This window comes from Carassius auratus, chromosome 1 (genome assembly GCF_003368295.1).
Source record: "Carassius auratus strain Wakin chromosome 1, ASM336829v1, whole genome shotgun sequence".
NCBI lineage: Eukaryota > Metazoa > Chordata > Actinopteri > Cypriniformes > Cyprinidae > Carassius > Carassius auratus.
Genome location: NC_039243.1, coordinates 25,300,293 through 25,444,471, shown reverse-complemented (window position 1 = coordinate 25,444,471; position 144,179 = coordinate 25,300,293). Strand labels below are relative to the sequence as shown.

Genomic DNA, 144,179 nt, shown 5'->3' with positions numbered 1-144,179 from the left:
TTTAATTCAGTTAATATAAAGCATGTATTTATTTCATGCCTAGTGCCTGTGTCATTTTCTCTGCTGTATGTGATTCATGCAACTGCTGAAATGTGATCAGAAGAGCTCTTGGGAAGCCCTTCATAATAAGAGGCGTCCCGGGTTGTTCCTCGCCACAGTAAAGGATCATCTCCGGCCCTCTTCAAACACAACGTCCCTGGAACAAATCCACACTTTTGAGTGTTAATCAGCTCCACCTCTGCTAGCGACAGCACAATATCAAATACCTCCACCATCCACTCATCACAATGAAAAGAATGGGGAAAAAACAACTAAGAGAGTACAGTCAATTCCAGCCTCTGTGTGGGATCTTACTCAAAATTCAGTTATACCAGAATGAATAACATAAGTGAAGATTAAAGGGTGTTGTCTATCTGTCCGTCTATCTATATTACTGAAGATTAAAGTGTTATCTATTTACAAATATATGTATGTGTCTATTAAAGATATCTAATTTAGTCAAACACTTGAAATAAGTAAGAGTTTGATAATTGATCTCTGTATTAATTTCCCCTATGTTTAAGTAATGGACCGTATGACATTTTAATGTTTTAATGAAGTCTCGTACATGAATTACCACCATTACAAGCTGCCCTTCCTTGACAAATATAGGTCACTAATTAAATTTTATCCCTTTAGTTCAGAGCAAATGAAAATGCTCTTTTAATGGAGCCCATTATTTTACTACAAGATATGCTGATATGCATGACCATATCACTTTTTTTTCAACCTTTGTTTCATTTGAAAATGGATTCATATGATGATGGGTTTGATTGCACGTTAAAGGGCAGCTCTTTAAGAAGAGCCTGGAGACAATGAGAAGCACATTTCATTGTCTTCCTCTCAAGAGTAATAACCTAGACATGATACTATCCACAAGGGATTTGACAGCCATTCAGAATGACATTGTGTCATTATGTTACCCACAGCTCCTTATGTTTTTGATGCCACAGAATACAATATAGAGCTATTAAAAATGATGGAGCAATATGTCTGCCTGCATTTGAATTGTTGAGTTAATCGTGTGACAGCATTCTTTGCAATAAAAAGCAATGTAATTTAAAAACAATTTGCATTTATTACTTTAAAGGAAGACAGGAAAGCAAACAAACATAGTCGTCAAAAAAAAAAAATCTATTTGGCTTGCAGAAATGGATATGAACTTAGAAACAATATCCATTCTCACAGCCAGATGTGAAGCAGGTCTATTAGCCATCAGATAAAACATAATACCCACAATCACCCAGTTTTCCTCCAGAATTTCTATGTTAATTAGAGGAATTTGAGTCATCTTCTTTCCTCAACATGTTATTCTGAATTTCTCTCTATTTCCCTCTCTCTTCTCCTGCGGCTTACAGCATAACATGTTGGTGTTTCACACACAAGCGTTTGGCACACACTCATTTTCTGTCTGAATGTTATCTCTTAATTGCTTTTACTTTCTCACAACGTGTGCATGTTCATGTGTGTGTGTGTGTGTGTGTGTGTGTGTGTGAGTGTGCACTCTCGGAAAATTAGCTTTCTTCATGTCAGGAACGCTGGTATTCACCCCACGTGTCTCCATCCGCCACCATTTCTATCTTCTAAATGTATTATCAACTTTAATTATTCATCCTGATTTTTATTCCTCAACTATAGCATATAATTGACTTATGAAATCCATTACTGGAAAGCACTATTGCATTATAGATAAGATGAATGAGCAGAAAATAAAACACATAGATGATTTAGGTAATTTAGTATAGTCAGTTTTTATATTTAAACTTTCAAGTTGATTGGAAGTTTTTAACTTTATGTGCACGCTCAAAACTATGTCGAGCTTTGAAACTGGATTCTTAAATACTGATCTGCTGTTGTTATGAGGAAACCATTTATGTTTTCTGAGAGACATTTGATGCACAACCCTGTACTCAGAGACTTTGGGCCACATATGAAAGGTGTCCTTATCTCATTGTGTTTTATTATATACACTTAACTGCTTCAGGGGACAGATGAATTTCTACTGTATGGTTATGAATTTGCACATTTCACCAAAGAGGTCTTGAGACGGAGTTCTTGCATGAGAATATCTCTGATTATTGTGACACTGCTATTGAGATTTGCGGAGGTTCAAACGTTTGCTTGAGAGTATAGGAAGGAGGGCACGAGGAGGGGTTAAAAGAGAAGCCCCAAGCTTTGGGCCCTCTATATCACAGACTAGTCAAACTCTTATCTTATCATCCTCGCTGCCTTTGATGTGTGTGTGTGTGTGTGTGTGTATGTGCGTGCGTGTGAAGGTCATCTTTGAAAGCTCGCCAGGTACTTCACAACAGTTTAACCCAAGGTTCACCAGCACAACAGCTTCCTCCTCCCTGAAGGTAAGGCCTGAAAAAGCCCATCACAGAGGAGCAAAAAAATAAGTCTTCCTCTATTTTGATTAATGCTTAAAGTGTCTGACAAGTCTGACCCTCCAAGTCTTCCTGGATTGTGTGCCATTCAGATCCCAGTGGAGAATGTCTTTTAAATTATAATTAAATTCCTGAACTTGACGTGAAACTGAACTGAGATAGCAAAAAAGGATTGCAATTTGAATATACAGAAGTATATTTAAAATGGAATGAAATTTAAATAAATGTAATTAACCACATTTATACACACAAGATCAGTGTATGGGTATGCTAGTGCCAATTTTATTTAACTTTTCGTTTGTGCAAAGACGTCTTCCCTATAGTGACTACTATGGCCACTATATGCACTCTTCCTCCCTATATATATATATATATATATATATATATATATATATATATATATATATATATATATATATATATATATATATACATATATATATACAGACTGTACCACAACTGGATATGTCTGTTTATGTATACTGTATGGCACAACAACTCCTTATCCCAGCTTCGTGGACTGCCCAAATACAATTAGGTTCTTTCAGATTTGACAAAATTTTAAATTTTAAATTCTGCTGCGCCAAAATCTGCACTAATTCTAATAGAAGCACAAGTGTATTTAATAGACCACAGACTAAATTCAATAAGAATGTATGTTAGCAGATTAGAATTCTACAGCTGGAGCTTTACTGCTGGTAATTTTTGGGCAGCTTATTTTAACCAAGAACCAATGTGCTAAACAACCAACTACAGTTTGTTTAAGGATGAAGCAAATTTTTACCTTAATATTCTTCCAGGTTTTATAATATATTAAGGATATGTGGTATTTCATGATTCATATTTTATCTTAATGAAATCTAAATGCATTCAGTGTGTTAGAGTATGCACATTTACACATATTCATCAACCATAAAAATAAAAAAGCAAGGTCACGCAGGGTAAACTACATACTTTTTTTTCAAAAGGTGCCATAACTGAAAGCAGCAGAGCCAAAGAAAACTTGAAAAGGAAATCAGAAACCTTTTGTTCCTCCAGAATAAAAATTTCAAGACAAAAGCAATTTAGATGATGCATTACATCTCAACCAAGAGCCATGATAATGAAAAGAGATAATATTATATCAGACACATCAGACAGTAAATTGGCCCTTTTACATAGAGCACATTGCTCATTAACTCTCTATAGCTCTTCATTGGAAACCTGATATAGCTCTTTCCATTTATTATTCACTCTTTATCTCATCACTGCACACTCAAATATTGCAACTAATATACAGTATGCAATTCAATACTCTTTGTAAATGAAACAGCACTTCGATGAGAAATGATATACTGCAGTATACTTTTGACCAAAGCATATTCTAAAACATTTAGCTATGCAATCAATAACTTAAAGTTCAAACATTATGCATATTCTCAATGACAAGATAACATTGTGCTGCATGATCTTAGTTGATTATTTATCAGTTCTGTTTATAGACAATAACAGCAGCAGTTCGTTTACCTGCTTTCACTTCTTCTGTCATTTAAAAGGGCAAAACAAACTCAGTGGTGCCACCTGGGACTGACCTGATCAAACATGTATATATTTACTCCAGAGAAGAGGAAATAATGGATATTTGTTTGTGGTTAAATTGTTGCGTTTTATGAATGTAAAAGACGTGCCTTACCACACAAACCTTTGTAATCCTACAGACTAGTTTTATTACATTACAATGGGTAAATACAGTATTTACAATTAGCTTGTGAACCTCTGGTCTGTTCTGGGCTGAGAGCGTGGAAGAGTTTATCAATATTTACAAACCAGTATTTGGTCCTATAGCCCCTATACTGCATGGCAGCTTAAATACACCCCACTCTGACACAGCTTCTGTAAAACATTTCAGTTTCAGACCTTGTTTTCCTCATGGAAAGAGGCAGTGTTCTGTGTGAGCACTGAGCAGGAAGCTAAATTCTGATTATTTTTGTACTGCATATTTATGATAAAAATGCATTTTGTAGCAAAGCCACGGTCAGCTGTTATTGATCATAAACACTATATGCTATGCTAATAATATTGTTATGCATCCAGATGGCCTCAAATATATTACAATAACAACTTCCTCAAAACTATATGCTCATGAAAGTAGACAATAGAGCGGCCCTCTGTTCTGAAATTAATCATTATTGCGCATTACACTCTAAGCCTAATCAACTGATTCCAAATATACAGGGGTTTCGGGAATTTCATCTTCAGAGCTCTCTATGAAAGTGCTTCCCGCCTCCTTCATTTGACTTTACAATGGTGCTCTCTCCAGTAAAATAACATGAATATATCTCTTTTCACCGCAGCTCATCTCTTGGGAGAGAGAGAGAGAGAGAGAGAGAGAGAGAGAGAAAGAGAGAGACCTGACTGCGAATGCAGTTTTTAAGCCATATGTTGAATAAGAATTAATTATTTGGAGCACAGATTGAAGCATAGAAACACTGTACAAATGTTATAATTGAATAAAAAATAAGATTAATTTCTCTAAATAAAAGACTGTACAGAATTTTACTGTGAAACCATTGTAGATCATTATATGACAACAAATTGTTTTTAAATTCAAAAATTTCCTAAAATCAACTATGATCGCAAGTACCTTAGTTACCAGATGACCTCAACTGAACTTGTTCTGTCAGGATTTTCTATATCTTTAAAATGTGACTATTTTGTTTTCAAATATAATAATAATGTAGTTTTATTCTTAAAGCCCAAAAACTTAAAAAAGTTTTACAGTTTATATATATATCAAATTTTTTGATGTTTGAGAAACAACTTCCTTAAAAAACACTGTAATTAAAACAAATTCATTATTAAACAACATAACAACACTTCCTCTGGTAAAAAAAATAAATAATAATAATCCATCCCCTGTTGTAGTCTCACATCAAAATCTACCAACATATTTCTTTAGAGCTGTTTTGGACAGTTTTCACTTGTAAACTTAATATGTGCATATTTCTCTCCTGATTCAGACAAGACTACTTCAGAAAATAATTGTATAGATAAAGGACTTGTATATTAGACAGAAACAAAGGTTTGACTTTTAAAATATCTCAATGATGGATGTTTATTGCAAAATTACAGCTTGTGGGTTATTTGTGGATTGTGGGATGTTTTATCAGCTGTTTGGACTCTCATTCTTCACTCCAGGATCCATTGGTCAGAAAGTGATTTATTGCTACATTGCTACACAAACTCATCTAATTCATGGGTGGCCTGAGAGTGAGTACATTTTCAAAAATATTTAACTATTGCTTTAACCAAAAGTCAACAATGGCCACAATCAAAAAATTTATTTTTGAGAAATCCACACTAACACATTGCGGTTTACATCACACCATTACATGTAAACTGCAAATGCATTACTGCTATGCAAACACATGTAATCATTGATTCTGAAACACATTAAACTGCTTACTTGACCTCGATCACTTTGAGGACACAAGCATACAGACACTATTAAAATCACACTATAAGTTTTTACATTTCATACTCAATACACTGCAACATCTAGACAAAGAACAGATGAGAATCAATCCAAAAATGAAGAAAACGTAATAACGTGTGGTGAAGGCAAGATAATTTACTTGCACACAGATTTATCTTTAGGTCCACACATGCACACAATCTTTCGCTCACACACACACACACACACACACACACACACAAGCAAAACTGCCAGAGAAGTGTACAATAGAATCATGAAATTCAAATCACTGACACAAAATACCATCTTTTGCATAGTCTTTCCATAGTCTCAAAACACAAACACACAGCATAGATGCAATAAATGAAGATTTCTCTGCTCAACAAAATAGTATGAATATAAAAGATACAATGAATGTGGAATGTCTATGGGTTTAGTGAAGCATGTGGTTTATGGAAGGAATCTGATTTAAAGGAAAGTGTGCTGGAAAAAGATAAAGCTTGGCATAAAATGATAGTTTTCAGATTTTCAGGGCTCTAAAGATTTTTGGTACCGTTTGTGGATATTTTGTTCTACTGTATTCCATTCGGCCTGGTTTGAATCTATTTTATTTCATTCCAGCGTAGGAGATAAAGCCGTCTAGTTTGAGACAGTTCGGAGGATTTTTAATCTGTCAGTGCGTGTTCTCTCTTCAGCTTGTCGAATTATCCAGGTACAAAAATAAACGCTTCAAAATGTATACCCTGAAAGCAGCACTTTAAGATTAAAGCGTATCTTTCCTCTCATCCAAAACATGGTGATAGATGTGTCATGCTTTGACACTCGAGATATAAATGGGCAGTTATAGAAAAGAGTATTTTATAAGGGCTCTCTTATTGCCTGCCCCTTACTAAAACTTGTTGTCAGGCAATTTCAGTCCACTGAGAGGTCTTTCATGTCATTTGTTTGATGTAACGTTTAGGAGGGTGAAAGGCATGTTAATGTGACAGCTGTGTGGGAGAGAAAGACAGCACATGAGAGAAAAGCCTCATTAGAGCTGTCCACAGCCGTTTTGAAATTTCAATATTTGTAATGCTCAAGAAGCAGAGGTGGTCTTTAGCTGTAACTCACATTCACAGTACAGCAGGACATCACAGAAAGATGCTCACCTCCTCTTCTGTCAGATACATTCACAGTCTTACGCACTGCAATTCTGGTTTACTCATTATGAACCTGTTCGCTGGGTGGCTGGATAATAACTGTGAAAATATAAAGGAGATGTGTGCATTTTTTAGTATAGAGACTTTGAGCCTGTTTTAATTAGCTTTGGCTTCAGACACCTCACTGTGGCATAAAGGCCCTTATATAGACCTTATATCTGGTTCAAAATTTTGGGGTTATAAGATGCTCAACAAGTCTGCATTTATTTAAAGCAGCTGTATGTAGTTATAGTACAACAAATCATTTTAAATAATTTTTTTAAACTATTTTCAGCATCATCACTCCAGTCTTGATGCTGTTGTTCAGCAATCATAATGTGCTCAAGAAAATGTCTTATTATTCTCAATGTTGAAAACAGTTGCGCTGCTTTTACACAAAAAATTATAGCGATGGATTTTACAAACACTACTCACATTTTTACATTATCACAGAAGGTTTGGCAAAATATATGTGTATGATGTCAGAAATCATATAGAACTCATTAAGCATTATAGATAGGGAGAGAAAGAGTCTCACGTCCTTCTCCTGACAGATTGAGGCTGGAGGTGCAAAGAAATGAAGGAGAGATGAAACTCCACAAGCAGCAGATAAAGTGATAAATGGCTGGACGTTGCATAGAGTGGCTGGACGTTGATAGATGGATTGGTTGAGAGACTGACTGATGGATGCAGTGATTGGTGGCAAGTGTTCAGGGAGGGCTGTGCATCACACCGGAGCACTCAACGGTGTCATATTTCAGATATATATTGGCAGAGATGAATTTGCTGTTCTTTGAGATGAACACAACTGATGCAGGATATTTTATTGCAATCGTTTCTAGTAATATGGGAAGTTTTAAAACCTTCAGAAATCAGAATAGATGAAGGACAGATATGTTCAAAAGGGTCAGTAGGTTTTTTGTTCAGAAAGGAAGCATTAAACTGATCAAAACTGACTGTAAAGACGTTGTTGAAAATCTGCATTAAGTAAATGCTTTCTATTATTTTATAAATACCCCCTAAATACCCCTATTTATATCTAAATATGTTATATAAGTAATAATAAGTATAATAAGTATATATATATATATATATATATATATATATATATATATATATATATATATATATATATATATATATATATATATATATATATATATATATATATATATATATACAGTACAGACCAAAAGTTTGGACACACCTTCTCATTCAAAGAGTTTTCTTTATTTTCATGACTATGAAAATTGTAGTCACACTGAAGGCATCATAACTATGAATTAACACATGTGGAATTATATATGGAATTATAACAAAAAAGTGTGAAACAACTGAAAATCTGTCATATTCTAGGTTCTTCAAAGTAGCACCTTTTGCTTTGATTACTGCTTTGCACACTCTTGGCATTCTCTTGATGAGCTTCAAGAGGTAGTCACCTGAAATGGTCTTCCAACAGTCTTGAAGGAGTTCCCCGAGAGATGCTTAGCACTTGTTGGCCCTTTTACCTTCTGTCTGCGGTCCAGCTCACCCTTGAACCATCTGGATTGGGTTCAGGTCCGGTGACTGTGGAGGCCAGGTCATCTGGCGCAGCACCCCATCACTCTCCTTCTTGCTCAAATAGCCCTTGATGCCTTCAGTGTGATCCGACAATTTTCATAGTCATGAAAATAAAGAAAACTCTTTGAATGAGAAGGTGTGTCCAAACTTTTGGTCTATATATATATATATATATATATATATATATATATATATATATATATATATATATATATATATATATATATATATATATATATATACATGTATATGTATGTGTGTGTGTGTGTGTGTCTGTGTGTGTGTGTGTGTGCGTGTGTGTGCGTGTGTGTGTGTGTGTATGTATAAAAAAAAAAAAGTTTTTTTTTTTTTTTTTGTTTTTTTTATCAGGGGGAAAAACTATACAGACAATATAGAAAAAAAAAAAAAACAGAAACTAAATGTGTGGAAAGTCAACAGGGCCAAAAGTGCCATATTATAGGTGCACAATGTGTTCACTAAAGGCTTTTAGCAGCTTTCTGAGCAATACGTCTAAAGGAGAGAGAGAGTAAGTGTATGAGTTCCTAATTGTCAAAGAAATATAAGACTTCAAAACAGAGCAGGCACAAGTGTATTGTTTTTAGTTGAAGTTCTAGGGATGTGGTTCTCAGTCTCACACAGTATTAATCCTGGCATCGTTACAGAAGTCTGTGTGTGTGTCTTCATAGGTCTGTTGAGGCTGAGAGGCTCTGCGATTGCTTTGGGGAATTATAACAGGCTTTATCAGCAGGATAAAGAGTTCAGAAGAGCAGTCTGTCCTTAGTGCTGCTTGCTCTAATCTCATATGCATATCAGCTACAGCATTAACGCAACTCCTCAGCATTCTAATAGTGTCTTTGAATAAGACAGTGATCTTCTCTGTTCCATAATGGTGCAATATTTCACAACGGATGACCAAGCAGGAGATTGTGAAGCACCCTAGACTATAAAATGCTTTGAGACATTTAAATAAGACAGGCGGTTCTTTGAAATTAGTAAGCACAGCACACTGAACTAATGAAAAGACCGTATAGGGCTTCTCAGGATTGTTTGTGAAAAAGAGGGAAGTAAGGGAGACTTTTTATTTTTTGAGTTGCCTTGGAATTAAAGCACCATTCAACAGAAAATATAGACTATAGTTATTTGATTCAGAACTAAAGTATGGTGTTCCATATTTCTCTTAATAGCTACCATGAATGCTCCATTGTCCAGTTTAAAGAATAGAGGAAATACTGAATGGCCCAGTCACTGCAGCTTTGAGCTCTGTGAAACTCTGACCCCTAGCTGGGGCGCTATGAGCGGCCAGCGGTAACACCTGCATTAAGACCAGTCACCATCCAATCAGCTGGACTCACTGACCACGTTCTATTATCTCTGTTAAAGACAGATTTCTTCCCTGCTGACCCTGAAAGGACACAAATGACTTTAAATTGCTTTAAAATCACAGTAGTACAGTACTGCAGAAATTGGACCCAGCCATTTGCTAATCATACTCACCTAAAAGAAGAAAATATACACACATTTATTCTTAAAGTTTCAATGATACATAAGTGCGTCTGAACTTTTCTTCCATTTTGTGATGGACATTCAAATTGAGTGAAACAGAGTGAAATGACTGGAGAAGTCCAGCATACATCACCAGACAGAAGTCTGTAGCTTCACTGGAAGATTGAGTTGTGAGACATTCTGATTAAAAGTTACAAGGTCAAAAAATAAATCATAATACATCATTCACAAAAAGATCAATAACATGCATTTAGAAAACAGATTTAGATTGCATACCAACTTATAGCTTCCTCAATGGTTTTTGCAGTTGCATAAATATATATAACAGAATAGAGTTTTTGACTTGACTATATGAATCTTTGGAGATTTAAAGTGTTCTTTGATGTTGCATTACATGCTCTTCAGATCCATGTATTGGCAAAGTACTCTCAGCTCTCAGTGGGCATCTTTGAAACACCTCAGCTATTTTCTTTACAGGTAATAAACAGACATATAAAGGTCATATCTATGGAAGGATCTTTTGTTTCTTTGCTAGCAACTATCAAATTGCAGTTGCCCCTTTTACCTTAAAAATGCAGGACCTCCATTCCTATATCTATCATACTAGAGCATTGCAATTTCTCCTTTTCATTTTTCTACCTTATAATGTGTCTGGCGTTGGTTTCTAGATGGATTTCTAAAGAACTAGAGAACAAAAAGTTCTTTGTGAAAGTGAAAGGTGGGTAGTTTTAGTTGTTAAAAGGGTCTCTAATCTAAGGAACGTTGTGCATTGGAGCCAGGAACCAAGGAGTGAATTTCTTATGGATTTCTGGACAAAACTGACAAATCTCAAGGGTCTCTGCAAGCTGAAAATGGGTAGTGGAATATCACTGTGACCCTAAACGCAAATGGAATAGACCATCAGTGAGCTGAAATGTGTACATATGACGAGCGAGCTTTGTATCAAAGTCAAACTCATCTTTATTGTCATTTTTAGCATATTGCATGGCAATGGTTAAAGCTAAACATTCAGTTCATTCAGTGAGCAACGGTGACACATATATACTAATATACTAAAGAAAAAGATAAAAGAAACCCGTAAAATAGGTACTTATTATGAACAATAGGTAGTTAAAGGTCAATAAACAGGACTTTGGAAAATTTGTAGTGAAATTTAAATAAGTGTGTTCTAATTAACATTATTATATATGGAATACAGTGTATATATGTACATGAAGTGTAATAGCATTGCCATGAGAGCAATATATAAATAAATATTTTCTTATATACATATTATATATATATATATATATATATATATATATATATATATTTATATATATATTTATTTATAAATTAGTGCCTATGAATAACAAAGTATTGGACATCTGTATGTATAATTAATTACAAGTCTATGAATTAGACAGAGATGATGAATTTGTAATGCGCTGTCAGATTCTTACCGAGGGTGGTGTGTGTTTGTGTGTTGTATGCTTGATGCAAGAGAAATAAGCCAGAATGTCATCAGACAAATGTGCAGGGTGAATTAAGTCATTGCTCGCATCTGAAAGCTCACATACTTCTGTCAACAGCAGAATATTTAACTAAAGCAAATCAGATGAAAACTTCACTTTTGCAAGGTCTGTGTTCATCTTCATCTATTATTTATATCGTTTCAGATTAACACCAAAACATTTTATCGGAACATATAAAATCAGAATTAAAATATGAGAAATGTGGTGTAATGAGTTTAATCTAGGTTGTTGTGTCAGGGTTGAACTTTTGGCTTGAAATTCTTCAGTGGCAGCAAATCAATCCATTAACATAGCAGCGGCATTGAGCTGCAGTCAGTCAAACATATTCACTGCCACAACAAACTGCTCTCATATCAGCTGTCAGTCAAGCACAGGCACATTGCCAACATAAGATAAGCCAAAGGAAATGTTATTATAACTATTGGCTAAAAGTGTACTTCACCTTCCAGTCGTTTTTCCACACATTTCACACACTGTGTGCAAAGCTGATATGCCAGCAACACCATTAGGAAAGAGGCAGAAACTAACACTTTTTGGTTTGCTCAAGTTTGTGTAATTTCACTTGGGGTAAGAAGTAATTTCCTATTTTTCACATTAATTTTACATATGCCTGGTTCAAATATGTGGTCTTGTTTCAGAGCATTTTTTTTTTCACTGTCATCCTAGAAATAAGAAAAGTGAAGTCCATGTTTTTTTTTTTTGTTTTTTTTTTTTTGTGTAACATGACCATATGACTGCTTAAAATCCCCTTATATAAATGTAATCTGATTTAACTAAAAAACCGACTACATAGGTATATCATGCCTATCTACAGTATAAGCTAATACTCCACCTTCGCCTTCTAATTTAAGATCAGATCATTCACACTCACACAAAGTCTAAAGAGCTGTCTGTGAAACATTCAGATGTTGCAAAGTGGGAAAAAATCTTACTTGGAGCTCAAAATGGAATGAAAACTACAGAACCCAGAGACTGTCTGGCCTTTTAAACAAAACAAGCACTGAGACAAGAAGGGGAATTGTCTGAAAATTGACCAAGAGACCAGCTATTACACAAATAGAGTTTGAGCTATTTGGCTGAAATGACAGAAACTGTCTAGACACCAACAATCTTCATAACACTTTACAGATTTGCCTCTGGGAAAGTGGCTAGAAAAAAAAAACAGCATTAAGTCACATTGGGCAATGCTGGAAGCCACATGACCAAGCTGAAAACATTTGGATGAAAAGATTGTGTTCTAGAGAGATAGAAGTTGAGGTCTTTGGCCTGAAAGCACAGCACTGTGTTTGGGTGCCAGCCAAATACAGCCCAACACCCAGGTAACACCATCTCTTCTATCAAGCGTGGTGAATGGCAGCATTATGTTCGGACATTTCTTTTCAGCAGGAGCGAATGGAAAGCTCGTTGGCATGGACAGAAAGCCTTATACAAATAAAGCCTTAAAGAGAACATGTTTCAATCAGTTACAAACCTGCATGCTGAATAAACATTTTTTGTCAGTAGATGATTGCAAGCAAAATATAACCCGAAAAGCAATCTTTTTTATATATTATAATTATAAATAATTTTTATAAATTATGTTTTAACCTATGTGAAATATTTATTAGTAGTATTATAATCATAATTAATGATTATTTAAGACAGTGATTTTCTATAATATTTTTATTCGTACATCGTTTAATTTACATATTTGAAAGTATCACATTGTAATAATTGTTATGTGTCTGTGTGTGTGTGTGTGTCTGGGTGTGTTCAATTTACATATATAAATATTACAGAAAAAAACACTATGAACTCAGAAAAATTAATCGGTAATAATAGTAATAATAAATGTATTATTATTATTAGTGATATTCTTATTTAATATGTATGCGTACATTTTATCATGTTTGTTTTTAATGCAAAATGAATTTCAGCCGATTTAAACCAAAACTCAGATTATAAGACTAAGAAGCACTGACACACACCCACACACACACAAATACAGACCTCATTGTTAAGAGACGGTCATTGTTTTGCCACAGATACACAGCTTTGTCAACTAAATGAAGCTTTTCTTTTGGAGCTCTAAAGGCACTGACAGGATAATTGTTTTACACAACAGCTTAAATACCAGATGATCCACTGGTCTTATGTTGACAGTCTAGAGCACATTTACACTGTTCTGGTGAAGAGCTGGCAGAAGGCCTTCTGTAAAGCTCTACTATTTACCAGAATTGTCAAATCATTACACGCCTGTACCAAACTTTTATTTGACCCTGATGATAATTATATAATAGCAAGTATTATATTTTTGTGGTTATAAGTGCAGACAAGTATTTGGCAGCATACTAGCTTTGCTCATCAAATGCTGCTAGGTGATGTAATTTCCTTATGGCAAGTCTAAACCACAACATTTGAATCCTAATAAACTTGATCGCTAGCACCATGACTTAATAGATAAAATCCTCCTATATGTTATAGTTGTGGTCTCGTAGTTCATTATTAGAAAGATATTTGCTTAATGCAATTAACTAACCGTAGCTTTAGTTCAAACCATCTGTTTGTTGACAGAAATTGTTACGGTTTTTTTTTTTTTTTTTTTTAAATGACATAACCTAATATTAGAAAAGACTTGTATATTAATCTTGGTGAAGGCAGTTGTACAGACACTAGCTTCATTCCCCAGTGTTATTCACCAGTGTCACGTGTAAATAGAGCTAATCAGTTTTTAACTGCATTAAAGATGCTTATTTAATGTCTTTAGTAATGCTGTGACTGATGCATCGTTAGATCAGGCAGCAACTTTTTCATTAGCCGGTGATTAATTTAAAGGACAAATTGTGGATCTTGCTATTAGAGACAGCTGGGATAGGCTTTAGAGTTGTTACATTACAGACAATTCATCAGTGGGGAGACCAAACACAACTGTGCTCTTGCAATGCCTTTGGTAAAAGATTTATTATTAGTGATGCACCAAATTTCATCTCCAGAACCAAAAACAAAGTTTATTTAACAATCAATTATTTTATCCAGTTAATTAAACAAAAGGCACATACAACAATTTTGATATTAAGTTTTTAATAATATAATTGGTACTACTCTAATTTGTTTGTTGAAATCTAATCATTTAAAAGGCAGATGTAATGAAACTGTTATCAAGTTATCAAGCATACATTACATAATGAACACAACAGGTAAGGTAAAATATAATGAATATGTAATACAGTACATATATGCACATACGGTAAATATTTCAACAAACTATGGACACTGAATGTCCAACACTTATTACAAACATTTACTGAAAACCTTTCCGGCTGAAACATTAACTGAGTGATTACATGAGACATGATACATTTCAGCAAGTTGTTCTGTATCATTAAACATTCCTTCAAATGTGCATTCATGGTTATTTCATCCTATAGCTAGTATTTTGAACTAAGGTGCACAAAATAAATGCTGAACAGTAGCATTCGGCGAAACCCAAAATTTCCATTATGGACATTTATTTTTGGTGGCATCACATTTACTATAGTACTATGACAGTTTTTGCAGTCTGCCAGTCCTGATGGAAACCTAAAGGCCCAAATAACCAATAAACTTTTGGATATGGGTATTTCAGACCCACACACAGTTTTTTATTTATTTATTTATTTATTTCATTTTTTCTTCTTATTTTAAGCTCAATTTGACAGAAGCCATAATGTAAAACAGCTCTTTTCCAAGCGGCTATCACAAACGGACGTGTTGCAGATGATTTGTTTGTTTGTAAACTGCAATTGCATCTATACACACACAAAGTTATAAATACACACAAACACACTCTGTACAGTAGCTAAGTGAGAATAAACAGATATGTCCTAGTCTTGTTTGTCTATCATCACAAATGACATATCAGTGCTTTTGAGACCAAACGAGGTCAGTGCTCTGAAGCCCAGTGACCCACAACAGGCTACTGAGCTATTCTTCCAAAACTGACAAAAGAACATTTGATGGAATCCTTAAGGAATCCTTGCTGAGGAATCTGAACCAGAATGGTTACATTCCACTTCCCATTGTTACTGACAGAGTCAGGTATTTGTGGTGGTCTGTTACACTAATTAATGCTTAAACACCCCCAAAAGTGTCAAAAGCAAATGGTTATTTATTTTTATTTAAAATTATTTTATTATTATTATTATTATTATTATTATTATTATTATTTAATTCTCATTTAAACTGTTTTCATATATTTCAGGATCCACAAAAGTTAAAAAGTGTGCTTAATCCATACATTTTAGAAGCCACTTTAAGATGCTTGATGTAGAAGAAACAGGGACCATGCCAGAGAAAAACACAGACTGACCCAAATATATTCAAGGGTCTCTTTATGAACTCTTGACCCTTTCATCCTTGTGTTCTGTTTGTCGTCCTGTGGTCAGCTGTGTGAGAGAAAGGTCAGTCTAGCAGTCCCTGACTGTTTGTACTAGGGCAGGACGTGAGGTCAAATTACGCATAAACTCAATATGACAATATATGTTAAAGAGTTCAAGTCTGGTGTATAGATTTTTGGAATATAGCTGACTTACATTAATGGCTGAAGTAATATTTATTAATAATGTTTAATATTATCATTAAATAGTATAATAATAATATTATTAATAATATTATCTCATAATATTTATTAAGTCTACAGTACACTGTCCTGCAGATTTGATTTTATTCTTTTTTTTATCTTACTTTTTCCATACCATATGTATATATAATGTTCTTGTGTTTGTATTCTTTAATAATTACGCTGTCCATGGAGCAGACCTGACTTACATTTCACTGCTGGTCATATACTCTCCATATAACCATGTATGTGAAAAATAAAAATCTTGAACCTTGAATCTTGAAATATGTGGTTTTGAGTACAAATGCTGATTGATTCTCACAATGTACATCTTTACACAGCTTTAAAGGTCTTTCCTAGTAATTCAAATGCTGCATGTCCAAAAAAGACATCACAAAAGCCTGATAATGTGCACCTAAGAGCAGACCATTTCAATTTAAAAACAGCATCATTTGTCCCAAAATATATATTAGATTATTTGTTATCAGAGCCTAATGTAAGAAGATGCTACACCACTTGAATTGTGTAGCTGTATAGCTTGTTTTATATAAAAAAAAAAAAAATAGCAGCTGTCCTAAAAAGATTTCTTCAAATTTTAAATCACATATTTAAAAACTGAAGATTATTAGAGCTATATGTAGAATTATATATATATATATATATATATATATATATATATATATATATATATATATATATATATATATATATATATATATATATATATATATATATTTATTTATTTATTTATTTATTTTTATTTTTATTTTTTTGAAATCCATTATTTTAAAATTATCTCAATAAAAATAGAATGAAAAATAAAAAATAAAATGCTTTTAATTGTTTAATTATTAATTTGTGGTTTATTGTTCAATTTGTAGACATTTTATTCATATATTTTCTTCTAAGTTCTACTAAGTACGAATCTATTGCATTAGCTATTTGATGTTCATAGCTCAGAATCATTTTCACAGTGTTGATTCAATCCAACAGAGCATTTTGATTGGCCTGTTTTCTTAGTAACACCAACAGACAATCTGTTCTAGGATTCTTAGCCTAACCTTTCGCGTCTATATGTTTACTGTAAAGGAACCTTCTCCCTCCCTTTTGTTCTGCAGTTTAACCTCTGTATTGGTAAAACAAAGATTCTGAGTTATAAACATACAGCCAGGAAAGACAATAGTGCAATTTATTTTTAGGTCAACTGCCATGTTTTTCGCAATTATCTTATCAGCCGAAGGAGGATTTGTGAGCACTCAGGCATGTTGTAGCTATGTGTGACGAGGAGGAGTCTCTATTCCCTGGGCATTAGATGTTGAATTGTCTTCGCCCAGCATGCATCTTGACTGACCTCTACCTTATCTTCTCCTCAGGGCACTTGCCTTCTGACCTTCTGACCCAGTACTCAGCACAATGATGCTTTAGCCAATCAGAGCTCAGATGACAGATGAAACTCTAGTAACTGGTTAGTAATTAGGGTCCAAGCACTGAAGGTGCATTGGTACCTATTCTATCTGTTGGCATGCTTATTCTTCTTCTTCTTCTTCCAATTTGATAGTCTATGGCAGCCCATAGGACCACTTGTGGAAAAGTTATGAAATTTGGCAAACAGATAAATGACAGTCTCAGAGTTCAAACCAAGAGTTCAAATTTGCACACGTTTATGCTAATGCATTTTGAACAGTACATTCTAGAAGCAAAATATTTTTATTCCTCCGATTACATGGTTCATGATCAGTCAAATGGACACCAAAATGTAAAAAAAAAGTATGGGTCAGGATTTATTTGTAAATTTTAATTTTAATTTTAATCATTGACATTACCTCCCTCCTTACAATGTCAATGTAACAGATATGTATATTATTCAAATGTGGGTTCCCCTAGTGTGTGGTAAGTAAATGTCTGCTTGTGCTTTTGTTTTCTTAAAATATATATTCTCTGTGGTAGTGCAGGTTCTGGCATCTGGTTACCACTTGCTCGTCTTGCTCAGGGGTGGCTGGTTCCTCTGGTTCAGCTCTCGAAACTGCTGGAAACCCCTCATCAGGCATCACCAGTTTCTCTGTTTCTGAGGACTTCTTAGGCAGCATCAGCTGTGAGTTGCTGTTTTCCTATAGAGGACTCCATGCTCACCCAGGAACAATTTTTGTTCCTCTCCCCTATCAGAACTCCCCCAGCATATCGGTTATTGTTGTAACTGGAGTAAAAGAAAATAGAAACATTCTGAATGATGAAACATGGAGGCATAATCACTCAACTGCAACAATGTTCTTTAAGCCATCTCAGACATTTTCTTTATAATTATTATATTTATAATCCATTGCCAATCAACATAGCCTTTACTACAGTATATCGTATTGCTCATTCTGATAAAAAGCTACATCAGATGACAAAAAGAAATAATTTCAAACATGTGACTTGTGGAGTTGTGGAGTAAAAATATTGTGTTTTGTTGGACAGCAGGTTTAGAAATGCTTCTCATTGCAAGTCACTCTAAGGGAAGATTTTTGATTTGTGTTCCTTTTTCAAATCCACATTATAAGTGGGGACACTCACGGACAGAGAGAACTAATTCAGAGAGAAAGAAAACAAACGGAAAGTGTTTCCATGAAAACCCCCCCCAAAAAAAGATCCATAAACATGTACTGAACCATGGATGCCATACCAAACGGTTCAATATTATATTGAGAATTGTGGCATCACTAGTAGACATAATCTCTGAAATGTTCACATATTTCCCACTTAATGCAGATGTTAGTTCTTTTCTTAGGCAGTCATTTTTTTGTATCCATAAGGAAACCCAGTCCTTACCTTCCTGTGTTTGATACAGAACAGCATCCAGCTTTTCTAGAGATGGATCACAGTGGAGGATGAATGGCTCTTCAAAGTTGGGTTAACCCAAAACAGTGGGTAATGGAAGAAGATCAATCAATTGGTAGAGCACCTTCTGGTGTTTTGGCATCCAGACAATTCGGTGGTTTGAGTGGAGCTGTCCCTGACTTTTTCCTTTCTTAACAGATTTATTTCCTCATTTTAGAGCTATCTGACGTTCACCCTTTCCCAGGCTCAAAAGATCAAAGAACAGAGAAGCTATCCTGGAGAAATTTGGTACGTATGAGCGATAATATGATATAAATCCCAACAACTTCTGAAGGTCCCCTACCGTTGCCCAATTCCTCTCATGCAAAGCCTGTACCAGTGTCAAGTCTGCAGGGTCCATTGTCTGACCATACTTGGACACAAGTTTTCCCAGGAACCTCTAACGGTTCGTCAAGAACTTCACACTTTATTGCCATCAGCTTTATCCCACGTTTTGATAGGACTGATAAGTCCCTGAGATGGACTTTGCTGTACACCAGTTTGCCATCCAAATACAGCTGACATTTATCATCATCTCTCAGCCCTATTAAACACTCCTCCATGCAGCGTTGGAATTCTACTGGCACTGAAGACAGACCAAATGGAATGCGGAGCCATTCGTACAGCCCCCAAGGTGTTATAAAACCTGTCAATGGTCTGCTATTTTCCTCCAAAAATCCATGGAGGTAAGCTTTTCCCTGGTCTAAGATGGAAAACCAAGCACTTTCACTGAGTCTGTCCAGCATGTCCTAGGTGCGGGGAATTGGATGGCAGTCAGATTTCTGGTTAAGTTCACGATAGTCACAGCACAACTGCAGACTCTCATTTTTCTCAGACCTTGACTTTTTGATCCATCCACAATTTAAGATATATTCTATGTACTCTTTGACTTCTTTATGAAGTCAAGATTTTGGTATTGACATGTACTTTCGCCTCACTGGTGTTGTGTCTTTCCGTCTGATTTTCAACTCCAGTGATGGGATACACCCTACATCTTTTTCATTTCTGGAGAATGCAGGATATTCCTCCCTAAGCAACTCTCTCACCTCCTCCTGCTGTTGAGGAAACAAATGATCAACAGGAACAGGTGAGTCCCATAGGTCTCCATCAGACTGCACTATGGAGTTTGAATCTATTTGTTTTGTCACCACAGGTTTTTCTACTCCTCATGTTTCCTCACCATGACTTATTACACCATCAAAATCCACCGGTTGTGCAACTATGGGGTAGACAGCTTTAACACTTTATATATGGTGCGAGTTTAATGTCATGGCATGTGTCATTACAGGGATGAAGACCTTTGATCAGGTGCCCGTCTGGAGCTTGACCACATTCTCAGTTACTGTCAGTCCTTTGGGACAGTCAGGACTCTCAACTGTAATAAAAAGCATTTCCTGGTTACATGACAGGGGAACAGTCGCCACTGAACACTTCACTACTTTTGTCTCACCAGGTAATATATTTATGCTCAGCCTGCTCCCTCTCATGGTTCACGGTAGGGTTGGAATTTCCCTGTTGGACAAATCGCATAAGCCCCTCTGCTCTTTTGCAATACACAGAGAAGCCTGCCATCAGTGTTTTAATGATAGCTTGAGATTATATATATTTTTCTCCTGCTGCAGAAGATGTTCGATCACATTGAATCCAATAATTTGTTCTTCTGCCACAACTGATGTGGTGTGTCATTGCTATTAGCAATGGCACAAGCAGCTCTGAGCTGGATACACCAGAGGGCTTAAGCTGGAACTTTACTTCATCCACTGAAAGGAATTTACAGCCCTTCCAGTCAATGTACCAGGTCCCAATTGCTCCTCTGTCTCTTACAATTGTGTGAGTCAGATGTTCATTGCACCACTTTTCATTAAGAAGTCAAACTTGTGAACCAGTATCCCACAATGCTTGACTGGGCACACCATCCAGGAAGCAGATAACCATATACAGTATTTCTCTCCCATCAGGTTCAGCAGTTGCGTTTTACGATTAGGAGAAAGGTGGGGTGGATAGATGGACTTGGCAGCGTTAAATATTCTTGTTGTTCGAGATGTTTTTTTTTTTTAATTTTATTATTATTTTAATTTTTTTTTTTGCAGAGATGCTCATTTTGGTTAATTTTCCTGACCAACAACTGCTGCTTGTTAGTCGAACATTCACCTGTTAACTGATAGTATAATAATAATAAATTTGCCTTAAAATAGAATGGACAAGTGTGTGTGATACATTAAAATTACAAAAAACATTTTGACGGGTTTATTAAAAACGTCCCAAGGTTACGCATGTAACCCTAGTTCCTTGAGGGAACGAGACGCTGCGTCGATATCGCTTTGGGGAACGTCCCTGACGAGACCGGCTCTGAACATCGTGTGCAAACTGTCCAATGGACGGGCGTGACGTCACGGAGCGGGGTGACGTAGCGACCAGGAAGCTATATAAGCACGTGCCGTGCAGCTGGCTTCAGCTTCGAGTAGGGAAGCAAGCGCCGGCAGGGGTGCCGGGAGTATGGCTCTGCGACGCAGCGTCTCGTTCCCTCAAGGAACTAGGGTTACATGCGTAACCTTGGGACGTTCCTTTTCGGGAACTCGAGCTGCGTCGATATCGCTTTGGGGAACGAGGTGCCCACGCTGCCAGACTACCAAATCCCTGCCTAGTGTGTATCCGGAGAGCACAGCTTAGGACGAGAGAACAGAAGAGCCCGGAGTGGCTCGCATATCAAGATCGTAGAATCTGACAAATGTAGAGGGCGTGGACCACCCCGCAGCGTTGCAGATGTCCAAGAGGGACACACCTGCTGAGAAGGCCTTGGAGGCCGCCATACTCCGAGTAGAGTGAGCCTTGGCCCCCAAAGGAGGGGGAAGACCAGAGGACTCATAGGACTTGTTGATAGCCTCGACTATCCAACGACTAAGGGTCTGCTTGGTGGCAGGAGAACCCTTATTAGTGGGACCGTAGCATACAAGCAATTGGTCGGACTTTCTCCACAGGGCAGCTCTGTGGACGTATGCGTCGAGTGCTCGCACTGGACACATACAGTTTAGCTCCTCTTGGTCTGGCTCCCGAAAGGGAGGAGGACAGAAGGCCTGCAGTACGATAGGCTGTGGTGTAACTGAGGGAACCTTGGAACATAACCCGCTCGAGGGTATAAGAATGCTTTGGCCATACCAGGGGCAAAGTCTAAATAAGTAGGGGCCACCGAAAGGGCCTGGAGATCTCCAAATCGTTTCAGCGAGGTGATTGCCAGTAGCAGGGCAGTTTTCAGTGTCAGATGTCTATCTGAGATATCTTGAATTGGCTCGAATGGAGCTTTACAAAGAGCCTCTAGAACCACAACCAAATCCCATGGGGGAATACGGGACCGTACTGGAGGTCTCAGCCTCAATGCACCTCGGAGGAAACGTGTAACTAGGGGGTGTCTACCCACTGACTGATCATTGAAAGGGACATGGAAAGCAGCTATGGCCGCCACGTACACCTTTAAGGTGGAGTGGGATAACCCCGCAGAGAGCCTAGCTTGTAAAAACTCCAGAACTGTACCAACTGGGCAGTTAACAGGGTCAAGATGGCGATCTCTGCACCATGAAGTAAAGAATGACCACTTCAGGGCGTACAGTTTCCTCGTAGAGGGAGCTCTGGACTGGAGGAGGGTCTCAACAACCTCGGTTGAGAGACCAGCTGCTAACAGTTGTGCCCCCTCAGGGGCCACACCCACAGCTTGAACACCTCCGGGCGAGGGTGGATTATCGTGCCCTGCGCTTGTGAGAGTAGGTCTTTCCTGATCGGTATCTCCCACGGAGAGCCGTCGAGGAGCGAGACTAGATCTGAGAACCATATTCGGCCCGGCCAGAACGGGGCTACTAACAACAGACGGACCCCGTCCTGGTGTACTCTCGCCAGAACTCCCGGGAGCAGAGCGGTAGGGGGAAAAGCGTACAGACGAAGCCTCGGCCAGGTCTGTACCATAGCGTCCAGTCCCAGAGGAGCTGGATGAACTAGAGAGAACCAGAGGGGACATTGCGATGTCTCTTGAGTCGCAAAGAGGTCCACCTGAGCTTTGCCATATCTGCTCCACCACCTCGGGGTGAAGCATCCATTCCCCGGGCCTCGGCCCCTGCCTCGACAGTATGTCTGCTCCCACATTCAATCTCCCAGGAATATACACTGCTCTGATCGAGAGGAGTTTGCCCTGGGACCAGAGAAGGATCTTGTATGCCAGCTTGTACAAGGGGCGTGAGCGCAGACCCCCCTGGTGATTGATATAAGAGACCACTGATGTGTTGTCGGTGCGCACCAACACATGGTGACCTCTCAGGTCTGGGAGGAAATATTTTAATGCTCGATAGACTGCTAACATCTCTAGGCAATTGATGTGCCACGTCAGGTGGCGACCACTCCACAGACCGCGGGCAGGGTGGCCACTCATGACCGCACCCCAACCGGTGAGGGACGCGTCTGTCGCTAGCGTTACACGGCGACGAAGAGCTCCCAGCACCGGGCCCTGATTCAAGAACCAAGGTTTCTTCCACATGTCTAAGGCACGAAGGCATCGCCGCGTGACCTTGATAACTCGAAGTGGATTTCCCCTCGGGGAAAAGCCCTTGGACTTGAGCCACCACTGTAGGGGTCTCATGTGCAGCAGGCCAAAAGGTATCACGTTGGACGCAGCTGCCATGAGCCCTAACAATCTCTGGAATTGTTTGACAGTGAGTGACTGGCCTTCTTTGACTCTCTCGACTGAAGTGAGGATCGACTCGATCCGAGCAGGAGACATACGTGCCTGCATCGTGGTCGAATCCCACACTACGCCTAGATAGGTGGTTCTCTGAACTGGAGAAAGTACACTCTTCTTGGCATTTAGTCTCAAACCCAGCTCCCCCATGTGTGCGAGAACGACATCTCGATGTCGAACCGCCATCTGCTCTGATCGAGCTAAGATCAACCAATCGTCGATATAATTCAGAATGCGGATGCCCTGCATACGGAGGGATACCAGAGCCGCATCTACACATTTCGTGAACGTGCGGGGTGAGAGTGCAAGGCCGAAGGGAAGTACTCGATATTGATAAGCTTTGCCCCCGAAAGCGAACCTCAGATACTTCCTGTGTTGTGGAAGGATGGATATGTGGAAGTATGCGTCTTTGAGATCTATGGTGACAAACCAGTCCTCGGATCTGATTTGAGCTACAACCTGCTTGACAGTGAGCATTTTGAACTTCAGTGACATAACTGAGCGGTTCAGGTGACGTAAGTCTATGATCGGACGCAACCCCCCATCCTTCTTTGGAACTATGAAATACCGGCTGTAAAATCCGGATTCCCTGTCTAGAGGAGGGACCACCTCGATGGCCTCCTTCCTTAATAGGGTATTCACTTCTTGTTCCATAACCAGAGCCTGCTGGGGGCCGACCACAGTCGGTGTAACCCCGTTGAACTTCGGTGGTGGACGACCGAACTGAATGCAATAGCCTTTTTCTATTGTACGCAGGACCCAACGAGATACATTTGGCAGTAGCTTCCACGCTGCTAAATAATCTACTAAGGGAATCAGTCTCTCGAGACTGACCTCTGGTGTAAGAGGCCCCCGAAGGGGCGGCGAGCCTCCTAGCTCCGCTGCGCTCACGGGTGGAAATAACTGGGAGTAGTGCTCGCGGGAGGCCGCTGCGCCCTGAAGCTCTGGCAGGGTTGGCAGACCGACCTCCTGAGGGCACTGAGGTGAGGCGGGCACCGTATACTGAGGTGGACCGCGCTCTACCCTAGTAGGGGCTACCCTCTGGACCCTGATGTCAGGATCGTTTCGTCGAGGACTTCCGGGCCTCGATAACTGTTCTTAAATCGGGCTTTTTAGCTCTGGAAGTCCCCGACTCAGGGCGTCGCTGAGGCCCTCGGTCCCGACGTGGGGGAACACGAGCGGCGACACTCTGTTTCTGCGCTTCCCGGTATGAGGAGCCGGTATGTGGCGTGGTGATCTCCCGCCCAGATGCACCACGAGAGCGACGAGGGAGGAAATTCTGGAACGCCGCCGCCTGTTTGCGTGCCTCCTGGAACCTGTGTTGACTGTGTCGCCAAACAGGCCCGAGGCTTGAAGCGGGGCGTCCAGGAGGCAGACCCTGTCTCTTTCTTTTATCTCTGACAGGGTCAGCCACAAATGCCTCTCCGCGGCCACTAAGGCTGCCATAGACCGCCCAATCGCGCGAGCGGTCTCTTTAGTGGCGCGGAGGGAGAGATCAGCGGTCTTTCTAAGCTCTTCAATATCATCAGACTTAATCCCCTCTCCCTCATCGATATCTCCCAGCAGGTCGGCTTGATAAGCTTGAAGGACTGCCATGGTGTGAAGGCAAGCCCCAGCCTGACCTGCTGCCACATAACCTTTGCCCACAAGCGATGATGTAACTCGCAGCGGCTTAGTGGGCAATGCCGGAGCCTTTAGGGACGATGCCGAGCCGGGTGACAGATAGCCCGCGAGCGTCTGTTCAACCCGTGGCAACGTCCTATAACCCCGCTCTCCCAGCCCCATCACGTTGCCATAATATAGTGAATCGGGGCCAAAGAGGCGGGTCGAATATGGGTGTTTCCACGATCTCGATAACTCATCATGGAGATCGGGAAAAAACGGTAGACTCCGGCGTGGAGGTGGTTGCCTCGGCCGCAGAAAGCGTTCATCTAGCTTGCTTTTCTGCGGCTCAGTGTGTTTTTCTGCAGGCCATTCGATTTTTTATCTATCAACTGCACGTGTAACCACCTCCAAAAGCTCCTCATACTGGGGCGATAGGGGTGGCGAATCCCCAGCAACAGTCTCCACGTCAACCTCCTCGGAGGAAGAGAGGCGGAGAGCTGATCCCTCACCCTGGGGGGAAGAAACCGACGAGCGTGCTTCCGAACCCAGGGTTTGGGCGCCTGATCTGGCAGATGAGGAAGGAGATAAGGACTGGCCCGTCTCCATTCCCTCTGACAGATCCACCTGCGAACCCCACGAGTGCAGCAGCCGCTCTGCCTCGGCAGAAGCGGGGCCAGCACCGCGAGGAACGCTGGTGAAGGCTCCCTCCTCGAAGAGAGCCCTCCGGGATCGAAGCGCCCGCATTGGCAATCGCTCGCAATGCGGACAGTCGGCCCCGTCGAGAGCCGACTCAGCGTGCTTCGATCCCAGGCAAGCCACGCACAGATTGTGTGTATCCCCGCTCGTGATGTAGCGAGGGCAGGGAGGAACACACAATCTGTAACGCGGCTTGGAATCGCCCTTTAAATACTTGGTCTTTTGCTTTGCTTTTGGCATTATTGAGCTGTATTAGCGATCTTTTAATGGCTAAGGAGACAGACAACAATAAATAGGACCAACGGGACAGACTTTTTAACATGCACACACAGAGCGCTTGCTGACAGAGCGAAGCTGAAGCCAGCTGCACGGCACGTGCTTATATAGCTTCCTGGTCGCTACGTCACCCCGCTCCGTGACGTCACGCCCGTCCATTGGACAGTTTGCACACGATGTTCAGAGCCGGTCTCGTCAGGGACGTTCCCCAAAGCGATATCGACGCAGCTCGAGTTCCCGAAAAGGAAACAAAAATAATGCAAACAGCACCACACAGAACAATGGTGTAAAAAAATTAACCTGGATTCACACATTGCCAAATTATCACACACCTGCAGTGCTTTTGAGAAAAGAGATAAACAGAATACAATTATCAAAGGCTAAATAAAAAGAATAAAATAAATAGGCATACATTAAATATTTCCCACTTAAATTATTGACAAATGATAAACGACAACACATTGAATCCCTCTATGCACCTTAACCGTCAATCCTTTTTTTTTTTTGTCAGACATCATGTAGAGCCCTTTGAAGGTACATTCAAAAGCCTGGTTTTGTGGCTCTTTGATATGTCAAGACAGATTGCTGCATTGCCACCAAAGTTAATATACTCTACTATCTGATTTGTTTGTCTGACAAAATGATGTATTCGGAGTTACGATTGGTCAGATTGTGTGTCAATCAGGTTTTTTGCGAATTGTCAATTGGGCTAATTTCAAACTGTTAACCTGGCTTATGCCCTTACATATACACAAACTTATTTCTCAAAAAGGACACTTTAAAATGGTAATTTGCTGAAAGATTAACTCTGAGTGATATTTTTATGAGGAGTTTAAAATAAAATTTCAAATTGCACCTGCCCCCTCGTTTAATATAAAAATACCCAGAAATGATAACTGCTAACCAAATGTGGTTGAATGATGCATGCACGCTAATCAGTTACATCTAAATTATTGGTGTAAATAAAGGTTTGTAACCATAGCAACACAGTAGTGTATTTCGTGATGTTCCAGTGTTTTTTGTTTTGGCATAAAGTCTTTTATTTACAGGTTTGACACATCAACGTGATCTCATGAGAATACGTGTGTATTTTTACGTTAAATGTGGTTCTACCACACGTACATTTACTTACGTTTTCATGCACATAAAAACGTACAACTTAGATGTATAAGGTCCTGTTCTCCTCTCCTGTCCTCATTCCCTGTCCTCTACTAACCTGTGTCATCCAGTGTTATCATCCTACTCAGTGGCTCCAAAGGTTCACCAAAAAATAGAAATTGATCATTTCGTTCTACACTATATGACTAACATTGTTCCATGAAACAAAAAAGAAAATATTTTGCAGAATGTCAAAGCTGCTCTATTGTGTATGATGTTTTGTTTTATCTCATATACAAAAATATGCATACACACACACCCACACACACACACACACACACATCTCCTTAAACATCCTCCAAATACAAGTAAATCAAATCATATAAAGTAAATGATCAAAAATAAAAAGTCAATCCTACTAATGTAAATCATAAAATAACTTAATATGGGATTAAAGGGTTCTTTATTGGTAAATAACCACTGAATTTTTTTTAATTATCACTGAGTCATCACAGAAGTGGTGGATTGTGGGTAATTGGGAACAAGTCTGATTTTACACTATCCTGGTGGTATTTTAAAGCAGGTGGCAAAACTCTCCAGCTGTGGGACTTTCAGATCACCTGCACACACACACACACACACACACACAGCGGCAGAATTTATGACACTTATACTTCTGACATCTGCGCTGTCTTCTCTCAGCCCGAGGTGGCAGAAGTGCATGCTTATTTACCCTGAGACAGATCACTCACACTCATTGATGATGCATCACGTGTGCGTGTGTGTGTTTGTGTGACTTTTAAAGGAAGAGCAAGAGGAAGTCCATCTGGGTGGTCTACCACATCAATCTGACTGCAGTGCATTTGAACCTCTTCTACAATTAAACACGGACTAACAAATGAAGGCCATGAGGCATGTTGCCTTCTTTCTCTCTGTCCTCTCAGTGTGATCAAACCGCCTGGTGTCTCTTGACTTCCCATGCTGATTCAGTTGTGTAAAGGACAAAGTGACTCAGACCCAGAATACAAAATATTTACAGAGGAGAAAGGTCGCATCAAGTGCCGATCATCGAAGCTCAGCTCTTTCTTAAGACTGTGTGTGTATTTGTAAATAATGCAACTTGCTAATGATTCAAGTAATCATTATAAGCTAAGAAGATGATACCATTCATGATAACTTCCCGGTGATCAGCTACACCATTACTAACAGGTACATAAAATCAAGCCATGTAATTCCTTTAGGTAAACATTTTCACTAGAATGGAGTGTGCTAAAGTGTGCCATTGTGAGAAGATGTCAAAAGGATTCCTTGAGTCTGGGGCAGAAGAAAAACCTGATCTCATTGGTATTCGTAGGTTAAACTTACATATGATGAAATGTATATGTACATAACAATCTAAAACACAAAAGCATTTGAATGTGCACAGCTAGATACGTTTAAAAAATCTTTATGAATTACTTTGTTATAAATTTCCTGCACTTTAAAAATATATTACATTTTACTATATAGATATTTTTGAGTCTCTAAACTCACCTCTACTCTAAAACAAAAAACTTCTTGGCAGTAGAAAACAGATAACAGGCAGATAAATGTACAGTGAAAATAGTTTTACAAAAATCGTGACTCCATGTTTACAAGTTCTTAACAATTCAGCTTCCCCATGCAGTGTTTCCATATATTCCTTTTAACTTAAATATAAGAAAATGTAATATTACTAGGAACAGTGGTCTGAATCTTGTTACATAATTAGAAAGTATTATGCTCTTTTATCTGAGTTAATTAAAAGATTAAAATTAATTTTGATGGCCTTAATTCAATCTGCTTTCCCTTTCTTATCAACATTAGGGTTTAAGAAAACAAGGGAGACAAATCACCTCAACCTCATATGAGGATTTTGTTTAAAATGTTTAAAGAAAATCTCTTCTGAGGCTGAGGTGATTTGCCCCCAGACCCTCCCAATTTAAATATTAATTCCCTGTTCCCCATGTCCATAAATTCATATGATTTAATTTACGACAAAATGTACACTAAAAATCTACTGGTCAAATCAGATTAAAATGTGTAATGCATAATGATATTTCAATAATGTTACTAAACAGTCTATTTAAGTTTTAATAATAATTTGTCACATTTAAGATGATGTCCATAAATTATTGGTATTTCTGTGTCTTTTTTCAATTCACTATTGTCTTTTCTACTATAAAAAAAGGTCAATATGCTTTTACAAGTAGTCTCTTATGCTCACCCAGGCTGCAAATATTTGATTCAGTAAAAACAGTAATATTGTAAAATATTACTACAAAAGAGTTCTGCAATCGTGATTTCAAAACCCAGAAGAATAATTAGCCATGGGATCCTTGAGATTTTCCTGTTTTTTTTTTTATTTAGTTTTTTTATTATTAATTAATTCATTTTTATAATGGGGTTATTCAAATCATGAGTAACATAACTGTTATTTGCTATACAATGCAATCATTCTTATATAGTTACTTTTAAAAATAAACATAACTGCTTCAGAATTCACATTTTAGTATGGGTTTGTATAATCTACTTTGTAAAGCAAAAATTCCAAGTGTAGTAAGCTACTCAATATTTAACTTATTGTTTATAGAACTGCTGTATAAAAGTGTTATCAAGTGCTTTCCTATTGAAAAGGGATTATAGCATTCTTGTCTGTGTAACACTGCTGAATTACCCCAAGCATTGATAAGTAATCTGTAGATAAATAAATAAATAATCTTTGAAATTAAAAGCATACATGTGCAAGTATACGAGAGAGGATGAGACCAGAAAATGCTACATCATTACAATGCAATATCTCAATTATTGTTCTATACCAGGCAAAGGCAGTGCATACGTCTCTCTGACAGTATAATAGTTTGGAGGCGCTAGCAGCCAATTTCAATTGAGTACAAACAAGAGTAATATCTGGGAGTGGACTGAGGAGGAAAGACCAGAGCAGTTTTAATTTCGGATTGTTATCAGTTCTGCTGGAACGGTCTCATAATAGCCTGCTTTCTCTCACACACAGAAGACAAAGTGGCCTGAACGTTTAAGGGAAGTAATCTAGATTGACCTTGCCCTCTAAATGGATGACCGGCAACGGCAGCAAATGAAGCTGTTTGTAGACGATGGGTCTGGGATGATTGGTCCATTTACTATAGCAGTACAAAGCTTCATATCTACGTTTGATTTATATGCTTCTTCATTTGTCTTCATGGATTCAGTGGCAATTATTGAAGACAAGATAACAGCAATCTTAATCATTCTCTGCCCCCAATATGCCGCACACACTGTATGTCAATGAGAGAATAGTCTGGCACATACCATCACAATCCATTCATAGGGATGGATATTGCACACAAAACTGGAATCCATGTTCATGTTCTGGCAAGCTGGCAATCTGACTTGCTAGGTCTGGTCTATTTTATTTAAATATTTATAAATGGTACTAATAATTTGTACATCATTGTTGTAACTTATAGAGGCAGTTGTTGCAATATAGTAAACTCTATTTAAAGTGTAGTCAAGAATCCTTCTCTAAATCTTACATTGCAGCATGTCATCCTGGGAAAAAGGCTCTTTACCCAATACTGATCTCAGACACACACCAGCAGTCAGAGTGACAGGAACAAGGAAAAGAGGAGAGCAGCGAGCTCACTGACCTGCAGACTGGGGTCATTGAATCCTATTACTATCACACAGAGCTGAAGTGAGTATCAGAGCAATGCTGCAGCAGAGGCACGTCATGCCAGTCAAAGTATTTTCGCCTATACACAGCATAAGCTGTTAACTGTTTTTTTTAAAGAACCATGACTTTCTTTTAGTCACGGTCATGCCATTCCAAACCCATATCTTCAGAATATCTTCTGTGGAACACAAAAGGAAATGTTCTGAAGAATGTTCATGCTGCTCTTCTGCATATAATGAACACGTACAGTCACAAAAAAAAAAAAAAATTACAACTCTATACAGATTGTGCGCTATATTCCAAATCTTCTGAAGCATGTTAGAAACAAACTGAAAAAAGTTTTCTCTTTTACTCATGCACATATTCAAACTTGATCTGTGAGGATGTGACACGTCTTAATAACACCAGTCCTAGTTTGAAGTTTGCATGCTTAAATGAAAATGGAGAGACATGGCAGAAAGAACACACTGGAATTAAAATTTTATGAGTTCAGTTCAATTTTCATTACTGGATTCAAGATGATTTCATGTTTGAATACAATCAACAGATTTTGGCACTTCAAGCATTAAAAAGTCAAATGAAACACTATATAAGCTGTGTCGCGTAATAGCATCAAACCGATTATAATGGCTTTTTTGACATGGTATTACCCTGGTATTCTCTGAAGTACATTAGATACATCAATTTAGTATCATTTAGTATCACAGTATACAGTATATCAAAGTACCACAGTAATTCAATTTGATGCCCTCATTTTACCATGGTACATATAATTAGGCTGCAAACATAAAATACTGCAAAATAAAAATGGCTTACTTAAAAATTTAATAAAAATGTACATAAATATATTTAATTTCATATTTAATCCAGATTACAAATTGGCTGTATAACCCAATATTTGTGTATGTGATGTTTTTTGATATAGTATCCCACTGTTAGCATAACAATATGCATACAGAAAGTTTAATTGTTTTCAATGTAAACTCATTGCTTTACGTCACAAAATAACTGTGTTTGTGTGTGTACAGAATGGCTGCACATGCAGTGTTCCAAATCAAACAAAACGTTAACTCATGTTGCTTTAGAATTCGCTGCTATATGTAGTAGTAGACAGCTCACAATGTTTTGGAGCGGAGCCCATAACATGCTTTCTGTCAACTGACAGCTTCTCTGAGGTGTGACAGTTCTGATGACTTCTGAGTCAGAAACCCCGTTTCGTTGCAGCGCACCTCCCGAAAACAGTAACATCAGCAGAGATTCTGCTGAGATTCAGTGACTTTCTCTTCTGCGTCTACTGGGATATTTACAACTGCTCTGTCATTTACTACTTTCTCCCTCAGTCTTTCTTGGAATCTCTTGTAAATAAATACACCATTCCATGCCGCTTTGGACTGGGTTTTATGTCCTTCTGTTGACATTTCCTTTCTTTTAGGAAGCACTCAAAGCTACACCTGAGAAGAGCACAGGCAGAGATTCATCGCTGTTATCTGCTGCTGTCTGGAAGAGAAAAACAAAGAGACGTTTTGTCACAGGAACAGAAAATACCGCATACCTGTCTCCTTAAGTCTGTGCGTGCGTCTCACAGCATCTTAAAGTGTACAGCATGCAGCACTAAGAAAGGATTTACTCTCAAAATACAGGGATGCAATATTATGCAAAGGTGGCAGATATAAAAAATCAAAGAACTGCACTTGTGAATCTGTGTAATAAGAGTGTGCAGGTCTCAACAATAAGGTCTAGCCTATGGCCCTGGGTTAGGATACACTCGGGACAGTGACAATTTTGGCAGGGCAAGTAAATCACTGGCCTGAGTGGCCCAGTAGAAAAAAAATCCATAGTTGATTTTTAGTAATTGATCCAAGTGTTAATGTTTCTGAAATTACAGTATATGAAAAACAATCATGTTGCAAATTATGAAATCTGATCTCTAGTCTTAGCATGATGCTAAGAGACTTTCTCACACAACAACTAAGAGTAGATATCTGTCTGGAAAGAGAAAACTGAAAACTAGAAACCATTTATTCATTCATGCATAGAATGCAGCCCAAAACGCTGATCTGATCACTCACATAATATGTAATGAATATATAATAGTTCTTTAAATTAAGAAGAAAAAATAAGATAAATGAAAATAAATGTATTTGGACACTTTTCCAGGAAATATTGCATACTTTCGGTGACTTTATATGCACACCATCTGCTGAGCCAAAGCATTTCCAAACCTTTCTAATTTGATTTTAAAAGGTTAAAAGCCTCGCTCTTGCTCTTTCCCACACATCTGTGCCATTTAAAGTGATAAATACTTCATGTTTATCACATTCATCTTTCCAGCTCTTTAATGGCTGTTACTGTTTTCCTGTTTTGGACACATTCTCAGTGAAGTCAGAGCTAAGAGGAACATTGGTTTAACACAGCAACGGTAAACATTTGAGCTCCGCCATTAGAATGATGTATACAAACAGGGCTTTGTGGATTTATTAATTTGTGGCCAATTATAAAGGGACCCCAGCGTAGTGTGATGGATTATGGTGGTCTGCTCCATCCTCCACATCCTCATGATCCAGGCTCTAAGACTAATGCTGTGGGAGTAGGCAAGTAAATGACGCTATCAACCTGCTATTCTGAGTGAATGCTCCCCTTAAAGTTTCAGTCACATTTACAATTACGCAACAAAATTTGTTGGTAAAATCCAGTCATTTCAAGAGGAATTCACACGATCCGCAGATTTTGCTCATGTTCAAGTTGGCCATTCTGACCAAAAGATGAAAAGTGAAAGTGACTTCTGTGTGACCAGTGTTTTGTACATCGCTACACTGATTACGAAGGACAACAGACCTGCTTGCAAAACTGTGCTGACAATTCACTAATTTGTCCACACTAGGTATTCTTCAGTTTTTAGATGCATGTGTACAGTGCATGTGTCATAAGTGTAATCTTCAGCAATAGGGTTTAGCACAAATATGTATATCTGTATTTATGCTACACAAAAACATGCATTACCATTCAAACTAAATGATAATAACAATTGTATTCGCAAAGAATGGATTAAACTGAAGTGAAAGTAAAGACATGTAAATAGATGAATTCTCTATTCAACATATGAAAAACTAATTCTTTAGGATTATTTGAAAATGAAAACTGGAATAATGGCTGCTGAAAAATCATCACATAAACTACAATTCAGAATTTTGTTTGTTTGTTTGTTTGATTGTTTACAAAATCAAATTGGTGATTGGTTATTTTTTTCAATAGCACTAAAAAGTCTTACTGACCCCAAACTTTTGAATGGTACTGTAATTAATATTGAATTATTATTCTTTACAATATTTTTTTATTATATATATTTTTATTGTTATACTGCCAATTGTTTAATTTAGCATAATATTTAATATAATCTCTCACGTAAGTATAAATGGGTCTTCATACTGTACATGAAAAAACATATAGCTGTTTTTATATTTTAAGGGTAACGCGAGAGGATCAACTCAACTTACATGGGCAACATTCATTTTAGAATGACCTGAGGTTAGATGTCAAGTGTTCAGAGTTACAGAGGTGATGACTCAAGGATCACCTCATGCAGGGTCACTAGACTGGATTTTTCACAACTAGCCTATCTACGAATGTTATTCTTAAAGGACTGTCCCTAAAACCACTTTCCATCAGTGCTCAATTTCTTATTTCTCACCATGCGACATAGCTGTGCATGAAGATGCCACACTGCAAAATTCCTTATGACAGTTATATTGATTCTCATTTTTTATATCAACGAGTCCTCTTGAACCTGCCCACTTGTGACTTGTGCAGTCTCAGTGACCTTTTAAAATGGGCGAGTGATGGCCCATCATAAAGCAGACAGCGCTTTGTTATGTTGTTGGGATGGAGCGATATTGATTGAAATCTTTTGACAAGGCACAGGGAGACTGGAAACACTGTAAAACCACTGGAGAGGATAGGTGGGATATTTTAATTTCGCTCGATCCCTCTCTCTCTTTCTCCCCACTCACTCGTTCTCAGTTACACTTTTCGTATTGGTACCTGCTATCCTTGTCTCTCGGACACAGCTCAGTGTCAAAAATAACAGACCTCCTAATGCTTTCTGTGTGTTTGTCCTTTATTCAAGCAAATAGCTTTTCTGTTCAGCTGTCAGTCAAACTGCCATGAAGATCCGGAGAGGGCACACCATTTAAGTGTATCAAAACACAGACAGATATAGAAATATAGAGTGAAGGAGAGTCGTACTCTGGTGTTTTTTCTTGTTTGCCATCCTATAAAGATTGCAGTCTGTCTTCTGAAATGGGAGATGGCTGGAAACTAACACGGCCTCTAAAATATAAAATGAGCGTAGCCTACATTTGCTGTCTTTGTTCACAGGTATTTACTCATTTAGAGCACAAAATTCACTTTGAAGTATGACGGGATGTAATTTAGGTTAAAGAACAAAACGTGAAAGTGTCTTTAAGGAATGTTAACCACAGACCTTACGTGCTCATAAATTTAAAACCACTATTTTTAAAGCATACTTCAGAGGGAGAACATGGAAATTACTCTTCCAGGTTGGCCTACAAATTGATATCATGACTAAACCGCACTGTTGCACCAGTGGTAGGAAGATGCCTTGTTGCAGTAACACACGGTTAAAATGATTTTTTCTTAATTTGTTGTTAATAAATTACAAATTAATAAAACTTATATTTTAACAAAAACAGAATTCAGACCATTTGCATTTTAGCATTTTTACAAAAATGTTACAAATATGAATGACTTCATGGCTATAATTGCAGTATGCCTATTGAAACCACAAACCATTCCATTTAACAAATGGTATTGGCCTTGGTACATAGCTTAAAAGAAAATAAGTGGCATTAACAGTTCTTAAGTACTCAGTGGATAAAGTATTTCTTTCCCCAAAATCTAGCTATATTTCCCCAACCATGTTACTTTTTAAGTGAATACATTTTCACCATAAATTGTTATTATTTAAAAAGAATAAAATAAATTTAAATTGCTAATTTATTCATATAATTATTATTTGGATGTTTGGTTATTTATTCATTTATTAATTTTCTGTTAATTAGGGGTTATGGAACGGGTGGGGAAAGAAAATACATAATTCTGTAATAGTTTGAACTTTTTTGTTTAAACATGTTTGGAAAAATAATAAATAAAGTGCAAAAAAATTCTATGCAAATGACTAATAAACGATGCCTTTTTTTGTAGTGCAGAAATCTTACCTTTTCATTTATGCATGACAGACAAGCAAATATTCATAATATTACATTTATTAGTTGTTGTTTTTTTTTATGATAAAACTCTGTAATCCAAGTGGAAGAATATTTTATATGCAATTCAAATAAATATTAAAACTTGGAATACAATGTGTGATTCTTAAACTGATCAAAATCTCAGCACATTGAAGAACAGACATTTTCTGAAAGAAAATCTACAACTAATGATGAGCATGGAGGCTTTTGAAGAGCCGTAGCAGCTGACTCTTAATTGGCTCAGCGCTCTGACATGCTAATGGCTGCACATTCACGCTCATCTCCACTGCTCCCTGAATCATCCACAGCAGAAATACTCAAATTACGCTGCTCCAGGGCACTTTTAGAAAACCCAGGATGACCAGCGGCTAGTCAATGAAATGACCTGGTCATAACAGTAATGATTTTGATTTGGCTTTAAAATGTGCCATGACCAAACTATGTCTTCAAACAGTCAGAAATTCAAAAGACCCATTTCATTTTCCAGAAACAATGCATTGAAACAAATGCATTCTTGAAATTCATAAAATTTCCATGTACGTTTTCCTATTTCAACTATCCTCCCTGCATTCGGCACCAGTCCGACGGAGTGGTGCAGAGTAAAAGTTGCCAGTGTGGCGTTTGCTTGTGAGAGTCTGTTGGTGTGTGAACATATCATAGCGCTGTTCAGAGATGAACGTTTGGAGACCCAGTGGATGCTTCTAGAATAGTTGAGAAGCATTTTGTCTAAATAGTTAAAGATTTTGGTTACTTAAGTGTCCCTGCATTTTCCCTCTGAATGTTATCGAAAATAAAGAGAGAGAGAGAGAGAGAGAGAGAGAGAGAGAGAAGAAGAAGGGGGTCAAAAGAGAAACAATTTCAGGTAGGAAATGTTACAGGTGACTCTTGGTTACAGTGGACACAGTGGACTGTTTTTATTCTTTTTTTTCACAACAGAATTAGAATAGGAATGTAAATGAGAGTGGTGACGATGTGCGTATTTTTCAGAATGTTAACAGGATCCTCAATGTCAAACACTTAAAAGCGTCTTCGAGGTCCTCCACAGGGAAGCCGAGTCATCCTTCCGTTTCTTTTGATCTGTGGGATTGCACATACATTAGCTGAATATCTAACAAGATTGAATGCTTTATGGTTTTGCCTGAAACGGTGGTTGTTCTTTTTGCTGTTGTCGTTTTATTATTATTTTAGCTTGTACTGGTGGCAGAAACAATGATGTATTAATCAGTAATGCCAACCAGCTCAGTAATGTAATTTTCCAAAAATATGTTTAAATTGCAATTGTGTGCGAAACTGAAGTTGTATATTAATTTAGTTTGAATTGAATGCGGTATTAGGATAGGTCACGTACAAGTGAGAAATGTCATTGTTGAATTGAAGTGAGTTCATTCGCATTGCAGTTTTCTCAATACAGTATATTTTGTTTCAAAGTAGCTTTACAGAAAATGTATCCTTTTTAACCCAGGAATCAAGCCAAATACTTGATTATGATGTCAGTTAGTTTATATGTATATTCAACGTATATGTTTTTATTTGTTCTATCACTTGTAATTTGCTTATTTTTATAGAATACAGTATGTATAGGTATATGGGTCAAAGACGTTAAGATGTCCGCATCAAAAGAAATGTACAAAAGTGATTTTGTGTCCATAGAAAGCACATTAAATGTAAGTAAAATGTCTACTTTTAAGGTTTCAAATAACTTTTTGGAGAATTAAATGTCAAAATTTGGTTGAAATAATGATACAATGCCATTCAGTGTAACACAATATTTATGCAAAAATTCAAACAACATGCTTATTCTGACATGTACATATTAAAATATCTAAAAGAATAATGGAGCATACTAAATCTTACTGTGTTTTAAATTAGTAAAAAATTCTTACTGACAAATGGGCAAAACTTAGGATAGTGGCAAATGTTAAAAATGTAAAATTACAACTCATTAGTATTTGGGGTGAAAGTAATTAGTCTTTTAATATGTCATAGATAGATTTTTGTTGAAAAAATGCCTGACAAGATTGTTACACTGAATGACATTTTACTGGGTGTCTTCTGTAAATCAGGGGAAAATGTATGATATTTATTTTTTGCTCAGAAAAACAAACACAAAATTGCAATTAAATAAAACAGAAAACATTTTGAATTTTTTTTTTTTTTTTTTTTTTGGGGGGGGGGGGGGTGGCTACAACAGTTTGAAGCAATATTACACTTTTTTTATGGTTAAACATTTTTTCGTCTTTGACCCATATAGATTTTTTTTTTTTTTTTTTAAGTAGCAATGGTAATGACTTCTTATATTGTGACTCCTCTCCTCTCAAAATAGTCCATTTGATTAGTTGTGCGCTATATTCCATACCTTCAGAAGCCATAGAACTGCACTGTAAAAAAAATTGCCGTTAAATAACAGTAATTTTCTGGCAGCAGGGGCGCCAGTAAAGTACTGTTAATTTACAGCTCTTAACCATTAATTTACCACTTTTATTTTTTAACAGTATTTTACCGTAAATTCTACCATAGAAATTAACTCCACTCCCACTGCTTCAAACAGTTCGAGTTTTTAAAACTAGCATTCCTACGATGTTAGTACTATGAACATATTTCATTTGAGTCCACTGAGAAGGAATATTTCTTAATATAACGATGCAAACACTTAATGTGCAGTAATAAAGTAACTAAATACATGACTTTTACTCAAATCACTGCAGCTCATTGTCAGCTATAGCACACATGTATATGCTGAAGTACTTAACGCAGAGATCATCACTGTATCAGCGACTCCACATTTACTGCCTTTACATAAAGCAGCAGAAAATCAGAAATTGTGGCTCATCATTGACTGAAGCAAAGGCTCTACTCTCCAGCACAATGGTGAACAACAAAACTACATTAAACGATTTATCTTGTGCAAACACACATTAATACAGTCAAGTTCAGTATTTACTCTCATTATCAGTGTATGACTTTGCCTAGTTTTTTTTCTATGGATGTTCACAAATATTTTAGTTAAATTAACTTTTTTTTTCATTTGGTAAATCTGACGTTTACATTTTACAGTATATTACTGTTTTTCCTTGACTTAACGGCAACAAACTGTAGAAAAACACTTTTTTTGCTGGCAACCATTAATTTACGGCAAGAAACAGTTGAAAAACAGTTTTTTACTGGCAGCAGGGGCGCCAGTAAATAACTGTTTTTCTACAGTTTGTTTCCTGTAAATTAATTACAGTTTATTACTGTTAAATTATGTTTCATGCTGTTTTTTCTTCATCTTAAATCTTTAACCCTTTAAACCCCACAAGAAAATCCTCAGTTTTAAATGAACACTTATAATGTGTGCACACTACAGAGTGTTAGAGTAACACTGAATCAGTGAAGTTAATGAGATAATTCGGTGATTAATTGATGATTGAGCATTAGTATAAACACCTGCAGAATCACTGAAGGAAAGAGAAACACAAGATCTACAAATGACTTCAGCCACAGCCTTAGATGAAATCAACTGAATAAAAGAATACATCAAATCTCTCAAGATCTGATTAAACAACTATTAAAACAGCTTCACCAGATTCACATTACTAACCAGACTGACTTTATTTCTGTCAGATGTCTACAGAAGAACTTATGGAGAGTTAAATAGGTTTAGGTGTTTTTTTCACTACCATGATGGAGATCAGTGTTTACTTTAGTTGGGCTCTTGAACATGACTTTTCAACAACTAAGTTTTTTTTAACATGCTTTAACAATGCGTCTTTGGAACTTGTTATAGCAAAACAAAAGTACACAGAAGAAAAAAAAATCTGATATTGTTGTTTATATATTGACAAGGACAAACACTATTATTTCTGATCTAATCCCGTGTCTCTTCTCTTATTGAATATTGATATTACAGCATAAGAATGAACACTTCTGAGCCATAAGTTATAAAAGACTGTTAAGAAAATTTCACTCGTAATAAAAAAAAAAAAACCTTTGCTGAAATTTAGACAGAAACATCAAGAATCAGCGTATGAATCACAACAATGGTGACAATCCACAAAATAAATGAACAGATCAGTTCTGAACATCACAACACATGCTACTAAAACTTAAAACAAATGCAAAATTATAAGCACATAAGAATTCAAGAAAATAAGTGAACAATTCAGGGGCATAATTTATTCATGCCCCAATGCATGCTGGGAGTCATGGATGAGTTTTATCCTGTGCTGGTACCCAGCATGCATTGCATCATAAAACTTTTGATTGTCACCATTGTTGAGATTAATATGCTGATTGTTGATGTCTCTCTTTCAGTGTTGAGAGGACTGCTGCCCAAAATATTTAAAGCTCAAAATTTCATTAAATCCATATCCAGATAATCACATTACCGTTCAATCTTATAAAATTGAAAAAACAAACAAAAGAAAAGTGTTATTCACTCATATATTTCAACACCAAGTTATGAATTGACTATTATAGCAATAAGTCAGTCTAGTAGATCATGCCTGACAGAAACCGTCATAGTCACTTGACCATGAAGATTAATATTGCTGTAACAGATGTATCATAAAGATACAAATATAACAATGAAACAAAAGTTGAAGTACAAAAGTCAAGGGTCAGGAGCCCAACTAAAGCAAACACTGATCTCCACAATGGTGACGTCAGACGAAACAGTAACATTATCATCTAAATCTCTGTAATTCTCAATAAGATCTTTTGATCTCTGATCTCTGATCTGATAGAAATAAAGTCAGTCTGGTTAGTAATGTGTGAAGTTGGTGAAGCTGTTTGTTGATCGTTTAAATCTTCAGTTGATTTCATCTAAGGCTGTGGCTGAAGTCAGTTGTATTTCATGTGTTTGTCTTGTTATGTTTTTTTTTTTCTTCAGTGATTCTACTCATTAACAGCAGCTGTTGATCATTGTCTGAATTCACTCATTAGTTTTCATTCTCTCTGTCAGGTGGACTATATTAGTAAACTCATGTAGGGAATAGTGAATGAGGGTGTAGGGTGTGATTTGAAACACAGCCGCTGAGTGTCGAATTTGAACTTTGTTATTTTACGATATATAGCAGCAGGCTACTTCTCGAAAACGATTAATATTACCCAGAATGCACTGTTTAAATGAAAAACAGTATTTTACTGTCGAAATTTGGCCGTTTTTTTACAGCGATTTTTAACAGTGTGCTATGTGGCTTTGGCACTTAATCATATTCAGACCTGCCCCTTCAAGACATGTTGTACCAGGTTTTACATCAGTGATGTCAGACGCCATTGAATCTCGGAAGTCTCCTGACTGATCTTGATGTGCCAGGTTTGAATGCACTCAAGTGTGAATGGGATTTGAGAGCTTCTAGGTCTATTTGCAGCTACATAATGAAATAATAACACAGAAAGCTATCGCATGATTTTGGCAGACCTGGAATTTAGCATGCTCCATGCTTTCTGGAGCATAAAAATGCCACTGGTCTCCACCTGCTTTTGAAAGCATAAGGGTAGTATGGAATGTTCTATTTCCATGGGATGCAAATATCGGAAATGTAGCAACTACCAGTTCTTTAAACAAGCCTTAGCAAAACTCAATTTACAGGGAGAATGTTACAGAGTTTGGATAAGAGACCTGGATAAGAAATCGTCAAGCTCTCATTACCATGAATTGGATTGAAAAGTTTCAGATTGCATTTTAGATTTTATCCAAATTAGCATGAAGAGAATAGCACAGCTCCAGTTGAGTGTAGATGTGCTCCGTCTAGCTCAGGAGAATGGAGCTTATTTCAGTCAAAAAGCAGTATCACTGCTGAGAGATGGGGGATTAGAAACATGTAACCCCATGGCATTCTGTAAGCCTGATAAATCTGATAAAATATATGATCTTCTTACACAGGCCAAGGGGGCACCATTGAGAGCATTTTTCTGTGCGTGCTTTTATGTTCTGTATTTGTACAAATACTTTTTCAAGTGATCCCAAAGTATTTGAACAAAACAAGCTAAACATATATACAGTATACCATTAACATTAATTATTTTTAAATAAACACGGCATAAGCATATTTTTCATACAAACCATTTCACAAAAAATAGTTTTTTGGTTTGAAAGGGATAGTTACCCAAAAATAAAAATTCGGATATCCCGTCGCACCAAACCCATTAGATTATTAATCTTTGAAACATAAATTAGGATTTTTTTTTTTATAAAACCTGAGAGGTTTTTGTCTCTCCACTGAAAGTCCAAGTAACCAAAACTTAGAAGATACAAAATATGTTATAAAGATATTGTAAAATGTATCCATATGAATTAAGTGGTTCAATTGAAGACTTGTCTAGAGATGTGATTTCTTTATGATGAACAGATTTCATTTAGCTTTTATTCACATACATATAGTGCTTCATATATAGTAAATATTACATTTATGTGGATAGATTCACAATCCTTATAGAAAGACTTATGATTCAATGGTTTTCCCCCAACTTTAACTGTAACTGAAAAAGTTTATTTGATTCTGTGCAAAGATCTAGTAGATGTTATATTGTTTTTATATAACAACATTTATATAGGCCTATTGATATTTATTTGAAGTAGGACTTCATATGGACTGCCAACTTCATGTGTAAAATGCTCTGAAAAGTGGGGCTACTTTTATTTTATTCTGAATGCTAATACCACATTTCTATTTTATAGCAGTGACCTTGGCTCAAATTTACAACAATGACTCTTAGACCTTGAAAACACCTTGAATGATTCCCATGTGTTTGTAGGCCATACATGTGGTCTTCGTACGACAATCCTATGGTGAAACTCAACTCAGATGTGTATGCACAAAAATCCAGAGAGGTCACAGGGATGATAAGATCAATCATGAGTTCAATCCCACAAAATCTTCGACTGGGTATGTTGCCCTCTGATGCTGATCCATTTCCTGTTTGCTATAAAGGCTTTGAGCACTTTCCGTGACAGGAACACGTGGGAAAACCAGCTGCTTGAGAATGCTTCAGAGAAAGCAACAGCTACACATTTAAGGATAATTCAGAGCATAACTTTAGAGACAGACAAAAAGACAGTGATGGTTAACAAAGAATCTCCACAAACTTGTGCCTCAAGTACATGACAGTTCTTAATCCAAGCATGCAAATCCATGTAGGAAATACTTATTTTGTGTGTAATCCAACACAATTTCCATGAGATTATGACTGAGGGGCAATGCGGCTGGTGAGGAACAGCAAAATACAAATTTAAATGTATTTAATATTGTAGAGGAGTTCTGGCGTTTCGGGGGCATTCGGGGGTTAAAGTTATTATTATTATTATTATTATTATAGATGTTTTTTGCGGGTTGACATTATTTATTTATTTATTTATTTATTGTTAAAACAGGAGGGTGTTTAAATGATGATAGCATTTTCATTTTTGTGTCCCTTTCACAATATTTGATTTGACAAGTTTTTGGGTTCTTTGTCACCCATCTATACAAAAACTTACACGCACACACAAAAAAAAAAATATATATATATAACATATATAACAATCCCTATGGAATTTATAAATAAATAATAAAAGATGTGTTTGGCAGAAATTTACCATTAAAATATGTTCGTAACACTTACATTTTTATGGGAATATATTTAAGTTTAGTATCATTTATTATATTTCACTAATATCAATATTCCATACAAAGTCTCATTTGAACCAGTCCAATATACTGATGACCACCATAATACTAGACATGGTAAAAGAGACAGATAATGAATTAGAGTTCATCATAAATAGCCAGTAGATATTTTATAATATAAGCTGAACACAGTCAAAACAACATCAAATATAGTAACACACAACAATAATGCAATAAAAAGGTATTAAAATAATAATGTGCATAACTGATTACAAAAATATTTTTTTAAATGCCATCAAATCTGAAGTTTCTATGTAACTTAACAACTGTTCATTTGTACTGCTAAATTCTGTGCATTTGACATTATTGCACTGTATAAAATTATATAAAATTACCCGTTAGACCTATAAAAAAAATTCAATTGTAAGAGAACTTGTCATTAACCGATTACTACGTTTTTTACCATAGCATTCTTACAGTCTTTTACCTTTAAAATTACAAATATTTTCTACAGTTTACTATTTTCTCTGACTATTTTCCTCCTGTGGTGTAAAGATTATGATTTCATTTTTCATCAGAAATGCTTTCATGCTCATATAAATAATTGTAACGTGACAAACTGATGTTACATTAAGTGAAATTCAACTGATAGATAGGTTGTTTAGTTTACACCCAGCTGTGTGAAAAAAATACATGACATTGATTTTTAAGAACAAACCAGCATGTTCAGATTATAGTTATTGTTCCTGTCATAAACAGCAAGACAGAAATCGCAATTTCTCTCAGACATTCAACCAGGAAAACATGTCATTTTTGAATATGACATAATTACAATTATAATTACAGTGTGTCAGTTGAGGAAACAGACTTGCAGGGTAAACTACTGTGATAAATAAAAAGTCTGCTCTCTCATGTTAAAGGATTGATGGACTTGATGTTTCAAGGTATTACATCAGTTTCAGCCAGGGCATTCACTCGCAAGCTGTCTTATATCACACAACAAAGATTAGATTACACATCTCTTTAGTCTGTTTTATATCTCCTAAAACTATCCTTGTTTCCTAATCCCATATTTGCATGAGATCTGCTTTAGTGCTCAATTAGACCACCAGGCCTCATATTTTGCATTCTGTGTTTTCTTTGAGTTTTTATCTGTTCGTAATTCTCTCTGCAACATTTATATATTTTGACATGGTCTATTGTTTCACTTTTCTTGCAGTACTTTCTAAAAGCCTCTCGCACCATTACCCCTTCTCCACCGACAGGATGCCGATGCTCTCAAACCAGGAACTGCACAACATGAGTTGCCCGAGGAATGAGATAATGTCCTCACCAAGAACATTTTCAGAGCAACAACAGTTAGATCGCTTCAGTTGTAATCAACGAAGCTGTCTGCACTGTCTGATGTGGCGCATTCTGTAATTTTGTCACACTACAAAGCTATTTCAGACACTTGACATTCCCTGTCTGTCTTAAAATAGTTTATAAAAGTTTTACATATTTGACTTAGTCCATTGATTTTATTATTCATCTCGCTCTTCCCAGCCCATATTACCAATATTACAGCAATGTATTGTGACATCTTTTTGAGTGGCATTTACGAGTAAAACTGATTATTTAATTCGAAAATTATGCAAAATGTGAATCAATTGGATTGTGATGGGCTCCATACAAGAATATAGGCAGACTGAATGTGAATTTACAGAAACAATGGGTAAATATGAAGATTTTCGATCGTGTGCCATATTTGTTTGTGGGTATCGGGCCGCAAATGTCTCATATGAACACTAGCCAAACTAGTTCTGTAGGCAGTCGAATGTAAGATGATAGTATTTCATGCAGTACCACTGCAAATGCTAGCACCCTGCAGCAACATATTAGAGATATATTGTACTGCTATCAGAAGCAAAAAGTGCTTCTAATACTGAATGAGAACAAGCTCTCTATTTCTATAGAAACCCATCTTTGAAATCTGCCCTGTTCAGTAGAATGGCAATGCAGCAAATAAAACCAAGTGTACTAGAGATCACCCATGATCATTTTCAGTGGTGTATTAGTGGGGTGTGAGACTGGTAATTGGCAATTATGACTTTTTTATCTTGAGAGATTTACAGAGATAATCTGCAGTTCTCTGGAGAAGTGCAAAAGAGGTGCAGTGAAAAACAAAATGCCACATTCTCTAAATATGGTAAGATTGATTGCTTTTTTAATTGTTTGCAGGGACAGAGCTTTTTCTTTGCTGTATGCAATTACATAAAGTCGGTTTTGATAAAAACATCTGTCAACCTCATACATGATCTACTTTGTATAAAAGTTGGCAATCACTTTACTTTCACACTTGGGAAGTGTAACTGTGTGTGTCCACTTCTCTTTTAAATGGAACTTCAGTTAGCTTTTATTTTTTAGATTTTGTTCAGTGATCAAATTAGGCTGTGATCATACTGGCTACAATGTGTCTTTATGGAGTAATATGAAAGCGGTAAGATAGTTTTAATTCTGTCATAATTTACTGACCCTCATGACGTTCCAAACCCTGTAGCATTTCTAGCCTTTACACTTCTATCAAATAAATATTATAATCTTGAAGTTTTCCTTATATTTTGAAAGTCGGTTGACCAATTCAAAAGTGATTCATTTGCAAATCTGACATCGATAATTGAAGTATTGCTGAAATATTTTCAGGGAAATTGATTCTCAGGTTGTTATATTGTAATCTCTATTGACATACAAGGATTTATCAGAAATATTATACTGAGGCACAGTGATTTATTTACTGGGGCACCAGTAAAATAGGTCTAGCGGCCCATGACCAAACCTACGTCTGATACTTCTACAGAAAAAAGAAAAAAGAAAGAAAAAGTTAAATGAAAGAAGAATGTTAGTAACCATACTGTTCTGTTTCCCTTTGACTTCCATTGTATCTTGTATCTTTATTGTAAACTTTTCCCAGGAACTAGGGACTTTGGGCTGGTACTCGGTGTGTTTCCACAGGAGGAACCAGGCTCTAAATAAAGTTCCGGGTAAAATATTGCCCCTCGGAAAGTCACTACTGGTGAGGGAGTACTTTTTTAAAGGTCCGGAACTTTTGGGGGCGGTTCATGCAGCATTGTGATTTCAACCAACATGTATTCTGTGAATTTTCAAAATATTACTGTTAGAATCAGAATCAGAATCAGAATCAGAAAGAGCTTTATTGCCAAGTATGTTTGCGCATACAAGGAATTTGTTTTAGTGACATAAGCTTCCAGTACACAGAGACACCAACACACAGACAAAAAAAAAAAAAAAACAAAAGAAAGAAAGGTAGTCAAATAAATAAGTGTATAAACAATTGTGCTATAAATGATAATGGAATAGGATTGAAAAAGATGCAGGGATGTACTAGGATGGAGGGGTAACAAATAAATATAAGGATGTTGCACTTTTGTTTGCATAAGCATAAGTGGGGAACATTTAACTGTTCATGAGGTAGATTGCCTGGGGGAAGAAACTGTTTTTGTGCCTTGCTGTTCTGGTATTTGCGGCTCTGAGACGCCGGCCAGATGGCAAAAGTTCAAAAATGGGGTGACTTGGATGTGAGGGGTCCATAGTTATTGTTATTGTGAAATGTAGTTTTAAAACCATTTCAGCTGAGAATGTAGTTGTTTAAAACTAAAATCTGCGGTTTATTTATAAAGACAGGGCCTATTTAAAAATGTGTTTCACCAATTTCGGAGACGATCAGCTCCACGCGATCAGCGGGAGCTCAGTGGTCATGTTTACCGCGGAGAGCAGTCTTGACTCGGCAAGTCCTTCTGACATTTGCCACTGGCTCTGATGTCTCTTTAGTGGTTAAGCATAAAATATAATTCATTTTGAGTAAATCTAACAGGTAATCTTTGGTCTTTATTCAATTTATGTTAAAATTACAATAAAAATAAGCAATTGATATCAAATTTTGTTTCATTGTAATGTAGGCTGTATACATTTCCCTGAACTAAGTACACTTCTGCGGCTATATTTATGTTTAGGAGGCAGTGGTATTTGATATATTAGCCAAGGCGAGCTGACTGATGTTATCAAGCACGCTGCTGTTTGCAGAATAAGTCCAGCCTGCGGGAAATCACACTCCTGAGTCGAAATCGCAAAGTCCAAACTACCGAGGATGCAAGTCTGAAATTTGCGTGTGTGTCGTGAGACGTGTGTGTCGTGTTCTTTAACGTTCCACCTTGGAAACAAAGATACCGTGGCGCCAAACCCCCTCAAGAAAGTAGAAAGCAGTCATGTTTACAACTGAACAAAACAAACTGTGTTTGGCTTTTAAACATGTCAGTCAAATGGCCCCATGGGCGGGCCATGGCCAATGAAAGCTGCCATGAATTTCAGACCTTCAGCCTGAAGAAAATATTACAGACCTCCATCGGAAGCAAAACATTTTCATTAGCAACATTCTTTACTCTATCTTCTTTCGTGTTCAACAGAAGCAAGAAAGTCGTACTGGTATGGAACAACATGTGAAAGGGTACCTTTTAAACAATTTTCATTTTTGGCTGGACTATCCCTTCTGTCATTGTTGACTGTTAATTGTTATGGAATCTGAATGTAAAAAAGCACGGAAATATAAACACCCTCCATGTCCACTGTTCTGAGATGTCAAGGTAAAAGAATTACTCCCTGCCTGTGCTGAAACAACCAGTTGTGAAGTTCTCATTCTTGCACACACACTCACACACACACACTTGGATGCACCTCATCCATGCCGGCTGTTCTCTCTTAGGGCTGCCACTCCACAAACTCCAGATCAGCAATGGAATGTCTCGGCACTGGCAGGATCAAAAGCACTGGCCGGCTCCCTCACGTCACCTGACCGGAATCCAATTAAATCTTTATGGAGGGATCAGAGTGATGCAGTGTGTTTGCATGAGTGTGTCAAGAAACTGTGGGGGTGACTGAACAATGTTGCATCTCGATAAATGGTGAGAGGAGGAGTTGGGGGCACACACACACACAAGGGACCTGATGCATCTCATTGACAGAGTCCCCAGGGCAAAGGTTTTATGAGTCTAAACTTAATGAACATCAGGTGCTCTTATTTAAGCAACATGCCACAGTCCGGCTATAATAAAGATTTAAACAGGTCAATATAGTCCCTTTATAAAATCAAGAAGTTTCAATCGCTCAGATTAGGCTTTTTTTCAGAATTAATCTATTAAACTGAATAAAAAGTCTATTTGAGGGGCAGGATGCTCTATTTTATTGATTCTGATGTAATGGATCACCACAGACAGCTGAAGTCTAAAGTTACAAAGTTCAATTATAACTCAAAAAGCAGGCTCGGTGCGAACCGTCAAAGCGTACGGTAGAGGTGAGATCACTGACTCAAATGATCGACACCCCCGGGAGAGCGGTGACGTCACAGCGGCGGAAAGTCAGCCAGGCATCCCGGAGGATCCGCGCGCCCCTACACTGCCTGAGCGCACGATCTCTGAGTGAGTATTGTGGATAGTCTCTGCACGCGTGGTATCCTGCTCGCGAGGATTTCGGATGTGTAGGGGAAATGTAGGGGCTACTACACCACGAGCCGGATTTATTACGAGTTTTGCCTGAATCTCCATTCGAAGATATGCCTACATACTCTTTTTGCCAACACACCCTGGAGATCATTTAGACGCAACTTTGGAGCGGCGGCTTTTGCCCGCTTTATCTGTGGTGAGCCTCCTTCACAATAGCTTTTCAACTTTGCCGAATGCGGCTACTTTTATTACAAAATGCATTACAGAAAAGAAGGCAAACAGAATTACTGTATCTACTACTGTTACTACAACAACCAATCATTTACTTGTGGTACTTAACCAGTAATAAATATCATAATTATTAACATCGTCATAATATTGCATGCTCATGCACAGGCAATGGGCACACGCAAATGGATGTAAGCATTAGTAAAGTGAGTTGCACAGATTGAGGTGGGCTATAAGAGCGCACAGTCTCGCGGTTCGCTCGCGCTCTCTGGTACAGTCAGCAGTGAGACAGCGCCATCATTCGCGAGCAACATCCTGCATGTGCCGTGCTGGAGCGACGGGTTAAAAAGGTTTTCCGTCTGAGGATACTTTTTCTGTGGTTTCCATATGGTATGGAACGTTGCTTTGAAATGTTCAAGTGTTTGTGTGTTTCTTTAAATATACCTCAAAATATAAATATTGTATTTTATATTTCACTATACCAGGCACCAGCCCGGGATATTACAATGCACAACACCGCAGCAAAGATTAGCAATTACTTCTTAATTAAGCAAACATTACCTTAAGTTCTCAAACAATTAAAGGCAGAAAATCAGTCAATAATAATATAAGAAGAAGAAGAAATGACAAGAAGGCTTGGTTTTCTCTTTTTTCATTAAGCTATATTGTTATATTAGCCTATATATGTTATACTATTCGCGTGCTTTTACACTATAGTTTATACATTACCAAATCTCTTATTTATGTTTTATACATATATTCAGCTCTTATATTTATATTAACCAACACAACTTTGTTCACACTAATAATCACCAATATAGCATTTGAATAAATGTTGTGTAGCCTACTCCGTTTAATTGCGAACGCTTTTCACAGAGCACAGCCGCATATGTGTAATAAAACGCATTAATGCTGTAGAAAAACTGGTATTGATAAATCTTTGGACTTGGTACCGAAGTACTGGTGTTACTTTGATATCCCTAGAAATATGTAGCTTAATGTACCATATACCTTGCGCATCGACCTTTATCATGTCAAGTATCTCAAATGCAGACATGGAGATAATTGTTCTGCTTTGTTCCAAAACGCATGATGCAGCATATTTCTTCATTAGAGAGAGGTTTGGCACATAAAATAAAACATCAAAGATTTCTCCTGTCCCCCTGTGAGGGGAGAGCGACAGCCGTTTCATCTTCATGCCAAGAGGAAGTAGATCCGTGCGCTGTGCAAGGAGCGCGGAGAGATATTAAGAGCGCTTTGTGTGTGTGCAGATCGGAGAGAGTTCAGTCAGTGAGCAGAGAGAGCGGTTGAGAGTGTCGGTACCATGCAGGGATTCGGAAATTACAAACTTCATGAAAAGCCACCAAGCAAAGGACGTTAGTACTGAAATAGGTATGTACGATTTAGGAAGTCTTAATATTGCGCGAGGACTTATTGGACGTGTTCTAGTTTTGTGCTATTTTCAGAAATGCGTAAAAGTTTCAGTCAGCTCGCGGTGTAAAGTTCCCGTTGGGAGTCCTCCACTGCTCTCCGTAGTGGAAATAGGGCAGCTTTGAAGTTAACCGTAGGTGGGCAAAACTGTCGGAATACTTCATGTGTTCAGTTGTAGTTTAATTATTTAAGGTAAGCGGTCCAGAGTGGTCAGCTAATTGTTTTCGAATCGGAACAGTTGATACATCTGGCCAGCGCATGAAGGCATCAGTGTGGCGACGTGAAATGAATAAGAACTGACGGACTGGGGGATGGGGATACACTTTAACAACGGAGCAGAAGCCCGTCTTTTGTTGCTTTGGTATTTTGTTTCCATTCCAAAGGCTAAATTGCCGTATATTTAGGAGAGTTAACAGCGAGGTTCCTGCGAAAGCATTCAAATAGAAGGCTATGTTGTTTAGTGTGCTAAAAACCAAAAGGTTGTATGGTTCTCTGGTATTTCTGATAAAGTTCAGTCATATTTATTTAATTTCTGAACGACATACTGACGGTTGTGAGTCTTTTACTGTTTTATACGCTCGAGGGCACGAATAGTTGCGAGGATATTTGGAAATCTCGAGCACGCGCTCGCGGAGTTCTCTGCTGTACATTGCTTCAAAAAGCAAAACCACTTATTAAATGTTAAATGCTGTATTAATGTTAAGAATGTCTACATTGCTCCATACTTTTAGCGAAAGATTAATGCGAACAGATGAAACGAATGCTGAAAGTTTTCTAGATATTTTTTTTGGTTAGCCATGCTAATTACACTTTCCTGATGTGCAGCATATCAGAAAATAAACAAAACAATTAAGTATACTACTAACCATCATTCAATGCCTTTCTTACAGCTAATACAAAGCATAAATGAATACATATTGTAATAAGCTCTTCTTTGTAGTGTATTAGTGAGTTCCGGTAAATAATACAGATCAAAGTAAAATAAAGTTTTCGTATTTGATCATTTTTTTTCATAGTGATTAACACAATTGTTAATGTTTTCTTATTTATGAACATAATATTGAATACATCTCTGTACACATTGCATTGTTTTTAGCTAAAGAAGATTATGTCAGGAAGCAGTGAGAATAATGTATAATTTATTCAAGAAGCAGTGGAATGTGACTATATGTATACAAAAAAGGCACTTCCATCCTCACAGTGTTCATGACAGTTCATCATTTGGCCTATCAGCTGTCATGGTGTCTGTGGTGAAGTTGGAAATATAGACAAATAGTCAGTGGCTGTGTCTATGGATGCTGATGCACTAATCGTATTTGTTTTGAGTGATGATATACCGTAAACAGATATTCAAAAGTTGCCTGTCAGTTTCTTTTCTGCTGCAACCCAGATCGTAATGATAATTTAAGAGGTGATAGATATGAATTTTCAGATAGAAGACTCAAACCATGCAAATATGTCCCAAATGTACTAAATCTATTAAAATTGGAGCTTCATTATCTCTTAACTTTTTTCTCTTTATTCTCCACAGTTTCAGTGAGGAGTGCGCTGCAAACATGCAGAACCACGTGACTTCACTTCTGGTGGTTCTGCTTCTCCTGTGCGGCTGCACTGGGATCCAATGCCTCGACACTGCGCACATCCCTCTGTTTACCCAGTCTGTTTACAATGCAACCATTTATGAGAACTCAGCTGCTAAGACCTATGTGGAAAGTCCTGTCAAAATGGGAATCTACATCACAGACCCTACCTGGGAAATACGGTACAAAATCGTGTTGGGAGACAATGAGAACCTGTTCAAAGCTGAGGAATATCAATTGGGAGACTTTAGTTTTTTGCGAATAAGGACCAAAGGAGGTAGCAGTGCTATTCTTAACCGGGAGGTTAGAGACCACTATATTCTCACAGTCAAAGCCATGGAAAAGAATTCAAATGCTGAGGCACGAACACAAGTCAGGATTCAGGTACTGGACACAAATGATCTTCGACCACTGTTCTCTCCAACCGCTTATAGCATATCTATACCAGAAAACACAGCTATTCGCACAAGCATAGCCAAAGTGATGGCGACGGATGCAGATATCGGCACGAACGGAGAGTACTACTACAGCTTCAGGGAATGGACGGAAATGTTTTCGGTCCACCCCACAAGTGGTGTAGTTACGCTAACTGGAAAGCTGGACTACTCTGAGACAAAGCAGTATGAATTAGAGATTTTAGCAGTGGATCGAGGCATGAAACTGTATGGTAGCAGTGGATTTAGCAGCATGGCTAAGTTAACGGTACGAGTAGAGCAGGCCAACGAGCACGCACCGGTCATCACTGCTGTAACCCTAGCGCCCTCAGACACAGACAAGGACCCTACTTATGCTGTTGTGACTGTCGAAGACAATGACCAAGGTGCTAACGGTGAGATAGCATCTCTCAGCGTGGTTGCAGGCGACCCTCTTCAGCAGTTTAAAGCCATGCGGACCAGTCCAGGCAGTAAGGAATATAAAATCAAAGCAGTTAAGCAGGTTGATTGGGATAGTCAGCCCTTTGGATACAACCTTACACTCCAAGCCAAAGACAAAGGGAGTCCACCCCAGTTTTCATCTGCAAAGGTCATCCATGTCACGTCCCCCCACTTTAAAGTAGGGCCTCCTAAGTTCAATCAAGCTATTTACAGAGTCAATGTGAGTGAATTTGCACCACTGCACACACCTGTTGTAATGGTAACAGCTGTGCCAAAGTATCCTCAGCTTAAGTATGCATTCAGACACAAATTGGATAAAAATCATTTTACCATTAATGCTGATACAGGCTTGATCACAACAGCTGGGCCCCTTCATGCAGACTCTGTGAACAAGTATGAATTAGAAGTTGTGACCAGCGACAAAAAAGCATCTGCAAAAGTAATCATCAATGTGATCGACGTGAACAACAACGCACCAGAATTCAAACAGACATCTTATAAAGCTAGCATTGATGAAAATATGCCCAAAGGTACTAGTGTACTAACCGTAAAAGCCACTGATTTAGACAGTGGGGAAAATGGATATGTCACTTACAGCATTGCCAATGTGAATCCCCAGCCGTTCGTCATTGACTACTTCTCTGGTGTCATCAGTAGTTCCGAGATTTTGGATTATGAACTGATGCCAAGGATTTATACCTTGAAAGTGCGGGCGTCAGACTGGGGTTCCCCTTTTCGACGTGAGCTGGAAACTCAGGTTACAGTTACACTTAACAACTTGAATGACAACAAGCCACTTTTTGAGAATGTGGATTGCAACATAATTGTGCCAAGAGACCATGGCCTTGGTGAACAGATCACGACGGTGTCTGCTATTGATGCTGATGAGTTGCAGTTGGTGAGGTACAGAATGAAAGCTGGGAATGACTTGAATCTTTTTGAAATGAATCCAAACTCAGGCGTTCTGTCTTTAAAGCAGCTTTTGAGTGAGGGTGAGGCAGCAAAAGTGTCCTATCACAGCTTGCAGATCATAGCCAGTGATGGAGAACAAGAAACTCAGCCCATGTTTTTGAACATTACGGTCGTTACGGCGCGTAAACCAGTCCAAGTGAAATGTGTTGATACTGGAGTTGCCAGCATGCTGGCAGAAAAGCTGCTGCAAGGAAGCAAGATCCACAGCCAAAGTGAACCTGAAGACCACTTCCAAGACTTTCACTCTGTGAATCGCTTTGCACCCCAGTTTGCAGAAACATTTCCCAGTCTGATTGAGGTCAAGGAAGATTTGCCTGTCGGGGCCAGGATTGTCCATCTTAGTGCCACGGATTCTGACAGCGGTTTTAATGGAAAACTTGTTTACGTTATCTCTGGGGGTGATGCTGAGAGTCGTTTCGTTCTTGACATGGACAGCGGGTGGCTCAAAGTCTATGCACCTCTTGACAGAGAAACAACCGATCACTACACATTGAACATTACAGTGTATGACCTTGGAATACCCCAGAAGTCATCTTCACGTCTGCTGGATGTAAAGATCCTGGATGCTAATGACAACAGTCCACAGTTTTTACAGGACACATACTCCGTGGACATCAGCGAGGGCACTGCGGTGGGCACAGAGATCATTCAAGTGGAAGCAAAAGATAAAGATCTTGGTGATAATGGTGTGGTCACATACTCCATACTGGCAGACATGGATCAATTTTCTATTGATCCAAAAACCGGGATCGTTACGGTGAAGAAGCCTCTAGACCATGAAGTGCAAGCCAGTTTTGTGCTCAAGATAGCAGCTCGTGATCAGGCCACTGCTGAACCTCAACTTGTCTCTACTGTGTTGCTTAAAATCACACTGGAGGATGTAAATGACAACCCCCCAAAATTTATTCCTCCAAACTATCAGGTGAGAGTACGTGAGGATCTACCCATTGGTACTGTTATAATGTGGCTGGAAGCTCACGACCCTGATGTTGGGCCATCTAGCCAGGTACGATACAGCCTCATTGACAATGGGGATGGGAAATTTGAAGTAGACAAATTGAGTGGTGCCGTACGAATCGTGCAGAATCTGGATTACGAGAAAAAGCAAGTGTACAGTCTCACAGCAAGGGCAAAGGACAAAGGGAAGCCGATATCTTTGTCCTCGAGTTGTCACATTGAGGTGGAGCTTGTGGACGTGAACGAGAATCTGTACAGGCCATTGTTCCCATCATTTGTGGATAAGGGATTTATAAAAGAGGATGTGCCCATTGGAACATCAGTGATGAAAATCAAAGCTCAGGATGAGGATAAAGGAAGAGACGGAGAAATCCGTTACTCCATTCGGGATGGGTCGGGTCTGGGGATCTTTACTATCGACGAAGAAACTGGTAAGTTATCTTCCTTTCTCTTTTATCCATTCATGACTGGGGCGGAGTTGCGGGGGATATTTTTTCGGGTCATGAATTATTCAAGAAACAAATCTCATACGGATGAAAGTGGCCGGTGATAAAAACGATGCCAACGTGAAAGGGCTTGCTGTAGTAGAGGTGGTTTTTTTGTACAGAAGCAGGGATTCATATTTTGTGTGGCATCAGTTGGATACTTGCACAGGTTGGTGGAAGCAGTTGGATGTCTTTGAGAGAGCTGATGAAGAGCATCCTGATTCTTTTCATTTTTCAGCCGGAGGAGAGAGAATTGATGGCAGGAACAGATGGAGCAGCTGTCTCTCGGACCTGCTCTAGACATTCCACACTAGTTGCCGTGGTATTAAGAGGATCGCTCGCCCTCCCCACTCCCTACTTCCGTGCACACATATTTTTCTACTTCATTCTTTCTCACTGTATATTTTTCTTTTAAAATAATCAAATCAAGCACTGGCTATTTCTCATTTATAGATTATTTTGTTATGTAGGCCATAGGGTACTTATGGTACTAACCTGTATTAATGTGAGCCGTTGAGAGTTAGGGAATGGTGCTTTTTGAAGCAAACACATTTCAAAAGTCAACATCTGGACTCATTATCTTTATACAAAGAATGTATTAATACCTCTCTCAGCTGCCCTGACCACTCAAAGCACCTGTGCCAAAAGCTTAAAATAAGCAGTCTGGAATTCCAACGGTCTTTGACACAGAGAAACTATTGGCCACCCGGTAAAAAATGAAAGCCTTATATACCCAAAGATCACAAGACTGTGAATATTAAGTGTGTGTGTGTTTTTTTTTTATTTATTTTTTTTATGCTGAGCTAAATGATTAATGTACAAACAGACCAGTGAAACGTCATGCCTAAAATATGTTTTTGTGCATGCATGCAGTCAAAGTCTGGACTTTCACTAGATTATTCAAGGTGGAATTGTATTAGTACACTCAAAAAAATATATTGTTGGTCTAACTTAATAAAATTATGATGCACATTTCCATGCATTTAAACTGATTTATTTGAACTTAAATGAAGTTAAATGAACTTCTACATAAAGCCACTTTCACACTTCATTCACATTGCCAATGATTTCCCGGAATATGTGTGTGCGTTCACACACCACCCGTAAAGGTCCCATAATGACACGTGACATCAGGATGTGACGTGTAATGTAGTACTAGTCGAAAATGCCAGGCACTTTAACTTTCACTTAAGCTGGCGAACAATCTCAGATTTAGCGCAGATAATAAGGAGCTAACTGATCTCTGCTTCATTACAGTTTGCACCTATTTTTTCGGCGCAAACGTTGATCTGCCTTTAGAACACCCACACGATAACGTCACTACAACACACCCTTTAAATAAAGTTGTGACATTTGCCAACTATGGTAGCCCATACTCAGAATTGGTGCTCTTCATTTAACCCAGCACCCAGGGAGCAACTAGGGGTTCAGCGCCTTGCTCAAGGGCACTTCAGCCATGGGTATTGAGGGTGGAAGAGAGTGCTGTTCATTCACTCCCTCCCACCTACAACTCCTGCCAGGACCAAGACCTGAACCTGCGATCTTCAGGTTACAAGTCCAACTCTCTCACCATTAGGCCACAGCTTTTGTTCACACAGTGCTCGTTTCGGGACTTAATCTGGCAATGTTATTAGATCCCCAACCCGGGATCGATCCCGGAATCAATCCCGGGACGTGTTTGTGTTCACACTGAAGGCTATATGGCAGTGTTCCGGCAATTTTCCAGGACCAATGTGCAGTGTGAAAGGGGCTTAAGAAAGTAAACTAGCAGTATCTCCTTTGAATCCCTTTTAAGAAATCTTGCTTTCTTGGGTGGTAAATTTAGCATGACAGGATGTGCTGGCATAGGGATGTCCCCCCCAACAAGACCATCTGTTGGCCATTGTGCCTGCCCAGTCTTATGGAGATTGAGCTTTGCTGCAGTTCCAATGGATGGAAGCTTACTTAAAGATTTTTCCAAGTTGATTTGGAAACAGGAAATAGTTAAATTGTGTCTTGGGTGTATCAAAAATTTAGAAACCTGAATGAGTTTGTCACCACTGCAGATATAATGCTTCTAAACTTAAAAATTACTTTGCAGGGCTCAACAGTAAGCATGGTCTGCTGACCTAGGGCCAGTGTGAGAAAGTTTTGATCAAGTTAACAGAACTTTCAGTTTTACATTTATTGATATTACAGGCCTCTATCCTTTTCTTGGTGCAGTATAATCTCCATATCAAAGTTTTAATGCAATAGTTACCATGATGTTTTGTGGCTCCGAGTGTTGTCAATTGAGTCCACTCAGCACCACCCCTAACTAGAGATGCAGGTCACCGGGAGTCTCTGACCTTCTCCCCCGCTCTTTGACCCCCAAATCGATCTGTCTGCTCTGGCAACCATGCCATTGTCTTTTTCAGGGTCCTATTGTTAAGGATCATAGCCAGGACTGGTAGTAGTGCAAATATGCCTGAGGTAACAGCAGCTCTCTTGGGAATGGAAAGATTAGAAGAGTGATGGGTAGGAGGTGTTCGGGTTTGAGGTCACTACATGTGGGATGAATATCATGTTTTAAGCAAGGAATCAATCTTTAACTCAGGTTAGAGAATAGTAATAAAGAGCCATTTGTTGTTCTGCACTAAATGAGTATTTTAAGAACGAGAGGTCATCATTGCTGGAGGCTATGGATGTACCTTTAGTCATGTTTTATGAGAATGAACACCAAAAGAAAGACTGAGACACATCTGGGCCAGATTTGGTGCTTTGGACTATATTTTCCATGTGTATGTGTTGTTTACCCATTTTATTCTCTACTTCTGCAGACCCCACAGGGGGCCGAGGAATGTGCAAATTAAATGTTTTCCATCGTTCATTTCTACCCCCCATTTTGTTCTCCTCAGCCCTACATGTTTGACTTCAGTAGTTCTGCCTCGTAGGAATGTTAGGATTCCGTCATTTATATCCCGTCTTCCCATAGATGTATTTTTGTTTGCCTGAGCAGAGCAAAAGCTTCCCTCAAAAACCTCAGTTCTGAGAAACATAGTATGAGTTAAACTATTACTGCCACAATGGAACTTGACCCGATTAATGCTTGAACACTGAGTGGTTACTTGAGATTGTGTCTCTTTATTTTGTGTGTAAATAGCAAAACTAGAAATCTGTTTCTAGAACCTCCTGCAGTGTTTATTTGTGCAATTTCCACAAATATGTCAAGAGCAGAGGGCTAAAATGGACCCTGGTGAGACCTTAGTGCTTAAGCCAGGGAAATTCTGCCATGTGTGTGTGTGTGTGTGTGTGTGTGTGTGTTTGTCAAGATGACACACACACACACACACACACACACACGTTAATGAGGTATGCCACTAAATTGATTGATGTCACCAGAGCTGTGCAAAGAGTCTAGTGCCTTTATTTAAGAATCCGCCCATGGTAAATGGGAAGATAAAGCTGGAGAGCAAAGTCACAGGTCAAGGACCTTAGACTTTGATATTTATTCTTATATTAAGTCTTAGAAATAGATGGTTGCTGATGCTGAGTTTTCTCTAGGGACACTGTGAGTGAAAAACAACCACACCACCACACACACAGACACGTATATATCTGAGAAAATCAGCGAGACCTGGTTAGTCTTAAATTGGGAAGTCTTGCTTTACTACCTTTAATGGGATGAGTTAAAAACTTATTTTAAGAAGCAACACATTAAAGGTGATGAAAAGGAGCTCAAATTTTGACATTGAATGCTTAATTAGGTTTAACCTTTCATTTCATCTACTAGAGCTCATTTTAAAGAACCACATCTGCCAGACAGTTTTCTCATTTGGGTTCTGAGAATAGTACATTTCTGCTTCATTTTATTAATTTGCTCTATAATGAAGTCAGCTCAGATTTTTTGCCCAGGTGACCACACAAGATGTGATATAGCAATCTACACCTCCTGTGAAAGTTTTGCAGGTGTCACCAACATTGAAATGCTGAGTAGCCACACATTTCAGCTCTTTAAATTTATGAAAATGACTCTGAAGTACATTTAGTTTGTGTTGTTATTTAATATCCCAAAGTAAAATCTAAATAGCCTTTAAAAATTTGGATCAATTTGTGTTAAATCCACTGAGATTACAATTTCTCAACTATGTGAAAAATAGTTGTAGTTTTGATGAAAAAACTCACAAGTGACATACACTACACTTGTTTTTTTTTTTTTTTGCTTAGAAAAATCATCCAGATATTTGAAGTGCATTTCCTGTTGGAATTCTCATTGCAAAAAGACTAAAATGGCATGGAATAGTGCATAAGCATGCAAATTCGGATGCACCTACCTACTCAGAAATCAGCATACAGAGATACCTGCTTGAGCCAGACACCATTAGGTCAGAGAGTGCCCCATAATGCAGAGCATGCAACCATGTCTAATCCTTGACTCACTGCACAAAAATATCTGTCTGTGCATGAAGCAGCATAGAAAGCCATGATTTCTTCCACATTGCTGTTCCCCATGTGACTGATGATAAGAAAATGTAGACTGACTTGCAATATAACTATTCTTTTAATAAAAAACATTTAAAACTTCTGGTTAAGAAGTTTCAAAGATTGATTATTCACTAGGCAAGGCCAAAATCTTCAAACACGGTCTCTAAATGCATTTTAATTTATGTTCTCGGTACTTCGTTTTATTAACATAACTGTTAACATCTTTCTCTCTTAAGTCCATATGCTCTGGCAAGCCTTTTTTGAATTCTCTTTGAAGACTTACAACCCCACTATATTTTTAGAAACTTTTCAAATTGCATTTTTGTAGTGGAAACCAATGCAGTGTTTTTGAAAACTCAGTCCACTTGATACATGCTGACATAAATTAAGTCCTCTGTTCATTAACAATTCTTTTAGCATTTTTGTGGAAGATATTCAGAGAACGGAATTTGTTCTTCTATGAACTGGCACATAAGTGTATTTGTCAAACTACAGTGGTTGAGCCGTATGTTTTTGGTTTCCCAAAAAAGAACCAGTAAGATTCATTGATTTGTAATCCGACTACACTGATCGGCCTGTTTTTGATTTCCCTAAAAATAACTGGATCATAACTCAGTGGTTTATGACTCGTACCTTACTGGTCATTTTGTGTGCTTTTTAGATTCTGTAGAGGTTTAGTGGCTTTACTGAATACTAAAAAGGAAAACACTAACAGAGTAGTTTGGTTCTAGTATTTTCAAAACTAGTTCCCATCCTTTATCAAAAATGCTTTATCTTTGCTTTGCAACATATATTGACTGTTGTACCTCTGAATAGTGAAATGGTACTTATTGAAGACATGAATTAGTATGATGTACAAAGCACTAGTATGAGAGTGTGCATGTGCTGCTTATTGTGCCGTATCCTCTGTATGCCCTTCCTATGGGGAGAAAGGTTGGCTGATTTGCTCTGATGCCAGATAACAGAGGAATGTACTGACGGCTTTGTCTTCTCATGTTTGGCTACCTTTCAGTTGGCCCGGGCAGAAAGAAAGGGAAGGGGTCATCTAAATGAAAGGGGTCAGGAATGAGTTTTTTCTCCTGTCATGCCATACCTGGTACCATCACATTTTCCACCAAGTGTCACAATATTAAGCCTATTATGCGACTACTCTCTTTTACCAGTCTCGCCATCTCATTTCTCTTTTTCTGTCTCTCAGGAGTGTGACTACTTCATTTCCACTTTTTGCAGAGGGCAAATGACTGTGACTGGCTGACTCTGTGTAGTCTTTGCTTGAGTCGTGTTGCTGGAGCAAACGGATTCTGGAATGCAGGATCAGGAGTTGATTGTAGGGTGCTAAATGAAAAGCACACTTTCCCTCGTTAAAGTCAACTGCCTTCCCCAACTATCAGGTCCCATTTTTGGGAACTAGTGCTGAAGTTAACTCTTGTAATTTTAATGTTCCCTAAATAAATGCCAGTTGTGCAAAAGAATGCCGTTTATGCCAAAGACAAACCAGCAGTGGAGTGTTTTTGGTCTTAGACGTGTGCGCTACAGGATTGATGGTTTGACGTCAAGCCCAGTGTTTCATACTCAAATTCCATATGCCATGGTCCAGCTCTCAGACATGCCAATTCCCATTACGGTGGGCGATGTTGCAGTGTTCACTGTTCCCCTGTGATGTAACAGATTTTTTAACGAGAATCTAAGGCGAGTGACAGCAGATGTAAACATGGCGCTGGTGGAAGCAGAGTGCGAAACCAGAGACGCTAACCACCGACGCGAGACAAACTGTATGATACATCTGCTCCCAAACTATATCTGACTGTGCGTCAAAGTTAACTGGCATTTTAGCATTGCACATCTTGGGACTATGTATGTCACACCCACAGCTTTTCCACTCAGAGTTTAGAAATGAGAAATGAAGATGAATTCTTTTTATTTCACTGTTGGGCTTCTGTGCTCGACAGATAATCACAACAGCTTGTCACGAAGGCACAACAAATTATTGCATCATGGACTGTTTAGCAAAAATGCAGTGTTTTTCACAAAAATCTTGCACCTCTTTTTGAAATACCTCCATTTAGACAAATTTAGTGTTTTGTATGAATTTTGACAAACACAAACCAACATTCAAACAAAGGCATAACAAATAATTGCATAGTCCTATTACAGTGATGTTGCCGATTTAGTTCGTGTTGTTTGAAGACGGTGAGCGTGCGGCCGGGGGTCGCTCTCTCTGGCGCACTCTCTCTCTCTCGCACTCTCTCTCTCTCTCGTGCTCTCTCTCTCTCTGCCCTGTTAAACTGACAGGACTTAAAAACACATGCAAATGATAAACTTTCACTCCGCAATTAATCCGCGAATCACATTCGTCAAGGGCCTGTACAGTTAATGAATAATGGATCAACTACGACAGCCTACATCGCACATCCTGCGATGTGACTATCGTGGACTCGTACATCACGATATCGATGCTTAAATGACACACCGTTTTTATTAATCTTTGTAAATGTTAGTTAATGAAAATACAGTTGTTCATCGTTAGTTTTGTTAAATCACATTGTCTTAACTAATGTTAAAAAGCAATAAAAAATTATTTAATAATGCGATAATAAATGTTGAAATTAACATTAATTAAGATTAATAAACCCTAGAAGAATTGTTCCTGCTTAGTTCATGTTAACTAAAGTAATTTACTAATGTGAACTAATGAACCTTATTCTAAAGTGTTACCAGATTTTTTTTTATGCAGCCCCCATTGTGGTGGTGTTAATATATATATATATATATATATATATATATATATATATATATATATATTAGGGATGTCAAATTTCGATTATTTCCATGATCGATCGTCGTTTAAATTAACGATCAATTAATCGATTAATCGTTAACCATAATACTGCAAAATGCGTCTATTGCAGGCACACAGTCAGCGGTATGACAGGATGTGCAAAAGCCACACACACACACACAAAACGCTTTCTCACTTGAATTAAAGAGGTTTTAGTCTGAATAAAATGCTAGTAGCAGGATTATAAAATGAATAGATGCGATTATGATCATTTGATAAAATGAAGAGAGCGCGCCATACTTTTGAGGTCATTTTACTTTGTTGACAGTTTCCAATCCCGCACGGAGAACGCTGAACGCGCCTCTTTAAATGGTTTTGTGGTGCTCGTTGTTGTATTTTAAAGCACAATTGCGATGTTTTCAACTGACATTATTGTATAAAATTATCCGAAATGTGGAGCGCATGTGACTGCGCTGCACATTAAGTGAACTACATCGGCGCTGCTGCACCAAAACACAGTTGCTCACATTAATTTGATCCTGCTGGATTCTGTCCTAGAAAATGTCAGATTTTTTAAAATCCGGCATACAGCGCATTAGATCGTGGATGAGCGAGCGCGGATTTGGCTAGATTTATTTGGAGGTTATTGCTCATGTCTCATTCGGCACAAATCGAAATGTTTCCATATTCGCAATGTATTTGAATGTTAAACTATTATTTATAATGTAAACTAGGCTTGTACTTAACACGCATTCGCATATAGACGGAAAAGATGATCCTCTTCATATGAGCAAAAACGTCCTTGGCATAACAGCAGAGAGGACCGGTATACTACGGTCTATTTAAACTGAATGCTCCAGGAATGTGTCGGTCACAGCGCCTATTAATCGCTGTTTTGAATCCAGCAATTATTTATTTAGAAATGATAAGATCTGATTATGACAAGTGTGGTATAAAAGCTTTGTTTATTAGAGGAATAATAGGTTAACTGGAAAATGTTACATCGCGACCATGCTTTTGGACCCCATAGTCTTCATTTACGCGGCTTTGTTCTGGTTTGCCGGTTGGTCACGAATTTCCACAAATTCAGTATATTTAGGCATTGTTTCTTTTCCTAAATCTTCATAGTCTAACCCTCTAATTTCCCAGGTTTATTTTATTATCTTTCGCTTTTAATAACTGTTTTCGCATCTCTTACTCTGGTAAACATGGGAAGGGAAATTAAAGATTTCATGAATTAAGAATTTGTTCGATTTATTAATTTGTTCCCTTATTTCACTTAAATCATGGGTTATTTAGGGAACAAAATTAATGAAACATGGACAATTGCCACATTAATAATTCGTAGGAATGAATTAACAAGTTGTAGGAATGAATAGACTACCTGTCCTGTCACTGTGTCCCGCAGCCCTGCAAAGCGCACGATATAAAACAGTTATCTGATGAAATGATAAGTAACTACATTTCTATTGCATTTAATGTTGAAGAACTTTTATGTTGTTTCTATTTTAATGTACTTTAAAGTTTAAATCACATTAAAAGCTTAATTTGTACATTGTGAATGAATGATGATGCTTTTATATATCGTCACCGTCACTCACAGCCGCTCGCACGTGTTGAGTGCGCATGAGCCGCACGCAGCCCAACATTGAATCGGTTAACCGACCATCGATAGCCTTAATCGATTGCATCTCTTATCGACAATTAATCGATCATCGATTAATCGTTGACATCCCTAATATATATATATATATATATATATATATATATATATATATATATATATATATATATATATATATATTTATATATATATATATGAAAAAATAGCAGTTAAAAACAGCAATAAGTATAATGTAAATTGGCATTTGTCATGTAGTCTTTGCTGCAGTCAGTCTTGCCCATCTTTAAGGCTTTGCATGTTTTCAGGTTTGTAGTCACAAGACTGTCCATGTAAACTCCCTCAGAAACAATTAAAGAGTTAGCATAGGCCTATGCCTTCATTTAGACTGGTTTGTGTGTTAACACTTTAATATATGTAATATGATATCACAAGTGTCTGTGTATGTTTTGGAATGTTGGTTTTTCACAGCTTTGCCCCTAGATAACGGTTAGGTATAAATTTGGGTTCATAATTATATGTAAAAGTGTAATTAGGAGCCTAGTTAAGAGTCAGACATCTGGGGTTTGAACCAAATGACTTCTCTATTCCCCGTGTTTTACTGCCTCGCCAGACTCCTCCCTGCAATATTTTAAAGGCCTTTGATCCTCGCCACACTGAAACACTTCAAGGAGCGCACGTTTATAAATAGAAAAGTTAGAGAAAAAAGATGTGAGGCTTTCAAAATGTGAACGCAGCACCCCGTATGAAACATACTCTCACTTCATAGTCTTATCAGCCTACCCAAAAGAGGAGAGAAGAAAAGCACTCCAGCATGAACTGGGACAGTATTGCGGCAGACTAGTGATAATGCCAGTGCCGACTATGTCACTGGGCAGCTATTTCATGCTTTGAAAAAATGTTGCTACAATGGAGGACAGATATTTGCTATCAGGGCTCAAAGATTGGAGGCAATTCATGGGGGAAAGAGCATGGATAAAGTCCAGACATGATATTTAAACAAACAGGCCGGCCTCACTGCCAGTCCTCTGCAAAAACACAAGGTCTTCTGGACAATGGGATCTGTTTTGGGCATGTGTTAAAAGAAGCTCTCAACTGGAATTAATAGGCTAAAGCAAGCAGGAAAATGATGGGAGGAAAAAAAACTTTTTTTTATTTTTTTTTTTGTTGACAAATTTCCTCTTCTTTTTCATGCTCCTTTTTTGTGCCAGGTTAGAATATGTCAGCATAGTAATTTTTTCCCTCAAGATTGCAAGATTTCCACTCACTCTCTGCTTTTAAGATGATAAGATTAGTGTGATATGTAGAGCGAGACACAATGACATAATGTAAGTGTACTATATTAAGTCGGTCAAATCATTCTGTTCCTCCTAAGTATGATTTTTCCCTCCAGCCAGATGTTCCAAGCTGTTTTTTGGTGCTAGTCAGGTTGGTAGTTGCTTTGTTAGTCGGGACGATATAGTGAAGATGCAATGATGCGTAACAAGAGGCTCAAGAGACTCTACAAGCCCGTAATCACGTGTCCAGCATGCCCTGCAGATAAGATGGCTTTTGTGTGCCAGAGTGTTTGTTAAAGTCATCAAGCACTCATTCTTTAATTGCTTCCTCAATCTGCTATTAGATGCCGATAACCATAGCAGTGGAAGTCACTTTTTTTCTAAACTAGATTTGTGTTGGTTTCCAAGAGAATTTTATTGTATAATGCATCTTTTCCCATACATACATTAATAGCTTTTAAAAGTTATAAAGTTTATTCAGTACTCTAAATATTTAGGGCTCGACGTTAAGAATTCCCTGCTGGCCTACATGCTTTTTATACCTTGTAAACTTAAATTTTTGGTGTTCTTTGTGGTTCTAGATTCTACTTGCTCTCTAAAGTCAGCTAGGTAAATAATAAAGTATATTTCAGCATTTTTAAGAAATATTATAAATAATTATTAATATTACAAATTATATAAAAAAATACATGTCAATTAAAAAAATGCTAATAGTATCAGAAAGTTATTAATGGCAGCATAAAATGTATAAATCAAGATTTCTTGGTGGGGTGGTCAGCAAGACAATAATGTGGTAAGTAAATAAATAAATGATGATTTTTGAAGTGTTATAAATCATATTTATTATATTATTCTTATTATTAAAATTTTAAATGAATATACATTTTTTAATACAATTTTGAATGTCGACATAAAAGTAAAAAGAAAAAGTTTTGATTATTATTTATATTTTTGTGTTGGGGCAAGTGATGATGTAGGCATGGCCAAATAGCTTGTTTGCAGTCACATGATTCTGATGAAGTGTGAAATTCAGATGGATATCAGGAAGTTAAAAGCTGAATGGGTGAGATACTGTGCTAGTTTTGACACTATAACAAGAGAAAGGTATAAACAGAAAATTACAACATATGTTGGATGTGATCCTTATGTGAGGAAGAGGAGCGATTTTTCAATTAAAATGAAATACTTGCCTGCAATCGAGAAAGGGATATAGTCTAAGCAACTAACCATAATTGCAAACAAGCTATTTCAAAAGTGAATCCCATGATGGATCCAGGATATATGTCACTTTTTCCAGCATTTTTTATTCAATTTCTTTCATTTTCCACCCGTATGTACAACTAATTTTCGGGCATGATAAAAGCTCCTTGTGTTTTCTTGGATTGACCAATTTGAGCATTCATAAACAACCCAAAACATTTTGGATTTTGAGATTCTGCTAGCGATATAGAAAAGTCACCTCCTGGCATGCAGCTGCATTTCGCGCCACAGCAATGACATCATGTGTAAACAACTTATATGTGAATTATTATTATTATTATTATTATTATAAATGTGAAGTAAAAAATAAACAACAACAACATATCGTTCAAAAGTATAAATTAGACATCCTGCATCCCTAAAGTGAAAGTAATGGGGTAGAGCCCTTTTAAAGCCCCTAAAAAAACTCTGGGAACCATAAGCATGATATGATTAAAGTTGGGAAAGGAGGGGGAAGGTGGGGTGATGGGAGCTTAGCCGAGGGTTCCCTCATAGTACTTTTGATTCTGACACTGGAATCTAAACTATTTCTCTGGAGTCTCAGGAAAGAAAAAGAATGAAAATAGAGTGAAGCGGGAGGTGGAGAGAAAATCGCTGAGAAAGTTTATGTAAGCATGTGAGCAGGAGGCCTAAGAAGGTTGAGGAATGCAGGAGCCCGGCAAACAGAATTAACCAAGCCAGTTCAAAGAGAAACGGACCACATTTTTAAAGTGCAGGCCAGGAGAATACAAGCTGCCCTAACTTACCCTTCTGCTTCCAACGCCTCCATTACATATGTGAAACCATGTAGAGTCACTCTCTGAAGGTCAAAGAATTGCTCAGAGTTAGTCAGACTTTGCTTTGATGATATTCACAGCATTTCAGCTAACGTCAAGTGTGCTTAGAGGAGCTGAAGTCTTGTGACTTATTACGCATCCTTAACAAAAAGTTGATATTGACAGTTTTTTGAAGGCAACTTGTCTCTTTAGGAAAATGAGTACTAGGGATAAACAGTGTTTTGCATATCTTAATCCTCTGTTTGACATCCTTGGTAATATTTTTCTAGCTTTTTAATTTGGTGAAATTGCCAGCTTTCCGTACACATACAATTAGAAATTTCTCAAAATGAAGCAGTGTCATATTTTTGTTTTTGTGTAGAAAGGAGAAACGAGGAGCTGCTTTTAGCTCTTTGGGCTATTCAAAAGTAAAATCTCTGAAAACACACTTTTTACACTCTCTCTCTAGTTTAGTTTGCCGACCAGTAGGGTTGGGTACCGAAACCCGGTGACAATATGGAACTGCTATGCACTGAACTGAATAAGAACGCATGTAATAATATTAAAACTCCATATACATTGGGAAGAAGGAGGCGGGAACCGGCGCACAATCAAAAATCATTTTAATATTCGAAAATAAACAAAACAGCGCGTCAGCCCCTCACGGCGACTGACGCGCACAAATAAAAAGCAAACACATAAAATAATGTCCCAGGCCTGGTCCTCTCTCGTCCTTCACTATAGTCGCTCCAGTTTTATATCCTTCCATCTCCTACGTGGGACTCGATACTGGCGGTGGGGCGCAGGTGTAGCTCATCTCCAATCACTACACCTGGCCTCACTCCTCGTTCCCACGCCTCTCGGCCCCGCCCCACTCGCCACAATGCAGATTTACTTAATTGCCTGAGCGATCGGTTGAAATATTTGTCCTGGTTCTCTGAAATGTACACAAGAAGCATGGGCATCGCTAGGCTTTTTTAGCGTGCTATATCATTTAGCTCCATAAACTGTACACACATTCGCCTCAAGAGTCAGTCCCCTTAAATTTTATATGAAAACGACGGCACACGGGTCTCCTCCCCGTCTTTCAGCATGCTCTTCAATCCGCAGACCATTGCAGAAACGGTGTGTGTTTATCGACAGATTGTCAGAATATTTGTATCTGTGCAGTTCTTTGTCACAAATATAGTTTACAAAGGGTAATGTGGGAGTAATCAGTTTCTCATCTACTGTAAAGTTTTTGCTTGGTTCACCGCTCATCACACCGTACACAGCTGTTTACTCCAGCGAAAATCTAGCCCTTAACACAATATGAACACATACTTTAATTACACTTATTTAAATATACTTAATCAAATTATATTTACTTTATACATACACTACTGTGCAAAAGTCTTAGTCTTAGGCAGTAGGGGTGTGCACGTATAGTCGAACATTCGAATATTCATTCTGCTCTAATTATTCGATAAATTAAAATGATATTCGAATTAAAAAAAAAAAAAAAAGTTCACAGTAAAACATAATTTGGTCACTTTCTGTTGTTCTCTATGTTGCTGAAAAATAACGTCTGTCTCATTAAACTTAATTTAAATAAACGAATATTCGAATATTCGTTTTTTGTGAGCTCAAATATTCGATTGTGATATTTGCAGAAAATGCCCATCCCTATTAGGCAGTCTGTCGTCAGACTGCTTATGCATTCAACAATCTCACTAGATTATTATAAAATTAATGGCAAAATGTAAACACACTACAGCAAAATATATAAATAACTTGCTTAAAACTCTTTTTTGGGGTGAAAATACTAATGTGCCTAAGTCTGTACTTAGATAAAGAATAACCATAGAGTAATTCACAGAACTGATTAAAGACAGGCACAGACAGCACTCATTTGAACTAAATATCAGAGTGATTGACAGAGATACAGTAGAAACATTATGTGTGGTTTTGTATTAAATAATGACCCAGATCGTGAAATATATGTTATTAGCCTTCGAGTAAGGTAAGCTTGGGAAATGAAAGCCTCCAAGGAGCGTGTGAATGCTATGGATTTATTTTAAATCTTTTTAATTTTCTTTAATGTAATTCTTTTTAGGATCTTTTAATTAATAATTGTTTATTTATTTTTATACACTGTAAAAAATTTATAATCTTCCCAACTCAAAATTTTCTAGTGACTGGTCACATCTAAAATTTTCAATTGGCCCAAGTGAAATTCTGTAAATGTAATTTTATCAATTGTGGCAATAGTCTGTTAACATTGGCTAAATTAGAAATAATTTGTTAAAACAATTGAAACGAAATTAGGTTACCAACCCATGTTATTGGCCCAATTATACATTTTAAATTGTAGTAGCATTCCTTTTTAGTTTTACCTAAACTAAAAATATATTTTGGTAAATTTATATTAGTAAAGCAACTTCACTGTATTGTTTATTCCCCGTTGCCCCAAAAGAAAAAAAATATATACATTAAACACTCAAGCCATACTGCCACATTTTATTTAATACATTTGATCAAATCTACAACAGTATTGTGAAAATACCTTAAATGGTAAATACATTGAACATTTCTGCACAGTAGACCTTAGTAGATAAAAATCATGCATTTCAATTCAGGATTCCAAGATACACAAAACTCATTAGACCTTAGATCTTACATTAACAAAACCACTTTATTTTTTACACAATTATTTTAAAAACATGTATTATCAGTGTTTAGAGAAATTTCACTGACATTTTGGTATTTAGGTACTACATTTATAAAACTGCACTAACAATATAAAATATTTTATTTATGCACATCCTAAGGAAGAAGATGGACTCGCATCATTGCACCTGTTCTCAGGACAAACTGATGTCCAGAATTTAATCCATTTAATTTTTTATTCATTTAATCCATGGGATTTGTGCTTCCTGTTCTTATGAGCTGTGAATGTACGGTAACTGTTGCTACAAAATTACAATTTAAAAAAGGACAATGAAACCCTCTCGTGGTTTTTAAGATGTCCTCTTAAATGGTGAAGAAATGTTGATTGAGAGCAGATTTCCCACAAGAAAATTTGGTAATCCCCTTGTTGCCAGTCTTTGGATGTACCCTCCACAAATGTGTTTTTAAAGCTCCAATTGTCTTGAAAATGCAAACACATTCTAGGTGTAAACATGGAAAGGAAGTTGCATTAACTGACCAATTGCAAGTTCTGTAGTGCTTGAAAATTAGGTCTTGGTGAGGTGATGAATACTTGCAGAAGCAGCACTGCATGGACTTCTTCTAAACCTGCAAAATAAATAAATGAAAAAGCTGAAAGATGATACTTTTGCAAAAAAAAAAAAATAAAAAAACATTTCTAAAGATAGAGCTAAACGGGGAAAAGTTGTCAGAAAGTCTGTACAGCAACTGGAAAATATAGCCAACTGTGGACTGTGTGACCAGCATGCTGGTGATAGTCAAGTCCACACTGCTGAAAGGGCAAAAGACCCAGAGTAATATTGAGCAATTTCTGTTACATATATATATATATAAAAAAAGAGTTAGAAATCTTTAGAAAAAATTAATTAGATGTACAATTATATAAAATAAAATTTGTTCAAGTTTGTAGAGATTTTCTGAGGGAGGGGTTCCCAGACTAATGCCTATTTCACACATACTCCATTTGCAGTGAGTATGTTAACTGGTTAGAGCTTTCACACTGCAAGAGGATGCGGTCCGGCAGTGTGTTCCAGGTGCGGTATGTCTGCAGCAGTGCAGCATTTCCGCATTAAGTCTATTTTTTGCTGTGCTGGACCCACTAAATTAAAGTGACAGCACATTGTTCGCATTAAAATAAACATGTATTGACATGAAAATCTAGATATTTCACCACATAATTTAAAGTCTACTCTGTTTCAAAGTCAACACATGGCTTTTTTCCTTGGATAAAGCAAGGAAAACGACACTATACCTGGCATTTTGGTAAAAAATAAGTGACATAATGGTTAGCACTCATCCTTTCTTGGAGGATTTCTTGTAAAAAAGATTTAAAAAAAAAACAAAAGAAAAGATGAGAATCGGCTGTTTTTGTCAAACCTGTTTTAAGTTTTAATTTAAAATATATCTCATTTCTAATAAATCTAGTAATTTCACCACATATGCATTTAATTTGAATATAATTTATAACTCTACTCTGTTCCAAAGTCATGTACACAATATGGCGTATCTCAATGGGATGCAAGCGGCGCAAGTGATCTTTCGTGCGTATCTCTATGCCATATCGTGTAATTTGACCTCACTTACCAGAAGTGATGGTGTGGGGACGGCTGATTTGAGGTAAAATGTGATATAAATACTGTCACTGACACATTGATGTCTGACACGAAATGATCGGTTTGTGTGAGAAACCCAACAGTATTTAATTATTAATTAACAGATTGCTATTAATAAATAGTGATATAATTAACATTACTAATTCTGAGCTTTATAGCTTGCCATACATGTACTGCAACACGCACATAAGCACTGGAGACGGAGTATGTGTCAAACGGGTGTAACACAAATTGGCCAACCACTTTGTAAATTATGTAGCCTGAATTACAGTATCACAAATTTTAGAAGCGTCTCATGGCGGCTCTCAATAAAGCAATTTAACACAATTTAAATATCACAAGAACTAAGGGTATTTTACACGAATATGGTATGAACAAATATGCAATAAAAACTTTTAAATACTCACTGTGAAAGTCATTACGTTAGTCGTTCCGTTTAGTCAGACCTAGGATGTTTGGCTACATTGAGAGAGAAAAAAAAAAGTTAACAGAAACATATAACTAATAGCTAGTGTCTCATACATTTATCATAATCACAATATAGTTTGATAAAATTATTTAGTTCAATAAATAGTAAATGAGATATTAGTATTGGACTAAATTAGTTTATAAAAGGCTATCATGAAACCAAGGCGTGAATTCAATGTTATTTTGCAAAATACAATGTTATGTAGGCTAAGGAAAATATTGTAGCGCACAGACTCTTCATAGTTGTGAAATTGCTGTTTGTTTTGCACCGGCAGTGATGGGGTTAACAAAGTAAGTTCGGAGCATAGATCGGAGGGCCGGGACAGTGTTCATCTCACAGACTGTCTTCGTTCTGATTAAAAGTTCGGAAATAGAGCTTCCCTTGTCTGTAATTTTTCAGACATTACAATATACTATGTCCTCAAGTAAAACATTCGGAGAGTCGTTAATGCGTTTAACCTTACACAATGTTAGTGTAATGGCCGCGGTAGTGTAACATTAATGCCCATGTTTTACGGTTTTATGCTGAAACATTGAGACCTGCACTCAGTTTGACGTAAACAAGACTTAATAAATTCATATTTCAGTACTCACCATAACTTAAATGAAGAAAAATCTGTTTGGAAATGATGTCTTAACTTCTGTCGTCGTACTTCAGCATCGACTCCCCAGTCTCCTCATCTCTCCCGCGCAGATATATTTGAATCCACTATACCATTACCAACGGTTTCTCTCAGGTGCGTTTTTTTCTCCGCAAGGCTTGTTCAGCAAACACAGATATTTCACTTGTACTTGATTAATTGGCTGAACACAATTTAATATGTTCAGAGAATATATATTTTTAATTTTACCTTTGGACCATAAGCTAAAATTACCCCAATGCATCTTTTTGTTTGGGGATAATTATTTGAAAGCAATTTGTTGAGTCAATATTTAATTGTCAGTTTCCAAAATGTTTCAAAAATTATTTTTTTTTACAGTGTAGAAGTATCGGTTCAGGCACCGTTTAGGCACCGGTACCATTTTAAAAGTATCGAAATGGCACCGGTATCGGATAAAACCCAATCGATAAACCAACCCTACCAAACAAAAATGTCCAACAGTGGATGTACATAGGTCATGAGAAGATCAGATAATATTTTAATATTCCAAATAACTGTGAAAGAGTAGACAATAGGGGGAGGAACCGACAATGACCTAAGCTGGATTCGGTCACATGACCATCAGGCCACAGCATGTTGGTGAACTCGTACTAGCCAACAAGCCATGTATTCAGTGAGACCCTCTCTCTGACCCTCATTTTTGGAAAGTTGAGAAACATAAGACGAGGGAATGCAGCATGGAGACTATGCTATTCCCCAATCCACTTAACATTGCCATCATTATGGTTTTTATAACTCTCAATCAGGACCAAACCTTAACATGTCAAGATCAGAAACCAAGAAATGCTTGTTAACTCAGTGTGGTGATGGTGTAGTCGTGGCCTTCTCATGATCTAATCAGTCACCTGGGATGTTGATCCAGTCTGAGAATGAAATTGGCTTCCTTTCTGTCTGTCTCTCTTTGCACACACAAATATGCACACACACCTTCGTGCAAGGTCAGCCATGAGTCAGTGCAAGTGATTCTCATTGTTCATCGAGGCAGTCAGGTTGCTGTGAAATGTATCGCTTCAGGGTGAAGAAATAAACAGACAAAGCAGCCAGAAAGAAAGACCTGCTGTATTTCTGTCATCATACTTTATAGCTTCAGGGCAGGTTTTACAACATCCTCAACCACAGTTGATTCAAAGGTGTGGCAGAATACCTATGAAACAACCTGAGTGAATCATTACAATTACAGATCGTCCAGATTGTGTTTGAATGCGTGCGCCAAGACGTTTGTGTGGAATTTACCAATTCCAAGTCTTGTTTGAACTGAACCAAGCTACATCTATTGCAAGTTTTTAAATAAAGGATTCGACTTTGTGCAAATATCTATTTTTTTAAGGTACAAACTTCTTGTTGCACTCACGTGTTGAAGATTGAACCAGCAATTAAGCTTGAGCTTTAATGCTGAATAATGCCTGAAGCTTCTTCTCGATCAGGGTTGGTTAGTATTGTAAAGGACTCGTGTGTATGAATCAGACTCCTGTGGGGAATGTTTATTGTTAGGTAAATGTCCTTGCATGTCAATTCGGATCTATTCCACTCAGCTGGGCACCTAGAGGATGACTGATTGTGGGTAGTGTGGGTGGTAAATCCATGCTGTTGGATTTAAAGTCTATTCAGACCAAGTCAAATTTGAGTGAATTTGAGTCTGGCTTGCAATCTTCCTAATCAGTTCATACTCAAAATAAGTGTAAAAATGCCGTAAGTATACAATAAATGTGAAGTGTATTTTAGCATAGTATGATCGTTAGTGAACGTGATGAGCTTTTGTGTTTTGGTAAAGTCATCATCCTGTTGACTGCCTTTTCAGCAGCGGCCTTTTGAGCTTGAAGGAGTTTCTTTCTTTTGTGTGTGTTCCGTGGTCATCCAAATGAGCACTCAAGCATGGACAGTCGTTTGGCAGAGACAAAGCTCATTTTCTGTCTCACCCTTTCTCTATTCCACAGCTATCGTTAAGCTCCTCTGACTCTATTTGATTCAACTTCATACCCTGCTAGCCGCTTGCGAGCACACACACACACACACACACACACACACACACACACACACACACACACACGTTTGTCTTTGTCGTTCTTTCTTCTCAGCCAAATATCTACCAAGAAAAGTTTTATTTTTATAGATGTCCAACATTCAAAGACTTGCACAAACAATTTCTGCACTCACCCTCAGTTTAGTAATCTTAAACCTGTACAAGTGTACGAGTTAGCCTTCAGCGCTAAATGAATCCTTTGCAAAGTTCAGTTTAACAACCTTAAATAAAATTTATTAGGCTGCCAAGACAATAATTGCAATTACTCTTGCTCATACTTGAACAAATCCCTGCCATAGGCTTTAAAATTACGAATGTAACTCATCCTAAATTATTTGTGCATGAACAGCACCTCAAATTGTATCACTTTTGACTATGTTATTAGCTTTCTAAGCAACAATGTTTATAGCATTATGAATGTTAGAGTCATTAGAGAGATTCATTATCATCAGTAAGTTTTGGGGTGAATTATTTTAGCTTGTTTGTAACCTTATATATGATATCTAATCTGAATTTACTTCAGTGTCACATGATCCTTCATAAATCATTCTAATATGCTGATTTGCTGCTCAAGAAACATTTCTCATTATTATCGTTGTCAAAAACAGATATTCTGCTTAAAGTTGTTGTGGAGACTTTGATAAAACTGGATTCTCAATATGAAGTTCAAGAGAACAGCATTTATTTTGAATAGAAACGTTTCTACTGTCATAAATAAGAGATGTTGTCTACTGTCTTTTAAATATATGTAATGTCCCTGCTGAATAAAAGTATTCATCTCTTGAAAACCTTGAACCCAAACTCTTCTAAAAGTGAAAAAATCTAGTAAAATAAAGTCTTGCTTTTTTCAGTTGTTTTATTTCTGATTCATGTTTTTACTTTAAGTGTTAACTCTGCAGAGCTTTTACAATGTTGAGTATATATCAGTGCTGATCTATGGGCCACTCTACACCGACAGCCCCGGGCAAGATGAAGAGAGCTATCTGTTTCCTTTCCCTCACCTCCGATATTAGATCCTTAAGCTATCCAGCTAGATTCAGGTGTAACAGATTAATGATGAATGAAAAATAAGGCCAAGAAGGTCAAATAAAACAGCCTGAGTCTGTGAACAGCAGTAGTTTTTCCTTGTCTGTTTTTAAAAGAGGAAGTCTCCTTTTTCTCACGTAACCCTGTTGAGGCTCCATCGAGTCCTCTCGAGTTTGGTAAAGCCCAGCAGAACAAGTTAAAAAGAGAAGGAACCAGAATTGACACTATGCACTGTGCAAAAAAAAAAAAAATGTTCTGGATTATCCAAATTGGATAACGTTGTGGCTTCCTTGTTTCATATGTCTTTGTGCAACATACTTGTACTTTGTAACTAAAAATGAATTCTGAGTTGGCTCAAATGAAGTTGGAGTGAATGAGGGTATTCTTGAAATGTTTGCAACCGGATCTTTAGATTTCTTAACCAGCTAGGTATAATCTAAAAGTTCTAGGGCTCAAGTTTATTTGGATCGAGTTTTCAACGACAGGAGCCTCCCTTTTCCTTTCTGTCTGGAGCAAACTTTGGCCAGGGAGTGTCGTTCACACACCCCACCTGCCTGCCCTCAGTAACGATGAGATCACTCGGCTACTGATAACATTACATGTCTTTTCAGGCAAGCCAATCTTTATTGACCTTGACCAAGCCTAAACTTTATTCAGCGTGATGCAATAAAATATAAGTAAGATACAATAAAATGTAATGAATCATTCTGCAGCATAAATTATGCCACACCTTTTCACACTAGCGTGCATGGCCTGGATGATTGTAGAGATCACAGTCCAAGTACTTCTTTTGCTTTCTTACTCTCTTGCCATCATATGTGATAGATTCGACTGCTCTTTGTACGCAGACCTGCTGTTTGCTCTTTGACGGCCTCCACCTCTTCTTCCTCCCCCATCTCATTCCTTTATGGCAGTGAAACAGAGTCTTGCCCATGTGAATAGGCAGACTGTTGACACAGCTGAGTGCAAGGCAGCACACATGTGAAACGGCTCTAATGTTTTGTGATTGCTAGGCAGAGATCCGAACAGGTGACTTTGGCTCAAAGCAAGCAGGTTTAATAAAGGCCTTGTACACTTAGAGGACCAAGACACCTATATAGGTGAAATCTATCAAAGCCACTTATCTGCTTCTAAGGCTACCATTATCATAGGCAGTGCATGATGGGTATAGGATGTTGTGGCTGTGAAATGTAGAAATGCTATTTAAAGTTCTACTTTAGGTTTTACATCTAGAGAAAGAAAAGTAAATTGCACTCATTTGTGATGAAAAAAGATGACTACATTACTTAACAATATTACACCAATGCAACTTTTAAATATATATATTTAAAGCATTGCTTTATTTTAGGTTATACTTTGTTTTACAGTGTCCTTTTTACAGTGTAATTATACATTTAAATAGTGAGTAATATGAATGCAATTATGCATAATTTATTGTTAATACTATAGTAAGTACATGTAAAGTGTAACAAACACACCATAAAATTAAGTGTTACCTTATTTTATTGATTAAATATATATTGATAATTATTTTCTTCATTTGTATGTGTCTTGCAGAGTTCCTTTAAGATTTTCTTTTGTTATTCTCAGGTGTGATCCGAACACAGGAACTGCTGGACCATGAGACCGTAGCTCACTACTGGCTGACAGTCTACGCCACTGACCATGGTGTGGTCCCACTGTCTTCCTTCGTGGAGGTCTACATCGAAGTCCAGGATGTCAATGATAATGCCCCACAGACCTCTGAACCTGTCTATTATCCGTCTGTCATGGAGAACTCACCTAAAGATGTCTCCATCATCCAGATTGAGGCCTTTGACCCAGACACCAAGTCCAGTGAAAAGCTGTCCTACAAGATCACTAGCGGGAACCCCCAGGGTTTCTTCAGCATCAACCCTAAGACTGGTGAGTGTTTCAAAGAGCTTTTCATCTTTTCATCTTACAGTCCTTCTAGCAGTCGATTTGAAGTCACTGAGGTTGACAGAATTTAAAAAAAATGGGCTCAAATCAGAAGTAAGGCAGATTTAGTTGACATATAAATAATTGCTATTGTAAATGATTTGACACACATATTGATTAACTACTACACTAAATTAAAATTATTACATATCAGATTACATTTTGCATTAATTCATGATTTAACCTGAATGCTGAAATTTCAGCTTCAAAAGTAACTTTTTTAAAGAAATTGAGACTTTTTATACAGCAAGCACACATTAAATTGATCAGAAATGGCAGTAAAGACATTTTTAATAAAAAATTATATATATATATATATATATATATATATATATATATATATATATATATATATATATATATATATATATATATATATATTTTTTTTTTTTTTATTTTTTTTTTTTATAAATGTTTTTTTTAACCTTCTGTTTCTCAAAGAATCCTGGAAAAAAAGTTAAGCAGCCAAAAATATTTAGGCTGTTCAAAATTCAGCTTTTCCATTACCGGAATAAATTCTGTTTTAAAATATGTTGGAAATAAATGGAAAACTGTTATTTTAAATTGTAATAACATTTCACAGTATTACTGTTTTTACTGTATTTTTGATCAAAGAAATGCGTCCCAGGTGATCTCGGTAATCTTAAAGTCTCCTTGAGCCATGTAGTGAACAGTATGGCAACTAACAGTAGTTCTGTTAATCATTTATTCAGCTGACAAACAACTCAGCCATTGATTTCCTAGTCGAGCATGGTGTGCAGAGCATATTCTGTTCAAAAGGCCATTTTTATGTCATATTGACCTACATCAGTACAGTGAAAATGGTCCATCAGAGCATTCATCCATCAACAGGATGCATTCAAACAGTAAGAGATAGGTTAGGTGCTGTACATCCTAATGCTCTTCTGAGATTCTTTGCGTGCCATCAGTCCCAAACCTCTGTTTTTTATGTAAATCTACTGAAGCATAAGACAGTGAATAAGTTTATGAAGCACACTCGCCTGCTCTCAGATCTACTCCATGTTCTTGTTTTCTCACCATGTTTCTCTCTCTGTCGCTTTTCTCTCTTTCTCACTCTCTTCATGGATCACTGTGTACGCATATGGGGTTTGCTAAATGGACCCACACTGAATATTTTATACAGCTATGGTTCCCCCTCCTCGTGCTCCTCTCCCCCATAGAGAAGAACATGATTTTGCAAGCATACAGAGGAAAATAGGTATAAAAAGGTGCAGACAGCAGATCCAGAGGCCGGGCAGCTTGAAATGATTCAAACTTCAAGTTCAGGACTTTTCAGAAACATGTTAGGTCACATTACCTAGAGTCTGCAATTTCTTCATTGTTGTCTGAACTTGTTTTGTGCTAAGAACAAATAACTTTTAACTGAAAAAGACTGTCAGGGCTCTACAATGCTACAAAACGACTACATTCGACTGTGAAAAGATATTTAGGAGCCTTTGAAACTACTGTTTGTGATGTTTCTTGGAAAAAATATTTGTGGACCATTTGCTCTACATTTAATCTCATTATTTCCTTCGAGAAATTGTTAAGATTTTAAAGAGATATCATTTATGTATGATCTTTCCTATGGGTAGATTTCTTGGAAATCCGCAAGCTGTATATGGATGGAGTGAGTATGTGCATCAAAAAAAGCCCACTGAACCTGAAAGCAATCAGTCTGAGAAACTGGCCCTGAAGTTTTATTTGAGTTGAAGGTTTTGGCTAGTCTGTGAAAGTTGGTGGCCACCCTCTCTCACAGTGTTTCACTGACTTGTGTGGTCTTTTTTCCCCATAGCAGTTACATACACAAATGTGAAGGTTATTTTTGCTAGCAGTGGCCAATGAGAGTTTTCAGACCAAATAAGGGTTTGTCCTCCAGCAGACTAAGTTCTCTCAGTAACGGTTCCACATTTGGATTTGCTCCAGGGAAAGAAAGAAAGGGGGGGGGGGGGATGGGGGGTGGAGGATAGAAAGAAAGAAACAAAAAAGAGAGGAAAATTTAGGCAGTCTGACTTTTTAGTAGAATATTAACAATTCCGGGAGTGGCAGATGTGTGGATTTACCATGAGAAAGAGATAAGACTGGCAATCAAGAAAGCATGTTTTTGCAGCACTGCTAGTTTTAATTCCTAGTGTTCAACAGAGATGGTTCAGAGAAGACCCTGAAATATTTTGTCATCTTGCAAGTGCATATCAGATCTCCAGAGGAAGGGCTCTGCTAAGCACAACTGATCTTGTTCAACCATATCGGTATGCAATGTAGACGGTACAAAGTTTTTCAAAAGCACAGGGTTCTCACCCACCCAAACACTTAGAGACATAATATAATATAACTGGAAGTAAACAAGGATGGGCCTGTCTCTTCAGATAACATACAGCTGCACAGCATGTCTGTAAATGAAGAAAGTTCATTGGAGGAGATCTTTTTTTACTGAGATGTTCCATTTATTTAGCCGGTTAATAAAAAAAGTCTATGAAAATATTAAAGTTCAGCCTCAAGGAAGTAACTGTTGCTATTATTAACAACAACTAAAATATTTGTCATTAATTGTAATAAAGCTGTAATAAAATAACATATAAAATCAACCTACATCTGTAAAACTTTAGAATTTTTACAATAAGAAATGTTGTCTTGGCAACTAACTCAAATAAAATAAGTTTTAGTTAAAATGCTTAAAGAATTAAAACAAAAACTGAAACTAAATAAATGAAAGCTTAAAAAAAAGCAAATGTAAATTAGCCACATAAGAATTAGTGAAACTTAAACTATTAGAGTATTCAAATTATATTAAATTAATACTGTCTAAAGGTTGATTGGTTTGGCCGCTTGAATTTACTTTATTGCAGATTTACACAGGCTTATCGTGGGTGATGAATGAAGTAGATGATGTTATCCCTGCTTTATTAAGCATTTCACAATAACCGGGAGTATAATCCATTTAATCAGGATGACTTGCAGTACTGTTTGAGTTTTGAGCTCGGAGGGAAAATGAAAGATTCCACGTACTAACTCTGAATGAAAATAAGAAAAAAGACACTAAACAGTCTCAGTCACTCTTTCAGTCACTGCCTTTTAATAATTAAACAAAATAGCTGCTACCTCTAATAAATGAAAAGTTTGGTTCGGAATTCAGTGGCTGTTTCAAAAATGTGGGAAAAAAATCTACACTAGGCTTTGAGTGTACAAAATGTATTATCTAAATCACTCTCTTTGTCTCCTTTAAAAAAACAAATACAGGAAGCATTAAACCCAAAATATCATGATGTGAATCACAGGTCAGAGTTCACTAGACTTTAACTTTGGAACATAGATGACACTTGCATGAGCTTTTGTATGAATGGAAGTCATTGGAAGGAAAAGTATTGTGTGACCGCCCCTTTATATAAAGGTAAGGTAAGGTAGCATACAAACTACCAGCATCCCAAATCCTGGTGACCTTTCACCTCTGAGAATTTTCTGAAGCAGAGCTCCAGTAAGAGATCCCCACTAAATCTTTATACACGAGTACCAGCAGCCTTTACTTGTGTGAGAGAGAAAGAGTGTGCAGATAGTAACAGTATTGCAGACTATGATACTTTAATAGCTATTTCAACAATTAATAACTTTCTTGGAACACTTAAAAGTACTTCATGTGATATGGCTCAAAGCAATCAAGCAATTAACTCATAAAATTTATCACATAATAGCTACCTGCGTTTTTATATTTTTTCAGAAACAAGGTTTGAATACTCCATTGAATCTGGAGTTAATTGTTATCACCACTGACCTCTATTATTAGTATTTAATTTTCATGCCCAAAACGTCACGCCTGACGATAAAGCAGTTAAATATACAGCAGGCCAAACCTCAGTAATTACATGCTCAGAAACAGCAGAGCCCTGCACTGGCGTGTCTACAAAGCTGCCCTGTGAAAAATAGGACCTGTGGGAAGAGGCAGAATAAACTTGTTTGTTGCTTCGCTGGTAGATCGGTGAAGAGCACATCTGCAGTCTTGGAGTTTGATTGTTTATTTGTCAGCTGACATTTTTGTCTGCTTGGTCACAAAAGCACCTTAGCCGATATTGATTGGTTGTTTTTTAGTTGTGTGGGCTTTGATGAGAGTTTCCTTTTTTTCTTTTGGCAACAGTAAACAGGTCTTAGTGCTGCTTTTGTGTTTCACTGAAGGGAACATGTCATGGAAAACAGGATTTTCCTTTATCTTTTGAAAAGCATTTATTGTACTATGTAGACACACTTGAATGTGCACAACACAAAGCCTCCACATCAGTTCAGTACACCCAATTATAGAAAATAATCTATAAAACGACTTAAAAAAAAAAACAGGCATAATTATTAATATCTTGACATTTGATATATGCTATTTATTTATTAGTTTATTTCTATAGATAGATGATAGAGAGGTAAATAAATCAATTAGTGGTCAACCGATATTAGAAAGCAATAGCCCATATACTGTAAAGCCGATATAATTTTTTGTATTATTATTAATAATATTTAAGAACTTTGAAATCATTTGACAATGGATTAAAAAATAAATGTGTAAAATAAACAAACTTACACTTTATATGACAAAGTATTTTTCACTAATAAATAAATATTTAATAGAAATATAATTAAAAAGGAAGTAACCACTGTAACCAACAGGGCACTCAGTATTCTGGGAAGTTTGTGTGCATTAGGAATCATATTTTTCAAAGACAGCCAGGGTAACACTCATTTTACATACAGCACACAGGGAAAATGTCATGAATATGGCAGTGGGCAAATGCATAAAGCACAGCATAATTTGAAATCATGAGTTTAAAGTTCAAAGCATTCAGTTAACACGGACACCATCACACAGAGCACACACGATCATGCTAGATAAAAATGCACATTTCACAAAATCTCACAGCTGGAGTTTACAAGGTTTGTGAAATTAAATGTAAATTAAGTTAAATTAGTCTTTCAAAAAAAAATTTAAATTATATAAATGCGTATTTTCTTAATGCTGATGGCAAACGAAAAAGTATTATGTTTGCCTTTCTATTCCTAATAATATATAAAAAGCAGTCATTATAATAATTTCTGTATACATTAAATCCTTTGTTTAACCGTTCTATCTGATTATTAGACAGACTAGTATCCGTATTAGATAAAACTGTTAACAATGACAGTAAACAAGAGGGAGAGTGTGAGCACTGTGTGCTCAGGCACTGAGCATCAAAATAAAAGTCCCGCCTCAAACACATCGGCCAAGTAGAAAAACTTATTGACCAAAGCCGACATTAGAAAAATGCCAAATATTGGCCGATATATATCGAACTTGGCGATATATCGGTTGACCACTTAAATCAATATAATACCTATATTAATTTATATGCCTCTCTGTTTATTTATATACTTACTTATCTCTGTTTGTGTATTATATGTGGCTGGATGGGTGGATATAGGTAAATAAATCAATATCTATATTAGTTAACTAGTTAATTTATTTAAATGTCTGTTTATTAATTTACCTCACAATTTATAGATAGATAGATAGATAGATAGATAGATAGATAGATAGATAGAGATAATGTATTAAATATTTTCTGAAAACAGACAAAAATAAAGGATTTCGGTAAAAGACAGTCAAGCATTAAAGAATAGCTGCCTTAAAACTCATAACATCTGAAGACTGTAATTTTCTCTGACACCTGTGTTCCACAGCCACACTAAACAAGAAGCATTAGAATTTTCCAGGGAGATACCTGGCGGAGAAACAAAGATCCCTGTTGAATTAGTGTTTTGTCCTAGAGCTGCATTCACAGATATGTTGAGCGACTGTAGCTGAGGATAATAACACACTGCTGGTGAACGGATTGTTCCCGTCTTTGAGTCAGGTCATGCAAAAGGTTAACCTGCTCATACTGACCTCAATCCCTTCTGCAAAGCTCAGTTAAAGTAATAAATGAGTGTGTGGGCATGATCTTGCATTAATATGGTGTGTATGTACCTGCATGTGTTTGTTACAGTATAAGAGTTCATGCATTAGCTTGCACATTCACATTCATTTCTCTGTATCTTTAAGGCCTTTCCCAGAGGCCTTTGCTTTGTGTGAGGAGTATGGGTGGTTCCCTAGTCTTTTCCTTTGCCCTTGTGAAATGCTTTCTCTCAATGACTGCACAACGATTTTTTTTTTAGCTAAACCATATATGCAAGAGAGATTATTTTGTTACTCTACTTGTCGGTGAAATTAACCTGTCTGTCTTGAAAGCTGTGTTCATCCTGGTTTTCGAAAGCACCCCAGTGAGTTGGACTTCGAATGATGTAATAAAGGAAAAGGCTTTATGTGAGCGGATGTATTTGCACAAGTGAATGTGACTACTCATTTTTTTTAGAGCAGAAGCACATGTATAGAGAGACAGGGATCAGATATCAGTATATTCTTCATGACAACGCATTTTCAGCTTAAAGGTATAGTTCACCCAAAAATGTAAATTCTGTCTTAATTTACTCACCCTTGTGTTATTTCAAACCTCTTTGACTTTCTTTCTTTTGTGGAACATAAAAGATATTTTGAGTAATGTCAGTAGCTCCGATTCTCAACATTTTATAAATGTCATTTGTGTTTGCAGACGAGAGAAAGTCATACAAGTTTGGAATGACATGAGGGTGAGTTAATGATTTTTGAGAGAACATAATGCTTCTCGTACATGAACAAGTCATGAGAATGTAAATATGACGTTAAATCTTTTTTTTTTTTTTTTTTGTCTTATTCGCTATCGGAACAAAATAATTTAGTAAAAAAAAACTATGTAATTTTGTTGACTTGGTTAGAGCTGATATTTAGTAACTCCATTTAACTTTACCAAAAACTATTTTTACGAACTTTTGCCTTTTGTCAGTGCTGTTTTTGTTAACTAAAACTATAAAAAAAATAGTTTTCACTATTGTGAAATGAACCTAAAATATAATATAAATAATAAACAAAAAATATAAAAAAGTTGATGTTCTAAAATTATTAAATGTAAAATAAAATGAAAAAAAATTAAAAAATTAAATGTAAATTATTTTTAATAAATCTTTAGCTGAAAATATAAAAATAAAAACTAATTAAAAAAATATATATATATATATATATATATATATATATATATATATATATATATATATAATATTGTAATAGTGTTATATTATATAATACTATATAAACAATATTAAAATAACTGTTCATTGTGGACCTTGAGTGCGCTGGTATGTGAGTATGGGAGTTATTTCTTTAGCTGGCAGGCACAAGCAGAAAGAATTGTGCTCAGTACAATGCAGACAGCTCTTGCTCTGGTGTACAAACTACACACACATTTCTGCAAATCTCAGATCTCTTGTGTAATACCTGATATCTGCATTAGCTCTCTCTTTGTCCTCTTACCAGAGTAGTTTAAGCTCACTCTACTGACAATATCAATAGCTTTGGCTGCTGGGATAGAAATCAGCTCAGGTAATTAGAAGTCTACGAGCCACCTCTGTGCCTTTGAGCTCTGCTCTGCTTGTATAATTGGAGTGAAAGGAGGATATAGCTGCAATGATTCACAAGACCTGCTTTCCTCTCCTCTCTCCTCCTTTCCACATCTTATCAACTTTCAGCAAGCCCCTGGTTTTTTGAGAGAGAGAAGAATAAAGGAGAAAAAAATTGGGTTGTTATACAACAATACCATGTGCTCTTTTCAAAGGGTTCAACCCAAAGCAGGGAAAGCATGAAAGGAAATGGATACTATGTCCAACGACTTCCTGTCGTTTCCTGGCTTTTAGGCTCCCACGGTTGGCACGAGGCACAAAAGGTTATTAAGGATAAAGCAAGGTGCAGAGTGAAAAAAACAACACAAATCACTCCCCCTCCCTCTCACACATTCCTTTGGATAAAGTTGCAGTGTTTTAGAGGCTTGTGAAGCATATCCACTGGCACACCTGTATTGTTTGATTACAGATTTCACACAACAGAAATCTCCCTGATATTCAACCCAGCCCAGCGAGCACACATCCATGAAAACATTTGACCTCTGACAGAATCTTTGCATATGTAACATGGGTGTATAATAAATAATGTGATTTGCCATTGTATAGAGAATCTTGAGAATATTAATGTTTTTCCCCCAATTCTAAAATTGCACTTTTAAAAAATGACTATTTGATTGAATGACCCTACATGTCAACTTCTAAATCAACCAATGGTATGTTTGGGGCGGGACTAACTGCCAGAACAATTGAGCGGTATAGAGATGACATATGGACATATAAGACAACCCAGAATCACCCTGGTCCTTTGATTTTGACAATTTTTAGCTAGTGGACTGTTTTGGAACACTATTTTGGATCAATGGAGAAAATAAGCTTTATAAATGTATGATTCTCACTTTGTTAATCAGGATAATATGCTTAAACACAAATTTTATTACTTTTGGAGTCCAAATATAATCGAAAGTACTAGTGTTTAGATGACTTAAGGACAATGGAAGCTAGGGCTGGGTGAAATATTGAGTTTATATGATATATCAATATTTTCTTTATAAGTGATTCGTTATGAGGCAATACCGTTTATAACGATACACAGTAGTTTAATACGAGCGCATTTGAAAATATAGCGAGGACAGACTTAGCTGCTGCGGAGAAAGTGCTTAATCCAATTTGTTCTTAACATATGACATATTTTAAGTCCTTTAAAAACTCGTATGACATAGTTTATAGTTTTGTTTCACAGTAGTTTAAGCGGCTTGGTCCATCAGACTCTCAGACAGAAAGGCTGCGTGTGCCTCTGACTGAGACACAGTCTTATCACTCTATTTAATGTGCTTGATATGTGCTGTCTTCCTGAATGTATAACTTACATAGCACAGGTATATCCTCCAATTGTAAATGTTAGAAAGACATGTAAATATTTACATTTTTCTGTCAGAAGTGCGTGAGCTTTCTGCTTTGGGATTCTCCGATAAACTTCAGTGAACGAGCACCGCCTCACGCATGTGCTCCAAACAGACAGAGCTCACTTAAATAGGAGCACTATAATTATAACCACATAAGCAAGTCTATTTTTATGATAGCACTGACTGTAAAGAGACTGCAATTGGATAATCAAAATAGCTTAACACAACTCTGTGCTTCTTGTTTTTTTTTTAGTTTCGTGAATTTAACTTCTGCTTTAAAAGCCTTATTTTTGTTTTTAGATTGTAATGTTACAATTTTAGAATGAAATGTGATTTTAACTCTTTTTTTTGCACATACTGTAATATAAATGCATGGTTCCATTAACTTTATTTGTTTTCATAGCCTTTGATATGTATTGTTTTGTTGGACAATATTGGGAGGTAAGTGAAATAAATAGATATTAAATACAGATTTTTTAAATACAAATACAAAAACGAAAATACAGAGATATATATCTGATATCGCAAATCAGCAAATCAGATGAAATCGCAAATCAGCCAAAACATATAAAAAAAAAAAAGATATGATTTCATCACCCAGTCCTAATGGAAGCAGAAGGTCAAAATACTAACTTATTTTTGTTTTGGGACTCAAACATTTTTTTTTTTTTTGCAATTGCTTTTGGTGCAACTAGTTGCACAACAGTAATTCATCCATAAAGGACAGGACAGATAGGTTTTGTGCCATACCTTGTGCTGTAGAAAAAAAATACAAATCAATGCTGCAGTCTTAATGCGAACATTGAACACTTTGAACACAACATGCTTACACAGAGGTGGGAATGCAGTGATTTAGTGATATAAATCAAGATCGTCCCCGTGCATGAGTGAATCATGAGCTCTGAATACTCAAACCAGAAAGAATGTTTTCAAAGAGACTTTATCTGCCAGGGATTTGTCTCTCTCTTCCTGAACCACGCTCTAAATGGAGTAAGTACACCGAATAAAGTGGAGGTCTGAAAGCACAGTGTTGGTAATCTCAGTCACTCTCAGATAGGAATTTCCTGCCATCAGCTGCCCCATTTCCAGGGGCCTTCGGTTGCTAAATGCGGAGACTCAGCTGAATCCACTTGACAAGACTGATGGGATTTATTCAGATGATGTCTGCTTTATCCGCCAATGAGTTTGAGAGGGCCTAGTTTGTGAAATGTCTTGAGACGTCATCATTTAATGGACTGTAATGGAAATTACATGTTCAATTCTGTTCAAGGCCACTGGTAAGACTGCCCAAACAGAATTGGGAACCTAGTACTTGCCGCTGTTGCTTATGTCATCTTCAATTGTAAACTTACTTTAGGTCACTTTTACTACAAAACACTGTCCATGCAAAGGCCTTTAACAGGTCCTTCATAAACTATTTCATGTGAATATACTCATTAGTTAGTATAGTATTAGTAACAAATTTATTAATAAAATAATATGAAATCATACAGCATTTGCACTGGCTTGTCTACATATTTGTGTGTGCGAGTGTGGAAGAGTGTCTCTATGATAGGCTCTATTGAGTGTTCTGCAGGAGGTTAATGGTGTAAGGCTAATGTGAGGCTTTTTTCTGATAGACACAAACCCAGCAAAGACTCCTTTCTCAGCCTCAAGTGTTGCCCTCTCTCTCTCTCTCCACTCTTAAATGGCTGCCATTCACACACACAGTATGTGTTAAAATGAGGAGGAGGGTAAGGGTGCATTTGGAACATTGCCCAGGTCTGCCCACTGTAGTGCACATCTTTGTTTGTGCGCTCATTTATCTATGTAGCTGTGGCGTGGACTGTTTTATGCTTGTTAGTGGGCCTTGAGAGTGAATGTATGTACATTCATCTGTGCTCAAGAGCGGTGCATGTGTTTCTGTAAGTGTGTGTGCACTTTAACATGTGTTCGAAACCCTTAATGAAGAATGTGGCATAGGTCCACTGAATATTCTGAATATCCACTGAATATTCGGCAACCGAAATTATTCTTATCTCTTTCGGTGTTCAGCCGAGTAATATGTACCGAACAATGACTAACACAGTCAAATATAGGCACGCACTAATGCAAACATGTCGGCAGTGTGAAAGTATTTCTAACGATCAGAGAAAGAAGTAGAAATCATTTTAAGCATGAAGCACCGACAGCGAGAGACTGTTAAGTGCTGCATTACATGTTCCGATTAGAAGAAGAAATGATGATTACAGTATGATGATTGATATTGCGAAATTTCCTCAAATGATTAGTAAATAGATTTCAGAATGTAAGATTTTTTGATGCACGCACAAAATCTATGTATTCTGAAAGCACTGCACAGGCTCGCGGCACCAGGAAATCTGCGCTGAAACTGTTACCTGTCAGTTTCTCAGTAACATTTTTGTTAATTTTTTAAAGGCATGTGACAGTGTGATATGTGCATCAAACATCTTTCCAAATTTGTAATGAGAATCATTTATAAATCTGCATGCTGTGAGTGCTGAGAAGCACTGAGATCTTCCTGCGGATCTGTAAAGTGCAAAGATTAAAGTCTCAAATCCAACGAGATATTCACATGCGCGTGTGTGTGTGAAAGAGAAAGAGAAAGAATCAGCCGTCTTAACCGTCCGTGGCTTGTGTACTGCAAGCACATACGAGCTTCATCACTGTGTCTGTCATGTCACTCTGTTCCTCTTTCTGGCCTTAATTGATGGTAAAACTAAGCGATTCTGAGCTCAAGAGAGCCAGAAAGAGAAAATAGCTCTTCTTCTTTTTTCTCTCAAGTGTTTTAGAGGAAAGAGTAGAGTTTTATTTACCCAGACACTTAGATGCTCTTTTTTTATTTTTTATTTTTTTCTGTTTTCTTTCTTATTTTATCCTTTTCTCTAGAGGGAGTGTAGTGGCACTATCATTATATGTGAGATTTCACTGTGTTTACAGTAGGAGGTCAGCGGTTAGCAGAGGCGATTTTAGCTGTGGATCACACTCTTGCGCTCAGTGAGACAAGTGCAGGCTGTAAGTATCGCTGACTATGCAGGCAGATCAAATAATGAAATCTTTGGGCAAAATGCATTTGCTTTCTCGGAAACAATGAGGTTAAACACCACCTGACGGCTAATGAAATGAGATTTCTGCAAACAGGACATGATTCATCCCAGTCTGCTGGTGTACTCACTAGGTTTCTTAAGTAGCTTAACTAGAGTTGACTGGTCAACTAACTTCACTGGAAAAGCCTTTAACATCCAGGGAACCATTATATTGGACTTTATGCCAAGAGAAAAATGGTTGTTTTAAAAAAAAACTTTTACTGAAAGGTTCTTTAGAAAACCAAAAATTATTCTTCTGTGCCATCACTGTGAAAACCTGCTTTTGGAACAATTTATTAGTAAGAGCGTAAACCATTTTGAACCTGCATCGAAATACACAAGAGTTCATTCATTGGTCTCTTTCTTTCTTTCTTTCTTTCTTTCTTTCTTTCCATTTGCTTTCCAATCTCCTAGCTTCAACGTTTTTATTTTTCTCTTTTCCAAAAATGGCTGAACTGTAATTTTCTTTGGCCATGCTTAGCCCACAATGCAGGAGACCACTGTTTTTTTGGCCGGGGAAGAAATGGATTGTGGGTATGAACACGGGCGTCTTTTTAGCAGCATGTTCTTAAAGTCTATCCAGCAGCCATACACCTCAGCATTACACGCATACGCTCACGTGTAGCAATATCTAGGGGATAGAGAGTCATTTCAGCTGAGAGATGTGTTTTAGCTCAATATGCATCCCTCATGTGCAATATATTCATATGAACTCATGAAATTGTATTCAGTAGAGGAAAGCATCACAGTCATATCTGCCTATTCTGAACACCAAAACTTTAAAAGCTGCCTAACTGAGATTAATTCAGAATAGCAGCTGCATATTATTACATTTCAGCCTATGGTGAAAACAAATTATTCTTAACCCGCTACACACACCAATTGCAATAGAATCGCCGCTGGCTAGTAAATGTTTTTGTCACATTCGGTGATACAGGAAACACAGGAGAGATCCAAGTGCAGGTAAGAGGTTTATTGAGGGGCAATCCAAAAGGGTAAACAGTCCAGGCAGGGTCAAAACCAGAATATCCAATAAGCATAAAAAAAACTAAACAAGAACACACGGCAAGAGCAGACTATGGAAAGTATCACACATAAGACAAGGACTCCGTGATACAGACTCAGACAGACCGGGTATAAATACACAGAAGGATGATGAGGGAACTGGAGACAGGTGGGGAACAATCAATAAACTAAAACAAGGAGGAAGGTGACCAAATAAGGGAACAGGAAGTGATAAGGTGACAGACACCGTGGAAAAGGAGGACACCTAGTGGAAACCCAGGGAACACAACCCAGACACTGTGACAGTTTTAGTTTACTCGCCAGAATGATATTCTATTTATATATATATTTGTCTGTAAAATGGCAGTCAAAACAGGGATGATAATAGAGGAGCACCAGCCAATGAGATCGTAGTTGGCTCATTACTTCCGCCTACTACTTTACTTGGTAAGGTCGTTCTTTCTCTCTTCTTTGTGTGTGTGGGAGAAACAGTGCTCTCAGCAAAGTGACAGCGAGTCATGCACCTTCACACTAGAGTTTACGGTATGTCAAATACAGGTGCGTTGCATGTTCATTGAGATGAATTGAAAAAATATGGATTGCTTGACAGAGAATGAAACTCTGAAGCGCAGTCATAGTGTTCGGCGAGTGAAAACATATCTGTGGTAAACTTGTTATTGGCTCTAACACACATTGGTGGGTAAAATCGAATAATTTATAAGCCAATGGCTAATGTTAGACATCATTTAGTCGCCCAGAGTGAAGATTTAGTCACATATGCAAGTGATTTACTGTAGAGGGATGCCTATACATAATATTCCTGCAAACTCTTATAAAACCTTTTTAAATGTCCCTATTTAATGCTTTTTTCCATTCCACTCAAGTTCTTGGTCTATAAATGTAGCTTTGCCTTTAATATAATGTTGTAAAGTGCATAGATTTTGATGTCTGCCCATATTCAGAGTTTATTTTCATTCCCATGTATGACTTCAAGAGCAAAGGAGAGAGAGATGGTTAGCAGCCTAACACAGTTTTGAGCAGGAGCAGGAGGCGTGTTGCGGCCGGGCTATTTCTGCTGCCTGCATGTGCGCCATTGATGGCTTCTGGTTTCGGAAATCCTTTTTCTGCACTAATCAGACGCAGTGCGGTCGGCAGGCATCTCTCGTGTGGCCGGGGCTGGCAGCGTCCACTGCGCTCTCTGCCCCATCTAATGTACAATTATACTGACAGAGGAACACAAGTCTGCTTATTATCTGCAATCAAGACGCTCTTTACAGAAACATGTGCTCATTTGCATTGTTGTTCGATCTCTGTCTGCCTGTTTATTCTCTCTTCACTGGGTTCGGCACTTGAATTCACTTCCAATTGGATTTCCGTTGTGCTCAGATCTTATTTTCCTGTAATGTAAAGCCCTTGAGAGAAATCTTCTAAAACCCACCATAGAAAAACACACCTACTAACAGAATCATATACGGAGTAAACACAGTGATGCCTGCATTGACATTTCACTCATCATTTCTGTGCTTGAAGCTGTTTATGATGAGTGTTGTGTGTTTGGTTGAAGGTAGTGTGTGAGGATGGTGTTGTCTGTTTTCAGGCAGTGTGTGTGTGTGTGTGTGTGTGTTTAAAGCGTGGTTGTTTGTTCAGCAGTCCTGACACGATCACAGTGCCCTTTTCTGCAGTTCTGTGCAGCTGGATCTGTGGTATTTAACGTTTGTTTGTGTTTGTCTGTCTGAGTGTGTGTGTGTGTGTGTGTGTGCTACATTCAAACAAATGTATCATAAAAAAAAAAGTTTTTATAATTATTATTATAATTGCAAGTTTTAGTTTAGCCAAGTCAAACCAGTGAAATTTTATTTTATTTGGATAAAGTAATGAGTTTTAATGTGGTTATTAAATTTTGTTCATGTGTTTGCAGGTTTGGTCACCACCACGTCTCGGAAGCTGGATAGAGAACAACAGGATGAACATATTCTAGAGGTAAAAACAGCCAGATGCATCCACTGATCACATGTTCACTCCTTAGAGCAGACAATTCTTCAAACTCATATTTAGGGTAGTCCTAAAAGGTCAATTTCTTTCTTCTGTTCTTTTTTTTTATTATTCCTAATTAAGGAGTGTTCTGGGTTGAAGTTGAGCTTTATTCAATCTAATATAATAATTTGATGCCCAAGAACCATTTCATAATTTTATCAATGTTGATATCAGTTGCGCTGCTTTGTGGAAATTATGAGACATTTTTTCAGAAATTTTTGATGAAAGTTTAAAAGAACAACTTTTGAAATACAATTTTTTTAATAACATTCCAAATGCATTTACTGTCACTTTTATTCAGTTTAATGCATCTGACCCCAAACTTTCAAACTGTAGTGTATAATAAAATACTTTAAAATAGTAAAAAGATTTTTGTTATTGTTGTTTTCTGGTTTAAAATTTAACCTATAATATTATTTTAAAGGGAACTACTTGGGAGAAAAGGGGCAGAAATCCTAAAAATTGGGAAAACAGATGAGTAAAAAACTTTTAGCTTTGACTGCTTAGACCCAAGGCATAAACCACCAAACTAAACTGTGCACGTGAGCGGACTGCATTCTTCCCCCTCCATTCCCTCCAGAGTGCTTCTGAGGGGATTTAGATATCCGGTGTGTGTGGAGGGTAGGTGTGTGTGTATATATGCATGTAGGAGTTTGCCTTTGTTCTCTCTCAGTGTACCGTCTCAGGATTAGGCAGGCCAGAACAGGAAGCGTCACCATGCCCAGCCAAAGTTTATACTTGTGGATTTTAATTGAGCTGCAAGATTCTCTCAATCTCTCCTTCTCTTTCTCAATAACTCTTTACCACCCGCTCCCTTTCTTCCCCAATGCTCCTTTAATTATCGTTATAGATTGTGCAATTCAAAGCCTGTGGCATGTCGTTTCATTTGCTGAATTTGCACCAGCCCTTACGAGTGCTTTCATACCCATGTCTGTGACGCTAATTGCATTGTAGATGGCAAGAGGGATGCGGACAGGAAATAAAACCAGGGAGGATAGTACACCCTGCAGCATACGCTCATCCAATGTCTGTCCTCCCTTCTTCTCTCCATGCCTCAGTGATGTGAAGAGCTCTCCTTGACTTCAAAGCAAAGCCTGCTGACCGATAGACAGTAGGCTTGTAATTAGCTAATGCCAACATTTCAGCTAAATATCAGTAGTGCCGAGAGCCCCTCAAGGTTAAATCTGTTCCTCTGGGTTTTAATTAACAAAGCTTTTTTTGTTTGTTTTGTTTTTTTAACTGTTGAGATTGGAGTTTGGTGGCGCGTGTAGTTTCATTTGACGTGAATGCCATATGTTAGCTGTATTAAGCGTAAGGAGCTGCAAGGAATGCTTTTCACCTGACATTGTCTTTTACCCTTTTAATTGCACTTTTAAATAGAAAAGCGAAAACTTGAAAAGTTTGTTAAAGTTGGTAGCCAGCCCAACTTGAAACCACATTTAAACCTTCCAAAATTTCCACTTAATTTACCCGTACAGAAACAGATTGTTATGCTATTACCTGAGAATGTGTGGGACTTCTAATTCATTCATTATTAAAGTACCCGTGCTGTAGACAGTAAAACTATTTGTGATATAAAACTATTTATGAAAATATGGTAGCAGTTTGCATATTATAAGCGACTTAGACCGAAAGCCTTGTCTGCTTTTAGTTTGAAATTAAGATAGAGAGGATTTTTTGCAGACGATATGTTGTGCTAGTGTGTTAAGTGGTTAGCCTATGAAACATAAGATTACTAACACAAAGAAAATGTATAAACAAAATGTTTTGTTTCAAATTATATAGTTTTGTTTAGTATTTTGCATAGTATATATTATATACTATGCAACAAAAACTATTAATGATTCTGTTAACGGTTGAGATGGCATGCACCATGAAGCAATTTTGTTATCAACCACTGAATATGTTACTTAATAAAGATTCTTTTTGCCAATAGAATCACTTTGAGGACCTAGGCAAACTCAATAGGCACACTAAATTGTTCATTATAGCGGTCCTAAATTTAACATTAACACAAAAAGAATATGAAAATAAATGTAAAAGAAAAAACTCTCCAGACTCTGGTCGGTTAGATATCTAGTCCATAGAACAGAAGGATAGTAATGAGAATTTTGGATACATTTCTCACAACTTGTTCTTCAACTGTCTTCTCTGTATAAACACCTTCTGGGACTGTTATGATCTCATGCTTAATTTGATTACCGCGCAGCTTTAGACCGGCTGAACGAAAGACTAATAAACAAATGACCATCAGTCCAGTCACTGTTTTTTTTCCTGCACGGCTCCGGTGGCCCACTGCAGTAGTCATGACAACCCCAGCAATTTTGGTTTTTGGCCAGCGTTTAGTCAGGGGTCCAGCAACAGGAAGTTCTTTATTGACATCTTCCCTCCAGGGGTCTTGTCTCACCCAGCCTCCTGCCCTGGAGTCTGGCTGTCTCTCTCCCAGGGGCAGTACAATCCTGCTGGGCAGAGCACCGCAGGAGACAGGGGAATGAGCTGGTGCTCAGGGGCTCGCAGAGGTTAGTTGGAGGCAGCACATGCTTGGGGGGGAGGGAGAGGCAGTTATACGGGGCCAGGGTGAGGGCATTTGAGTGTGTATGTGTGTGTGTGAGAGAGATATATGGGAGAGCACCCTGCAAACTTTCACACACACTTAAGAGCTGGGAGGGAAGGAAGGTGTAGGGTGCAAATGCTCCTAGAGGGGGAAGGGAGTGAAATTTGAGAAAATAAAGAACAGAGAGAGAGAGCTAATCTGGAACATGTTGAGGCATGCACAGAACGTCGGAGAGTCTGTCCTGTTGCTCTTTGAACTTCCAAAAACAAACAGAAAAATAATGTCCATGATTCATTTATGCTGATTTTCAAATAAATGAAATTTATTTCTGGGAATACACCCTGAGCGTCTGAGGATGTAGGGCGATGCTTTGCCTGTTTTCCAGGCATGTGAAATCTGTTACTGCCTTGCCTGCACTGAAAGCTCAGAACACATTCTAATTTTTAAGGTGCTTGCACCTATTAGCATTGATTTATTCCAATGACTGTGATTTATATATTTATTTTATTTGCAATCTCTTTTTGCAGGTTATATTGCTATGTGGAGCCAGACTTTATGCTTGTAATGAGTCACTGAATCATTCAGTCGACCCTTGTGTTTTTAACAACAAACTACACGCCAAAGCACCTTTATTTATATAGCACTTTATAGAATATAGATTGTCAAAGAAGTTTAACAGTGTTAAAAGGGGGGGGGGTGAAATGCTATTTCATGCATACTGAGTTTTTTACACTGTTAAAGAGTTGGATTCCCATGCTAAACATGGACAAAGTTTCAAAAATTAAGTTGTACGTTTGAAGGAGTATTTCTGTTCCAAAAATACTCCTTCCGGTTTGTCACAAGTTTCGCAAAGATTTTTTTCGAGTATGGCTCTGTGTGACGTTAGATGGAGCGGAATTTCCTTATATGGGTCCTGAGGCACTTCTGCCGGAAGAGCGCGCGCTCCTGTATAGCAGAGTACTGAGAGCACAACAGACTTCACTGATCAGAGCAAGAGCGTCGCGAAATGTCAAAAAAAGAAGTGTATTTTTGGTTGCCAGGGCAAGACAACCCTGCACAGATTACCAAAGAAAAAACAGCATTAAGGGACCAGTGGATGGAGTTTATTAGAGCATCAACGGAGTTGTGCAAGTGTTTGTGTTTGTTGCCTGCATTTCGAAGATGCTTGTTTTACAAACAAGGCCCAGTTTGACGATGGATTTGCGTATCGTTTATTTCTTAAGGATGATGCAATCCCAAGGAAAAAGGGTCATGATCGTGTGTTGGAACCTCAGGCGGTGAGTAAAACCGCTTAAAATATCTCTGCCTCCTTGTTAGTGCGTCCGCCTCCCATGCCGGAGACCTGGGTTCAAGCCCCGCTCGGAGCGAGTCGTTGCTGCTGCTGCTCTTGTTCAGTTTCAGCCTCTGGATCTGATTCTGGATCATAAATAAACGGCTGAATCTGACTGTTAGCCATGGTTTGTTTTGGATGTTTTTTTCCTCACGGTAATGTCACAGCTTCCAAACCCTCTCAACGCAAAAGCCTACTCGCGCTCGTGATTCTTTAGCTCCGCCCACACGTCACGCCTCCAGCCGGTCGTGTTTTTCCGGGAAAAATCGGTACAGACTATCTTTCTCTTATGAATATAATTAAACTAAAGACTTTTTTGGAGTTATGAAGGATGCAGTACTACTCTATAGGTACTCAAGATTAACAGGATATTGAGTGAAAACAAGCATTTCACCCCCCCCCCCCCCCCTTTAAACAGGAACATAATTTTTTTAATAATACAAAGTAAATTCAATTCTCTAACCTCTAAAAAGAGGACAATAGTAAACAGTCATTTTATCAATTTATGTCAGTTCATCATTGATTCAGTGATGTCATCTTCATCCAGCTCAGTTCAGTTATCATCCAATAACATGTCCAAAATACATCTGTTTTTGTTCATTTGTTCAATGAGAATTAATTTGTTTACCCAGTTCATTCAGTTCTATTTATTGAATGATATGTCGAAATGTTTAGAGTCAATAAAAAAATCAACATTCCTATAAAAGATTTGTTCAAAAGCACAAATTTATTTAATAATGAGAGTCGACTATTGCTCATACCCGCATGATTTATAATTCGTCCTTCTGCTAACATGATTGTTAGCATCATGGTAGCTCAAGCAGTAGTGTATGGAGCTAGTAAACCCAAATTCATGGATTCACTTCTCAGGGGATGCATAAACTGATAAAAAATGTACCATTAGTCCAATGTCAAGTCATAATGCATAAATATAATGTCTGTAAATCTTTCATCTTGTTGAAGAGAGGTATGTTCTAACTTTAAGCAATCAAATTAGAAATTTACCCTGTGGAGAGTTTTACTCAGGGTAGTTATGTAATTGATGTTCAAAGCAGACATGGTCTATTTTTTACCGAACTGGAAATAAAATGTAAACTTTCTTGAATTATTTCCATTTGCCGGTAGAGGTTTAAAAAAAACGTGCACTGCAGGCATACAAACATGCTTAACTTAGGAGAGATGTCTGTTGGAGCTGTTCAGTTAAATCTATTTGGCCAAAACAGTTGGATGGCACTGGACAGATTTGAAAACGAATACACATTAAAGGTCCACTCGCTGTTGACACCAAAAGCTGGACTGCTTTTACAGAGTGCTGAACAGATGCTGTGCTGGCCTGTTATTCATCTGCTCTTGTCTGCTGAGTTCATTATTAGGAAATCGTGTGTGTGTGTCTGCATCTCTGTGTGTGTTTGCATTCATCAGCTTCTGCACCAGCGTACAATTAAGCTGCCTCAAATGGGCATTTTCAGAGATTTAACTGAAGATATCCAGAGGAATTAATGAGCTGGTTAACGGATACCAGCTGAGATTGGATACAGCTTTCTGAGCATGAGTATATGCTTAACAAACCACCAGCCTCTGCTTAATGCTGCCGTCTCTTCTCGTTTGGAACAGCTCCTGTACCTACTGTTCATGTTGTTGATAAAAGTGCTTTGCTGTTAGAACTGGTGCATTTTTCTGAACTTTTCTTTTTTGTCACTGTAGTGCGCTTGCAATACAATTGAACTTAGCTGATCTACCGTCTTTTTGAATTATGTGTGAAGTATTCATTTCTAGGTCTGCAAGCAACACTGATTGGATAGCTTTTTGAAATCTAAAAATCCATATCCATTGTGATGCCATGTAATGTCTAACTATTACATTCAATATATTTTTGTTGTTGTTGTTGTAAAGTCATTAAAAAAAATTTATTAGGAAAAATGTAATTCTGTAATCATACAGAGAAAAGCATAACAGTCTGTTCTCACCTCCGGAAACCCTTCCCACCTTGCCACACGGATCTGAAATATTGCTTGACAGCTAAGTGCACAGGGAATTACTTCAGTCTTGTCAGCCAATTGACTTAGATAAGAACACTTGCCCTCATGTTCTGAACAGGAGATTTTTCTTTACCTCTGGATGGCGATTGATTGAAGCTCTCACTATAATGAAGGTTTTCAATCACTTGTGTCAGATATTCTTGAGTGTGTTCTATTATTGTCCTGTGCACCTCTCTTAGTACCGCTCGTTTTGTCACTCTAATTGAAAATGTTCATTATGACACCAGCTCTCTTGGGTTTTGGGTTTTATTCGACATGAAAGGAAAGAAGAAAACTAGAACTGAGTGAATGAATCTTTCCGCCCCCTCAATTACATGCTGTTCTATCAGCCCCCCGAAGATTTCTATCCAAACAAATCGAACTTTAAAGAAAGGATGTGCAAAAGTACATATTTTCAAAACCATCTACTCAGTGGGTTTTTTGAACATCTAGTCAACTAATTGGTCTGAAGAATACACTATAATCGATTTATCTGTCTATCCATCCATCTGGTGTAGGATATACTTTGTGACAATTTCTGAGTGAAAATTTTCAAGTATAAAACTGTTTATGTTAGTAAGTAGTTTATGTTATAAAATAAATATTGTAATCTTTTATTAACAAATTTGAAAAATATTTCTTAAAATATTTAGAATTCTGCATTCTTATGTTACAGATCACAGTATCTGATCAGGGCGTTCCCGTGAAGTCCGCCACCGTTCGTGTCATCGTCAAAGTCCTGGATGAGAATGACAACAAACCACAATTTATGGAGAAAGTCTACAAAATCAAACTCCCAGAGCGTGAAAAGCAGGAGAAAGAGCGTGCTCTCAGGAGAGATCCCGTGTACCGCGTCATCGCCTCCGATCGAGACGAAGGGCCAAACGCTGAGATTTCCTACAGCATCGAAGACGGAGATGAACAGGGAAAGTTTTTCATTGAGCCCAAAACTGGCATGGTTTCCTTTAAAAAGTTTTCTTCTGCTGGAGATTATGATATCTTAACGGTGAGGACCTAGCCATTTCTGTAGCACATATTCTGTCATTGTCAATTTGTAATTGCACTCTTGGAAATATTAGAAATGTGCAAATATCCAGATAAGAAAAACGGGACCTAAACACCTAACATCTGTCGCTTTCTAAAGTCACAGTGACAGGTGTTCTGGTACCGTTCTGTCTTTCTCACATTTATTAGTTTTCAGACAGTTGTATCTCTCCTTGATTGAGCTTCGAGTATTGCCATTTTGGTACCACTAACAGCACCACTAAGAGAATTGCAAAAATTATTATTGTTCCCAAACATATGGATCCTAAAGCCATTGTTCTTACTATTTTATGGCCTCTGTTTTGTTCCATACATTTTTAAACATTATAGTTCTGTTATGTTAATAAATAACACTGTAATATATGTTGCAGTTGTATTATTTAATTGTACACATCTTCTTAGTCTTCTGTTCAACATTTATCCACCAGATTAAAGCAGTAGATAATGGCCGACCCCAGAAATCGTCCACCTGCCGTCTACATATCGAATGGATCCCCAAGCCGGAGCCGAGCGAGGTCCCTCTGGCATTTGACGAGGCATTTTACACCTTTTCAGTCATGGAGAGTGACCCCGTGTCACACATGGTCGGGGTCATCACTATAGAGTCTGTGGATACACCAGTCTGGTTTGAAATAACAGGTATGGTGGATGTAGGTTTTAAGAGTTTATTGTGTGTTGGTTTGACCTGTTTGGCCTTGACAATAATGAAGCTTGATTTCTAAAAACGTCTTTGTAACAAACTAAGATGATGAAATATTCTCCCTAGAGGAAGTTTGTTTGCATGAAATAACCTCTATCTTTGTCTTTATCTTCTCAATAGAACTCTCATAATATGACTTAATAGTTTGCGTCTTCTTCCTGTCCCTTTATCTTTTAACCACTGACAGCTTTTACTTTCTCTCTTCCTGGTTTTGGAATGGTTTGGTTTCTTCTGCTTCTCTCCTCCTGCTTTCCTCCTCTCGTTTGTCTCCTTGATCCTCTTCTTGGCTTTGGAAGAGGACATGGTGGCTAAAGAGCTGTTTTACATCGTTCAGATGGCTTGCGACCTGAACTGCACCGCAGAAGGTATCTGCCGCAGAGCTCCTAATTCTACTGTGCGTGGCCATTATGAGATCTGTCATGTGCTTTTGTACTCGTGCTGTTGTGACCGTTTCACATTGTTTGCACCAGGTCCCAAGTGTTGAACCTCTTTCCCTAAGTGCTAACGAGCTGGCAATGAAAGAGTTACATTGAGATCATTAATTCGAAATTAGTCTCCGTCCAACCTATGAGATCCATAAAGAGTAGTTTGTTTTCCTTGCCAGCATATGCAGAGTGTTGTTCACTTTTAAGACCCAGTGCTCTTATTTTCTTTCATGTATGGTGTTTTTATGATTGTTATATTTATGTCTGGTCATATAATCATAAATATATATATATATAAGAAAACATAATTGTGTGAGTCCTAAAATAAAGAAAAAAGAATGTAACTCTTGAAATTAAACCCTCAGTAGTTTGGCGTACTTTTTCAGACAAATATTACTTTTTTTGTTTATTGTGGAACCTCTTATTTTGTCATTAATTCATATTTTTATTCATAAGAACACAAAATCTTGTGGATTTTCCTTCACTAAGGCAGCGAAATGGCAGAATGTATGTCAGACAGCCATTATTGTGGCATAGTCAAAAAGTGTGAAACAGAGGAAACTTTGACCCCTGTGCAGTTCTCTTTTTCTTTCTCTCCTGTCTTCAACTGCCTAACTTGTGATGATGGCCGTCTAATTTCCTGTCCATTTTGGTTGTGGTGAAAACCTCCTCTCAACAGGTGGTAATTCTGACAGTCGATTTGAGGTGGGGAAGGCGAGTGGGACGGTGATTGTGGCCCAAGCGCTGGATGCAGAGCAGAAATCCCATTACAACCTGACGGTGGACGCAACAGATGGCAACAGATCTGTCAGCACGCAGGTAATTGAATCGCTAATGAAGTGTTTATGGAAGCAGAGCATTCTGCGCTCACTATAGAGGCCTGGGCTTCTTTTTTGAGATAACTACAAAGGGCAAAAAATGGCTCAACCCAAGGAAATGCAACCCAAGCATTTCCAACTTTCCAAATTGAGTTTCCGTCTTTGGCTGCACTGGCACTGAAGGTCCCAAAGGTCTTCCCTGAATAAGCTCATAACAGCCTTTAGGATTAAAAAAGGAGCAGAACATCTTGCTACTGATGCGGATGTAGATAAGTCTAGGGAGAGCACAGAATACAGTTATTAAACCTAATCCAAATACATGTTTTGCAATTATTTTTTTAGGTATTTATAGATTCATTCTTTTCAAGATCAGTGTGGGCCGGGTCATAAGCTGTTCTAAAAAAAATTTCAAAGTACCACATTTAAGACTTTTCTGGTTAGATTTAGGTCTGTTATTGTGGACATTTTTCATGTGTGAAGGTTCCCTAAATGTTCTTCAAATGCCTCACGTCACAACATGCTGGCAGACATTCCTTGGCCTGGCGGACAGAGAGTTTTTGGCCAGGGTTCCTGGAATCTTCCATTGTCTCATTCCTGGAGTGTGTGAGGAGGATGATGCTGTCTGGCTTCCTGCTTTTTCATTTTGCTTTCTCTGACAATCTCGCTGTCAGTTTACTTGAACCTTCGCTTTTGATACAAATGAGATGATGACACTTGCTCTTTTTTTCTACTTTTTAAAGTTGCCATATAAGCCCATTTTATCTGTTTTGGGTTTTTGGATTAAAAAATGGATGACAGATGCTATAAATCCTGTAATGCCAGGGGCGATTTTAACAGAAATATAATGGAAAATATCTATATTTTTTATAAAAATCAAAGTATTTAGACGAACACCATTATAAATAAATCAGATGATCATTATATATTATTTCACAAATATTTAAACCATTTTAAACATCACAGCATATATATCACTAGACTTTTGCCCTAAACACTCATTCCTAAAAGCTATTGTAATTAGCACAATATAAAAGTAAGTCTTTTTTTATTTAATTAATATTATTATTACTTTGTGGTGTGCTTTTTTTGTATAGTTAATATAATGTAATTGTGGGGTGAATGTAACACTCTGACACATTGTATTTACTTTAGTGGTGGGCCGTTATCGATGTTAACGTGTTGCATTAACGTGAGACTCTTATCGGGCGATAAAAAAACTATCGCCGTTAATCTATTCTCAAAGTTATGTTGGGAGCTGGGTCTATACTAAGCAAGCTATGATGACTTTCACCTTGATATTTTATATAACCGACTGGATGAAGCCAGCCTAAAAAGATGCTCAGGACAGTTGACGGGCCACTGCTGTGCATCGTCACGAAAGCTTATCTTTTTCGTGTGTTTTTAAGCCTTATCGCTTGTCGACTTAAACATTAAAGCATCCAAAAACAAGACGCTGAAAAGCTGAACAGAGTAGCTGGTTACTCGCGCACTGTGTTCGGTGCACACGAGAGAGAGAGAAGCGTATCACGGACAGTGACACTGAACCAAGCTCTCTTCTGCGAAGTTCTCCTCGAAGTCCCTCCTGCACCTGAACAAACAATTACAAATCACAGTTTGAACAAACAAAAAGATGTGAAAGAGCCCAATTCAGCATCGCGGTGTTCTGGTGTTCAGGGCTCACGCAGAGAAAGGCGTCTCAAAACACTTGAATATCGAATTTGCTTATTTTTGCTCGTGCCGACAAATACATACAAATTATATCAAAATATCCACCTTGGAAATAATGCTCGAAAAAACTGTCAGTTATTTCTAAAGTGCAAGTAAACTGTTGATGAAAAAAATGGGATGTGTATTATATTGGATGCGTTCATCGTCTCTTAAAGGGACCGCGCCTAATTTAGCTACTGGCTGCTGTAATGTTAATCCAGGAAAATGAAAATGAAAATCACTCACTGTTCTTGACTGAATTACTTTGTAGTTTTAACAGTCAAACCAAAAATTATTCAGACACCAGATATAATTGTTGATATATATATAGCAAAACTGTAATAATGTGAGAAATGTTGAAGGTGTCTGAATAAATGTAGGTTTGATTGTATATTTCATTTTTACATTGAAGACTATCCAGTGCTATTTTACATTTTATTATTTGGTTTCTGTACCTTGACACCTACAAACTTGAAAAAAACTTAAACATTGTCTAAATAGCACAAATAAATAAAAGTAAATGAACATACAAATTGATCAATTTTAAACAGGGCCCACTGGTACAACCTTCACCAGGTCCCCGCTGACCCCAGCTACGGCCCTGCTCACGCCTGTTTCACACATACTCCGTCTGCAGTGCGTATGCAGTCCGTGTGCATTACGTATGTGGTGCAGCACGGACTTAATGTGCTTTCACACAGGACGTGTTTGCAGTTCACTACTCGGTACGTAAACGATCGCTGCACTGCTGCAGATGCACCGCTACTGGAACGCAACTGGAATCTGTTAACATGGGTGCGTGAAAAAATATGCAACACATACGCATTGCAGACGGAGTATGTGTGAAACAGGCGTAAGGTTGTTTGCACCTTGTGCAATGTGGAATTAGTTTACAGCTTTTTCAAGCATTTTGTGATGCATTTTGGAAACAGGAGATCAGCCCCTTTTCTAATGCAGCACCTAGCTTGATAAACCCCTTCTCAAAGACTTACTGTTTGTCGATTTTATTTGGGTAGCACACATATTCTGAATTCCTTCGGCAGAATTCGAATTAGCCATTTTAATCTAGATCACAGTGAGATTAATCTAGATTAAAAAAATTAATCTATGCCCACCACTAATTTACTTAAATAATATGACCTCATCTTTGTCATTATAAGTTTGTTAATAGAAAAGTTACTGCTGGCACATATCATTTTTTTTATTTTTCTTCTAGAAGAATTAGCAGGTAGGATTGTAGTAGTCAGTGAGTTATGGAAGTGTAAAACACGTTGCCCCTGGTCATTCCTTCATCAATTATATCGCCTCCAAACAGCTTGCACAGTTTATGTGCTGATTTCCTGTTGGATCATGAGTAAATCTTTGCATATGGTCCTAAAGAGGTCACTGAGGCTGTCTGATTGAGGGCTGTGTTTGTGCACTCACTCTTTTGAACAGAGCCCGCATTGTAACCTGCTCCCCAGCCCCCTTCCCAGGATATGTTTAGCCAACACTGTCAGAACTCTCTTGTGATCAAGCAGACCACTGTGGCCAATGATTCCACCACATATATACATTCCTGCACGCAAAATTAACTGCCACGAATATCCTGAACCGAAGCCCCCACCATCCGACTCACTCTCCTTCTTATTGATGAAATTTCCAAACATAAAGACAGTGACATGACACTGTGAGCCTTTGCACTGCAGCCCTTCAAAGCATCCCCTGCTTAATCTGAAGCCATTGTTGGGCCTTAAAACCTTTCAAGTCAAATCAGTTACAGTCACATTCAAGGGGCACAGAGTGCAGATTTCAGTGCCCTGCGTCTGGTTTTGTCTGGACCTGCTTGTGCACAGATTTTTTGGATTTATGACTCTTTTGCTGTTGGGTTTATCATGTTGATGTTGTAATAATTCAGTTGAATTTGTTGACCTATGACGATTGAGGCTTTGATGGGAAACATTAAACTGGCTCTAGATCAGTGATCGTGTCCCCTGTAATAAAAACTGATATTAAAATCTTTTGTAATACTGAAAATCAACAACAGACAAGAGCTTTTGGGTGATTCTCACAACTAATGTGGTTCAGATTTCGCCCCAAAATAACATTCTTTTGTGTATTTGGTGTAATTAAATGTGTTTATGCAGTTTAAGGTTGAAAAAACTCACTATTTTCCACATACTGTACATTATTGTTTCTGTACATATTGTACATTTATTGTTTCTGTACAGTCATATGCCCCGTCTTTCTGAAACGCATTGATTTTTACAAAGCTCATCATTGTGAAAAGTGAGGTGTGCTCAGATTGGTCAGCTATCAATTGCTTTGTGTTTGGCCAAATACCTCAAGCATGTGACAGAAGTTTTACGCCACTCACCATACTGTGATGCCGTGTCCATGTGCAACGAGACAAAAACAATAAAACCCATTACAAACTAGGCATTTGTAGCATCCAGTGGGGACATAATTATGGATTATAATACTTATTACATGTTGTCTTTTTCTATGTGTTGCGTTGCATTGTGCCGTGTAAACATAAAACCGTGTCTGCATTTGTGATCAGAGAAATTACGAACAACATGCGCTACTCTACACTGCTCAAAACTGGTGTTTGAGTCATCAGTGGCAATATGAAATATGAAAACATACTTACAGGCTGTTAGTCAGCATTATGTGTCAGAACACTGGCATGGTAGGCTGCTCTCCCATTAAACAGTCCTCGTCTTCTGTAAAATGCATTGCACACATCTGAATATTGGAGTTGAACTTTTCTAGAACAGTTTTGTAATTACAACTTAACCACTGATTTCTAGTTTTGTCTTCTTTTGGCAGACCGAACAAAGTAGTTTCGCTTTCACAATAAAACACACAGCATCTCCACAACATGGCGGCAGCAACAACAATGCAACAGCAAGAATAATAGTTACTGCTTCTTTCTTTGTGTGAACATTTGGGTAGTGTTATGCAAATCTTCCCACACAGTGATGTAGACGTGTGGGGGCGTGTTTAAATGAAGCGTTTTAGGAGTGCGTGAAAGAGTCTTTAGCTTTTATAAAGAATATCTCTTTGGGTTTGAGACTTTAATCTTTGCAACTTAAGGAATCTTGTCTATTCACAATCAGCTTGTAACACTCTAAAGAAAAATAAATAATTGACATTGTATTATATGACCCATTTAAAATGATGTCAGAGATCAAAAATCTGATATTATAAAATAGTAAATAGAATTAGAATAAAAATATAATTTCTTACTTTATTTTATCTTTTTTGTGATGAAATATGAAATGGATATATAACTCACCTTCTAACTGAAACTCCTATTGAATTTCGGAACCTATAGCTTGTGCTTCAGTACAGGTCTGACTGTACTAAACTAGGGAAGAGACAGTTTGTTTTTCCTTTGCACACATCCTCCGTACATTAGACCACCCTGACAGGAGTTTTCAGTTTGCTGGCTAATTAGTAATGACAAAAGACAGTTTCTACTCAACACTTCCAAATATCTCTGTAAACTCTCAGGCAGGTGTTGGAAAAAAAAAACAAGGCCAAACGAACAAATCAGGCAAATATTTGCTCCTAAAATTAAAGAGACGATATTAAATGCACGCTTGCAGGTTTTCATCTCGCTTTACAGATCAAGAGAAAGATGGATGGGTAATATAACCCATTTGATGCTTGTTTCATATTTGATTTCTTCATTGAACAACCAATGAGTTTGGAACCTTGTTGTATTTGGATGCTAACAAGTGCTTCTCATAGCCAAAGTCAATTTCAGTGTGTCACCCAGCGAGTACATCTGCAACTATATCAAGCTGTGTTTGAAAGAAAACACAATCTTAAGCAGATTACAACTGACAAGGAGAGGATTTGATTTATTTGTTTGATTTATTTGTATGAATCTGTTTGCCCTTGCAACTCACCAAAAACACATTTTTAATCACAAATCTGCTTTCAGGCTCTGCTTTTGCCTTTGTATGTCTAGTGACCCTCTGCTGAAGTGATTAGATATCTCCTCCTTGTGGAGCAGCATATCTTTGTTTAAATCAAAGTCATGTGTATTCCACATGGGCTTGCTAGACCTTCCCCATGCTCTATTTTCAATGTTTTTGTCATTTATCTCCACTCTTTTTTTATCTCTCTTTCACCCCAATCTCAACAGAAGTACCACATTTCAGACAGGCAATGAGGGATTATGATTATTTTGGAAGGGAAGAAATGAATGCAGAGGGTGATGAAAATGTATGCTGGGTGTAATCCTATTTTAGGCCTTCTGAGAGAATGTGTGGCAACTCTTGTGTGTTATTTTCTCTAAGACGAGTCACATACAAAGAAATATGAGGATCTGGGTGGACAGTGCCCCTGTGACATGTTACTGTGACACTTTATTTAATGCATATTTACTGAATAAAAGTCTCAGTACTGACCTCAAACCTTAACTGTGCATGCCACAATACTTATGTGCTTGGTATAAGAATTATGTTAATTCCAATAAATAGCATTCATAATTGCATAAGAGAGTTTTCTAGGTATGTGCATGCTCGTGATTAAGTACCACCTTCATTCAGAAAAACAAGGCATTGGAGTGACCACAAGGGTCAAGCATTAGAGATCGACTGATCTCCATCCACAAACAGACGTACAGTCTTGTTCAAAATAATAGCAGTACAATGTGACTAACCAGAATAATCAAGGTTTTTAGTATATTTTTTATTGCTACGTGGCAAACAAGTTACCAGTAGGTTCAGTAGATTGTCAGAAAACAAACAAGACCCAGCATTCATGATATGCACGCTCTTAAGGCTGTGCAATTGGGCAATTAGTTGAAAGGGGTGTGTTCAAAAAAATAGCAGTGTCTACCTTTGACTGTACAAACTCAAAACTATTTTGTACAAACATTTTTTTTTCTGGGATTTAGCAATCCTGTGAATCACTAAACTAATATTTAGTTGTATGACCACAGTTTTTTAAAACTGCTTGACATCTGTGTGGCATGGAGTCAACCAACTTGTGGCACCTCTCAGCTGTTATTCCACTCCATGATTCTTTAACAACATTCCACAATTCATTCACATTTCTTGGTTTTGCTTCAGAAACAGCATTTTTGATATCACCCCACAAGTTCTCAATTGGATTAAGGTCTGGAGATTGGGCTGGCCACTCAATAACATTAATTTTGTTGGTTTGGAACCAAGACTTTGCCCGTTTACTAGTGTGTTTTGGGTCATTGTCTTGTTGAAACAACCATTTCAAGGGCATGTCCTCTTCAGCATAGGGCAACATGACCTCTTCAAGTATTTTAACATATACAAACTGATCCATGATCCCTGGTATGCGATAAATAGGCCCAACACCATAGTAGGAGAAACATGCCCATATCATGATGCTTGCACCTCCATGCTTCACTGTCTTCACTGTGTACTGTGGCTTGAATTCAGAGTTTGGGGGTCGTCTCACAAACTGCCTGTGGCCCTTGGACCCAAAAAGAACAATTTTACTCTCATCAGTCCACAAAATGTTCCTCCATTTCTCTTTAGGCCAGTTGATGTGTTCTTTGGCAAATTGTAACCTCTTCTGCACATGCCTTTTTTTTAACAGAGGGACTTTGCGGGGGATTCTTGAAAATAGATTAGCTTCACACAGACATCTTCTAACTGTCACAGTACTTACAGGTAACTCCAGACTGTCTTTGATCATCCTGGAGGTGATCATTGGCTGAGCCTTTGCCATTCTGGTTATTCTTCTATCCATTTTGATGGTTGTCTTCCGTTTTCTTCCACGTCTCTCTGGTTTTGCTCTCCATTTTAAGGCATTGGAGATCATTTTAGCTTAACAGCCTATCATTTTTTGCACCTCTTTATAGGTTTTCCCCTCTCTAATCAACTTTTTAATCAAAGTACGCTGTTCTTCTGAACAATGTCTTGAACGACCCATTTTCCTCAGCTTTCAAATGCATGTTCAACAAGTGTTGGCTTCATCCTTAAATAGGGGCCACCTGATTCACACCTGTTTCTTCACAAAATTGATGACCTCAGTGATTGAATGCCACACTGCTATTTTTTTGAACACACCCCTTTCAACTAATTCAACTAATTGCCCAATTGCACAGCCTTAAGAGCGTGCATATCATGAATGCTGGGTCTCATTTGTTTTCTGAGAATCTACTGAACCTACTGGTAACTTGTTTGCCACGTAGCAATAAAAAAATATACGAAAAACCTTGATTATTCTGGTTAGTCACATTGTACTGCTATTATTTTGAACAATACTGTACATCGTCTGCAGATGTAAGGTATTTCATTGCACTTTAACAAGTAATCTGAACGGCCTATATATTTTAAACGACCCCTCACTGACTGAGTTTAATGCCACAGTTATGTCAGAATCCGTCTACTTGTTTCTGTGGCGGTGCATCGGTCTCGTCATGGGGCGCACGGTCTGGAGCGCTGTATGACTGATGCATCAGTTCAATTTAACTTTACTCCAAATATATGAACTTACCTGTTTTAAATACTTTATATTTAACATGTTCGTCTATGTCCAATATTAGTGTTAAACTGTTGGACTTTAAATTAAATCTACTATTGATTTTCACCGTTGACTGGTTTTACAGAACATTATAACTTCCGTGTAACAGTTCGTCCTACTATATGTGAACTAGCTGTTTTAAGTACAGTATTATTATATTTAATGTTAGTTTATCAGTATGTTTGAAAGTATATATTTTTGATTATTGGTGACTCCATAGGCTCTCTCTCGCACCTGCATGGTTTAAAACACAAAATAGTTATTCTATGATGAGAACAAAGAGTCTCTCTCTTGCTTCACTCATGCACGATAATATCGTGTATCGTCGATCTCACTGGCTGATGATATGACGATTTGCAAAATGACCATATCCCCCAACACTAATATATATGTTGTTGCATCTGAATTGCTTTAAACCAGTCTATCACATGTCCATGTGTGGGAGGAAATGCGTTTTCATGCATAGTCTAAGAGGTAGGAGTTTGTAACAGGAATTTCTCTTCACTAACAGGCTGCTAGCTTCTGGAATAGCCCCCTTAGGGATCATCTGATGTATGTGTATGTATATCTCATTCACACACACAGATCTTCCAGTCCTTTCTGCCTTTCTCGCTCTTATTGTGCCTCATTTCTCTTCCACATCTTTCTCCTTTTCTGTCTTTCACACGCGCATCCTTCTTCATCTGTCATTCACACTCTCTGATCTTTCTTTCTTTAATCACTCCCTCACTCACCACTTCCTTTCGAATCCCTCCATCTGTCCTTCTTTCTCTGTGTGTTATACATTAGTGGAGTTCCTTTGAGTTTTTTCCCATACATTTACAATCCCAGTCGTGAAGCCTATCGTGCTGCTTCTAAACATCGTGTAAAGCAGGCAGGATATAAACAAATAGAGGCTACAAGCTTCGTCTGTTTACACCAGTGCTTTCAGCTGACTGTCTGTGCTGGCATGAATTACACAAAAAGGAGCCAGGCTGCCAGGGCCAGGTGGCACGTCTCCAGGGTGAGGTGTGAGAAAGTAGGCAAGAGAAGATAAAAAAAGGCAAAGATTCTCTTCTCTGACCTTTTGACATTCGATAAAACCAAATATGTTCTTCAGGGACAGGGGACATGCTGATGCTGTCAGTTACCCACACTCACACCCACATGGGCTAATCTTGATCTGAGAGCAAGTAACAGATAACAGCCATGTTTTAAATAGTTATTTTTGGCTATATTCGTCTAACATGGTTGAGAGATATATGTTCCAAAGTGAAAAACAACAAATTTGACAGTGATTATGCCTTATGAATTGTTCAAACCCATTGCAAAAGGTTAGAGTGAATCAGCATTTTAACACATCTTTTTTTATTATTCTTATTCTTATTTTATCTTATTTATTAAGTTTTAGGTCAGTAAGAATTTAAACTTTTATTCCGCAAGGATGCATTACATTGATCGAAAGTGTCAGTAAAGACTCTTACATTGTTCAGAAAAATCTATTTTAAATCTCTTTTCAGCTATTGTGGTAATAAGAAATGTTTCTTGAGCACAAAATCTGCATATTGGAATGATTATGTGACACTTAAGGCTGGAATAATGAAACGGAAAATTCAGCATTATCATCACAGGAATAAATTAAATTTCAAAATATATTGAAACATAGGCACACTGTGATTCAGCACATAGTGATGTATCACTGTATAATATAACGATTGTAACTGAAACTGTGGATAAAGTGCAAAAGAACCAATCATCAGTTCCAGTATAGATGACATGCTTCTTCTTCAGTAATACAACTCTATTAGGATTATGTGCACAGTAATAAAATATTATTAAGGTTCTAATGTATTGATATATATTGATATATGACTGTCTTAGCATAGCCACTCAGCCAAAAGATATATTAAGGTATATGAGAATCTCAAATGTTTGTACGCAAAAATTATTCTCGAAACCAAGCATCAGGCTTTCTAGTTAATGCTCTCTTGTACATTTGCTGCTAGATAGATTCCTTCAGTTATCACTCTGAGATATACCGAAATCCTCTCACATACTCCAACTTTCACTCCCAACCAGTCATTTGAAAACATATGTGACTAGTGGAGCACATATGTGGCCCATCCATTTGTGAGGATTCTGCTTTGAATCAGTGGATCCACTTCTCTGTGCTTTTATTTGTTTCATGTAAAACAGCGCCCCCTGATGTCTGGCACGCATGCCTAACTCTAACTAGACAATGCATTTCACCTTTTTTGTTCTATATCCTAGTTTTATAAAACAATTTGATTGTATGAGCACAGTTTATGTATGCTCACACACATTATACACTTCTGTTCAATTGCTCTGGTTGTGTTGAGTGTTGAGCCTCCTGGCTATTCACTAATCCTCACCCGGAAGTCAAATAGACAGATGGTTTACTTTGATAAAAAAAAATATATTAAAAACAACCCTGGGAAAAAAGATGACGATAAATGTGTGAGCACAATTTATGTGTTTCATAATGACAGCTTATAAATTGAATTAGTGCATTAGCCTATGTACAGGAAGTGTGTGTATTGAGAATTGCTAAAAAGTCAAAACGCTCATAAGTATGCAGTGGAATAACCTTGGCATTTCATTCGCTGTAGGACTTTAATCTGTTAATGAAACACATCCTTCTGCATTCCCGATACAATCATTCCTAACCAAAGAAAATGTCGACATGGAATGTTATCACAACCAGCCACAACTCATTTGAATTCACGTTGGTTTGCTAACAGTAATTGGTGAATGCAAGTCATAAGTAACCAGACATTTATATTATTGCCTGAGCTATTACTGGTATTGATCAGGTCAATATCAAAGGAGCTGTGACAAGAGTTATGATCCCCTGAGGTATGCGACAGCAAGCATAAATTAAATTCAATGTCATGATGTGCACATTTTTTAATCAGCTTGTCTGTGTGTAGTCTGAACAACTAGTAATTGACTAATATGACTAAAAGAAGTGCTATTTAATTAGGCTGGTGAATCATGTTGATCAGACAGCACAGCATTATATTTAATGTGGGAACTGACAGATATTCAGCAAATAGACTGAATTTGGATGTTAAATCTGATGTCACACATCACCATTATTGGGTCCAAACGAGTCCCTATCCCGAAAACATAAATCCTGAGCATAACTTTATCTCCATAAAAAAAATTATTCCGTCAAGACTTAAGCAGATAACTATTACACTTCATTCAATGTTGCACAAAGTCATTACAGTCCTTCTGAACAAGCAGAGACCTACAGATTCGGCATAACCTTGCCCACAGCAGGTGATTTGAAGTCTAGTAGTAATTGTGTAGAAATATTGTTGAAAGCGATTCATTTGTTGCAAAAGCGGTGCTTTGATGGCTTTGGATGGGGTGCCTTAAAGAGAATGAATTTAAGCACATTTGATCTGACAGATACAGAGATGTGAGGTTTTCATCCTTTTGGAAATAAGTTGCACTAAAACGTAATAAAAAAACGTAAAAAGATAAACTCACCTGTCAACCTCATTAAACAACTAGATGGATGTTAGACTGGCCTGTCCTAACCGTCTCACTGATCTTCCGCTCTGTTTCATAAATTAACAGTTATATTCCAGGTTTATGGGTGTTGTAATGGATCTTTTAATAGCATTGATACATTTAGGACACAGTAAGTCTCTTGCTTGGTTTATTTTACCCCATTTACAATGATCTCTGTTAGCCAGATATTTTACTTGTTTAGTGTATGTTATGGTTTTTTTATTCATTCATCATGGAATACCAATGATGTTATCACTAATTATAGTAATATACTTAAAATTTAACCTGACACAAGCAGTTTCTAAACTGTTTATTTTTTGTTTGTATTTACAGGTTCTTATTAAAGTGATCGACACCAACAATCATCGCCCGCAGTTCTCTAAGTCCAAGTATGAAGTGAATGTCCCTGAAGATACCTCACCTGACACAGAGGTGTTACAGGTTTCAGCTACAGACCAGGATGAGAAGAACAAGCTAACCTACACGCTCCTGAGCAGCACTGACCCATTCAGTCTACGCAAGTTCAGACTAGATCCTGGAACCGGCGTGTTGTACACTGCAGAGAAACTAGACCACGAAACCATGCACCAACATACTCTAACTGTCATGGTGAGATCATGCGGTCTGCAACCTAATTTACAACATCATCTGTATAATTGATTTTTCTGTCTGATTTAGAAATGTTAGCCAGACAGCCATCATTTACTATAAAGTATCGTGGCAGTTTGTTCTCCCTTTAATTCAGTCGACATGGAGGTGAATCTCCTAAGGACTTGCATGTAAAGTGTTTGATGTGTTTCACATAAGCTTGTAATCAAAGTGTTGAAATTATTGGAGAATTGCTCTATTATATGCCTATCCTCTCCTCACTGCAGGTACGAGATCAGGACATTCCTGTGAAGCGGAACCTGGTGCGTGTGATTGTAAATGTGCAGGACACCAATGACAATGCACCTTGGTTCTCTGGTGCACCATATGTGGGCCGTGTGTTTGAGTCTGCTGCAATCGGCTCTGCAGTGCTTCAGGTCTCTGCTCTTGACAAAGACAAAGGGCAGAATGCTGAGATCATCTATAGCATTGAGTCAGGTAATCCATCTGATTGATTTCATTGCCCTTGACTTTTATCCAGTTTGTCCAGGAAACTACATATTTTATACATATGATGTATGAAATGCCTAAACATTGAAAAGGCAACTAAGTAGAAACAGACAAAGTTTCTAAGCCTATCATATATTTGTTTTAAATTGGGATATTGCTAGGAGATCCACAGGAGCTGCCCTTGCTAGCCACTTAAGTCAAAAATGTGGGAGATATTGAATGTGGCAGCCAAGGGTCCTTCAGTCCACCGAAGTGTGAGCGTTTTGAAACTGAGCAGTGCATAGCACAGATATGACGCCAAGTGGCCTTTTGAGAATGCACATATTTGTAATGTCTGAGATTACAGAAGCTAATTGAAATGTACTGTGTGTGTGTGTGTGTGTGTGTGTGTGTGTGTGTGTGTATTTGTGTGCACGAGACAGCAAACATTGTTCAGATCACATACTGATTGATTGACGTGCAGGCAGCTGATTGGTCAAATATAGATGGTTCCTTTCCTTGACAAACTCAAATATTCATTATAGATAAAGCAAAACAAACATTTATACTAAGAAAAATATTACATTTTTAACTTTAAATCAGTGCATCCATTTTATTCCCTTATTATTTTATTTAGTCTTTAAAGCAGTTTGACGGAATGTTTAAATTAATGAGTTCTAAAGAGTTCACAAAAGTAAAATCTAATCCTTTTAGCAAGTGTTTAATGCATCTTTGTCATATTCCTTCCTAGGAAACGTGGGAAATTCATTTGCTATTGATCCTGTCCTGGGCACTATCACTGTGGCAAAGGAGCTGGACCGTAGCAACAGGAACCGATTTGAGCTAACTGTGAAAGCTTCTGACAAAGGCACACCACCACTTAGTGCTACTGCTTCTGTTGACTTAACTGTCACTATTTCCGACAATGCCATCCCTAAATTTGCAGGGAAGGAGTTTTCTGCAGAAGTCAGCGAAACCGCTCGGCCTGGAGCATTTGTGAGTCTGGTTACAGCCAACAGCCAATCATCAGTGTTCTATCAGATCAAAGACGGAAATGTGAATGGAGCATTTGACATCAACCCCAACTCTGGAGTCGTTGTGACCCATTCGGTTTTGGATTATGAGAATATTCCTTCATACAAACTAACCATTCAGGGAACCAACATGGCTGGTCTGGCTAGTAACACTACTCTGCTGATTCACTTGAAGGATGAAAATGATAATGCACCTGTATTTATTCAAGATGAGTTCACTGGAATGGTCAGCGAGTCTTCTCCAGTCAACAGTGTAGTCCTCACCAAAGACAACACACCACTTGTCATCCGTGCTGTAGACACTGACCATGATACGAACTCTAGGCTGGTCTATCAGATTGTTGAGCCCTTTGCCCATAATTACTTTGCCATCGACTCTAGTACTGGTTCAATCAGAACCATCAGTGAATTGGATTATGAGCAAAGATCTGTGTTTCACTTTTCTGTTCAAGTCCACGACATGGGAATCCCCCGTCATTTTGCAGAGAAGGCTGCTAACGTGACTATTGAGATCCTGGATGTCAATGACTGCCCGCCTCAGTTCAGCCAAGATCTATATGAAACCACAGTCTTAGTGCCAACTTACAAAGGAGTGGAAGTGATCACTGTCAATGCCACAGATACAGACTCTGGTCCAAATTCAAGGCTGTTTTTCTCTACTGTCGAAGGCAATATTGGAGAGAAGTTTAAAATGGACCCGGTCACAGGGGTTATCACTATTCGAAATGTCACTCAGCTTAGAAGCAGGTATGAGCTCAAAGTTAGGGTTTCTGATGGCAGGTTTTCTAAAACAGCTTTGGTAAAAATAAATGTCAGAGAGAATAAGGAAAGCACTCTGAGGTTCACCCAAGAATCATACAAGGTCTTTGTACCAGAAAATTCCGTAGAGAAAAAGACTTTAGCTGTAATTGCTGCAGTGGGAAACCAAGTCAATGAACCTTTGTTTTATACAATTCTGAACCCTGATAAGAGATTCACAATAAGCCGTACTTCGGGAGTACTCTCCTCTACAGGCACACCCTTTGATCGAGAAGAGCAAGCTGTATTTGATATTGTGGTGGAGGTGACCAGAGAAGACAAGTCATCTGATGTAGCCCATGTCCTTGTGACTGTAATAATAGAGGATGTTAATGACAACCCACCTGTGTTTGTCAATTTACCCTATCAGGCAGTGGTGCTAGTTGACACTGAGGTGGGTCACATCATCACAAAAGTGACTGCGGTTGATGCAGATATTGACAGAAATGCTGAGATCAGCTACCATCTTCAGGAGCAAAATGAGTTCGTTCAGATCAGCATGGATGGTGAAATCTCACTAACAAAGAAGCTTGAGAAAGACTCCCTTAACACTGAATTTGTAGTAACCGCTGTAGCCAGAGATGGAGGTGAACCAGCTCTTTCCTCATCTGTTGAAGTGCCAATAATGGTTGTAAACAAAGCAGTGCCTGTGTTTGAGAAAACCTTCTACAGTCTGGAGATCCCAGAGAACATACCGTTACTAATGCCTGTTGTACACATTCAGGCTAATGACTCTGAAGGCCCTAAAATAGTGTACACAATTACAGAAGGGGACCCTCTCAATCAGTTCTCCATCAACTTCAATACTGGCGTCATTCAGGTTGTAAAGCCTTTAGATTTCGAGACCCACCCAGCCTATAAACTCAGCATAAGGGCCACCGACTCGCTAACTGGTGCCAAAGCTGAAGTCTTTGTCGACATAATCTTGGAAGATGTTAATGACAACCCACCTGTTTTCCATAGCAAATTGTACAATGCAAGTCTTTCAGAAGCGTCAGTAATTGGGACATCTGTATTACAAGTCTCAGCTACAGATGCTGATAAAGGTAACAACCAAGTGCTCTTTTATCAGATTGTTGAAGATAAAGATAAAGACAAGAGCTCTGATTACTTTAGCATCGATCGTGACACAGGCACAATCTGGACAACTCAAATGCTTGACCATGAAGAAAAACCCTCACATAAGCTGATGATTAGAGCAGTTGATGGTGGAGTACCTGCCCTTTCCAGTGAGGTCATGGTGTTAATTGATGTAACGGACCTTAACGACAACACTCCAGTGTTCTCACAGAATGTCTATGAAGCTACGGTCAGTGAACTGGCACCCCGTGGCCACTTTGTCACCCAGGTTCAGGCTTCTGATGCTGACAACTCAGATAGTGGTAAACTTGAATTCTCAATAATATCAGGAAATGAAGGACAAAACTTTGCTATAGATCCAAACAATGGGGCTATAATCATATCAAACCACCGGAAACCCCATATGGAGTCTCTCTACAACATCAATGTGTCTGTATCAGATGGTGTATTCAGAAGTTCAGCCATTGTGAAGGTCAATGTTATTAGTGCTAACTTTCACAATCCTACTTTCAACCAGGTGGATTATGTTGTTGAGCTTCTTGAGAACTCACCAGTTGGAACATTAGTCACTGAGGCTCAAGCGACAGATGAGGACTCGGGTACATATGGAAGACTCACCTATCATATAGTCAATGACATTGCTAAAGACAAGTTCTCAATCTCTGAAGATGGAGAGATCTTCACTTTGGAGAGTCTTGACCGAGAGAACCCACTGGAGAAAGTGATTCCGATTTCTTTAATCGCTAAAGATGGTGGTGGAAAAGTTGGCTTCTGCACTGTAAATGTGATTTTAACGGATATCAATGATAATGCCCCGCAGTTCAGAGCTGCTGATTACAAAGTTAATGTTGCTTCCGACATGCCAAGAGGAACAACCATACTTAAGATTGCAGCGTCCGACATGGATGAAGGTAGTAATGCAGACATCACCTATTCTATTGAAGGAGACGCAGACAATGTTGAGGAGAATTTTGAAATCCACCAGTTTAGTGGTGTCATTGTAACAAAGGAAAGCCTCATTGGACTGGAGAACCAACTCTACACATTTCTTGTAAGAGCAAAGGATGGCGGAAATCCTACTAAGTCCTCTGTTATTCCAGTCTATGTCAGGATTCTTGCTCCTGAGGTCCCAGTGCCAAAGTTCATAGAGTCCCACTACAGGTTTGCCATAGATGAAGATCTTCCTCTTGGTTCAGAAATAGATGTCATTCAAGCTGAAAGTGATCAGCCAGTCTTTTACAGCCTGGTGGAAGGGAATACTCCTGAGAGCAACCAAGATGAGGTATTTGTAGTTGACCCCACCTCAGGATCTTTGAAGCTGGAGAAGAAGCTTGACCACGAGAGCACCAAATGGTATCTGCTAACCCTACAAGCACAAAGCGAATATGATGGTAACAAAGTTGTCTCCTCTGTGGATATTAGTATCCAAGTCAAGGACGTCAATGATAATCCACCGCTCTTTGAGTCAAACCCTTATGAAGCTTTCATTGTGGAGAATCTTCCAGGTGGCACCTCTGTTATACAGGTGAAGGCCACTGACCTGGACTCTGGCACTAATGGTCACATGATTTACAATCTAGATTCCAACCAAGAGGCAAGGGACATTGCAGAATTGTTTGCCATCAACAGTGAAACAGGATGGATTACCACATTAAAGGAGCTTGACCGTGAGTCACACTGCCACTTAATTACACCGGCGCTTTCTGTTAATGTTGGGAAGTCCAAGCAAACAAGAAGATAAACTTCATGAATGCTGCGGAGTACTCATTGCACATATATTTCACAATAACTTGTGAAATATAAGCAGTTATAAATTGAGCCATTACTATAGCTACTAGACATACAGCAGGAAACCACACACATAAATAATAATTTCAACTGCTGTTCACATTCATTAGTTTGACTGACGTTTCTTGCGTTTGCTCTCTGAAGGTGGAGACCCCTTGGGACAGTTTGGCATTGAGCATACTCAAGGCGAGTGGAAGGTCTCTGTGCGGAAGCCTCTCGACAGGGAGGAGAAGGACAATTACTTGCTGAACATTACGGCCACTGACGGGACCTTCACAACCAAGGCTGTGGTTGAAGTCAAGGTCTTAGATGCCAATGACAATAGCCCAATTTGTGAGAAGGTATGAATGTTAGTTTTGTGTTTATGGGAGTGTGGGCAGTGCATTGCAGCAAAATGTCATGTAGTCTGATTTTGTCAGTTGAGGGGAGGGCGCTGCCTACCCGCTGTGCATGCTAAATGGGACGAGACTTAGAGAGAAAGAGAGAATGTCAGGAGGGATTTGAAAAGGTCCTTATGTGAAATGCAGCATTTAAGAAACAAAGAGAGTGATTTAGCACTGTGAGTGGGTTTTGTAAGGGCTAATGTGCTTCTTTTATTTATTGTGTTCCTTTTTGAATAATGTTAATTTAATAGTACTCCTGCAGGGAAAATCTTTTAGCCCTCTTTTCAATTTGGCTTCACAATTACCACCAAACTGTTTCTCTTTACTTTTCTTTCTCTCTTCTTTTTGGGCCTTATCCTCCCATTTGTGAAGTCACTTCTGCTTTTCACGTGTCTTTCTGTTCTTTGCAGTCATTCTATATGGAAAGCGTCTCGGAGGACTCCCCTGCTGGTAGGCTGATCCTGCAGGTCTCCGCCACAGATGACGACATCCGTTCCAATGCACAAATCTCGTACGAGCTACTAGGGCCCGGATCAGAGCACTTTAGCATCGACTCTGAGACAGGTAATCATCACTATTTGGATGTGCAGGTCAAAGAGGCCAAATCAACTTAAAATACTGTGTACACACACACACACACATTAAAGTATCCTGAAAGAACATGTGTCACTGTTTCTTCAAAATATTAAGCATTCATAATGATATGAAATGTTTATAGAGCACCAAATCTTCATATTAAAATGGCTAGAGTAATGGCTATTGAAAATGTTGGTTTGCCATCACAGGAATAAATTACATTTTAAAATATAACAACATAGAAAACTGTTATTTTAAATTTGTTAATGTTTCTCTTTACTATAACTATTTTTATGAATAGTACTATTACTATTTTTTTTATTCCTTCAATAAACTATTTCACTTTATTCACATTAATATAGATTTTTGATCAAATAAGTGCAACCTTGATGAGCATAAGAGACTTATTTCTAAAACATTCAAAAATCTTACGCACCCCAGACAGCCAGACAAATAAATGCCACATACACACTGAGCATTTAAAACATCATTTGCTTTTGCCTACAGTCAAACACACATCCTATTTAAAACCAGAATACATTCTAATTTAATTACTTGTGTAATTCCAGGGAAGGATGTACACCCTTAGGCTTTCATGACTGTTTTACAGTGAATACCATGGAATTCTTTTCCCAATATTGTTGTACTTTTCCTTTTTTTTTTTTTTTTTAACTTGCCTGTGTTATTCACACAAACACATTCAAATTTTTTTTTTTCTAAAACATTTCAAGTGTTGCCCCACTTCAGCTATTAACTCAAATCAACTGTCTCTCAACTGTGTGAATTAAACATCGGTTCCAGGCGGAAAGAGAGCAGAAATAAACAGTGGGTTTGTGACAGCGTCACACTGCTACAACACAAAAGCTATTGTAAAGGCGCTACTCACTGGCTCTTTGATAAGGTTGAGTGTGAAGGCAGGGAAGGCTGGCTCGCAAACTGAAGGAGCGCTACTGTTCTTCTGTGTGGGTTTGGTGTGCACTGAGAATTTTCTTCACTTTTTTTCCTCTTCGTTCCATCGAGAAAAAGAAGAGGAGCATTATTGCAAGTTAGCAATGCCAAGTGTGCTCTCATGCGAGCCAACAGACCCCTGAAAGCTGGCGGCTGCTGTGCCGAGGGTGACTTTCCCTTTGCTTCTTTTCTCAGCTCGCTCTCCAAGCAGCCCACATGCTGACTGCACTTTCTTCTCCCTTGCCATTTCTCTCATTTCTCACCATCCCTCTCCTCTTTAATCTTTTCTATTTCTTAAAGCCTCTCAGCGCAAGGATGATTTTAGCTTTCCTCGAGGGGGAACTTTTGGACACCCTGCATTCATCCTCCTTGAGATGCGCTTCAGCTCAAAGGTCGACAGCAAACAGCTGGCACACAAAATGACCACTCCAATGGAACATAGCTTACGCTTGCCGAAATTATTAGGTCAGATCACTTCCTCGTGAAAGAGAGAACTGTCTCCCTTGCTCTCGTTCTTAGAGTGTCCTCTTGATTTGACAGATGAGATAAGTTTGAAGTGGAACTGGATTGTGTCTTGTTCATTAGTGCAGTGCCAGCTGATGTTCAGAGTGATTGATGGGGAGTGAATGTTGGGGGTTTTAGCAAGCCACAACTATAATAAATATACAAAGTAGCCTTGCAGACATGACGAATGAGAGAGCAGAACTGTTTGTGTGTGTGGAAGCAGCATCAGTGTGCCTACAAACTGGTGTTTACACAAATTCATATAATTTGTTCACCCAAAAATGAAAGGTCTGTGATCAATTACTCACTCTCATGTTGATCCAAGAATTTTTTTTGTGATTTTTTTTTTTATTGGAAGCTGAGAAATGTCTGTCCATCCATTAAAAGTAGGGCTGCACACTTAATCAAATTTCAATTCGCGATTACAATTATGGATCCCACAGTTATCATAATCGTTCAAAGCGGCAATTAATCGTTCAGAGTCCACTTATGTTATTCTGCACATTTAAGATATGTTTTTTTTTTCTCTTTCTATGTGTTATCTTATGGGTTTTTCCATTGTTTTAGTTTTAGTATAGCATTATGATACCATTTATATTTTTTTACTTTTTTTTTAAAGAAGAAACCAATCCGATGTATAATTAACATTTGAGACTTAATATTATAGAAAGGTTTTTCACTTAGTGTTTCAGCTTGTTTATTTTCATATAAAAATATGGCATTCAGTTGCATCAAATAATGGTATAAACATCATTCAATGTAAATTGTGATAATCGTAATTCAATAATTACAATATTCAAGGCATCATCAAAGATGAAGGAAAGTCTTATTGATTTGAACACTCATTATTGATTGATTTCATCAGGTGAATTGAATGAAAACATTGCTCCCTCTGGACCGTGAAGAAGAGGAGGTTCACAAGATGAAGGTGCGTGCTCTGGATGGAGGCGGACGCTTTTGTGAAGCCGAAGTTGAAATCACAGTCGAAGATGTCAATGACAACGCTCCACAGTTCACCTCTGACCCCTACATAAATATACAAAGTAGCCTTGCAGACATGACGAATGAGAGAGCAGAAACTGTTTGTGTGTGTGTGAAGCAGCATCAGTGTGCCTACAAACTGGTTTTACACAAATTCATATAATTTGTTCACCCAAAAATGAAACCAAATCAATGAAAGGTCTGTGATATTTCACTCTCAAAAATTTTTTTGTATTTTTTTTTTTATTGGAAGCTGAAAATGTTGTCCATCATTAAAAAGTAGGGCTGCACACTTAATCAAATTTCAATTCGCGATTACAATTATGGATCCCACAGTTATCATAATCGTTCAAAGCGGCAATTAATCGTTCAGAGTCCACTTATGTTATTCTGCACATTTAAGATATGTTTTTTTTTCTCTTTCTATGTGTTATCTTATGGGTTTTTCCATTGTTTTAGTTTTAGTATAGCATTATGATACCATTTATATTTTTACTTTTTTTTAAAGAAGAAACCAATCCGATGTATAATTAACATTTGAGACTTAATATTATAGAAAGGTTTTTCACTTAGTGTTTTCAGCTTGTTTATTTTCATATAAAAATATGGCATTCAGTTGCATCAAATAATGGTATAAACATCATTCAATGTAAATTGTGATAATCGTAATTAATAATTACAATATCAAGGGAATAATCGACAATTATTATTTTTGTCATAATCGTGCAGCACTAATTAAAAAAGTCCATGCAACTAAAACATTGACACTTTAAAATGTTCATAAAGACCAATGATGAAAATATTTAATTAAGGATTAAGTTAAATCAGAAATCTCTCTGGTTTCATTGAAAATATCTTTTATTTGCATCATCAAAGATGAAGGAAAGTCTTATTGATTTGAACACTCATTATTGATTGATTTCATCAGGTGAATTGAAAACATTGCTCCCTCTGGACCGTGAAGAAGAGGAGGTTCACAAGATGAAGGTGCGTGCTCTGGATGGAGGCGGACGCTTTTGTGAAGCCGAAGTTGAAATCACAGTCGAAGATGTCAATGACAACGCTCCACAGTTCACCTCTGACCCCTACACTTTCACTGTGTTTGAGAACACAGAGATAAACACACCTGTGGCTCGCCTGTACGCCACAGACCTGGACACAGGTAAGATCTCCACTATCCAGAACAATGATATATTTATTCAAAAATATATTCAAATATTTGCATATAAGTGTGTTTCCCAATATATTCTCCAATTTGCAACAGTATGGCCTGTCCGTGTCCATCAGTGCTGTTATATCTTTAGAGATGAAACCAACATGCACATATGACGCTCTCAGTCAAACAGGGCAGCACCTTTAATCTAGAAGAACACAAACCTCTCTGTCTTTCTCTCTCACTCGCTTCCACTCAATTTCTCTGATTTCCATTTGTATGGATTCCTGTCTTATCATCCTTTTGTACTCTGTATCCTCAAATAAACACATTGTGTTTCACTTACCGTCTAGCCTAAACACAAGCAATCTCTTCTTCCCTCATTTCTCAACATCAATGCCACAACCTTCAGATCATTGGTTGCTTTTCTGAAGATCCCTGATGTGGTAAAATACTAGTTAAAATCTATAAACGTCACCTATGACGTGCTTTTACTTAAAAAGCACTTTTTTTAATTGAGTTCTATGGGATTAGCCTACAGTAGCTGCACCAATAGACTTGTAATAATCTTATGAAAGTGTTTATTCCTTGATCAGTAGACTTGCATAATACTGAACTGTCATAAAGCTGCTGCATTCCAGTAATTTGGTCTGACTGAAGTTTAGTAGAACACAAGAGATTGTGTTAACTGGCTAAAATGAGAGAGAGTGATTGTACTAGCAAGCCACAAATGAGGCTTACTCAAAAATGCATTAGAGGGATTAGTGTACTCTATCTTCATCTTGTTTGTGTGTGTGTGTGTGCGTGCTTTCCTCAATACAATAAGTGCCAATCACTCACACTTCTTAATATGCAGCTCAGGACCAGAGGTTTCACCATTGAATCTTTTGCAGGATTCATTTTTAAGTCATTATAGTTAAGCAAATGAGACGAAGAAACAGTTACATAATAAGTTCTTACAAATAATTTTAACTGCTAGAGGCTTTGCCATTGATCTGAAAGCTTCTTAATCTGCAAAATGTATTGATTTGTTGTCAGTCATTATGAATTGGTTGTCCTTTTGCAGTATGACAACAATGACAGCAACAGCTGGTCAAAATTGTTTTTGAATTTCAGTTATGCATTAAATTAAGGAATAATTGACAGTGTAACTGTATAAATGCACTACTGTTCAGAAAATTGGGGGCAGGAAGATTTTCAGGAATGGGTCTTAAATGTCTTTATTAGTCTGATTGTGCTTTGTGTGTGTGTGTTTAGGTTCTAATGCAGAGATCCTGTATTCACTGCTGGACTCTGCTGATGGTGTGTTCTCGATCGATGAGGAAACCGGCATCGTGCATCTGGATCGTCCTCTGGACCGTGAACTCCAGTCACTCTACACCCTCCGCGCCTTTGCCACAGACCGTGGGTCCCCTCAGCGTCTCTCTTCCATCACCACCGTCAGTGTTTCCATCTTGGACATCAACGACAACCCTCCAGTGTTTGAGCGCCGCGAGTACACTGCCACCGTCACTAAAGACATTCCGGTGGGCAGCCAGCTGTTACGGGTGCACGCAGCCAGCCGAGACACAGAAGCAGGAGCAGAGATTACATACACAATTATCAGTGGCAACGAGAGAGGAGCGTTCCGCGTCGACCCCCATACAGGTAAACACAGCCGCTTAGACGAACCGAATGAGAACCCTGCACCACTGACTTCCAGTTAAATTACAAGTGGACTTCTGGTGGATACATATTAGACACTTCATGGCCTGTCTCATCTTTTAACACTGTATACATTCATTCATTAATTTATGTATTTGTTCGTCCGAATATTTATTTAATAATTTGGAAAATAATTATTTCATTACTTAGAGAGGTTTTCCTTGTCGGTTTCTTCGCAGGTGGTGTCTTCGTGATCGAGCGTTTGGACTACGAAACAGCCCATGAGTATTATCTAACAGTGGAGGCTACAGATGGAGGCACGCCGCCGCTGAGCGACATGGCCACAGTGAACATCAACCTGACGGATGTAAACGACAACAGCCCCGTCTTCAGCCAAGACATTTACTCTGCTGTGATCAGCGAAGACGCAGAACTGGGAAAGACCGTGCTCACTGTGAGTCATCCGGCTTCTCTTTCTCAAGCCCTGCTCAGCTCTCTGGGTTACATCATCTCCTATTTCAACACAAAGCAAAGAACACACACACTAAACAAGCACAGTCCAATGTCAAACTAAAGCTCAGCGACCCACAGCAATCTGCAATCTTCTATCTCGCTCACACTCTGCTCATTTATTAGAGATGTTCATGTCTTATCATGCTGAATATAAACTGTCAGTGTGAAAGCAAGGCTTTGATACCCAGCTCTTTTTCACTTGCATGCCTTCTGATTTCCCACGAGGGTCTCAGCCAATAGTTACTGACTCGCGAGGCAAGAAGGACGAAAGGCGGAGGGTGTTGCATACCTGAGTCCGTGGCAATCTTTATCTTAACCAGGTGTGTGTTTCTCTGTGTGTGAAGGTCATGGCTGACGATGCAGATGGTCCATCCAGTAATCAGGTGCGCTTCTCCATCATTGATGGCAATCAAGGCAGTCCTTTCACCATCGACCCTATTAGAGGAGAGGTCAAGGTGGCCCGCCAGCTTGACAGAGAGAAGGTACAAAACACTCAGGTGTCTCAGTAGCAGGTGCATTGGTAGTCTATTGCTGAAACCTAATGGCATTTTGTTTTGTTTGTTTTTTTAGACTTCAGGTTACACGCTGACTGTGTTGGCCTCTGACAACGGAAGCCCGGCTCGATCCAGCAGCTCTACAGTCAACATAGACGTCTCGGACATAAACGATAACTCGCCTCTCTTCTCTCAGGCCAACTACAGCATCATTATACAGGTCTGAGTCCTCAGAGACGATTCAGTGTTTTCACTGTCAATAATCCAATGCCTGTTGATTCGAAGGAATTTAGGGTCATTAGACACCAGTCAGATGCATTTCAAAACATGCTTAAGCTTAAGCTTTAAAATCTTTAGCTTTTTAGTTCATTAAATTAGTTTAGTTTGCAAAACTGAAAATAAAATTGAAATAAAATTAGCAAAAAAAGCACACACAATTAGCAAAACTTAAAGTAAAGTGAAAACTGAAGATTTAAAAATGTAAGCTAATTCGAAATATCAGTACAGACCCTAATAGTATATAAATAATTCAAAAATAACACATAAACAGTGTAAAAAATAAATATAAAAAGGTTAAAGAAAAATTTACATAATTTACTAATCAACTATCTTGACCAAAAACTGCATAAAAACAACATTAAGCAATAACATTATAGTCTACTTATCATGATGCAAACAAATACCAATAGATAAATGTCTTAGTAAAAGGGAAATAATGACTGTTTCACGCTGAAATCCATCATTATGGAAGCATTACGAAAACTGTTTCCATTTGGCTTTTGAAACATTGCTCTAAGGAAAACTCATTATTAGTCACTGGATATGCCTGTGCTTGCTGGCACTAAAATATAATCATAGCTTCTCAGTTTTTGTTGTAAAATGCGTAACATGCCAAATTTGCCTTAAGCTGTTAAAAAAAGTGTGAATTTTGTAGGTCTAAATTAACCTTTGATGTGTTCTGCATATGTTGTATAGGAGAACCAGCCAGTCGGTACCAGTGTTCTCCAGCTCGCCGTGTCTGACCGTGATGCCTCCCACAATGGACCTCCTTTCACATTTTCTATCATCAGTGGGAACGAGGGCGAAGCCTTCCGAATCAGTCCTCAGGGCGCGCTGGTCTCCACATCAACTCTGAGCCGCCAGACTCAAGAGTTGTACCTCCTACAGGCCCAGGTGAGACCTCAGTCTCTCCCTCTGATTCTCCGTAGGAGCTTTGTTTCATTTTCACTGGAGGTATGAAGGGATAGATGATCAGTGGAGCTGAGGTGAAGCATTGCTTGCTCAGTATGGGCCTGGCATGTACAATAGATTGTGAAGGAGCAGCCGTGAAAACCTTAGCAGAAGAGAGGAACTGTAAGAAAATGATTACAGCAGTCTCTTTCCCAGTCTCCTCTTCTTTTAGGTGTGCAATTTCCTTTATTCAGGAGAAGGTCATTCTATGGGTCTCTTTTCCATTTTGATAAGGTGGTTCTCTAAATGCATGTTATTTTGAGTTTTCATCAATGAAATACATTTATTTTGTAGTGAATTTCTTATTGATGCATTTAGAACAAAAAAAAAGTTATAGGCTGTTCACTGCTAAACTTTTCTGTATTTTGTTAGGGCTACAAATGACTCCCGTTTTCTAGAATAACTCAGGGAAATCAACAGGGTTAGTGAAATGGGAGGCAAAGTGATTGGTAAGAGAGGAAGGAACTGAGTGAGTAAACAACATGAGCCAGTCTCAAACTTGTGCAGTTGTCTATTGCTACAAGAGTAAATCCAGGCTCAAGTGCTCCCTCTACTGACTGTGACTGGCACTTATCATCAGCCTTTCCATACAACACGTGCAAAGACATTCTGCTCTTAACACTCCATTACACTTCAGCTGACTTGATAATGTGGCACCATATGTTAGACATATGTAATAATCTGTTGTTTTATTTAACAACATTTATGATGCTTGCTGTTCTGTGCTGTAAAGTGAGATATATCAAAAGAGGTGTGAAAAATAGACTCCTTTTTCAAATTCTTCCCTCTGTGAATACTAGTGCTTGCTAAGGCAAACATCATTATTAATATTGTTTAAAATTAGCTATGAGGATTTGACGTCCAAACCCCAAATAATCATAAACTAATGATTTCTAATTGTTCTGAATCCTAAATCTCTTGTCTCTCTCCTTTGCTCTAGGTAACAGACAGCGGTCGCCCACCATTGGTCTCCACTGCGTTTGTGAGTGTACGTTTGATCGAGGAGAGCATCTACCCTCCTGTCATTCTTCCCCTGGACATCTTTATCACCACAGCAACAGACGAATATTCCGGTAGGGTCCTGGGTAAAATCCACGCCACCGATCAGGATGTTTACGACACTCTAACCTACAGCCTCGCACCCGATAGTTCCTCCGCCTCTGAAAACTCTGGCCTCTTCTCCGTCTCCCCTGCTGATGGGAAACTAGTGGCCCGTGGGAATCTGGATGCCGGTCAATACGTCCTTAACATCACGGTGACAGATGGTCGCTTTACCGCAGCTGCCCGAGTCAGTATTCACGTACGGCAGGCAACAGCACAAGCTCTCGATAACTCCATCTCTGTGCGTTTCTCTGCTATAGCGCCGGAAGAATTTATCGGAGATTATTGGCGTAACTTTTTGCGGGCTTTGCGGAATATCGCCGGAGTCAGACGCGGAGACGTGCAGTTAGTCAGCTTGCAACCTGCTGCTGATGCCTCCGGTGACCTGGAAGTACTTCTAGCTTTAGAAAGGTCAGGAAGTCCATTCCAGCCACAGGAAGTGGTGTACAGGAAGCTGAATGCCTCAGTTGGGGTAATCGAAGAGATGACTGGAGTCCGTATTGTACGAGTTGTAAAGAAACTCTGTGCCGGTTTGGACTGTCCTCTTAGTTACTGCCAAGAGACGGTTTCCTTGGAGACGGGAGCAGTGTCGGCCTACAGCACGGCCAGGATTAGTTTTGTTACGCCACGTCACATGCGAACATCCAAATGTCTCTGTGAAGGTAACTCGAATATACAACTACAAAATATTCCATAAGTTTCACTTCCAGTCTAGAGTGATTTTAACCCTTCATGTGTCCCTATAGGAGCTGAGTGTCCTGTCCTGAGCACACTCTGTGAGGGAAGCCCCTGTCCTGATGGCATGGAGTGTGTAGAAGACCCCATACACACCAAATTCAAATGCATCTGTCCTGAGGGAAAACAGGAAGAGTGCTCAGGTATGAACCCGCATCTGTGATGCAATGCACAAAAAATATATTAGATTAGGTGAACGGGCCGTGTATAATAATCAGGTTTATTTTAGCATTGTATTTGGAATTAGATAACTTTCTAAATGGTTTTTTATTAACATTTTTATTTTTATTTGAAGGTTTTTGTTGTGTATTTTGTCATATTTACAGGTTATTGTTTTAAATACTTCAGTTTTTATTAAGTTTTCGTATTTTTAGATTTTGCTATTTTAGTCCTGTGACCAATGTTTTGTGTATTCAGAGCCAGGGAGCAATAGACTTTCATAATAATAATAAAAAACCTGCATCAATGCGTGATAAAATAATTATTGACATCATTAAATTAATGCATTAACGTGGTAATAACGTGTTAACTTGCCCATCCCTAATATATATATATATATAGATATATATATAGATATATATATATATAAACACACTAACATTTTGTGCATGAAGTAGACATTTAGTATTTCTGTATTAAAAACATATTTTCGGCTGTGGACATTATCATAGCATCACTTATAATTAGTTTTGATTTGCTCTCTGTGTTGTAGAGCGTCAGTCCTTAACATTCAGCGGAAATGGATACGCACGGTACAGGCTGATGGAGAACGAGAATAAGGAAGAAATGAAGCTGTCCCTCAGACTGAGAACGTTCTCCACCCATGCCACGGTCATGTACGCCAAAGGCACAGACTACAGCATTCTGGAGGTGAGTGTGTGCTCTTAACCCCCTCAATCCCTCCAAAAAAAAAGAAGAGAAAACAGAGTTATTCTGGAGCTGGGAGAAGAGAGGGGAGCTCTTTCTCATGCATTCCAATTTGGTGAGGGAAAACCACACAACTGACAGAAAGAGCAAAGGAGTCTGGGACTGAAATGCAAGCAGTGTCATCTCCCTGCTGTAACATTATAATTATAATAATCTGTTTCTGCTTATCCCTGAACCATCATTCCTCATTTCATCTGTTAAAACAATTTAACTACCGGAATTTAACTCCTACAATATCACACCTGAAGTACTTCACAGAGTCATATTTTGGGCTGTTTATAAATAACTAATAAACTGTCTACTTAGACAATAACTTTTATAGGCACACATTTGGCCATCATAAGCTTGATTTCAGTCCAAATAAAAGGTGATGACATAAAATATGCCTGTGATGCCCAAAATGTGCAAAAAATGTAAAAACATTGCATGTGCTTTAATGGCCTTGGTAGACAATTTTAGGTGGCTTACTAGGTTTTGAGAGACACCCATTAATATATTTGTTCATACAACATGCAACTTAAAGGACAGCTGCACATGAGCTGATTTATTTTATTTTATAAATATAGTTATGTTTTAAGAATTATGAGTTTTATTTTTAAGAAATTGTATAATAATATTTAAATAATTATTTTAAATACTTTGACTGTCAATTGGGAAGATGGATTTGACTTGAAATACTAAATATTTGAATCGACTCCAGATGTTTGAGATTTGAATCTAGGGTCAGTATGAAAGACAAGACTGCGTGTGTTTGTTTCAGATTGTGAACGGCCGCCTGCAGTACAAGTTCGACTGTGGCAGTGGTCCTGGTGTGGTGTCCGTGCACAGTACCCAGGTCAATGATGGAGAGTGGCACACTGTCTCTCTCGAGGTAGATGGCAACTACGCTAGACTGGTCCTAGATCAGGTCCACGCCGCGTCTGGCACTGCTCCGGGAACTCTGCGCACACTCAACCTGGACACCAGCATGTACTTTGGAGGTCATGCACGGCCAGCGAGCGGCTCTGGAAGACTTGTGGTAAATGGGCTGCGGGGTTGTCTGGAGGAGATCGTGTTTAACGGGAGAGAGCTGCCTCTGTCTGAGGTTCGAGGGGTTCACTCCGTCCTAGAGGAGCTGGTCGAGGCGACTCCTGGATGCAGCTTGCCTCCTCCAGTCCAGGGTTGCTACAGTAACCCCTGCACTAACGGAGGCACATGTTCACCGCTGCCTAATGGAGGTATGCATGGTGTTTTTACAGAATTTTGTCATTGTAGTTTATTTATATATAGGACTGACTGATGTGCTGTGCTTTATTGTGTGTTGTAGGCTATTTCTGTAAGTGCACCGCTGCGTTCATGGGCACTCACTGTGAAGTCACGATCAGCCCCTGTGCCTCCAACCCCTGCCTCTATGGAGGCACATGTATCCCACGAGGAGGAAACTTCTACTGCCAGTGCAGAGGACAGTACTCTGGGCAACGGTGAGAACAGATTTCCTTAATTGAACTACATTAATATGCATGATCTGACTCAAACTTAAAAAAAAAATACTTCAGAAATCCATGCGGCATTCTCAGTAATTCCCAGTAAATTGGAAATGTAATCAGAAGCTTTGGAAGATTATGTGATTGATAATCAGATTTAATCCAGTAAGATTCTCTTTGAGATATTTCTTCTGCAATTAAAAACTATCCAAACACAGTTTGTCTTATTTAAAGTTTTTCTGAAGTTGTGTGTTTGTGAAGTTTCTGAATGACATTTTGGCTCTTTGTAATTTTCCATCAGGTGTCAGCTGGGTCCATACTGCACAGATAACCCGTGTAAGAACAGCGGCAAGTGCATCGATAGCCTGGATGGTCCCGTGTGTGAGTGTGAACCAGGTTTCCAAGGAGACAGGTACATCTTTTGACCCGTCTTAATAAACCTGTGAGACTCAATCAAATGGGCATCATGAAGAGCTTTTTTACGAGAGGCTACTTCGACTGAGATGTACCTAGATGAGGGTTTTTTTAAATGAAAGATTTCTATTCAGCAGTGATGCATTCAATTGTAATTAAAATATATCCATCTCAAATAAATGCTGTTCTTTTGAACTTTCTGTTAATTGAAAAATCCTGAAAAAAAAATAATTACAATTTCCTAAGAATGTTAAGCAGCAATGTCATCGATATTGATAATTATAAATATATAATAAATAAATATATATATATATATATATATATATATATATATATATATATATATATATATATATATATATTTAAAGTTTCTTGAGCACCAAATCAGCATGTTAGAATGATTTATGAGGTGTTATGGGCTGCTGAAACTTTTGCAGTAAATTCAATTAATCACATTTTACAAAAAAAAAAGAAAACACTTATTTCAAATTGTCATAATGAAATAATGCATAATATTACTGTTTCTACTCAATTTATGGTCAAGTAAATGCAACCTTTGCAAGCGAAAGAGACTTCTTTCAAATAACATGAAAAAGCTTCAAACTTTTGAATGATAGTGTAAGGTTGAGTCTGCAGCTCTGTAATTACAGTACATGTTTATGTGTGTGTGTGTGTGTGTGTGTGAGTTTAGGTGCCTCACTGATGTAGATGAGTGTCTGAAGAACCCTTGTGCCAATGGTCACTGCCAGAACACGTACGGCTCCTTCAGCTGTAACTGCTCCGTGGGCTACAGCGGGCGGTATTGTGAATTTCCTCCCAGCCAACTTGTCTCCACCACTTGGAACATCGGCCTGGAGGAAGTAATCGGAATCGTCGTCTTCGTTGCCAGCATCTTTTTTATCGTCGTACTGTTCATTGTGGTTCGCAAGCGCATTTGCCGGCGCTCAAAATCCAAATCTGACGATGACGACAAGTTCGGCGTGAGCACAGGAGCCCCGCACGCCTTCCTCCAGCGGCCGTACTTCGACTCCAAACTCAACAAGAACATCTACTCTGACATCCCACCGCAGGTCCCTGTACGGCCCATCTCCTACACTCCCAGCATTCCAAGCGATTCCCGCAACAATCTGGACCGCAACTCATTTGAGGGCTCAGCCATACCAGAGCACCCAGAATTCAGCACGTTCAACCCTGATTCGGTGCACGGGCACAGGAAGACAGTGGCTGTCTGTAGTGTAGCACCCAACCTGCCTCCCCCCCCACCCTCCAACTCAGTGTCCGATAGCGACTCCATACAGAAGCCCAGCTGGGATTACGACTATGATGGTATGTACAGAGTCCCATCTGCAATCCAGGTCTCCTGCGTCTGACTTTTAAGACCGTATATTTAATGGGCTCTGTGGGTGAGTGAAAGTTTGTGACTGTTTTCTTCCCCTCACAGCTAAAGTGGTGGACTTGGACCCGTGTCTTAATAAGAAGCCGGTGGAGGACAGTGCCTGTCACCCTTACAACACCAGAGGCAGCATGTCTGAGGTCCACTCTCTCAGCTCCTTCCAGTCCGAGTCATGTGACGACAATGGTACGTATGGAACAGAATGCATTTGCTTTTACTCATCCTATAAATGACTCAAAGATCATAACCAGACAGATATACTTGTCAGACATTCTTGTGCTTTTTTTATTATTTCAGAATTATTTATACTGTATGTTTCTCTGTAAACCAAATAAAAAAAATATATATTATGGAAAGAATACAGCTTATTTAGTAGACAAAAAAGGCTATATTTGGAATGGAACCACCTAGTGTACTGCATTCTGTGATACACACAGACAGTAGACAACAAATGCTGTCTATATTGATAAAAAATAATAAATGCGAAGAAATAGATAAAAAGAAGAAAACATCAAACAGGAGTGCTGCATTAGTGTGGACAGTTTCGGCCACAACTGCAAACAAAAAATATGTAACAGATATATATACTCTATATACAGTATATTCAAATAATGTTTTATTAAAGATCAAGAACAGCACATTCAGATAATCACTTAAATTATTACAATAGTAAATATATATATACAGCCAGTTCACCTCTGTCCCACTACAGTTTTCTGGCATCCCTCCTCCACCCCTACTCCTCATTCCTATCTATTCATATCCCAGCTTGGGCATATGGGGAGTTCTCTGGGTTCAAGCTAAATTCCGAGCTCAGAGCCCTCCCCTCAGACAGCACTCCAAATATGCATACTTTTTGCTCAATCAGATTATATATAAGTCTTAACTCGTGAAATATATTTAGATGTATAAGAACCGTTGTTTTTATGTCACTTTTTACAGTCAAGGATGTTAACATAAGACATTAGAGTTGAGTTTTTTTCTTAAGTTAAAGTGATGTTCAGTTATCATCTCAGATAAAAACAGTATCTGATATTATTTATTTTCATTTAGCATACTACATACTACTGCACAGACTACATCGTGTGGAATACTCTATTCCAAACATAGTCTAAATGTCTTGCATGCTCTTTTTCAGTTGACGGACCCCTATATAAGTTATTGTGTTTCCATAAGGGTTTTTTTTTTCTGATCTGCTAACTCTGTTTTTATTTTACTGATGTTACTAAGTGTAAAGGGTGTTATGTTTTTGGGTCATGTGTTATGTCATTTCTCTCTCTCTTCCTTATCGCTGCACTGGGGCTTCAGCACCCATTTGGATCAAATCTCACCACAGACACAGAGCAAGGTTTTAAATAGAGGCCTGCTCGTAAGTGAACACTCGCCCACGGTGGAAGGAAGCGATCACTAAAGGCCCTGTGAAATTCTCAATGCATAAAAAGAAGGAAGCATGTCTTCCCTCTAAGCCCCGTCGTCTTTTTCTTTTGCCTTTGCTGAGAGCAGCTTCTCATAAGTTTTTAATCAGCTCAAGCCAACATCTGAGAATGACCTATATAGTATCTTTATTAATTCTCTGTGTGAAATTCATATTTTGGATCTCTTCTCTTCCTTTTTTTCCTTTTCCTTTCTTTGTGTCTCTTAATGAAGCCAATGGATGGTTGAAGACATCAGTTCAGAGTGTAAAAGCAGGGTATGAGAAGTACACATGATGGGTCTCCAGCACATGCAGCACAACATTTCTGTTGATCCTGATTACTGTATCTGAGATCCCTTTCACATGACTTGTGGCAGCGTTCCCCAGTGCGACAGAACAAACTGTCCAGCTATAGTAAACCCCCGGCGCTGTTGCGGTCAGGTCAAAACCTGTAAGAGTGCTTAAATTACAGCTTCAGTTTTGAACCATTTGCTGCTGACCTTTTGAAGCAAAAGGTTACTGGACAGTTTGTAGGATGACATTATTATTGAGGCATATAAACAAGATTAAAGAGAATCGGGTCCGGTGTGAATCTAGTTAAAGGTGTGTATAACATCACTCACACGATATACCGTATTTTCCGGACTATAAGTCGCACTTTTTTTCAAAGTTTGGCTGGTCCTGCAACTTATAGTCAGGTGCGACTTATTTATCAAAATTAATTTGACATGAACCGAGAGAAATGAACCAAGAGAAAACATTACCGTCTACAGCCACGAGAGGGCGCTCTATACTGCTCAGTGCTCCTGTAGTCTACACTGAAAACATACAGCGCCCTCTCGAGGCTGGAGACGGTAATGTTTTCTCTTGGTTCTTGGTTCTAAATAAATGCGATTTATAGTCCGGTGCGACTTATATATGTTTTTTTCCTCATCATGATGTATTTTTGGACTGATGAGACTTATACTCAGGTGCGACTTATAGTCCGAGAAATACAGTAATCCACATGTTAGTTATTGGCCGAACAACAACAAATGATGCTTGTGTTGAGGAATGCATTGAAACTAGTGATCCCTCAGGATGACAGGGTTTATTTACATTTTATTTATATCATTTGTTTATATATTTTGAATATTTGTTTCATTTTAGTAAAAAAAAAAAAAAAGTAATTTATATTAGTTTTTAAGTAACACATTCCTATTTAGCATTATTATTTCATGTTCGTTTTAGTATTTATATATTTATTATTAGTAGTAGTATTATAAATTATAAAATTATTTTTTTAATTACAAAAAAAATAATACAATCAGTTTCCTAAATGAAGTGTATTTAAGAATATTTTAAGTATATTTAAGCCTTGCCACTATAACCATCAGAAAAACAATAACTGTCCAAATTCAAAAATCTACTTTTCAAACCTTGTCTCAAACTCTATTGCTGTGCTACATTCCACTGTTTTTGAATGCAAGAGCACATCATGTCTAATCCTGCTATTCAGTTTTTCAAATATCCTGACATAAGCCATGTGTAAGGAACTACAGTCACCTAACCATTGACTCTTGACCCTCATTTGACCTTTTCAACCCCTGACCTTGACCTAACTACTCCCGTACTGAACCTCTGAACACTAATGCATTACTTTAAATGGATTTTCCGTATTTTCTTATGGCCATGTATCCGCATATTCCTCAGCTTCTGTAGTTTTTCTCCATCTGCTGGATTTGGTTCAGGGCTAGAGAGTGTCTTTGTTCTCTTTTATCTTTGAGAATGTTCCTGATCCTTCCTTCCATCTCTCTGTGAATGTGTGTAATCATGAGCACAGCGTCAGCGTCACTCCCACCGTCCTCCACCAGAGCTCAACCTAGACATGTGCCTTACCGACACAACCCAACCCCCTGCCATTAACCCATCCGTCAGATCACACCCTTGTCAGAAACCAAAACCCCATAAAACCTGTTATTATCTGTTGTTCTTATGGTGCCAGTAAATCAATTCCAATCCATCAGTTTTGTCAGATGTCAGAATGCAATGTCTCATCGTGAGAAACGCTGTTGTCGGTTTCTTCTCCCTCTTATAATCTTGACTTCAACTGTTTCTTTCCTGTCATGTTAACTTGAAAAATTAATGTTAGATTTCTCTCATCTGCCTTTCTTACAAGCCTCCCTAGTGACAGTTATCCACCTTGTCAGCTCTGTTGTTGACTCGGTGGAGAAAGAAGGTATTCTTTTGCTGCTTCATTGCTGATTATCTGTGTCTTTAGTGTTTGCTGGGTAATTATTAGGTCTGCAAAATGCCATTTTCTTCACCCATATCACATCTAGAAAGACAAAGAAATTAAAAATGACATATCAAATAAAATAAAAATTCGATCAAATGCCTCATTAGCCAATCAGGTGCTTCATTTGATTTCAGTGGCACATGATCGTTCAGCTAATGTGAGATGGAAAATTGCAGTCTTACCAAGAGTGATTTCAAATGTTTCTGTGCAAGCAAATGGCATGAAGATCGTCTCATAACTTTTTGGCTCTTACATTTGTATCCATCTTGTTCTGCACTCTTTCTTTTCAGAGTGTTCTCCTATTATTTGACATTTTTTCTCTTTCTCTCTTTTCTATGCAATTCTGTATGCTTTTTATCTAAAGAGTCATTCTCGGCTCATGAACACAAGAACCCAAGAGGTGATTTATTTTTATTTTGTACAGTTTGTCTGATGCCTTTCCATTTGATTGCATTTTGGCTTGGTTACCCCTTCATTATAACAAAACTCTGCATGTCCTCAAAATCTGTGACAAAAAGAGTGTCAAATCAACTCACTTCTTTTGGTAGCATTAGAAATAAGTGCATATTGTGCACTTTTTTTGTCACAGCTTTTTGTCACAAAAAGTTTTTTGTTGTCCCATTTAAACTTTGTATTGTCTCCCTGGAATTCCCTCAAACTACTCAATAATCATAACCTTAAAACACCCTCCCTAATAATATAACGTCATCTTGTCTTGAATGTATTGTCATACTTTGTAAATCTACAAACAGTAGACACATTCTGAGTTACTGTTTATTACATGTGTGATGTGTATTTGTGTGCACTCTGAATGATCTGCATTGTGTTGGTGTGATACTGACATTGCATGAGGTTTGAAATGACCTGGCTGGTGTTAACTGTGTGGTTTAAGAAGGGTAGAAGTCCATTCAACTTCAGTTAGTGCACAGAAGAAATGATCAACATTGCATTTTCATTTTCTTGTCAGTAATACATCAGTGCATGTTATTGTAAATAAGAAAGTCTTCATAATGTCAGTTAACCTTAGTCTAATAAAAGTTGTCAAATATAGCAAATAATGAGAGAAGCGTTATAAGAAGGGATTCTGGCTGCCAACATTTCAATAAAACATTTCAATAATTTCATGCTGAACTTCTAATTTCTATATTGCATTAATGTTAATCATAGCGGGTTATCAATGCCATTTTTTTTATTACTAAAATGGACCTCTCTGAAGCTGAATTGACATTGACCCCAGCCCTTCTTATTTTTGTATACCCCAACATTTTGTACGCCCCAACTTTTTTTTTTTTTTTGTCACTGTGGTGCTCACTGTTATTTTTGTCCGACAGGCTATCATTGGGACACATCTGACTGGATGCCAAGTGTTCAGCTTCCTGGAATCCAGGAGTTTCCTCTGTATGAAGTAGTGAAGGCCCAACCCACCATCTACAGTGACCCTGCCCTGTTGGACACGGACTACTATCCCGGCGGATACGACATTGAAAGTGACTTCCCTCCTCCACCCGATGACTTTCCTTCCCATGATGACTTGCCCCCTGCTCCACCCGTGCCGGAGTATGGGGATCGCTACGACACATTGCAGCCCACCACACGAGCGCTAAACAGCGCCCCCTCTAGTCCTGGAGGATCTGGAGTACGCCAGCGCCCACCCATACCCCAACTCTACAGCCTCACCCAGTTCCTACCCCACCACCATTACTCATCAGACACCGAACCTCAGACCAACCCCACCAGCACCATCACATCATCCTCCACCGGAGGATACCGGCACAGAGGCTTCCCGCTGGGCTATGGCCGCGACTTCGATCTCCCCGTTGCCGATAACATGTCGCTCTCGCTGTACACATCCACAGCGTCCTGCTCGGACATGTCCGCCTGCTGCGAGGAGTCGGAAGTGATGATCAGCGATTATGAGAGCGGTGGAGAGGAGGAGGGAGCGCAGTTTCAGAGGCTCATCATACCGCCGCTGGACTCTCAACAGCAGCAGCAGCAAACTGAAGTCTGACACTGGATCCAGAATATCAAAAGTGCCTAAATGAAACCCTGCTCCAGGAGACTAACTGTGTGTTCAAACCATAACCACACCACACACACGGTACACAAACGTAGTCTTACACTTAAAGTAAATGCCAAACATCCAAACGCACACACTGTATACATCTGTATCTCACTCAAGAGCGGTTTTGAAAAGATGTGCTTAAACATGAGTTCTCTCCAGTGGCTCGTGTGGGCTGTTATTAATATTATAATTATTTAACAGTATTGGGGAGAACATTAGACTTGGCTGTGCCATTAAATAGTATGTTGATCATCATGCACAAGATCATACTGAGATGTACAATTTACACAAAAAATATAACTGATAGATTGTTCTGGATAATGGGAGAAAAGCATAATTTGAAGGTGATATCTGTATTTGTATAGATATAACCATGCAAACAGATTTTTTATACAAATCCTCATTCATTTGTAATGTAAATTTTAATGTACAGTTTTGATTTCAAGGTTTTACTAGGTCTTTGTAGCTATTTTTTGCTTTTTTTCAGAAAAGAAAGACAGAAAAAAGTAGTATACCAACTCAAATGGTGTGTCATTATCAGCCTTACTGTATGTCTATTCAAAAGCAGAGAAAAGAGCAGAAAATAATAATAATAAAAAAATAATAATGTCAAGGAAGTGAATGTGTGATTATCACAACACGCAATCAATTCTGAAAGGATGTCTGCATATTCTTGTGATGTGTTATGTTTTCTTTTCTTTCTTTTTTTTTGTTGATTGTAAATTGTGACTTTGGAACATCTTTATTTTTGACCATGAAAATGGGACCCAATATATTTATAGTGCGAGATTATTCACAGACATGTGACTTTTTCAGGGTCTGTGTGTGTGTGTGAGCAATGCTATGGTCTTGATTCATGATTTTTATTAAATACTGCCACTAGCTTAACTGCTTTACTACTGGCAATAAATTATTCTCTAAAATGGGTATTTGTCTTGCTTCCGTTAATTTCCTTTTCATAACCACAAAGACAATTAGGCAGAACAATGAAGATATTCAACTTGAAATACTTCACTTTTATAAAGGGGCCGATCAATGCTTGAATGTGTTGATCTGTGATCAGAGTAAATGCTGTGTTGATAGCAGTTAAATGCATTATTCCTGTCTGAAAGTGAAAGCAACCATCTGAAACAACAGATACAAACAGTCTGAATGTTCTTTAGGGACCCAGCTTTGATCATGGTTTACTAAAATTTTAACAGCTCCATGATGATATTGTCCTACAAAGTGTGTTAGTCGCACATATTGTCTAGGCACATTTCCCAAAAAAATTATTTACCACAAGTAAAAAAGGCTTTGCAAATGGTAAAGGGAAATCAAAGCTCAATATTTTTTTTGTAATCATATACAGGTGCATCTTAGATTAGAGTGTCGTGGAAAAGTTCATTTCAGTAATTCAACTTAAATTGTGAAACTTGTGTATTAAATTCAGTGCACACAGACTGAAGTAGTTTAAGTCTTTGGTTCTTTTAATTGTGATGATTTTGGCTCACATTTAACAAAAACCCACCAATTCATGATCTCACAAATTAGAATACTTTATAAGATCAGTTACATTACATTACATTTACATTTATTCATTTAGCATTTTAGCATTGATTTTATCCAAAGCAACTTACAAATGAGGACAGTGGAAGCAATCAAAAAGAGCAATGATATATAAGTGCTATAACAAGGCTCAGTTAGGTTAACACAGTACACGTAGCACAGGCTTTTAAATAATATTATAAATAAAAAGAGAACAGATAGAATAGAAAAAGATTAGAGCAAGCTAGTGTTAGAGGTCATTACACACACACAAATATATATATATATATATATATATATATATATATATATACACACACACAATTGCATAATAAATTAAAAGAAAATAAAATACAAAAAGATAAGAAAGGTTGTTAGATTTTTTTTTTTTTTTTTAGAATATAATTATAATAGTGATTGTTAAAGTTAGAGGGTCAAATAAAGATGGAAGAGATGTGTTTTAAGCCGATTCTTGAAGTTGGCTAAGGACTCTGTTGGCTGTTTGGATTGAGTTGGAGAGGTCATTCCACCAGGAAGGAACATTTAATTTAAAAGTCTTTTAAAGTGACTTTGTGCTTCTTTGGGATGGCACAATCAAGCGACGTTGGTGAAATTGTGATGAAACGATGGGTTTGCTGGAATCAAAAGCAGTTCTGTCTTGGCAAGGTTGAGTTGAAGGTGATGGTCCATCATCCAGCAAGAAATGTCTGTTAGACAAACTGAGATGCGAATAGCTACCGTCGGATCATCAGGATAGAATGAGAGGTAGATTTGAGTGTCATCAGTGGTATGAAAAGCCATGTTTCTGAATGACAGAACGTAATGATGCCATGTAGACAGAGAAGAGAAGTGGTCCAAGAACTGAGCCCTGAGGCACCCCAGTAGTTAGATGTTGTGACTTGGACACCTCACCTCTCCAGGATACTTTGAAGGACCTATCTGATAGGTAAGACTCAAACCATTGAAGTGTGGCTCCTGAGATGCCTTTTGCCAGTAGGGTTGATAGGAGGATCTGGTGGTTAACCGTGTCAAAAGCAGCGGACAGATCAAGCAGGATAAGTACTGAAGATTTGGATTCTGCTCTTGCCAGTCTTAGAGCTTCAACAACTGAGAGCAAGGCCGTCTCAGCTGAATGTCCACTTTTGAAGCCAGATTGGTTGCTGTAAAGGAGGTTGTTGTATGTGAGAAATGTAGAGACTTGGTTGAACACAGCTCTTTCAAGTGTTTTTGCAATAAAGGGAAGAAGGAAAACTGGTCTGTAGGTCTCTAAAAGAGATGGGTTGAGGGTGGGTTTCATAAGTAGTGGAGTTATACAAACCTGTCTAAATGATGAGGGAAAAACACCAGTGTGGAGGGATGTGTTGATGATGTGAGAAAGTGCAGGAACTACTGCAGAAGAAATGGCTTGAAGGAGATGAGATGGAATAGGATCAAGTGGGCAAGTTGTAGGGTGATTAGAAATGATGAGTTTGGAGACTTCTGCCTCAGAAAGTGAAGAGAAGGATGTAAATGAGTGTATGTTTGCTGGTGATATGAGCTTGACTGATTGTGGTGTGGAAAATTGTGCACTGATGTTTTTAATTTTATTAATGAAAAATGTGGCAAAGTCATCAGTTATTAGAGATGAAGCAGGAGGGGGAGGAGGAGGACAAATAAGTGAGGAGAATGTTTTAAAAAGCATGCAAGAGTTAGACAAATGTTAATTTTGCTATGGTAGTATGTCATTTTAGCAGTGGAGACATTAGCAGAGAAGGAAGATAGGAGTGACTGATACACTGAATTAAAAAATATAAACAAAATTAAAAAATTGTAGTGAATTGTTGGCCTTCTGGAAAGTATGTTAATTTGCTGTTCATGTACTCATACTTGGTACAGGGCTCCTTTTGCTTTAATTACTGCCTCAATTCAATGTGGCATGGAGGAGATCAGTTTGTGGCACAGCTGAGGTGGTATGGAAGGCCTTCTTTGACACTTCACTTCTTTGACAGTGGCCTTCAGCTCATCTGCATTTTTTGGTCTCTTGTTTCTCATTTTCCTCTTGACAATAGCCCATAGATTCTCTCTGGGGTTCACGTCTGGTGAATTTTCTGGCCAGTCAAGCACACCAACACTATGGTCATGGTGCTTTTAGCAGTGTGGGCAGGTGACAAATCCTGCTGGAAAATGAAATCAGCATCTTCAAAAAGCTGGTCGGCAGAAGAAAGCAAGAAGTGCTCCAAAATTTCTTGGTAAACGGGTGCAGTGACTTTGGTTTTCAAAAAACACAATGGACCAACACCAGCAGATGACATTGCACCCCAAATCATCACAGACTGTGGAAACGTAACGCTGGACCTCAAGCAACTTGGGTTATGAGCTTCTCCACCCTTCCTCCAGACTCTAGGACCCTGGTTTCGAAATGAAATACAAAACTTGCTCTCATCTGAAAAGAGGACT

General features: G+C 38.0%; 1 protein-coding gene and 1 long non-coding RNA gene across 2 annotated transcripts; one reads left to right on the top strand and one right to left on the bottom strand.

The window, feature by feature from the left end:
* Window positions 1–50,998: 50,998 nt before the first annotated feature.
* Window positions 50,999–141,143, top strand: LOC113105601 (protocadherin Fat 1-like). Its single transcript, XM_026266770.1, is given in 27 exon segments — window positions 50,999–51,118; window positions 52,689–55,972; window positions 78,229–78,543; window positions 93,489–93,550; window positions 100,183–100,512; window positions 100,979–101,189; window positions 102,355–102,494; window positions 114,560–114,835; window positions 115,102–115,312; window positions 116,055–120,086; window positions 120,124–120,344; window positions 120,797–120,950; window positions 124,324–124,557; window positions 125,806–126,195; window positions 126,432–126,646; window positions 127,050–127,187; window positions 127,276–127,419; window positions 128,175–128,372; window positions 129,370–130,192; window positions 130,277–130,408; window positions 130,978–131,135; window positions 131,953–132,409; window positions 132,499–132,652; window positions 132,957–133,067; window positions 133,761–134,395; window positions 134,511–134,648; window positions 139,486–141,143. Coding segments are annotated over 26 exon segments (13,815 nt in total). The 5' UTR covers window positions 50,999–51,118; window positions 52,689–52,713; the 3' UTR covers window positions 140,163–141,143.
* Window positions 70,305–73,907, bottom strand: LOC113105611 (uncharacterized). Its single transcript, XR_003292386.1, has 3 exons — window positions 73,525–73,907; window positions 72,870–72,921; window positions 70,305–71,437 (listed from the first exon to the last, which is right to left on the bottom strand). It is a non-coding gene; the product is annotated as an uncharacterized LOC113105611 (long non-coding RNA).
* Window positions 141,144–144,179: the final 3,036 nt, after the last annotated feature.